This window comes from Heterocephalus glaber, unplaced genomic scaffold, assembly GCF_053883595.1.
Source record: "Heterocephalus glaber isolate CG9 unplaced genomic scaffold, H.glaber_assembly_v1.0 deba00001444, whole genome shotgun sequence".
Taxonomy (NCBI): Eukaryota; Metazoa; Chordata; class Mammalia; order Rodentia; family Bathyergidae; genus Heterocephalus; species Heterocephalus glaber.
In genome coordinates, this window is record NW_028258297.1 from 8700612 (window position 1) to 8840627 (window position 140016).

A 140016-nucleotide genomic window follows, 5' to 3' on the forward strand; every position below is an offset into this window, starting at 1 on the left:
GGAGGAAGTGGCTGGTGGGCAGCTTGGACCTCAGACTGCTTTGCCCTTGAGAAGGGAGCCCAGCATGGCTCCCTGATGCCCTCAGGGCAGGCAGCTGGTTTCTGGGGAGGGAGACAGCAGCACTAGTCCCAGGAGCTGAGAGCACGGTGGCCTGAAAGCCCCCACATTGGCACCTGCTAGGGACAGCTGGTGCTGGCCTGGCAGCCTCCGTGGTCTCCGGCCTCACTGCTCAGGGGAGGTTCACCCAGATGGAGTCAGTTTCGGTCCCACAGTGAGGGCTCTAGGAGGAACAGGATCAGCCAGTCTTGAGAGCTGGGATTTGGGGCAGAGCTGGCATTCTGGGGAAATCAGACACTGGGGACAGATGGGTCCTCAACAGGCATTTCTCCTTTTTTTTTTCCAACAGCCATTTTGTAGTGCGCATGTGTGTTGGGGGATGCAGTTCAGGGAGGGCTTCCTGGAGGAGGAAACACCACCCGTGCATCTTATAAGACTAATAGGAGCTGTCTCCCAAGGCTCAAGGAGCCTAGGAGGGCAAAGGCGTGTAGCCCTCCCCAGGCCAGTGGCAGGGGACAATAGGGGACAGCAGGGGACACCCGGGGCACTGTATGTAGCTCAGCTTTTTGAGAGAAGCCTGGAAGAGTGGGCAGAAGACATGTTAGCAGAGGGGGGTGTTCAGAAAGTGCTGGTGAGAGGCAGGTGGTGTCAAGTTCATTTGCACCAACCTTAGATCCTGTGGTGTGGTGGACTGGTGGGGACAGGGGAGAGACGACAGCGGTTTTGCCAGCAGAGACACTTAGGAGGCTAAGTGATCAGCGCTGGAAGTTCAGCTCCTGCTGGTTCACAGCCTGAGCACAAATACAGGAGCCCAGGGCTGCCTGATCCCAGAGCTGGGGTGGCCGTGGCCTGCAGCTGGCACGGGGGCTGTGGCAAAAATCAAGGGCCATAGGCCTGAGAGGGGGCAGGCAACCAGGAGAGCCATTAGCCTCAGGCCCAAGGTTGGGAGAGGCCCCACAGCTATGAAACCTGGTCACTAATTTAAGAGCTTGTAGAACTGCCCCTAATGATAGCCCCAGGCTGTCCCCAGGGGCTGCTTCTGGAAGCCAGGGTGCTGCTTGTGAACTCCAGGTAACTAACAGAAACACCATTAACATTATAGCCTCCGTCCTAAGAATCCGCTTTTCTGTTCCAAAGACAGAGGATAAAGGGCCTGATCGCTTTTATGTAGCTGGTGTCACCTCAGAAGCTGCATACTTGAAGGATCTGAGCGGCTTTTGTATTGTTTATTAGGTGTTTCAAGATCTTTCCCTAGGAAGGAGATGCATGGGGCTGAGAATTGGCCATGCCCACCTCAGAGCTGGATTACACACTCTGATCTTGTTTAACACAGCCGAGCTCTGCAGGAGCCACATGGAGACGCTCGATACCGCCAATTAAAACTGCAGGGGAGGTCTGCATGTGGGGCCACTGCAGAGATCCCATCCACCCCAGCGTGAAGCCCACCTCCCTGGGAGAAGCAGGGTTGGTTGGTAGGAGGCTCATCTGGGCAGCAGGACTCTCTCACCAGACGGGAAAGTGGGGTACTGCAAGGGCTGAGTGACAAGGGGCTGCCACGCCGAGCATCCTTGGAGTTGTTCTACAGGCAGGATGATGATTAACACCCAAAGACCCCCCAAAATACAGCCACTCAGCAGCCCACAGCTGCAGCCACAGGAGCAGACCTGACCCTCCAGCCAGCGCCTTCTTCCCACTCCCCTCGGCCAGGCAGGCAGCACCAAAGGAAACCTCATAAAGCTGCCCACACTGGGCACATCCGCTTCGGCTTTGAAGGACCTCTGTGAAGGTCAGGATGGGAGCTGCAGCAAGTCGCTGAGTCTCCGGCTACTTAATCAGGACTCAATCCATTTTCTTCATTACAGACCAGGCTCCTAGTCCATCTTTCAAACTAATGAGAAGTCGTGTTTGGGTGCATTGGGCTGCTTTCCCCCTCCCTGGGATTTTCATTACTCTTCCCCAGAGCCTTTCCAGAATATGAATCTATGTGAGGCCCAGGTGAGCTCATCGACTCTGCAGCCAAACGCTTTCACCCCAGAAGTCTGAGGAACCAGAAGGTCGCCCTGAGATCCCAGGCCGAGGCCAGGGACTGCTCACACACAGGAGGTCTTCCGGGGCCGGGCAGGGGATAGTGTTGCCACATGCACTTTGTCTGCTACTCCTCATTCTTATCTGACACCGAGTTCCAGGGGGAATAAAAACCCCACAAATGAGTAGCTGATGTTCCCAAGGCTGCTCTCTGCCAGCCAAAAAGCACCAATAGCACAGGAAGGCCGGGGCCAAAGTGGGATGGTGAAGGGATGGGGAGGGATGGGCACAGGGACAGGGCCACCTAGATGATCGAGGAGTGTGGGGCTCGTTTTGCACAAGGGAGACCCTGCCCCTGGTGATAGCTCAGTGGCCTCAGCAGGACCCAGGGAAACAGCACATGCTGGTCCTGGGAAGGTGGGGACATGTAGGGCCACAGCCCAAAGACCAGGCTGGATCAAGGGTGCTGTGGCATTAGCTCCCTGGACTCTACTTTCTGGGAGATGCTGGGAGCACTGAAGCAATTTCTTCAGGGTCCCTTAAGTAACAGCTCAGCAGGATGCTGCCTCAGACCTGCCTGGCTCCCTGGGGTCTGGGCCCACACCTGTGCAGCCTCTTTCCTTTTCCTAGGGAGGTCCACCACTCACCCAAGGTTGGGGGGGGCAGCAGGAAGAAGTAAGACAATGAGTCCCAGAGTCATCCAAGCCACCCGGTTCAAACCCACTTAGCAACCACATGGCATAGGAAAACTCCACCCACCTTCTCCACCTCTCCCCTGATCCTGGCAAGACTACTTCTGCCACCCAGGGGGCCCCAAGGCCCAAGTAGGCACTGTGAAGCCACGTTGTGGAGCAGCTGTGGGTTAGACAGGAGTCCATGCTCCCTATGTTCCCCAGCCTCCAAGGAGGGAACCCCAACAGTACGGCCCTTGCCACCCAGGCTGGGCATTGAGTCAGAGCCTGAGTCACAGGTGGCTTCCTGCAAGCGGGAGCTCGTCTTGCCACCCTCATCCAATTACGCAGCACATGGACCAGGGCCACGAGGGGGCAGCATCTGAGCCTGGTCATTACTTGGGGAAAGTTCGAACTTCCCACTCGTGACACTGTAAGGGTTCCAAGAGGCAGCACGCCTGACTGTGAGCTCAGCAGCTCTGGAATGAGTCCCAGGCTTCTCACCAGATACTTCTGTGGACTTGGCAAAATGGTCAGGTACCCTTCCTGGTCTTCCAGTACTTTCCCCATCAGGCATTTACCAGACAGGAAACACACCCTTTGTAGTAATCTGCTTCACGGGTCCTCAACAGAAATGGGATTTGCTTCAGGGATCCTAAACAGAGAGCAGAGATCTGGAAAGAGCCTACGTGGTGCCTGTATCCCGGCCGGCCCTACCAGATGCTGTGGCCCGCGTGGGCCCTGTCCAGTGGGTGCTAGGTTCTTCCGGGCCCCTCCCACAGGCCCGAGGACAGTCACCAAAAGAGCTGGGTGCCTGAGCCACATGGGCAATTTTCTTCCTCAGACAGCTGTCACTCTCTGGAGTGCCCACCTCTCCCTAGCTACAGCTGGCCCATGGCAGCCTGCAGTTGCCCCCTCAGATGGGGACCACAGGATGGGCCTGACCTACCTCAGGAAGAGGTGGCCTAGCGAGAAGAGGGTCGCCAATTACATAGTCAATTATGGCTGCAAACAAATGGTCTTGGGCTCAATCTGACTCCACCTCCCATGCAGGCTGCCCTCGTCTGGGTCATCAGATCCTGTGATTTGAGAAAGCGGCCCCTGTCCTCCAGCTGTGGCTGGCACAGGCTCCCAGCCTTATTAGGCTGCACAGCCCAGATACATAGATTCCTGGCATTCAGCTCTCCTTCAACCTATTACTCCTCATTGCTCTCCCAAACGCTCCTCACCATGCTTCTCCCTCCTCCACCTTCTTGCCCTTCGGGTTTGCAACGGCACTTTTTTCTTGGCAGAGAGACAGGCCATCAGTCTTCTTAATTTGCCTTTATTAATCACACCCGGCTGCCCACCTCTGCTGGCCCCTGAATTCCTGAATCCCTGGGACACCTACTGGGGCAGCCTCCAGACCCCAGCTCACTCCTGGAGGGGCAGACGTGCCCTCAACACACCCAGCACTGCCCTCTCCAAGGCCTGTCCCCCATGATGGCTTAGGGCCTTGCCACTGCTCTGCAGGAGTCTTGTGGCAGCCGCCTCTCCTTCAGCAGAGACTTCTCCTGTAACTGGGACATCTCAAGCTCGTTGGGATCAATTACCTGTGGTGTGTTCCACTTAATCCACCTGCCAGGTAGCTGACAGCTTCCACAGAGAGGGGGAGCAAGGCCTTTGTCAGGACCTGCAGGGTGGGCTGAGGCAAGCTGGGGCCATAGGAGTGGGGCTCTATGAAGCTTTCCAGTGCCTATGACCCTGTCTTTAGGGAAAACACAGGAAACCCCGACTTGTCCAACAAAGGGCAGTGGGACCAGCCAGAGTCCAGCTCAGGCCCTGGCCCACAGTGGGCCCTGAAGAAGTCTTGAGGAGAGGCCACACAGACTTTCAGCCACAACAGAGGAGAGTGAGGTAACTGGCAAAGAGAAAAGGGGGTCATGTGTGCATGCATGTGCGTGATTTCTTGGTGGAGGAGAGGACCCACCTCCACCCAAAGACCCTTTAGGATTCAGAAAGTCAGTCATTCAGCTGATTGAGCACCTGCTCTATGCTGAACAAGAACAGATGACAAAGCAGAGGTGATGAATAAAAAGTGCAGTTCTTGCCAGGACTGGGAGGCTTCCTGGAGGAAGGGGATTAGCTCTGCAACAGGCCAGGGGATCTGAGGATGGTCGGGCTACAGAAGTGATCCTCACACTGTGGCCAACAACTAGCAGCATGAGCATCACCCAGGGACTTGTTAGAAATAGATTCCACCGGGGACAGCGGCACGCTTGTAATCCCAGCACTATGGACGCTGAGGCAGGAGGATCAGGAATTTGAGCTTAGCCTAGGCAAAGTGACTTAGCAAGACCCTGTCCCAATTAAAAATTTGAAAAAAGGAAAGAAAGAAATTCAGATTCTCAGGCCAAGGCTGAGTGCCACACTCTGGGGGTAGGATCTTGACAAGCTCCCCAATGATCCAGGTGAGGACCACTGGGCTGGGCCATGGGGAGACCTTCCTGAGGGAACCACTTCCTGAGGATTCCTCCTGCAACCAAGAGTTAAGGTGGTACAGCATTTTCAGGGCTCAGGTGGAGGTGCTCAGCTACCCTGAAGGTCGGCAAAGCGTGGGCTTGGAGAATCAGCAAAGCAGAAAAACCTGTCTGAAAGAATCTGTGATTTAGTATTTCTCCAAAAAGCATCCAAATAATCACCATGGTAAACAGTAGCATCTCATCTGTTTTCTCCCCCAATTAGACATTATTATAGCTGTGCTATAAAGTGAGAATGTGCTTGGATTTTCCTGCACTTTTGCCATTCCTTGTGCTCTCCTGGCCTTGCCTCTTGGACCTTTCTCCTGGAATTCTTTTCTTTTAGAAATGGTTGCAGGAGGAAGGTCTCTGCTCCCTTAAGCTTTGTCTCAAGAGATCTTCGTCTTCTCAAAAAATTTTACTCAACAGAAATGCTAGGTAGACAATTATCCAGTTTGTGTGTTTTATTATTCAGTGATGTTATTTTCTGGGCTTCTGGCCTCTATTCTTGTTGCCAAGACATGTACCTTCAGTCTAATTGCCTTTCATTTGTAGGAAATTTCTCTCCTCTCTGGCTTCTTCTAAAATCTTCTGTTTGCTATTTCATATCACTGTGATAGCTCCACATACAGATTGTTTTTTATCAGTTGCTTGGACTTTATTGTGCTGCCTGAACTGAAATTCATGTCTTCTAACAATTTCAGTGAATCCCAGCCATTATGTCTTTTTTTTTTTTTTTTTTTTGTATCAGGGATCAAACTCAGGACCTTGCACTTGCAAGACTGAGCTAAATCCCTGGCCCCCAGTCATTATGTCTTTGAATAATGACTCTCAACCCATTCTCTGTTCTGATCCAGGAACTGCAAGTGGATGTGTGTTATTTCCTCACACGCCAACCTTCTCCTCTCTTACCTCCATTTCATATTTTTCCTTGTCTCTCCCCTCTGTCCTTCATTATGCATTCTGCTAATTGCTTCAGTGCCATCTTCTGGTTGGCTGATTGCCTTCTAGCCAGGTCTCCTTGCCATCCACTGAGCTCCACATTCTAGTTAATGCCTTCTTCATTACTAGAAGTTCTACTGGGCCTTTTTCCAATATCGTGAACCACTTTCAGAGTCTGTTTTTCCTTGTTCACATTCTCAATCTTTATTTCCTTAAGATTTTGAAATTTCTTTTTATTCCTGGTCATTCAGACATCTGAAACCTGATTCAATGCTGCATGTGAGGTTCCAGGTGTTGCTGCCTCACTGTGGATCACTTCCTCTGCACTTTGTAGTTTGAGTCTATATTAGTCAGCTGTCCTGCTTCTGGGGCAAAATGTCCAATATCCACAATTGAAGAAGGTGGCTCACATTTTGGGGAGATTCAGTCCACGGTCAGTGTACTCCAAGGCAGAAACAGCATAGTGGAAGGGAATGGGGGAGGAAAACTGCTCACCTCATGGCAGCCAGGAAGCAGAGAAAAAGAGAGAAGGAACCCAGGAGGAAGATGCACCCTCCAAAGCCATGTGCCCTGTTATGGCTTAGATCTAGAATGTCCCCGCAAAAGCCTCATGCAGGGCCGGGGATTTAGCTCCGTGGTTTTGCTGCCTGCTGCGCAAGTGCAAGGACCCAAGTTCGATCCCTAGTACCAAAAAAAAAAAAAAAAAAAAAAAAGCCTCATGCATTCAGATATGGGGCTTTAGGAAGGTGGTTGGATGATAGAGGCACTGTGCTCATGGGTGGATTCATTCACTGGTGAGTTGAGCAGCTAAGTTTGCTGTTGGGAGGTGGGGTCTGGCCAGAAGAGGCAGGTCACTGGGAGTGTGGCCTAGACTGGTTTATCTCCCTCCCTGGCTCCTCCCTTCTCTCTCTGCTTCCTGGATGCCATGATATGAGGAGCTTTCCCCCACCCAGGCCCTTCAACCATGCTATTTCTACCTTGGAGCCAGATAATCACAGACTGAAAACAGGATCCAAAATAAACTTCTCTTCCTTTAAGCTGCAGGTGTCAGGTATTGTGTCTCAATGACGAGAATGTGATTAAGACACCCCCAATGGCACTCCTGTCCAAGCAGGCCTCAACTCCCAGCAGCACATTTAACTATAAACTCACCAGTGGATCAATCAGCTGATGAGTACAACACCTACATGGTCCAACCCCTTCCAAAAGCCCCACCTCTGAACACATGAGACTTTAGATCTAAACCATAATAAAGGCTGTGAGCCTGGTGGCTTTTGGTGCAAACCATGGGGACCAGTCCAGGGTATGCTCAGCTCTGTGCTCAGGCCCATCAACCCAACACCACTTGAGGTTAATTCTTGGACTACTCCACTTATAAATTTGAGCCCCTATCCTGAGCGAAAACCAGCTGGAGTTGACATAGTCTCAGGAAGGAATCTTTTTGTTATTCATCACTAAGGTTAAAACAATGAGTGTCCTCATGACCTTTCTTTGCTAGAAGGATTTTGTGTTCATGTGGTGCTGGGGATTGAACCCAGGGCCTTCATACTGAGCTACATACATTTTGAGCCCTTCATTTTTTTTTTTTTTTTTAATTTTGAGACAGAGACTCACTAAATTGCCCTGACTGAGCTCAAACTTCTGATATTCCTGCCTCGGCCTCCCAGAGTGCTGAGATTACAGGCATGCACCACCAAACCCAGCTGGAAGATTGATTTTTTTTATAGCCCACTGTTACATTAGGTGGGCCTCTGAGGTCCCAGTGTGAGACCTTTGGGTGACAGGACAGTGGCTCTGCTCCCTGCCCAGGATTAAAACTCAAGGTTGGTGGTGCCTGTTTCAGGCCAACATTTATTTGCTGCTCTCCTTCCTCACTTCTGGTTCTCAGAAATGTCCCTTACTTCCTTGAACACTTACAGCTGCACTGAATAAGGAAGTTTGTGGCTCGACATTCCGTGTTTTTAAGTATTTTGTGGCAGAGGGGGGTTGCCCCCTCCCCCCTCCCCAGCCGATCAGACTGCCGCTGAACAAGTCTCACCGCGCCCCGACTGTTTCTTCTTCCTGAGGCTCCTGGCTGGGCCCCTGTTCCAGCTTCCTTTGCAGTTCAGTGTGGCCGTGCACCTGCGTCCTGTCCAGCGGCGCGTGGTGGAAGTGCTGAGTACCAATTCCCGGCTTGGCCCACAAAGCCTTCCCACAATGGTCTGTGCCTTCCTGTTCTTCAGTAACCTTGGGAGCCTCAAAGCAGAGAAGCACCTAGGCCTCTGATGGCTGCTTAAAAGAGAGCTCCCTACCATGTCACACGTCACACAAGCAGGAAGGAACATTGGAACTTAGGAGTGTCCTTGTCACAGCAGCCTACACACCACAGCTACCACACAGCCAGCTATGTCACCAAAATGAATGTCTCCCTTCCCAGAACTCTGTGGATTAGGGCTCTATACAGAATCTTTGCAGGGCTTAGGGACATGGAGGTGTTTATCGGGCCTGGTGCTCAGGGCTCAGAGTTTAAGGACCCACTCGTGCTGCAAATGGGAAGAAAAGTCCCATCTTGTAGCTCTAGGCCCAGTTCTGTGCTGTTCACCAAGTTTCCAGACAACAAGGATGTGACCCTGCTCTCGAGGAGTCCTGGGTAATTAATGGCACAGATGCACACACAGATGGCCCAGGACAAAAGATTAAGGGCTGCAGTGGGTCTGCGGACAGGGGCTGTCACTCAGGACGTGGAGCATTCAGGCTGAAGTCCCAGGACCTGGGTGAGTCTGTGCCTGGCAGAGGCCCATGGTCCAGAGCATTGGAGACAGAGACCCAAGTGGTCCCTGCCCCAGCTGGAGCAACTAGTGTGCCTGGGGGTACAGGACATGCTCTGCAGGCCACCTGGGCAGAAGCTGGCAGGGGACAGACACTCGGCCCTGCTGGAAACCCTTGTCTCTGCATCCCTCAGTGACACCCTGCCTGGCAGTGGCTGCAGCCCTCTGTGCAAACATGCCAAGAGGCCATCAATCCCCTGATCGCTTTGGAGCTGAGGACCAGAGCTGCAACGTTTCCAAGACAGGGTCAGTGGCAACACAGTTGGCTGGGGGACCCCCAGCTAGGGATCTGTCACTCACACTGCCTCTGCTTGCCTCAGGAGCCTGGTAGGCAAGTGTCACACCCCTGGATGGTGATGTAAAATGGGCCACTATGAACACAAATTGGAGCCGGGGCTTGAATCTAGTTGTGACCTCTAATCATGCATCATCCTGGCTGGGCTACGGAGCCCAGCTGTTTGGCCAAACACTAATCCAGATGTGTGAGCCTTCTAGAGCACAGGCACTCTGCCCTGGACTGTCACAGGGAAGTCTACCCTCCCCGCCCTGCAGAGCTTGGGCTTGCCGGCTGCCACAACCATGGGAGCCAGTCTGTCTTGTTCGCCCTCTCTCAGATACACACATGCATAAATCACATGCTGCTTAGCACGGTGGCTGCATTCTGATGGATGCACCACTCCAATGATTTTGTTGTGGTGCAGACATCTCAGTGTGCACTCACACAAGCCTAGGTGGTGCCACCACCACACATGCAGGCTGCCTGCTGCAGCCACTGTCACACACGGAGTCCGCCGATGACTGAAATGTCGCTGTGCGGCACATGGTGTGCATGTGTAGGTGTCCTGTCTCCGTGGCAACCCTCGGTGACACACACCCACATTTCTCAGTTTGCTGTCCCACCGCTTGGCCACACCGGGCTTCTGAGTGGCTCATAGCACCGACTCCTGACAGCCAAGGCCCAGCCCTGGCCTTCAGGAGGTCACAGTTGGTCTCTGCTTCGGGCTGAAGGTTTGGGTCTCCCCCAAATTCATACATTGAGGCCCAAATTCCCAGCGTGCTGGCATTTGGCAGTGGGGCCTTTCGGAGGGATAAATTAGATCATGAGGGTGGAGCCCCCATAATGGGATTAGTGTCCTCATAAAAAGAGGAAGCAACCAGAAGCAGCTGAGACATCTGCCCTCTACTCTGGGATGCTGTGGTCCCCTGACTACACCCAGGCCTGTCCTGGGCCTGACATTTACACCCAGGGTAAAACCTTGGAGCAGACAGAGCTGCAGGAACAGGAGACCAGGGCCAGAGCCTGACCCTGTGCCTCCCTCTCCCTCCAGAAAGCACTCCATGGGAAGAGACGCACCTGGAGGCTCCCCACACACTCACTGTCTCACCGCCAGAGGGGGCCAGTTACTGGATTGTGCCTCCCACACTCTGTCCACACTGCCCCGAGGCCAGGGTCTTAGGAGACAAAGTTCCACTCATCAGGCCCTGCTCCCCTGGCCCATACACACGATGTCAGTCCCAGCTGGACACCATCCCAGCGGAGGGGACGGAAGTCCCTGGGAGCAGGGTGCACCAGGGTCCTCCCTGCCAGACTCCGACTGGTGACCATGCTGGCTGGGGTCTGTGTTGGTCCCTATACTGCCGTGTCCCTGCTGCTCTGGTCACCATGTTTCAGAGCAGAGCCTCTGGGGTTTGGGGAAAGCTGTGGACACCAGCGACAAGCTCAGGGTGGAAGGGGGCGTTGACACTCACACTGTCCTCCGAACCTGCAGAGCCAGCCCAAGAGAATGTGGATGGCAGAGTGGGCTGAGGTCCTGCTCCTTCCGCCAGTCCAGACAGCCCCAAATGGTTCACTTGTCCTTTGAGCTCCTGTGTCCCACTCACCCATCTCCCCTGGCTGGCCTGAGGGCAATGATCTGCTAAGCCCTAGGCACCCTGCAATGCTCATGTCCCCATGCCCAGCCCCTGAGCCCCACCCTGCCTCTCCCATCCCTCCCTCAGGCCCTGCACAGCTCCTTCTGCCAGTCCCCAGCTGGAGAAGAGTTTTCAGTTGAATTCATTTTTCCCTGCACAGAAAAGCTAGGGGGGACCCAGGGCACAAGGTCAGAGGAGGGGGTTCCGGTGTTGGAGAGGGATTCCAGGTGGAAGGATAGCACAGGCCAAGGCCCCGAGGTAGGAACATTGTAATCTGTCCTTTCTTCCTTCTCTTAGCTCTCAGAACATGGGGTTAAAATGCACATTTGCAGGACTGGCACTCTGTGGCCAACAGCTTCCTGCATCCTGTTTATCCCTGCAGAATCAGGGGCCATAGCACATCCTCCCAGGCCGGGCTGGCTGGCTGAATGGGCTCCTTGCTTGGGAATGGGCTGCCTGGAGTGTAGGGCTCTACAAGATAGTGTCACCTCTGTACCAAGTCACTCTGGAGAGTGACATGACCATGTTGGGGAGACCTCCAGAGAAACCTCCCAGCCCTGCCAGGCATCTGAGCTGCAGGCCCAGAAGATGCCAGCCTCTAAAGGAGGACATAGCCAAAGGGGACAGCACCTTCCCTGCTCTTAGCTACCATACCTACTATTACACCAGCACCACAGTGGGGAGACTGCAGAGTGGAAAACACAGGCAGCTGGACATGGTGGTGCACACCTATAGTCTCAGAACCTTGGGAGCCTGAGGAAGGGGGGTCACAAGTTCTGTGCAAAATCCCTGGGTTCAATTCCCAGAGAGAGAGACAAAGAGACAGAGACAGAGGCAGAGACATGGACACTAGCACTGATTTCACCCATTTGGCAATTTGTACCTCTGCTTCAGAGATGAGGAAACTGAGGCACAAAGGAAAATAATGCCCCAGATCAACACAGCCCCACTCTCTGATCATCTGGACCCACAGAAACCCCAGCTCTGCTGCCTCCTTACTGAATAACCTTGGCTGAATGAGCTCTCCCAGCCTCGGTTTCCCCATCTGTAAATTGGGACCCATCACCGCTTTCTCGTGAGGTATCCTAGGTGGAAACGAGACACACATGTGAAATGTCCCCAACAGAGGTGTGGTGTCTCACTATCCAGACCACAATGCCAAGACTCTAATTTTTGAATATTTACTAGATAAAATTTTTCCAACATTTTATTATGAAATCTTCTAACAGAACAAAGTTGAAGGAATTTTCACTCACCTACTAGAATTCTGCTGTTCACATTTCATTACACTTGTTTTATCACGCATCTATTCATCCATCCATCCCTCTCTCCATCTACCCATACATATTTTTGATGCATTTCAGAGCAAACTGAAGACATGAGCACACTTTCCCCAAATGTTTCATCGTTCTGTTTCTGCTGTCACACTGACACACAGTGCGTGGATCTTGGAAGTCAGTTGTTGAATTCTGACAATGCACACGATATTTTTTAAAATTAAATGCTGCTGGATGTGGTGGCCCAAACCTGCAGCACTCCCAGCACTCTAGGAGGCTGAGGCAGGAGGATGGCAAGTTCCAAGTCCAGCCTGGACTACTAGTGACTTAGCAAGCCCCTGTCTCAAAATAAAAAATCAAAAGAGCTGGGGATATAGCTCAGTATGAAAACCCTGGGTTCAATTCCCAGTACCACAGCAAATAAACAAATAAATGTCAAATGCTGAGCATCAGCGAGGGGGTGGGGGGTACAAGCGGAGCTGCATGAGCTTTCTCAACACAGTGACCCCGATGGGGCTTGAAGGCTGAAGAAAGGTGAGGGGGAGTGAAGTGGGGTGCCCAGCAGAGGCGAGAGGCAAGGTGGACAGTGCAGGTGAGTAGCTATAAAGTCACACTGGTGGTGGGTAAGGACCAGCACCACCAGGGCCTGGGAGCCTTGGAAGTGTGGAAGGGGGGCACTGATGGCACCTCACCCCGATGCCCACACCCCCAGCTAGGTGACAAGGGCTTACAGGGGAGATGGTGAGGACAGCCTTCTAAGAGGGCCAGGGCACAGGGGCAGGCTGTGGCTCCTCATAGCTCATGGCTTGGTCAGGTCACCCCTGCACTCTGGCAGGTTGGCTGGACTAGAAAGAAGAATGAGGTGCCTGGTCAAAGCCCAGTTTCCAGTAGGTAACGTGCACATTAGTGTAAACATGTCCAATACCATATGGGACAAAAGAACGACCCTCCCGGTCACCCCCTACCACTTCCCCGTCCCCTCACCTGTGTGCCCCTTGCAGGCTCTGAGGTGGCCTGCCTCCTGTGTCTGCTTGTCTATTTTCTGTCTCCCACTCTAAGATGTGAGCCCTGACAAGCAGGTAGACCTGTCACTGATATGTCCCCGGGGCCTAGCTCAAGCCTGGCACGTAGAAGGTACTCAATGAATAGATACTGAAAGATGACAGGGCTGCCTCCCTAGAAGGGGTGTTGAGCCCAGGTTGGGGATGTGGGTGAGCAGGGGCCACTGGGTACTCGCTGCATCTGCCCACTCTAACCTCTCAAATTTGTCCCAAGTCCCCTCTCTTCTTAGCTTTGCAGATGGCAGACAGTTGACTGCAGGTCCACAGCTCTGCCCCGCCCCCCCCCCCAGGACCAGCCTCCATCCACAGATTCCCACAGCAGCCCCATTACCATGGCAACAGCAATGGGAGGTCACAGCACTGGAAACCAAGGGGATGCCTCCCTCCTGGGATGCCAACACCGAGCCAGAATCTAATTTTCATTACAGCCATAATAGTGATTTTACATAATCGTACATATATTAATACCTAACATGCCTGTGTTTATTTGGTTAAAATTCATGAATTCACGTCTAAATAAGAAGTGCTGATGGCTGAAGTTTTTTAGTCTCTTAAAATATTATCAGGTCTTAGTTGTGTTTTCAAGCCAGTCTCTCTCCTTGGCAGCTACTTGCTTTTAATCCCATTATTAATGGGTGAGGGACCGGGAGCCACAGCAGATGTCTGCTCCCCAGGAGCCTGTGCAGCTGGCCGCAGGGGTGCTGGGTGCTAGGTGCCTGGCCTCAGAGGTGGTACAGCCACTGGGGGTCCCCCCCACCCTGCACCTTGCTCTGTGACCTGGAATACATCATGCTGCTCTGCACTGGGTTCCTTGGGTAGAGGAAAGAGAGACAGGCCCTTCTGCTTCCAAAGCCCGGCCACATGGGTGACACTCCTTGATGCTTGGCCATGCCAGGCTCCAGGCAGGAAGGAGGAGTCATGGTCATTGTCCTTGAGCCAGGGCAGTCTGATGGGGGATTTTGTCAAGAAACAGACATGACACCGGGGAGGAAGGAGAGTAAGAGAAAGAAGTAGTAGGCAGGGGAACAATGGGGGAGCCCCCATCCAACACCTGCAGCAGCCAGAAAGGCTTTCCAGGGGAAGTGGCATTCCAGCTGAGCAAGAAGGCATGAGTGAGTGTTAGGCAGGGCAAGAGGAGGGGACAGGTGGGGCTCCATGGTAGGCCCCATCCCTGCAGGAGGCCAGGGACAGGCTCAGGCAGCCAGGACCATGAGAGCCATCTCTGAAATTGGGACAGAATTAGGACAGGATGAGACAGACCCTCGGCCAAGGGGCTGGACCCGCCCCATAGCCCTGTGGGGCTCACACGGCAGCCAGACCTGGGTGCAGCAGGATGAGGTGGCCACCGCACTGCCAGCTACTGAGCACAGTGGGGTCATGGGGATAGCCAGGAGGGACATGTGCCCTGGACTTGGAGCTCTGGGGTTGGCACCCAGCAGGCGCCTGGCCTTAGGGTCCTGCAGAGAGCGAGGAGGAGGCCATGGCGGAACCGGGGGCCCTGGGAGGGAAGAGAGTTCCTGGAAGGAAGGCGAGTCCCTTCTGACAGTCACTTGGGGCCGTAGGGAGAAGATGAGAAAGCAGGGTGGAGACAGCAGGCACAAAGGCTGGAAGAGGGGCTGCCAGGGTGAGGCCAGCAGGGGCCCAGGGCATCATCTCTGGCTGTGGGGAGGTGAGGAGGAGCCTACTGGGGACAGGACACTGGCCTGGCACTGGCAGGACTGTGAGAGGTGGTGTGACAACCCAGGGACATCCTGGCCAAGAGGGCTCAGGGTGCAGCAGGAAGGGGAAGAAGGAAAGGAGGCTCCGGAGAGGCGGTGGACCAATGCCTGAGGGGACATGGTGGGGGGTCAAGGCCACACCCAGCATTCCAGGGACAGCGGGGTTTTGGACACACTGGGTCTGAGGTCCCTGTAGGACGTCCAGGAGGGGGAGCTAGTAGGCCTGCAGCGAGAAACGCGGATGGAGACACGAGGCTTGCTGGGCACCTCCAGGCCCCTGGCACCCACACTGGGCAGCTGGCCTGGGCCCCACAGGAAAGGGGCTGAGGATGGGGAGCTGCTGGCCCTGAGTCCCAGATTCCCAGGGCTGCACTTAGACTCGGGCTCAGCCTGCTCTCTAGAGGCCCTTGCTTGGCCTCAGCTTCCTGATCAGGGGCAGCGCAGGAGCTGGGGCCTGGCCGTTATCCTGGATCTGCGGCATCGTATGAACTGGGTGTTTGTGTTTGCGTGCTCATGTGCACACTCAGACACGTGGACCCTCAACTGCACATGCTCCGGTTTGGGCCCATCCCTCACCCTGTGCTAAGGCAGCCACCTGAAGCAGGAAAGGCCTTTAAAGGGTCCCATCTGCCACACAGCTCTGGCAGGGAAGCAAGGTGCTCTGCGCATGCCCAGCCTCAGCCTGTCCTGTCATCTGTTTGGGACCTGCCAGGAGCTGAGACAGCAGCACTGATTTCTGTCATTTCCAGAAGGGCTCCCAAGGCAGAGATGAGGGAGCAGATACGAGGAGACAGAGGGTGACAGTGGGAGAGATGGATGGGGCTTGCTGGAGCCCACGTCTGCGTCCCTCTGTGCCCTGGTCCTACAGTGCCCAGGCCCCAGGCAGTCCCTGGAGAGCAGGATCCGGACTGATTCCAGGGAGCTGAGCAGGAAGGGAGGAGTCCTGGGGCACCTCCCTGCATTTCCTCCGGGGCAATCTGAGCATGGAGTCTCTAACAGACCCCTTGAGCGTGTTAACCTTGAGTTAACTCTAACCTTGCCAGTGCTGCTGAGGTGGACCTCACCCCCAACACGAGGCTCTTGTTAATCTGGGGAGGACAACAGGCAGGGATGGAGCCTGGAGCCAAGGCAGCCTCTGGAGAGGAGGGTAGTAAATGCAAAAGGGAGCAGAGCCAAGAGGTGGAGAAAGACCATAAGACCACGTCCCAGTGTCAGTGATGCCCTTGATCCAGCTACACTTGAACCCAATTCCCCCTCGTTTATGTAATTTGAACCACTAAGTTATTTCCTGTTTCTTCCCTCCTCCCTTCCTTTCCCTTTTCTTCTTTTTTTTTTCATATCAGGGATCGAACTCGGGACCTTGCGCTTGTGAGGCAGGTGGCAGAACCTCTGAGCTAAATCCCTGCCCTCTCTTTTCTTCTTTCTTCCTTCCCCTTCTTTTCTATTCTTTCTCTTTCCTTACTCGTAAGCCCATCTGAGTTGGGCTTTCATCCTTTGCAGCCCAAAGTGTCCTCATAGTCCTGGCAGCATGAGACCAGGAACCAGTTTCCAGGGTGAGTAGATCCGTCGCCCTGGCTCCGCTCTCCCTGACCTCAGCCACACTGCCAGAGAACACAGCCCTGCAGCCCCCACTCACGAGATGCCCCTGTCATCTCTAGGTCGGCCACACCCCAGGCCCCACTGCCAGAAAACAAAGGACAGCTTGTCACACACACCCTGCTCCCCCCAGGAAAAGCCCCACTAGACGCCCCACCCCTCCCCAGGGAAAGAAGAGCAGAGACAAGCGGAGAAATTCCTAGATAGGTGTCTGGGGTTTTATTCAAAACGACACTGGCCGTGCTGCTGCTTGGATTCTCTGCGCCTGAGCCCTCTGGGCCAGCAGGGACCAGTGCCGTCAGCAGCTAGGAGGGAAGTTCATCACGACGTAGAAACTGCACAGCCACGGGGAGTGCTAGAGTGGCAGCAGCGGGGCCAGCGAGGGCTTCCTGGACGAGATGGTCCCTGCCTCCTCCCCAGCCCCCAGCTTGGCCCTGGCTCAGCCAGGAACACTGATTATTGCACAGAGACAAAAAGAGTATGTGTGTCTGGGCTAAAGAGAGGATTCTAGGACCCTAAGCCCTTCCACAGCGCGGCAAAGGGGGCTGGAGGTGGCCCTGGACACAGAGGGCTTGGGTGGAGGGCAGGCAGACAGGCGGATACTGTGCAGCTCTGACCTCCTTCAAGGGACAGGAGGACAGCTGGCCAGGGCAGGCCACCGCCTGTGTGGTCTTGGGTCCCTCTCCACCGATGCCAAGTCCCCCCAGCCTCCACTCCACACAGCCCTGAAAACAAAACCCTTAGGGTCTCTCTTCTCCGCACAGCCAGGCCCATGTGGATGAGGGTAAAGTTTGTGCTTTTGTGACAGACATATGCAGCCCAGGCCACAGGGTCGGGAAGGGCGGAGGAGCCCTTTGCCCAACCCTTATCCACTTTGGCTTGTCCTGGCCAGTGACGCCAAGCTTCCCTGGTCCCTGGTCCCCTGACACCCACCGGAACAAGGCCAAATGTCTGGGACAAGTATTTGGGACCCTCCAGGAACCGGCTACCGGCCACAGCTTCTCTCCTCAGCCACACCCACCTTCATCTGCCCTGCTCTGGCTGGCTGCCTTCGCTCACACCTGTCCCTTTGCCTGGACCACCGTCCCTGACAACCTGCTTGTTCTGGGGCCACCCAGTCTGTGTAAAGGGGCTGCTTTGTGTCAGACACTCCTGGTGGTCATATTCCCCGCCCGGCCACCCAGCACCCGGTGACATCGGGAAAGGCTAGGGCACACGCACAGGGCCGCCCTGCAGACTAAAGATGACAGAGAGTGGAGCCCAGGGGCTCTGGGGCCTGTCCGGCCCTGGCTGCCAAGTCCGCCAGCTCTACGCTGGGCCCTCTGAACCACCCTCACTTCAGAACATGGGCTTTTCTGCCCAGTCCACGGGCACCTCGCCTTCGTGGCTGCCAGGGCCCTGTGAGATCCTGGGGACCCTGCTTTACTTCTCTGGGCCCCAGTTTCCTCAGATGTAAAATGTCCTCACCACCTCGGCTCTAAGGGGAAGGGCCCTGCACCAAAGATGTGCATGGCACCTGCTTCCTCCTGGCTTTACCACGGCACCCAGGCCCCAGGATGCCAGCCCCAAGGAAGCCCAGAGCCCTTTCCTAACAGCAGACCTCTCACCAGCCTGGCTGGAGGCTGACTTCTGTGAAGCCAGGCCTTGGGAGTGGGGACAAGACCTCCTAGCAGGGCCTAGCAGAAGTCCCCAGATAGCTCAGCAAAAGCAAAGACAAAGGCCCCGTGATGGCCAAGGTGCTACAGATCTCAAACACATTGCGTTTCCGCCCCAGCGTTCTGCGTTTCTGTGGACCACCATTACCTACACCTTCCTGACCTCCTTTAAAAATCCACACACTGTTTAGAACTCAGCCTTGACTTAAGCAATGTGCCTCTGAAATCACAGCTCCCGTGTATTTTATTTTTTCTAATAAATACTGAAATAAATGCATCATAAGTATTCAAATAAAAAAACACCCGTCTGGAACTGTTTGGGAAGCACTACTTGACCTGCAACTCAGGACGGTGAGATAGAGACCCAAGGACAAGTGAATGGGAAGCAGCAGATGCAGGCTGGAGGGTGCAGGAGCTGGGCTGGGGAGAGGCTGGTCTGGGGCCTGAACAGATGTCCCACCCCTGCTAATCCTGTCGGACCTGCTGTTCCCTGCACTCCAAGGTGGCACAGGCAGAGATGCTCAGGGCAGGGCGATCACAGGCCCTCAGGAACAGCGGCACCTCAGGACTCACCTTTGGGGGGGCTCCCAGAGTGTTCACTGGAGCCAGACCCTCACTGTGCCAGATCCCCCTGCCTGACCTGAGAGTTGTCCACCACCCCACCCCTGCCCTAAGAAATACAACTACTCACCCCTGATTTTTCTAAGGAAAACATCTAACCAGTGACTAAGGGAGTGTGTGCTCAGGGGTGTCTACAAAAGACTTCACAACAACGAGACAGTCAGAGGGACAAGACAGACACCCCAACACGTGGGGGGTGGTGGTGGATCTTAGCAGCGTCTCTTCTTTACAGGGAAAAAAAAGCATACCCTGAATTGCACCTCTTCACCTGGACCTGTCTCCTGGCCGCAGCCCTGCTCAGCTTCTCAAGCTACTCCCGACCCAGGGAGACACCAAAACTACGCTGTCAATGCCCAGGCAGGATCCTCTGCCCTGGGTGGGCCTGGGTCCCAAGCAGCAGACAAGACCCCTGTCCAAACCCTGGCCACATCCCGAACTTTAGCACTTTCTGGAAGTCATAAGCTCTCAGTAAAAAAAATAAATAAATATATATGTCTGTCTCTCTATATATATCTGCATATATATATGTATATGCACTGGGAGGGCCACGCTGGGCCACAGCGGGGTCCACGTCTGAGCCTGGCTAACCCAGACCCTCCTCCATCTCGTCCACTTGGCAGCCTGGTGGCTGGCTGTCCCCGAGCCATTCCCAGGTGTGGACAAAGTATTGCTGTCTGCTCCCTGGCTCCTGAGGTAAAAGAAGTTGAAACGGGGCAGGCGGGTGCACGGTGGGCACCGGCACGGCCCCTGCGGCCCCTCATCTCTTCCTCTTGCTCGCGGTATCTCCCGACTCCAGGTCCCCAGGGTGCAGCTGCGGCTCAGGCCCCGAGGGACCCAAGCCCGAGGACAGCGGGGCCTGGCCTGGTGGGTCCTTGCTGCGGTCCGAGGCCCATGAGGGGCTCCGGGCCAGGCCGCGGGGCTGGGTGGTGGTGCCGGTGGGGACTCGGGGACGGCCGGGGACAGCAGCCAGACTGCTGGTGCTGCTGAACCTCCGGGCAGGCATGAGGCCGGGTGGGGGCGGCGCAGGGGGCGGGCAGAAGAGGGAGGTGAGCGACAGGCTGCTGAGGGTCTCGGAGTGCTCGCTGCCCGCACCCCCACCTCCCGTGCCACCGCGGCCCTCCTCATCTGAGGGGTCCATGGAGTCATGGTGGGTGCACCCCGGGCTGGTAGAGCCACCGCTGCTGTGGCTGCGCTGGTGTGCACGGAGCCCACGCAGGCTGAACAGGCCACGGCCCCGGAGGCTGAGGCGGCGGCGGGTGGCTGGTGACAGACCAGCCCGGGGCCCTGGTACAGGCGCTGGTGGCCCCAGGACACATCGGGGACTGTCACTCAGGGTCAGGCTGTCCTCCAGTGTCGTCTGCAGGCTGCCTGCTGAGCTGCTGGGGCTGGCATCCAGCGACGTGTCACTCACGGTGGCCTGTGGGGAGGTAGGAAGGGACAGGACCACCCATCTCCCCACCCATCCCAGTGACACGGGTGCCACCTTTCCCAGCTTGGGCACCCGGTTCCTCCATTCCCAGAGGAAATCTCTCAGAGCACGCCCAGGACCCTGCGGCAGCCCTCTGGTCGGAGCTCTGTGGGAGTGAGGCCCCCCCGAGGTCCCCACAGGGTCCCTGCCCTGCCAACCCTCAGGAGACAGCCGGAGTCGTCTCTCTCAGCCCAAGTCAGAGCCTGCCTTGCCCTTCACAGAGGCCCCCAGCACTTTCCCGGGCCTCACTGCCCACCTAGTTCCCGAGGCTCCTTCACCCCACCCCTACGCTCCATGACCCCCTCAGGGAACTCCCGTCTCCCTTCCGCTGTGCCCCTCTGGGCCATTTAGCCCCCACACAGCTCCACCCTGCAGGCTGTACCTTCCTTCAGGGCAGTTGTTTATCATCTCCCCTCAAACACCAGGCTGCCCCCTCTCACCACTCAACTGTCAGCCCCGAGAGGCAGGGACTCTGTGTCACTTGCCTGCCTGCTGTCGCACACTCTCAAGTCCCCTGCACCCTGGCACGTGGCTGCTGGGAGGTCAATCATCTCTGAGTGAATAGATGACCACAAGAGCACCCGCCACCTCTGCCTGCACCACCCCATTTCAGCTGGGGTCTGAAGGGCCTCTGCACAGGACTCTGTTCCAGGGAACTAGTGGTCCCAGCCAGTTCAATACAGGGACCTGCAGCCGAGACCTCCTGTCCCCAGCCCTGATCCTCTGCCCCTATTCCTAGTCACCTGGCTCCTGCCACACCCACCCTGGGGCCCCAAGGTGCTCCCACTCTCCAGCATACGTCACCCTGCAAAGCCTCCCCAGTACCCCTTGCCCCTCCCCCCAAGCTAGGGCCCAGGGATTTTCTGCCAGCCTCCTCATTTGGATCCTTTCCACCCTCTGCACCTCCCAGGTGCCCCAGGGGCTGGTCCTGCTACGTGCTCCCCCAGACTCTGGAGCCCCTCACTTTCCCCAACTGCTTCCTGCATAGCTGGGCTCCCGTCCCTTCCCCTCCCCCACCTCCAGGCTTCACCTGGCTCAGATGGCCCAGCAGGGAGCTCCCCAGCCCAGGAGGTGCCCATACCTGTCGGAGGAGGGTGCAGTTGACACTGGGCGACCGCAGGGAGGCCCAGGAACCCTGCAGGGCAATCTTGGGGAGGGTCCCCACGCCGGCACCTCCCTCCTGCCCTTTCTGGCTGGTAGATACAGCAGGGTGGAAGAACTCAGCAGGCATGGGCAGGAGTGGGCTGGACGAATCCGGGGAGAAGGGGCTCGGGGGTGCTGCAGGGGAGGAAGGAGACGGAGCCATGGGGTGGTTCAGGCTGGCAGCAGCCTGGAGGGAAGGCACCCAGCACATGCCCTCCTGGAACTACCAGAGAGGACTCCCTAACAAACCGGTTACTGACCCCGTCTCTGAGACTCAGTTTCCCCACTGTGAGAGCAAGAGAGGAATACTGAGGCAGCCAGTGTAGCTGGGAGGGCAGTCCCTGGAAGGACAGCCCCTTAGTAGAAGCATAGCTTTTGGTGCCAAAGAGACCAAGTCCAGGCCTGGGAATGGGGCCGGCTGCCCACCTCGAGGGAGGATAGAAAGGGAGGATTAGAAGCAGGGAGAGCTCCCAGCACAGGAATGCAGCAGGCGATCAACCACCAGGATGAGTCAGCTCTCAGGCCCCTGGAGCAGCAGGCGGGTCAGTCCTGTACTGGCTGGCAGCACAGAATCAAGTGCCACATGGGGCTGTCTGCTCTGCTGGTTACAGAGGGGCAGGACAGGCTGGAGACCCTAGAGAGGCCTTGGGTCTTCAGGACGGGACCAGCACCACAGCCTCTGCCCAGGGACCCCTAGTGCCCACGATTGGAGGATGTATAAGCAGGGACCCAGATGGAGGGACAGCTGGCCAGCCCTGGTGGGATTCCTTATCTCAGTGCCTTGTCATTTAAGAAAAATACAAATGAGAGACAACTCCAGGGTGTGGGGTTCCACCCAATCAGAATTGCTCTCAGGTTGGACTTCGGCTTCAGAAAGTCTGGGATCTCGGTGTCAGTTGTCAGCTGTTGGGTGAGGTCCTGGGAAAAGCCACCCCAGCCCAGCTCCCAGAGGTGCCAGTCTACACATCCCAGTGCAGCACTTGGGGTGGGCTCAGGGTCCTTCTGCCACCGGACTCCTCCTCTCTCTGGCCCCTCCCCAGCCAGTGTTATGAAACCAGATTCCTGTAGCACAAGTGACAAGCAGGGCATCTCAGTTCTTACCCTGTACCCACAGCCTCACCACAAGTCCAAAGCACAAATACCCCCAAAGGATGCTGGGAGCAGTGCCAAAGGATAGAAGTCAGGATGTTTCACAAAGGGGCTATCAAAAAAATCAGGCTTTCTGCTGCTCAACATCACCTTGTATGTAGATAAGGATAAACGCATCTAAAATTCAGCTCTACAAGAAACTCATCTCAGAGATCTGTCAGTAATCCTTCTACTTCACAATGAGATTTGTGTGTGCTAACCTGATTCCCTTTTCACCACAGCTGCTAGGAGGCTCGGCATGAAGGATTCCCTTAGTTTAGGCTTATAATTATTATCTCATATCACTGTATTATTTGGCTCTTGATCTTTTACCATTGATATATAGGCCCTATTGCCAGATATCTATCTGGTTCTTTCAGAACTAAATTCAAAATACCTGGGCAAAAACACCAGGGGAAAAACTCAGCTTCCTCCCTCTGAAGCACACACCCAAGATGAGGTGTGCAAAGCTGTGCTTCTCACCTTGGCTGCTCTCGTGCTTCAGCCAGGACCGGACAGGGTTGAATGGGATCGCCTCCATCTCGCACAGGAAGTTCTCTGTTCCCGAGGAGACTGCTGCGTTGGGCAGGGGGAAGAAGCATTCGCCCAGGTCTCCCACCCGCATGGGCTCGGAGACGTCCGGCTCACCCTGCAGGGAAGGGAGGCAGATGGGATGGGAAGATGGAGAGGGGACCGAGGCTGGCCTGGCACAGCCACCTGCATGCACAGCACCACTGTTTGCAAGGCCCTTCCTCCTGCCACCCCACCTGGCCAACGATCACCATCTGCCAGCCCCCAGGAAGCCCTCTGGGAGCCTCAGGGCAGTGAGTGGCTTCCCCATCAACTCCCCTGGTGACTGAGATCCTTGGGAACAGCAAGGCTCCTCCTCTCTAACCCAGAGCTGGGTACAGACCCTGGACCAGAGCAACAGACACATCAAAGGGGACAAGGCCATCAGAAGACAGGCAGAGAGGCCATGGGTGTTCCTGTGAATATGGCCTTGGGTAGATCCCCTCCCTTTGCCAAGCCTCAATTTCTATTCCGATAAATAGGGAGAAACTCTGCCTCTTGGACCACTGCCTCGGATCTGGTATGTGGAACACCAGGCTCTTTCTTCCTGGGCATTCTTCCTGGGCATTCCTAGCCCACAGCCTAAGGGGACCCCAGCCTAGCAAGCTCTTCCAGAGCTACCTTGGTGCCCCCTGCCAGGTGGACAGACTCAACCCACCCAGACCCTTATGACTTGCTGAGTCTGGCTGGCCTGTTTAACCAGACTGCGCCCTGCCTGAGCTCCACCAGGCCCCAGAAGCCGTGCACCCCGGCATCCTGCACAGGAAAGTGGTTGGGGTGCAGGGAGTCCCCTGGGGCCGCTCACCTTGCTGTCTTTGGGGCCAGATGGGCAGGCTGTGGGGTCCTCAAGACTCAGGTCGTCACCCAGCAGGATGGACGAGGACCTGTCTGAGTTCAGGGAGAAGGCCTCCGTCTCCGCCAGCTGCACCTGCAGGGAGAGGTGTTGCCTCTGATCACCCTGAGGCTGGGACAGGGCCTCGAAGCATGGTGCCAGGCCCTCCTGGGTTGCCCATACCTCCTGCTTGTCGTGGTGACACTTCCTGCAGCCAGCGGGCGTGGGCGAGGCATAGTGATGGAAGATGGAGCCGGACAGGTTGTCGATGATGGTCAGCTCCCCCTCCAAGGAGTCCTTGATGATTAAAGAGACGCTGTCCAGCCACAGGGTCTCCTAGGCGGACGGGGACGAGGTGGGGACAGCTGGCATTATCGGCTGGGTCCCGGGACTGTGGGCGTGCAGGGCACAGCTGCCCTCCCGTTCTCTGTGCCCATGACCTGGCACTGGCCCCCTCGTCACAGGGTCACCCCTTCTCGAAGCAGGGTATGGAGGAGTCCCAAAAGACAGAGGTCACTGTCCAAGGCCTCCCCAGCCCGGCTGCCCTGCCAGCCTGGCCATGCCCAACCCCTGGCGACCCTCGGGCCCTCTCCAGCTCCCACCCACCTGGGCTGGAGAGTAGCAGCGCCGGCACCGGTGGCCCTCACTGTCGCCCCCGCTGCCCGCCACTCCTGGTCCTCGGCCAGGAGCCCCTGGGGAGGCAGCAGGGGGCTGTGGGCTGGGGCCCAGGCCGTGGGCCATCTCCAGCTCGATCTCGGCGTCCATCTCAGCATCCTCCTGGGCCTCTTTGTTGCTGTCGTCCAGGTGCTTCATGAGCACGGCTACCACCACGTTGATGAGCACGAACTGGGCGGTGAGCACGAAGCTGACGAAGTACAGCGGCGACACGAACTGCAGGCTGCTCAGGCAGCTGCGCTCATCGTGGGTGCAGTCTCGCAGCGTGTCCTGTGCCCACAGGGAGGTGCCGGTGACCACTGAGGCCACCAGCCCTGCTCGCCAGCACGGCCACTCATGTTCAGGTGACATGGCCAGGATTCAAAGCCCCACGAGGGTTCCAAATGCCCTGTGCCCTTGTCTGGCTTATGGTGGCACCTGCCTGCCTCAGCTTCAGCCCAGTCTCCAGTGGCTCTGAACCAGTACACCCTGGCTGGAGCCGGCCCTGCCCCGCCAGGGCCACAGTCAGGCTCAAAAAGGGTTTCTGGTTGTCAGGGTGGCTCAATCCCCAACCCCACAGTGCCAAGGAAGCCTGCACCACCCCCGTGCCAGGGCTGAGTGACTGGCCAGCTTCTCCCGGCCTCCCTGTGCCCCCCGCCCCATACTGTCTCAGTTAGGCCAGTGGGGGAGGAAAGGGCTGCAAGCTTCAGCTCTGCCCTCAGCCCAGGAACCCTCTGTAGGTGACAGGGTGCAGAAAATGGCTGAGCCCGGGCACTGTTTAGACCAAAGGCCCCTGGCCCCAGGCAGAGGTGTCGCCCCCGGACCATCTCAGGGCAGCCTTGCCTGCCTGACCTCAGCTCTGCAGCACTGGGCTATGGGGTCCTGGACAGGGCCCTGTGCTCCCCTCTTACGCAGTGGGGCATTCCCTGGGTGAGTGATGAGCAAGCTTGACACCCACCCTGGATGCAGAGGCCACCCGACATCCCTGTCCCCAGCCTGCCACAGGTACCTTCATGATCCCATTCCAGTTGTCACCCGTGGAGACCTGGAAGAGCGTGAGGAAGGCCATGCCGAAGTTCTCGAAGGTGGCATGCCGACTCAGGCCCTCGCATGGGTTCTCCTCATTGCAGGCTGCAAGGGGAGCAGGGTCAGCCCCTCTGGCCGGCAGAGCCCCTGCAAGCCAGCCCGCACTCATGCCTCCCAGCGCCCCCCAGAATCCTCTCCCGAGGTGCATGCACCTGTGCCTCACTCTCAGACAGAGAAACAGGCTCAGGTAGGTGGTGGCTGGGGGTCAGACACAGGAGCGCCCAGCTCTTCCTTCAACTAAGAAGCGGTTCTGAGAGAGTGGATGAGGCAGGGCCACCCCTCAGGGGACTCAGTGCTCTCAACTAACCCTGTGCTTAGCCAAGTCTGACATGTTGCCCTCTGACTCAACTTGGCTTTTTCTTTTTTCTTTTTTTGCAGTACTGGGGATTAAACCCAGGGCCTTCACACTGAGCTACATCCCCAGCCCTTTTTTATTTTTTATTTTCAGACAGGGTCTCACAAGTCCAGATGGGCTTGAATTTGTAATCCTCCTCCCTCAGCCTCCCAGAAGGCTGGGATTACAGCCATGCACCACCATGCCTGGCTTGCCCTGGCCTTTCTGCTTGTTGGGCAGCACTGGCTCAGAAAGGGCACTGTCCCAGGGGCAGGGAAAGCTGGCTCCAGAGAGACCAGACTGTCTGGTCCTCCACTTCAAAACAGGTTTTGGAGGCCGAAGGCCACCTGCCCAGAGGCCGTGCCCCGGACAGTGGCCCCAAGTGACAGGCTGGGGTCATTCTCAAGCCTCCCATGCTGCCAGGGCCCCCTGCAGCCACTCACCCAGCTTCCCAAAGAGCTCCACGCCCAGGGCAGCATAGATGAAGAAGAGTAGCATGAAGAGGAGGCCCAGGTTGCCCACCTGTGGGGAGAGGCGGGCTGGATGGGGGTCTGGGAGGGGAGAGGGTGGGGACCTGGGCCTGGGCACAAGGGCGAAGGTAAGGGCCCAGGCTCCACACCCAGGTTCAAGACAGCAGCAACATTCTACCAGGCTGTGTATCCATGTCTGTCACCCTGTGTGGCACAGGGCGCAGGATAACCACAAAATGCTCAGTGAGCCTTTTCTGTGAGTCACTCAATTTCAAGCACTTCACATTCACCAGCTCACCCACTCCCTGCTGTAATCCAGGAGCCACCTTTTATCCCTACATCGCAGATGAGGGAGGAGACAGAGAGGCGAGGTCACTTACCCAGTCTCACACAGCCCATCAGTGGTGGGACAGGGTCGGAAGCCCAGAGGGTGCACTGCTACACTGCACGCCTACCTAGGTGCTAGCTAAGGTGCCATGGATGAATGGGGCACGGGAAGCAGGGAAGGAAGTCTCAGCTGCAATGCCACTTCCGCCACAAGGCCCACCTGGATTCCTCCAAGCAGCCCAAATGCAGTCTGACAGTGCAAGCGTAACCTGTGTGTCTCCGTGCCTGTCTTCTACCGGTCTGGGAGGCCCCAAGAGCAAGGACACAGTTGGATGAAGCCAGATTTGCCCGACAGGCCAGCGCAGGGCCTCCTGCAAACACAGCCACCCCCACGCCATGGCTCCTCTGGGAGAAAACGCCTCAGATTCCGCGCTTAACTCAAATCTATCCACCCACTGCTGCTGCTGCCACAGAAGCAATACCACTGCCTATACTTTGGACCATGGACAAGGTAAGTGCGGCCACACTCCTGCCCTGGAAACGAGATCCCTCCTGGGCCCCTCAGAAGGCCCAGAGGATGCAATTGGAAAGCGATCGGATTAATCGCTGAAAAGTAAACCCGTTAATCACAGCCTCTCTGCCCGCGAGGAGGGTTCCTCAGGGCCATCCTGCACTGCACAGCAGGCTAATTAAATCTCACTCCATTCATTAGCAAAGCGAGCGATTCATGGGTACCTGCAGGCAGAGCCTGAGGCCTGGCAGCCGAGAAGGTGAGCATGGCTGGGGCCGAAGAACTCAGCTTCCCATCCAGCTCAGGCCGGGAGCTGGCAGCATTCCTGCCCAGGTCCCTTCAGCCTCCTCCCTCTGTCCCCCGGGCCTGGGCGGCCACAGCAGCCCCTCACCACCTCCCTGTCTCCAGCCTCTCCTCTGTGCTCCTGTCTTCTCCAAGGCAGCTCTGGTTGAGGCCCCTTGCACAGACCCTACTGGGGCTCCCAGTGCCCGCAGGACGAAGCCCAGATTCACTGCCCCAATACTGAAACCCTGCCGTGACCTGGCCCCAAGGTCCCCTCCAGCCCAGGCTCCCAGCCCTACCCACAAGGAAGGCTCTGTCTTTGGCTGATCAATGCTACATCCTCCTCACCCCTCAGAGTCTAAATCACCAGGCATCTCCTCTGTGGAGCCCTCTCCACTGCCCCCTCCCTCTGCTCCAGGAAGAGCTAAGCTTGGCTTTCATTGCCCTTTGTGCCATCCATTGGCTGCATGGGCATCAGCTAATAGCTTCTGAAGGGCAAGCCCCGCCCCCCTTGGCACATGCCTGTCATTCGGGCCAATGTCCCTGCAATTACCATTGTATGTGGACTGTGCCAGCTTGACGCTGGTCCAGGAAGACCCAACAGGATACCTTGATTCCAGGTCTAGGCTCAAGCCACTTTCCGTCTGCACACCCTTCCCAGCCCAGCACCACCTCTACCTTCTGTACATTACAGAAAACGACATCTCTGAGTGAATGTCCTCGCTTTCCCTGCAGATCTGACCAAAGCCATGTCACTTTCCCTTTGTAATCAGTCACTAGGATGCTCACACCAAACTTGAAGACAGAACTCACTGGTGTCCTTATCCCAGGCCCCTGAGAGAATTACCCTGGATTCCATCCTCCCTGGGCTGTTGATCTTTACACTTATTTTTACTGTGTCATGCCCATGCATTTTGTTTTAAAATACTGAAAGTTGCTTAAGGCCTGAGGCGTTGAAAGGAAGAAGTGAATGTGCTGAGGGTTCCCCTTGGAGTGCAGGCCACCCTGGGAGTGCTGGAGGGGAGCCTCGAGCCGTGGGGACAGGGTGGTGGTGCATGGTGACTGCAGAATCACCAGCTCCCCTCCCACTGACCAGGCAACTTCCCCAACTGCTCAAGGTTCCCCACCAGGTCAGGGTCTCCCGCTGCCCACCCCAAATGCTGTATCGCGACCTCTTCACCCACACCCCACTGCCTCCTGCCAAGCTGCTCTGCCAGGTCAAGCTCAAAGATCCCCTTTCCAGTGGAAGCGCCTAGTGCCCTCCTCTCCCCACAAGCACACTGCAGGCATCCATCTTCCCCACCACCCTGGGGGCCCCCAGGGCATTATGCGGGTTCTCTGTGCCCATCCAGGCAGGTTGCTGGGGAGGCGTGAGTGACCATACAGTGAAGCCCGGAAGAGGGGGACAGGAGGGGCCCCTGGCTCCAACTGCTTCCCCTGGGTCTGGGCAGGTATGGGGAGAAAGGGAGTCTCGGTCTGCACCCCCAGGGTCCACCCCAATGCCAATGTCCCCCAGCAGGGCCATGCAGAGGAGCAGCCCTTACCTGGGGCAGGGCCTGCACCACCGTGTCCAGCAGCGCCCGCATCCCTGTGGCCATCTTCAACAGCTTCAGCACTGTGGGCGAGACCAGCCCGGCCCGCTCAGCCCAGGCAGTGGGCCCATGTGTGTGCCTATCTGTGTGCAAGTGTGTGAACTCGGGAGAAGAGGGGGCACACAGCAGCGTGCAAGCAGGGGCCACTCAGGTGTCTCACTGCAAGAGCACAGGTGCAGCTAAGGGGTGAATGGTGCTGTGCATAAAACTCGTGACACAAGGTGTGGCCATCAGTGGAAAAACATCCCCGAGAACGAGGACATGTACATGGGAGCCGAGGGACATAAGGGTGTGACTGAGTGTCTCACTGACCGTGATGAAAGAGAGATGACCAGCATGAGTGTCCAGGTCTTTTCCCTTCCCTCTGGCTAAATAGGACTCCGGTGTCACCCGCCAGGCTGCTGGGCACCACCCTGGGCATAGGGCATGCAGCAGTAACAGGCAGGAAGCAGCAGAAAAGCAAGAGGACAGGGAAGAGCAAGAGGACCCTGTTCCTGTCACAGTTGGAGCCGTCGCACATCGTCCAGCTGGACTGGGTGAGGCCAGGCCAGGAGGCAAGTGTGTCACAACAGGAAGAGGGGAGCGGGAGTGGGGCAAGGCTGTGAACCCACAGGTGGTGCTGGGCCCTGCCCCATCCTGGGTGCTCTTCTCAGGGAACAGCAAGCCCCACCCTGCACCAGCCCAACCGCTCCCTGCCCCTCACCCCGGGCGATGCGCAGGACCCGCATGATGCGGATGATGGTGGGGTTGATGGGCAGTGCCGCGTTGATCTCGATCTCTTCCAACGTGATCCCCATGACAGACAGCAGCACGATGGCCAAGTCCAGCTGGTTCCACCTGCTCAGCAGGGAGGAGGAGGGCAGGGTGGGACTCAGGGTCACATCTCACTGAAGGCAGCCTCACCCTTCCTCCGCCTCTGGTGTGGCCCACTGGGCTGTGTGGCCACCCTCCCTGTAGCCTCTCCAGATGTCCCTGGGCCCTGCCCCCTTTCTACACCTAACAGCTTCCCAATCAAGGGCTGACACAGCTAAATCAACACCTCTGGCCTCCCACAGGGGAGGAAGCAGGTGCTCTGACTGTGATGAAGCAGAAATGACCAGTGCAGTCATTTAAATCTAAATCTCGAGCCACCTGCCTTCTCTGCATGGCTTTGGGCAAGTGCAATGGTTACTCCCAGCCTCACTTGCTCCTTCTGAAAAGGAGAATTAGCATAAGGCAGATCTGCTCTGCCTGCAGGAATGGAGGTGGGCTGAGAAGGGCCTGGAATGCCCTATGCCCACTCCCTGAGACCTCATCACTTCCTGCTCAGATATACTGGTGTCAGCTGGGAGCTTCTGGTCACCAATGCCCAGATGCTTACTGGGTCCCCTCCTCAGGCTGCCCCAGGTCTCTCCAAGACTGACTCCCCACCCTGCTGCCCTACCATGCATGGCCCAGCCACTTACCGGTCCTTGAAGAAGCGCCGCAGGCCAAATGCCACCAGCTTCAGCACAGCCTCCAGCACAAAGACAGTGGTGAACATGTAGTTGCAGTACTTGAGGGCTGTCTCCAGGGACTACGAGGAGCAAAAGAAGCATAATCCAGTCCCCGTGACACACCCCCATAAACTTACTCCAGATGGGAAGTCTCTGCCTTTTAAGGGGAAAATCTAGACCATTCACGTTTAGTACAATAATTTATCTACTTGTATTTCTTCAGTCTTACTTAATGTGTATTATTCAGTTTACATTGTTATCCCCTTTTCTTTATTTCTGTTGGTTTGTCCAGTTGTTCCTCTTTGGAGCAGGAGGGGTAGTGGTTAAGGAATCCAAACTAGACTGCCTAGATTTAAATCCTGTCTTAGCATTTCTCCTTATTCATCATGTGACCTAAGGCAAGAGATTGGCCTCTTTCTCAGCACTTACTTTCTTAATCTAAAAACTATAGAAAATAATAGCACCTACCTCCAAAAGTTGCTGTGAAAATTAAATGAGCTCATAGTTCAGTGCTGGACATAGAATGAATACTTGGTAAATGTGAGCAATGATTATTCCATGTCTACTCCATGTTAATTTGGAAGTTCTACAATTACTTTTCCTTTCTGTCCATGGTTCCCTTCCTTTATCCTCCATTAATAACAGTCTTCTCTAACATTTGAAGTAAGATACTCTTTCCTCAACTAAAAGTTCTACTCTCCCCTTCTTTCCTACTAACTCCATCGAGCTGAGGCTTTTAGAATATATGTGTCCTTCATATCGCCTCACACACTTTGTCTGCAATTCTAGGAACCGGTCCCCCTCTTCCTCCTCCTCTAGTGACTGCCTGTAGTGGCCCTGCCACCTTAAGCCTTCCTCTAGTCTCCATATGGTCAGCTCATAGTAGTGGATCCATGGTAGGCTTTGAATGCAAATCCAAGCTCTAGTTCTGGTTCCATACCCTACAGCTGAGTAATTGAACCTCTCTGGGCCTCAGTTTCTTCATCTACAAAATCTAGACAGGGTTCCTCTTGATTTTGAAGAAATCACTGTGAAGACTGAAGAGTTAATTTATGTAGTGTGTCAAAGAGTCAGCATGTAGCACACCACAGCCATTGTGACTCATGTTCTAGGCTGGTCCCAAAATCCACCTCCACAGAATCAATGACCTTTCCTTGTCATGAATCTGTCCCCTCCAGGCCATAACGTGGGTAGGGCAGGGCTGTCCTGAGCCTCCTCCCCTGCAGTGCCCAGCACAGAGCTAGGTGCAGAGGGGTTTCTTAGACCCTTCAGTTGACATCCCATTCTGTCCCTGAGATCCCCAGCCTCATTTTCATGGTGTGACCTTGGGCTCAGAGGCAACCTGGGCTCACCGTGGGCTGGTTGTAGTGCTCCAGGGACATGGTGACCACATTGAGGCAGATGATGAAGGTGATAAAGATGTCCAGGTAGTGGCTGGTACACATGGAGTGGATGAGCAGCCGGGTGGGGCAGTATGTGGCATAATAGGGCAGCCTCTGGGCTTCTGCAAGGGGACAATGTGGGGAGTGGCACAGATCACAGAAGGTTGGGGCCAAGGGGAAGGGGACAGAGCACAATGGAGGAAAAGGCAGAGTGGAGGAAAGAAGCAAGGGAAGAACATGCTGGTCCACCTGGCCCCAGATCAGCTAGGTCTCCTCCCACCCATGCAGGGCACCATGAGGGAAACAGGAAGATGGGGAGGGTGGCAGAGGGCAGGACCCAGATTCACTGCAACGTGCATCCAGGCTCTCCCTCTGCCCTCAGCTTGGGCCCCACTCCAGTGACACTCTGTGGTGTCACCCCAGGACTTAAGTAACCACTGAGGGGCACTGGGCGGGCAGAGGCGAGGAGAAAGGGCCACACCACAGACACAGGGACCATGTCCTTTGTTCCCTTCCAGCTCCAAAGGCCCTGGGCAGAAGGGCCTGGGGTCAGCGAGCCCCCACACACACGCAGCCGCCCACTCACTGCGGCGCTTCTTCTCCAGGCGCCGTAGCCGCTTCTCCTCTCGCCGCCGCGCCTCCTCAGCCTCCTGGTGCTGCCGGCACTTGTGGAAGTTCTCCACCACCACGCCCACAAACATGTTGAGCACGAAGAAGCTGACGATGAGCAGGAAGGAGATGAAGTACAGCAGCATCCAGGGGTTGTGGTTGGTCACGGGCTGCAGGGAGCCAGATCCAGGCCTGAGGAGGCTGACTGGGCACCGCAGCACTATGTGGGAGCCTGATCTCGCCAAGCCTGGAGTGGTGGGACCAACGGAGCCCGCCTCCAGGCTGACTGTGAGCTTTGGAAGAGGCAGGTGGGAAGTCCTACCCTGGACCTGCACAAGTGCTCAGCAAAGAGAACCCCTTTTCCTTCCCTGCTCCACCTGCCGCCTCCCAAACACATGTCTCCTTCCTCTCATTCACCTCCCTTCACTCACCCATGCAAGCAAGCATCCCATCCATCCATTCACCCACCCAGTTACAGGCCACCCATCCAACCCCTCAATGATCCCCCATTCTTCCTTCCTTCCATCAGTTCACTCATCCATCCAGAAACAAGGCAGTCAGGAGAGCGGTGAGCCGAGCCTGGCAGGGTCTACGTGTGCACATACGCTGCTGGGGTGGGGACAGAAGAGACAGAAGAGTGGAGGAAAGTGCCTCCAATGCTCTCATTCCCTCAACATCCCTACAGCCCTCCTCCACCTCCAGTGACTAACCAGGTGGGTCTCAGAAAGCCAAATGGCCAAGGCCACTCTCAGCCCTGGGGTCCTTGCCACCCCGACTCCTCCAGCGTGGGCTCTGTCCTGACCCAGAGACTCTCCCCGCTCTTCTCCTGACCACCTCTCAGCCTGGTCATCTGGACACAGCCAGCCCTGGTCAGCCGTGTCCTGCCTAAGTACCTGCCCAGACCCAGAGGGGCCCTGCTCCCACTGGGATCTTCGGAACTGAGGCTCAGGCCTTCGCTCGGGCACCTGATATCCTCCCTGACCCTCTCCACCCAGTCCCCTTCCCAAAGCAACATCACACAGCATCAGCCACCTCGCAGGCACGGGCCCCACTCTTGCTGTAACCCTTTTACTGGCTCCCTCTGCCCTCAGAATAAAATTCCTCCCCTAGCATGGCCCCCTGGCCATGGCACCCAGGGACCTGCGGACCATCCGTCCCAGGCTCTCAGCAAAGAGAACCCCTTTCCCTCCCTGCTCCAACTGCTGCCTCCCAAACACATCTGTCTTCTTCCTCTCATTCCTCTACCAGGCAGGAGCCGGCTGGGCTCGCACTCCCTGCACAGCAGGAGTTTGCAGCACCCAAAGGGTGGCCCTGCCCGGGAAGGTTCCGATCAGGATATGAGGGGTGGGGGTGGGTGATGGTGGGAGACACCAGGTAGGCCTCACAGGAGCTGGTTTCAGACCACTAGGCCCTAAAGACAACATGTCCCTCCCGCCATCTGGACCTGGCCTGGCCCCAGCCATGCCCACCTGCTGGTCCACAGCCACAGCGTCCAGCCCGTTGTACATGATGTTCACCCAGCCGTCCTTGGAGGCCAGGACAAAGAGGGACATCAGAGCCTGGAAGACACGGAGGGGAGGGTACAGGGGTGAGGGGCCTGGGCAGCTCGGGCTGCACCTGAACCTCCTCAGTGCTCCATTCTTCCGCTTCCAGGAGATGGAGGGACAGAGCATTACAAACTTGCCCTGGGACAAGGCTGCCTGGTGGGCTCTCAGGAAAGGGGAACACTTGGGGCAGATTCTTAGAAGGCACTGAAGTGAGGGCCAAGAGTTCTCACCTGGGCACTGCCCAAATAGGTTAAGCCTGGCAGGTGGCCAGGAGGGGGCACCAAGAGCACAGTGGGAACCAGGCAGAGGCCTGCCTGCCAACTGGAGTGGAAAACAAAGAAGGTAAGTGATGAGAAAGAGAACTCAAGCCAGGCTGCAGAGGGTTCCCACTGCCTGCCTGGTAACTTTCCCATTTCAAAGATGAGGACACTGAGGCTCAAAGAGGTCACACCCACAGTAAGATGACGGAGCCGCTGATTAAACTGTCAGGGTGCCCTGGGTGGGGGGTGAAGGCCAGGACCAATGTCCAGGGAAGCTCTACCAAGTGCTGGACACTGTCCAGCCTCTCTGCACGCAGGAGCTCAGAGAGGGGAGTACCCCCCTTACCCATTTTGCAGAACAGGAAACAAACTCAGAAAGGAGCTTGGTTTGTGAGCCCAGGGCCATCAGCACTGAAGAGCTGTCACCCCTAGGGTGCAGATCAGCTAAGAGGTAAGCGGGCAATGCTCACCTGGCCCAGGTTATCGAAGTTGTATTTGTGGTGGACCCAGCGGTAGTTGGCAGCCACGCAGTCAGAGCGGTTGGTGATGTTGCGAGTGTCCACCCCCAGACAGTGGTAGAATTTGCCCTTGAAGAGCTGAAGGGAGAAGGCAAAGTTAGTACTCCCGGGGTGCTGGGGACACTTCAGGAGAACCCGCCCCTCCAATCACACGGACCCAGCCTCCCTTGGGCTGGGTCATCTGGGCTGGGCGCTATGCAGCCTCTCTGCCAAGAACCACAGCTGCTGTGCCACACCCACCTAAGCCGGCAGGCAGGGCAGCACAGGTGGGTGAGGGCGAGAGACGTGTCCAGCCCCTGCCCTGGCTTGCTGGGCTTCCCCTGGACCAGCCACAGAGCGCCCCCAGCCCCTGCACAGCCTGGTGCCCCTCACCTGCACCCCTAGGATGCCGAAGATGATGAAGAAGGCACAGCAGATGAGCACGATGTTGCCGATGGGCTTGAGGGACGAGATGAGTGTCTCCACCACCAGCTTCAGACCAGGGGCCCGGCTGATGACGCTGTGGACAAGGAGGACCCAGGGGGCACTGTGAGCCTGCAAGTGGCCAGTGGTGAGGCCCCAAGGGCACGAGGACAGCAGCAAAGAATGAGAAGGCGGCCGGGTTGGCAGAACAGGCAGTGAGCTGCCAGCTGGCTCAGACTGATACACAAGAGGGCACTTCCCCTCCCTCTCACTGTGCCCAGTCCCCTGAGGTCCACGACACACCCCTGGTCTACAGGGGAGAGAGGCACCCAGAGGTGGGTAATAGTATTGGGACCACCTTCACGCCTGCCCTATCAGTATCCTTCACCCCACACCCAGGTCTCCCAGCTCCTCCCCGAGGAGCTGGTACTAGGCTGTTTAGCAGGTGCTACTGGAGGTCTGAATGTGCTCCAAATTGGAGCAAGGGTCCCACTTAGACCCCAGTGATTTCCCGCAAAGTATAGCAATTCCAGCCCCTCACCGCAGGGGGCGCAGGGTGCGCAGCAGCCGCAGAACCCGGAGGACTCCCAGGATCTTGGCACCCCCGGCAGAGGCCACAGACACAACGATGTCGATGATAGATACGAAGACAAGGAAACCGTCCAGCACATTCCAGCTGCTGCGCAGGTACGCCTGCTCGCCGAAGTACAGGCCCAGCGACACCACCTGGGGGCGGGGCCGGTCAGCTGGGAGGGGCGGGGCCAGTGTACTCCACACCAGAGGGCGGGGCGACGGGTGGGGCGGGACCAGCTCAAGGGCGGTTCCCTTGGGGGTGAGCGGTGGGCAAGGAAGGGGCGGAGTCGGGCCCCAGGCGTCCGTCCTGTTAGCACATCTAGCAAGCCCGATCCGAAGCCACGTTGGCGGCCCTGGGAAGCTCTGAGACGGAATCTTTCCCTAAGCCCCACACCTCTAGCAGGTACCGCCATTACCATTACACGGTCAGTGTCCCTCCCTGCATCCGCCTTCCAGGAGAGGCGGGACGCCATGGACCCCCTCTGTGTCCCACAAGCCCAAGCCAGGGGCTGGCACCCAGTGGAGGTGGTGGTCCTCCGGGGCCTGGAGAACGCTGCTGATGGGCAGGCCAGTGACAAGGGCGGGAGGGCCGAGCTAGGGGTCCAGGTGAAGCTCAGAGACCTTCAGTGTCATCTCGCCCACGAAGATGGCTGTGAAGATGTAGTTGGACACGGTGAGGAAGATTCGTTCCTGAAAGAGATGGGAGATGTCATGGGACCCAGGAAGCCCACAGCTCAGGTTCGGGGTCAGCCCAGGGGCAGCCAGGAGAGGGCCCATGTCTCAGCCCCAGGTGACCTTCTCCTTCTTACCACTGCTCCCCCTGGCTGGCCCATTGCCCTACCCCAGGTCCCAGCCACTCACGGTACTGCCTGCCTCGATCTGGGGCCGCTCCAGGGCAATGGTGATACAGTTCAGGAAGATGAACGCCAGGACCACGTAGTCAAAGAGCTTGTGGGCGATGACGGTCTGACATAGGACCCGGAACCTGGGCAAGGGGCCAGGAGTGTCAGAGTGCCTCCTGCCTCTCACCTTGCACACACACGGGGCCCAGGATAGCCTAGAGGAAGTGACCCCCCTCTCCTCCAACAGGTGCCAGCTTCACATCTGCTCAGGGCGCCCATCTCCAGCTTCCTCCTGATCACACATCAATGCAGTGACGGGCACCCACCTTGCCCTGGCATTCAAGGCTTTCCAAACATGGCCCCTGTCCTCAGTACCAAGGCCCCACATTGTCAGCTACCCTCTGCTCCTGCCCTAGACATTCCCTCAAGCTGCCTCCTCCACCAGGACCTCTCCTCCTCAGACTCCTCCTCCAGGAAGCCTTCTGATCCCCCACACGAAATGTGTGACCACGCCAGGCTGCTTGAGGATCTGTCCGACCTGGTGCCCAGCACAGGGCTGGCCAAGACCACAAGAGATGCCCAGGAAAGCCCTGTCCAGGCATCTGGACGCTCACCCTCCCTGCCCCTCAATCCCAGGGTATGTGAGTGCACCGCTAATGCCCTTCCTGGCTTGGCAGAGAGCACTCTCTCCCAGACATGTCACCTCTATGCTCATCCACACTACAAGCCCGGCTGTGCCCACCTGTTCTCAGGAGAGAAGAGGTAGACGGACCAGTCCTCACGGATCTCACACCAGTCGGGCTTGTAGACGTCAATCATCTTGCGGACGCGGAAGCACAGGGTCTGGCCAGAGGACGCCGTGCGGGACGGGTTAGCAAACTGGGGGCTCTGGATGATCCCTGAACCCTCACCCCATTCAAAGAAGGCGCGGGGGGGGGGGGGCTTCTTTCCCACGGCAGACCCAGCTCCTCCTATCAAGCTCAGCAGAGCACCAAGGCCCACAGCACGCCCATCAAACGCCACACCCAAACCCCGCCCACCTCCACGCCTCCTCGGGCCACGCCCTGGTCCCTCCTCCACCCTCTACAGACAAGGCCGGCCCCACTCACGTAGTCGATCTCCTCCTCGTCGTCCCCGCGGTCCCTGCGGTCGTCCATCTTGGTGAAGACGTCCTTGGCGATGCTGGGCATCCTGCCATTGCAGTTCTCGTGGCCGGGGCCCGAGCCCGCCGCCCTCCAGGCGGCCCGCGGGTGACCGCCCACAGTGGGCACCAGCTCGGCCAGGTCCACCGAGTCCCTGGTGTCGAGGGACAGCGTGCGGCGGTGGTGGCGGTGGCGGTGCGCCACGTGGGGCCCGTGGTGCGCGTGGTGGACGTGCGGGGCGTGCAGGGGCGCAGCGCGCGGCGGACCCTCGTCCCGAGCGCCCTCGCTGACCCGGGCGCCGCTGCGCTCAGCGGAGAGCAGGGACTCGTGCTCCGCCGATGGCGGCTTGTGCTTGAGGCTGTTCCAGCTGGAGCGGCGGCTGGCCCATGCCCCGCTGCGGCCCCACGGCCCGTAGTAGGAGCTCCGAGAGCTGGACTGTAGGAGGCCGGCAGGGTCAGTGACCCCGGGTCCAAACCCTGCCCCCCTCTCGGTTCATCCACAGGACATGCCCTCCCGTCAGCTCCCTTCCCCTGGGGAAGGCACAGCAAGGTAGGGCCATCCCCCTATTTGACACGTAAGGAAACTGAGGCTCAGCGAAAGGTAGTCATTTGCTCATGGTCACGCAGCTCAGGGGTAAATAGACTCTATTCAAGTTCTAATGTGTCTGACCCCAAAGTCTGTACCCTGCACATTGCTGCCAACATGAAAACCCAGTTCTCTGTGCCACAGCCCTCTGGCAACATTCATTCATTCATTCTTTTCCTTAACGCTGGGTCCAACTCTGGCACTGGGCACCCAGGAATGGAACAGATATGATCCCTGCCTGGTTTGGGCCAGGCAGTTTGGTGATGCATGTGCCTCCCTCGCCCCAGCAGGAGCACCCATCCTGAGCACCCCACGGGACTCACCAGGGAGCGCTGATCATAGCTCATCCTCCCCAGTGACATGACGCTGCTCTTTCGGGAGTCCAGGGCCACCAGCATGGGGTCTGGCTGCAGGGAGAGGCGGGCGGCAGGGTCTGCAGCCCCAGAGGGGCCCAGATGCCCACCCAGTGGGAGACTGGGGTCCAAATGCCCATTGGGGGTCATGGGGATTGGGCAGAGCTTGAGATCTGGAGGAATGAGGTGGAGACAGAGGGACAGACAGCAAATAGACAAACAGAACAAGAGCAAAGGAAGCCATGAGACAAAAAAACAGATGTGGACATAACAGAAGCAGAGAGCTTTGCTGTGACTTCCTGCACGAGGAACTCTTCTGGGTGCACCCCATCTCAGGTGGCTCCCCTCCCTCCACCTTGCCTGCAGGGCTCTTTGCTTGTGTATGCACAGAGCCCCTGGCATCTGTGTTCAGGCCAGCCTGCCACTGCAGCCAGCTGGGCACCTCACTTCCTTCCGAGAGAAGCAAGGCAGAGACTGTCTGCCTGGGTTGCTGAGAAGCACTCTGGGCTTGGGGTAGGAAAGGCTTGTCCCAAGCTGTCCATTGGATTCCAGGAAGGACCAGAACCTGGGCCACATCCTAGCCAATAAGGGTTGAGAACAGGGGTTCCTGAATCACTGAGAAGCAGGTGGACTTCTGCTACTCCCGGGGCCAGAATCCAGGATGTCCATGCATGCTCTGTCCTCTTCTATATATAGCATTTGTTTCCATTATGGACGTGAACAACCAGCCACAGAGAATTAGCTGGCATAGAGCCTGGGCTGGAGGGGGAAGCCAAGTGCTCTGCCCTGTGCCCCCCTTGGGTCTCTAGGGACCAGTAGAGGCCTGTTTACCTCCGCTGCTGTCCAGGCCCTCCTGGAGTTTGTCCAACTCCTCCATGTTGGATGAGCTCTGGTCCTCATCTGAATAGGAGCGGTTGGCATCACCCTGGGAGATGGGTCCATGTTGAGACACATGTCAGCTCAGCCCTTTTCATCTTTCCTCCCTCCCTGCCGCCTGAAGTCTTCAGTGGTGTTTCCATTCCCATTTTACAGATGGGGAAACTGAGGCTCAGAAGCTAATGAGAACCTAGGCTACAAACCCCCATCTGCCTGACTGTAAGGACCCACCACTACCACCAAGAGAATAGAAGAAGCAGGACCCAGAATCGCAGATCTTGGGGAATTCAGAATCTCAGGGATGAAGAAGTCTGGTCCTTCACCCCCAGGGAGAGCCGGGGACCCAGATGCAGCCTCTGTTGCATGCTCCCTGTGATGGGAAGCTCACCACCTCATTCACACTCTCCCTCAGGGATGTGTTACCTGGAGACTGAATTGCAGCCCTCCCCCAGCCAAGGCCCCTCTCCCCTGCCCCGTGTCTTGCAGGCCTTGTGGGGACACTCCCCCCAAGGCTGCAGTCACCTCAGCCTGGAAACCCTCCACCAGGATGGCCACCAGCAGGTTGAAGAGCACATAGTTGCCAAAGGTCATGAGAGCAACGAAGTACAGGGAGGCCCAGGGGGAGGTGGAGGCCATGCCATTATAGAGGACAACATTCCAGTCCTCCTGGGTGAGGATCTGTGGAGAGAGACACAGTAGGCCCTGAGATCCCCAGCCCAGGCCCAGCCTCTGAGCGCAAACCGCCCCCCCCCGCCACCTATGGGTAGGGGTTGAGGTGGACAGGCTCACTGCCCCAGATCGGTTCTCCTGAAACACACAGACACACTGCTGCCACTCGCCTGAAACACCGTGACAATGGCCCACAGCAGGGAGTCAAAGTTCTTCCTGTCGGGGACCGTGTCTCCCGTGTCGGTGCGGAGGCTGAACTTGCAGCCGAAGATGTGCATCCCAAGGATGCTGGAGGAGGGACAAAGGCAGCTCAAGGGACTGGCACACCCCGAACTCTGCCCACCCACCTGTTTCCTTCCACAGCCCAGTCAGCTGGGGGAGGGGCAGCATTGGTCCCGCTTTACAAAGGTGAACACCACTGAGGTTCAGGGGCAGGACCTGCCCAGAGCCACAGGGATTGAATTGTGGGGCCAGGATTTGCACCACATCTAGGTGGCTTTGTCCTGGAGAGGCTCAACCAGCCACGCTGGCAGGGCTGGTCCCCAGGGTGGGCAGGGCTCACCTGAAGATGAAGATGAAGAGCATGAGCAGCATGCAGAAGGTGGCCACGTTGTCCATGGTCTTCATGAGCACCACCAGCTGGCGCCGCAGCGCAGGCATGAACCGCACCAGCTTCAGCACCCGCAGCAGCCGGAAGGTGCGTAGCACTGACAGCCCGCCATCCGCCTGCCCCACAATCTCCCAGATGCTGTGGGCACAGGAGGAGCCAGAAGGGGCAGTGGGGAGGCCAAGAGGAGAGGAGGGCAAAGGAGGAAGGGGAGGACAAAGAAACAGACAGCTGCCATTCATTCATCCATTCACCCATCCATCCAACAAGTAATGTATTGAACGATGGTCTGTGGGTGGCACCCCCAAATCAGACCCTCTTAACCCAGAACCCACAAAGCCCCCCTAAGAAGGTTACAGCAAAAATCTAGGAAGCTCAGGAATTAAATTAAATCCCCCTCCTCTGCTGCTGGCAGGAGCAGAGACGGACAGGTACCTGATGATGACGATGATGCTGTCGAAGATGTTGTACGGGTTCCGCAGGTAATCGAAGAGCCCGAAGGCGGCCAGCTTCAGGATCATCTCCAGGGCGAACATGCTGGTAAAGACCACATTGCAGATCTCCAGGATGTTGGTCAGCTCCTCAGGCTGCAAGGCGATGGGGGTCTGTGACCCTGGCGGGTCTGTGTGTTCCCTAGAGCTCGCTCTGTGACCTTGAGCACCTCTTGTCTCTGCCACTTCCGTGTCCTGGGAGGTCCCCCAAGGTGGAAGGGCAGACTTCTCCCATGTCGGCAAAGGATGCTGGGCCACACCCAGAGGAGGCAGCACAGCACCCATTTCACAGATGGTCCAGCCATCTCCCACTGTGGGACAAACACCAGGCACAGCCCGACACACAGAACGCCGCCACTGTGGAGCTCAGGAAGGACTCAAGGCCCCATGGAAGACAAGGGGACTGCCCAAAGTCACCAGCTAGTCGAAGGGACAGCAGCTTCCCTTGCCCAATCTAGCCACAGACCTCCCTCTGCCCCTGCAGCTGTTTACCAAGGGATCCCTGAGTTGGAAACTGGTCATGATGGGCAGAGAAGGCTCCAGGCCTGGTTTGGATGTTAAGTGGCTATGTGACCCTGGGCAAGTCACTTTCCTGCACCTCTGAGCCTTTGCTTCCTTGTCCATCTATCCAGGGTGGACGCGGGGCCACGTCCATTCCCAGCCCTTGCTAAGACCCCACAGGGCTCACCCCCTCAATCCCCCCTGCAGCTCCCTGGGGACCCACCAAAGAGCGCACAGGGCCTAGGCACTGACCCAAGCTAGACTCCAAAGTGCCATCCCAATACATCACCCTGAAACTGCACCCCAACTCACACATCCATGCCTTCATTCATTCCTGCAGGATTTCCACAGATCTCCCGAGCACCTGCCATGTGCTGGCAGCTGCGATGGAGAAATTCACCTTTGGGTGACAAAGTCCCATGGACCACACTAACGAGCCACACAGTCCCTGCCGATACAGAGAAGCTGAGGCTGGTTTGAGCGACAGTGGCACCGGGGCCCAGAGGACTCCTGGAGGGAGGACTATCTCAGCAGAGACCTAAGAGCTAAGAAGAGAGCCTGAGACAGGGAAGAGAGAACGGATCATGGCAGGCCATCTCCTGTCCATCAGTACCCTCCGGTCCCTCCACTGAACAACAAGAAGCCTCAGGGGCCTGACTTTGATTCCATGTGGCTTAAAAGGAGAAGAAAAAAATAAAATAACCCAACCACCAGCTCCCCACCTAGTGCCTGGAAAATCTAATAAAACTGCCAGCTCTTCTCAAGCCAGATGAAAGGAGAAGGCCCCATTTCCATCTGTAATTACATTTGACTCACAAAGTGCTCCCAAAAGGGAGCAGGACCCCGAGCGGGGGCTCAGTGGGGAGGGCTCAGGTGCTGCTCCCAGCTGCCAATTTCCCAGCCCACCCACACCACGTCCACAGAGATGAGAACGGTGGACCCTGACAGTCAGCGATGATGATCATCTGGCTCTCCGCCACACACGCGGCACACACGCTTCCTCCGTCAGCAATCAGCGAGGACCCACTGCTCTCCCCGAAAGGTCACCCACTCGCCTCCCTCCTCCCCTGCCACAGCTGTTTCTCCAGGCACTGCACACCTGTTAATCTTTTCCTAATGGACCATCCATCACTCCCGAGAGCACTTTTTCTGGGAGCAAGACAGGCTGGAGAGAGACAGACAGATGACTATAGACAGCAAGGGACAGACTGGGGAAGGAGGTGTGGGAAGACACAGGCAGCAATGGAGCAGGATGGACAGAGGGAGCCTCAGAAGAGAGACGGACACATAGACAGCTCTGGACATGGTAAGAACCAAAAAGCGAGAGACACAAAAGGAACAGGCAGGCAGACAGACAGTGGAGAGGCCACTGGAGATGGCAGAGACCCCCCCAGGTGAAGAGCAGGTGCTGAAAGGCAGAGAGCCCCAGGCTAAGCCAGAGGTGGGAGGGCAGAGGGGCAGGGCCAGTGCCCCTGCCTGATGCCAGCTTGGGGACCCCGGAAAGCCCGCTGCTGGCCACTCTGCAGGAACAGGGTACGGCTAAGCAGGATCCCTACACTGGCCCGGGTGTCCCGCCAGCCCAGCCCAGCACTTGCCGTGCACCATCTCATCCAAGCATCCAACCTCTATCTTGTTCTCATTTTACTGACAGGGAGCCCAAGCCTCAGAGAGGAGAAGTGGCCACTGGGGTCCTGGGTCGTGGGCGAGCAGCAGTGGGGCTGGATCTCAGGCTCAGGCCTCTCCTGCAGCCTCAACCCCATCCCCATGGCCCATTCAGCTGCTCACTTGGCCAGTGAGGCATCAGTCTTCTCACTCCCCTGCTATCAAGTGCTCCATGGCTCCCCACTGCCCTAAGGATAAAGCCGGCCTCAAGGCCCTTGGGGCAGGAACACCCCCTGTGCTATCTGCCTAGCACACTCTTCTGGCTCAGGGTCTTTCGGGAAGCATTTTCTGCACTTCTGGTCCCAGTGCCTGCCTGTCTGATGAACTCATAGACAGCCTCCAGGATCCAGCCCCAGAGCTGCCAGCTCCTGGAAGCCTTTCCTGACTTCAGCTCGTGTTGGTGCCTTTCTCTCCTGGGCTCCCACAGGCTGGAATGTCAGCCACTGAGGCACCCCATCCTCCTCTTCTCAGAGTCATCCTAGTCCTGGGTCGGCAGTGACTTGACAGGCCCTGGGGAAAGGAACTTAAAGTGAGCTTCAGGCCACTCACTGCTACAGAGTGCACAGTTCTCTGGGAGCTGAGGATGGTGGTCATGCCCTGGCCCGGAGTCAGCCCTACCCCAGAGAGCCTCCCTGCTCCCCGCCCTGCTGCCCACTCAGCCCCACCCTCTGTCTCTCGTCCACCACCTTGACTACCCTCTGATTCCAGGTGAGGCTGTAGCTGACCCTGCCCAGCTGGTGAAGAGCTGTGAGCCTGGCTGGGGTGCACTAGCAGGGGGGCAGTTGAGGCAGAGACTGTCTAGGGAGCCCTGTCGTCCTGACCTATTCCCTCACTTCTAGTGCAACCATCCACGCTGCCCCAGCACTTTGGGGCCCAGCACTGCCAGCTGCTCATGTGGGCAATCCATTTCACCTTGCAGAGCCTCAGTGTCCCCCTCTGGCCAGTGGGGGTGAGTCATCCACCCTGCCTGCCCACAAGGTAGAGCTGTGACATTAATGAAAGAATTTGCTGCCCAGGCCAATTTGACCCTCCTGCCAGCACATAGCCATGGACTGTTGTGGGCCCCCCTCCTTCGGACTTGAACACCAGCTCCAACCTCCTGCGGCGCAAACAGGCCCTGTCTGACTGACACCCCCACCCCCTTCCCCTGTCACTTCCTTTCATCCAATTCCTGCAAGGAACAGTACTACAGAGCCAAGGAACATGGACAGGCAAGTTAGTTCCAGTGACAGCCCCTGATGTCCTGAGCAACAGTGACTACCCCAAAGACCCTCTGTTGAACTTCCATGGCCAGGGAAATGGAAATGGCCAGCCCTACTTTACTGATGCCATGGCCTTGCCCTTGTGCCCTGCAAGGTGGTGCACAGAGGCCCCCACCAGCCTTTGTAGGGCGTGGAGTGTGGCCAGGCAAAGGGTGGTGGGTTCATTTGCCTTCTCCTTCTCCTCTCCCTTCTCTCCCTCCACAGCCCTAGGCCACCTCTCTCTCTCTGCAGGCACCACCTCAGCAGGGGCTGCTCAAAATAAACTTGGGGGCGGACCATTCCCCCACCACCACCAGAGCAATGTCTGGGAGCCAAGGGAGAGAAGCAAAAATACCAGCGGGCCCAGGGGCAGCCCCAGCATGGAGCTCAGCGGCACAATGGCTGCCACTTGGAGCTGCTTTAAAAAGAACATTTTAAAAATGCTTCCTCCTCCTCATTTTTTCTTTAATTAATTTTTTTGAGGCTCTAGACAGCGGATGGTAAACTCACCCAGGGCTGGTGGTAGAAGCCTCAAACAAAAGACTCACAAGCCATGACTGATTCATAAGCATCTACTACATACCAGGCTTCTTAATAAATTTATGTCACGGGCCTGTGTGCCCACTGACAGAAGGAGACACGAGCTAAGAGAGACACAGGGACTCACCTGGGGCCCACCCTGTCAGTCAACAGAACCAGGGTTGGAACCCAGACCCTGAGCAAGGGGCTTGGCCCCTCTGAGCCTTCCAAGTGTGCAGGAAAGGAGAAAATGACACCTGTTCTAGTTTAGAACTAAAATGTGCCCCCAAAGTCTCATGTGCTCAGAGGTGGGGTTTTTGGAAGGTGATTGGACCATGGATTCATCCACTGATGAGTACATAGCTGAATGTGCTACTGGGAGGTGGGGCTGGCCGGAGGAGGTCTATCACTGGGAGTGTGACCTGGGGGGTGGATTCTTGTCTCTGGCTCCTCCCTCCTCTCTCTGCTTCCCGGCTGCCATGGGTTGAGCATCTTTCCTTCACCGGGCCCTTCCGCCATGCCCCTTCTGCCTTGCAGCTAGCCACCCTGGATTGAACCCCCTGAAACTATAAGCCAAAATAAACCTCTTGACCTTGAAGCTGTGGGTGTTGGGTATTTTGTCGGTGATGGGAAAGTGACTAAGACAATGCCTGCTTGGAGAGAGGTTGTGAGGACTCGGATGCCAGGCGGTCTCAAGCTGGCACTCAGCAGGTGTTCAGTAAGTGGCAGCCTATCCCTAAGAGGAAGTGGGCACACAGTCAGGTGAGGACATCAGAGTGGGCCCTAAGACTGGGCAGGTGGGAGCCTCGGGTAGGAGCCAACTTCAGTGCCACATGGCACCTGCTGTTCAGAGGGAAGAGGCTCCGTCAGATTCTGGGTTGGAAGGCTCGCTCAGGTGGGTGGTAAGACTGAGGGGACCCTGGAGAGAGTTGGGCAGGGGACCCTGGGACTGCAGGGCACTGGGGGTGCCGCCCTGGCCGTGACCACCTGGGTGAGGGTGCGAGAAGGCACGGTGTGCTGGCAAACCAGCCTCTGACAGACACCCCTGACTTGTGTGGCCTGCCAGTCCCCGTGGTATAGCTCCTTCCTCCACGGGCCAATTCCCAGCTGCCAGCTATTGAACGGCCACTTGCAAAATTCCTGAGTGTGAGACACTTGGGTGTCTCTGGCTGGTTCCAGCACACCACTGGTGGGGACGTGGCTCTGCCCTGGTGTAGCGGGGCTCAGACACTCAAGCCAGTGCCCCAACAGCAGCTGCTCCCCCGGGACCTTCTCCAGGGGTACAGACCCCCTAGGTCTGTAATCCCTGGGAGCCCCAGGCCGGGAAGCCGGAGGCTGGGGAGGAGAGGGTCTGGGCGGCCTGTGTCTCCAGCTTCACCCACTGTGCACCTCCCTGGAGCACCCCCCACCCCACCCCGGGGGCCTTTTTAATGAAGCCGCAAAGTCTGACAAACCAGCAGCTCCAACCAAAGTGTTAGTGGCAGCCCCGGGGGCCGAATTTGAGTAAACTGAATGGAGCCTGTGCTCCGGGAGCTACTGAACGGGGAAATGAGAGCACAGCCCCTACTGGGCAGGAGGAAGGGCTTGGCAGGGAAACCAAGGGGATGTGGAAATCCAAACCCAGCCTGGGTGTTAGTCGTGCCACAGGTGGAGGTGGCCTCAGACTGGGCCCCAGGCTGGGCCACGTGAATGAGTTAACCCCAGCTCCAGCCAGAAACAGAGAGACAGACACCCAGGTAGGGTGGCCCGGCCTGGTCCCCTCCGCACCCACCACGCCACCCACCCAAGCTGGAGCCCCACGACACTGGCCTGCTCATGGTGCTCGATGCCCATGCTGACGGTGTTCACCAGGATGGCCATCATGATGCCCCGGTTGAAGTACTTGCTGTCCACGATGCCCCGAAGTTTGCCTCGTGTCTCCCGCCACACGTCCCCACACAGCCCGGCAGCCCCGTCTGGCTGTTCCTCCTCGTCCTCCTTCCCCGGGCCTGAGGACCCCCCATCTTCACTGCTCCGGGGCCCGTCCCCGTCGGCCTCCACCTCATCACCACCCGAGCCACCAGAGCCCGAGCCCTCCTGGCCGGAATCCGTGCTGCCTGGGCCTGAGGGCTGCTGCCCGGTCCCATGCTGGCAGCGCGGGCAGCTGATGGGGTCGGAGGCCAGCATGGCAGAGATGGGCTGCACCAGCGTGTGGGGCGTTGGATCCAGGGGGCTATGTCTCAGGCACAGCTCTGAAAAGCAAACAGAGGCCAGCGTTGGCAGCCACACAGGCCCAACCCATCCCCATGGGGTGACCCCATCCCCCTGGGCACAAGGCCAGCCTGAGAGCTGCAGGGAGAGAAGCCTGGTGTTTCTGGGAAGGTGGCTTTTCTGGGCTTTTCTACCCTGTGCAGAAGCAGGGCCAGGAGCGCCCACTTGCCAGGCTACAGGAAGGAGCTCATTCTCCTCACTGCCCAGAAGTCATCTGGGCTAGCCTTGGACTCCAGCTCTGTGATCTGGGAGCCATTTCAGGGGGTCAGAGAGGCCCCCACGGCTGGTTTGGATTCTTCTTTGTGTTTTTCTGTGTTTTCCCATAAATCTGTTTTGCTTGCGCAAGCAAAAAAAAAAGTAACATGAAAGGGAAAGGAAAGCCTCCGTTTCCACACTTGCATCAGACACCTTGCAACCCCAGACGAGGCTCTGGAGCCAGCATCAGGCCGAGGGTCCTCCCACAGCAGCCCCTCGAGGACAGGGCAAAGCCCTTCCCAGGACAAGGGGACAGGAGGAGACATGGAGGCCTGGGGTGGGGCAAGACCTCCCTCTGGAAGCCCCTCAAACACCCTCCTCACGGCCCCCAGGGAGGCGGCACCAGCCTTGCCCAGACCCCAGCTCGGCCACCCACATGCCACACCAGCCCACGGGCCACCTGGAGCCTCCTCCAAGGCCACACATGGATGGCTGACATCAGAGGACTCCTCTAGGAGGAGAGAGTCAGGAGAGCAGGGCATTGAGCCCACAGCTGATGGCCACGGGCTGGTGGGTCCTGAGCCCCACTCCACGGAAGGGGACAGAGCCCTGCGGAGGGGCCACTGTGTTCAAGGGCACACAGGGAACAATGCCCATGCCCACCAACTCCTTGCCACCAACTGGGAGGAAACAGGCTGGGCCAGGCCCCCTCCAAGGGCAGCTGGAGGCAGACATTCCATGTGATAAGCTTTGTCGTTTACACACTGTCCCACCTTAAATGACTCCCTTGTCTCCTTGGACCCTAATTTTCCCATCTGAAAACTGGAGATGAGGGCTGGGGGTGAGCTTCACGGTAGAGTGTTTGCCTGAGGCCCTGGGTTCTATCCCCAGTACCATACACACACACACACACACACACACACACACACACACTGAAAATTGGGGCTGATGGTACATAATCTGTCCTTCCCCAGGACGGTTTCCTGGAAAAAACGAGTTAAGGAAAGGGATAGGCAGGACAGAGCACAGGGGCAGGTGTCCCCAACATGTCACACCTCTGCAGGGCAGGCCAGGTGCCCCACGTCATCACCCAAGCATGCTGATGAGCAGAGACAGCCACAGGCCCCGGACTCGGGTGACGCATTCAGTCTTCCAAGACTGAGGACAGATCAGAGTTCACTTCTCGAAATGTGGCACCGGGGCAGAGCGGGTGTCTGTGCACATGGGGATGGGAAGGGAACTCCTCCAAGACCAGCACTGAGTGCCCGCCCCCAGGGCTGGCCAGGCACTCCAGGCAGGTGAAGGGGATGGAGAGGCAGGGAGGTGAGAGGCGCTTGAGGCGGAAATGGAGACCTGGGAGTCTGAGCCCGATGGGTGCTTCTCTAGTGCTGGGCAGGTGTTATTTGTGTCCCCAGGTGCCAGCACCCCGGTGGGCCACTTACTGCAGTGCCTGGGCTCCTTGGCGTGGGGCCCGGGCTTGGCAGGGGCCGGTGCCCCCAGGCCCAGGGCCTGGTGCCTGCTCTGCAGGACCTGGTAGAGGCCCAGGGCACGGCGCCTGGCCTTGCGCAGGATGTGGCAGACGTACTGGAAGATCTCCTCGTAGCAGTCCCCAGGCTCGGCGTAGCTGGCCACCGTGCTGGAGGACAGGTAGCGCTGCCGCTGCTCCAGCATCAACCGGTGCTCCCGCTGCTTGGTCTCCGAGAACTGGGTCGCTATGACAACGAGGCACAGGTTGATCATGAAGAAGGAGCCCACCTGTGACCAACGGGAGGAGAGGACAGGGATGGAGGGGATAGTGGGGTGGGAAAGGGACCGGCAGGGTGACACAGGGAGAGGGAGACAGAGAGAGAGAGAGTCAGGGAGACCGAGAGCCAGAGAGGGGGACAAAGACGGAGATGGGAAGACGGGGGCAGAAACAGAGGATGAGGGACAGACAGAGGAGACCCACGAACCAGAGGAAGGCGCCGAGTGGGGAGACAGGGAAGACAGGGGCAGCCGGGCCGGCAGAGGGGAAAGGACAGGGGGACACGAGAGAGCATGGGACAGACTCAGAGAGGACAGAATTGGGGGCACAGCGTTGGGGGGCAGAGACGGGGCGGAGAGAGCAGGGGGGTGGAGAAGCCCAGAGGCACAGAGGCACAGACACAGATGAGGACAGGAAAGATCCCTGAGGCCTTGCTCCCAGAGAAGGTGCAGCCCAGGTGGCCCCCTAGGCCCACGGAGGGCACTGCCAAGCCAGGTTCCCTCAGGCCCCAAGGTATGGCCTCCCTGCCCCCCCGAGACCCCAGCTCTGGGCCCCGATCAGCCCCTCCAGCGTGAGTTCTAGCCTCTGGTCAGGCCTTGGCTTGCTTCGGTCTTGGAGGGGCAGTAAGGACAAGCAGTCTGTTAGTGCTCAGGACCCTGTAGTTCGTGTCCCCAGCCTTCTCCCCATGCTGCCAGGGCACCCCAGGCAGAAGAGGCCCTCCCACCCCTCCCCAGCACCTGCTGAGTCTCTCAATGAGCTCAGCTTCCCGGTCAGAGGGGACTGGTCTCTGGCCTCCTCCAGCCACCAGCAGGAGGTGCTTGCAGGTAGCGGCCCTGGTCCCTGATTTGTCCTTCCCTCCTCTTGCTGTCAGCATAATTCAGGGAGGAGATGGAGGATGCTTCCTGGTGCAGAGGATTCTGGGGAAATATCCTGCCTCTCTGATGAGAAGATGCCCTGTACTTCCTGGAGTGCTGCCCTGAACCTTTTAGGAACATGAGGACCCCAGGGCTGGGACCCAGCCCTCCTGGAGCTTATGTGTCAGCTCCCACCCAGCCCTGCCTTGGCAGTGGCTGCCCTGGATGACCCCTGTGGCCTCTCCTTCCCCATCTGTGAAGTGGGAGCCGGGGGCAAGATGAGCCTAGGGCTTCCCTAATCAGAAGGAGCACTGGAGACTCCATTTGGGGGCTGAGGACCCCTTGCATGCTGCGTGGCTCAAGCCAGGTGCCTCACCTCTCTGGGGCTCTAGGTCTGGACAGGTGACCCTGCACAGCCAGGACCCTAGGGTATGTGGCAACATGTTTATTCAGAGCTGCTCTCTGCACCCCTCTCAGCACCAAGAAAAAGCCACCTCCCCAGCCACCTGCCAGCACTCTCTGTCCCGGGGCAGGGTCACCTGGGACTCACCCGAGCAGCAATCATAGCAGTGAAAATCTAGTAGGAAACATGTATTGAGCTCTTCCTGTGTACCAGGAATTCACAGGCTTCTGACTATCTCATCTAAACCTCCCCAGACCCTACGAGCTAGGTGCTGCCACTGTCCCTATTTCACAGAGGCCCTGGAACACCAAGGAGCCTGCCCAGGGTCACATTGTGTTAATGACTCTGGGCCCAAAGTTACCTCCACCAGGAGGAGCAGACAGAGCCTTCCACAGCCCCTCTGGAATCCCAGATTCCTCTAGCAACCCCAGGGGTGTGTGGTCCCCTGGGCAGGATTCTCCCCATGCCCTCCTCCCCCCGGTGGGTGAGGGGCACCCTGGAGCCCCTCAGCTTCCTTCTGTCACAGCACCTAAGGTTCCATATGGCCACTGTCTGCTGCCAGCCACTATTTCCTCATGCAGGGCAGGGCCCCGGCCTGCCTCCTGCTTTGTCTCAGCCCTCAGCTCCTGAGGAGTTGGGAGTAAATAGGGGGGTGTGTGGCAATTCCAAACAAAAACCTGGGCTCCCTCCTCTCATCTGGGTGTCTCCAGGCCCAAGGACAGCCCTGGGGCTAGGCCAACAGCAGGGTCATCTGGGGTCACCTGCCAACTTGTCCTGACCTCCCATTGAGGTCCCTCCAACTCAGGATGGGGCGCTGCCCGGGGGAACCAAGCATGTCCCACACCACCCACCAGCAGGCATCCAGGACCCTGTCTTGTGGCAGCAGGGAGTAGGCAGCTATTGTGCCAGGGAATCACCTCGACTTTTGGGGGACAGTGCCATGGCTGAAGCTGCAGTCAGGCATGACAGAGAGGATGCGCTTGCTCTGGGGACCCTTTGCAGGGAGGATCGGGAGGGAGGGCCTGGCCCCGCCTCCAACTCCTGCTCCCCCCACCCCACCCCGGCGGGTGGAGCCCCCATGGGGAATTTCAGGGAACTCCACCTCCTAACCACCAAGCAGCCACCTCCTCTTCCAGCCCCAGGGAAACAGGGGCAAGGCAGAGCCCTTGAGAAGCTGAACCCCGACCTGCATAAGATCACCGAAAGAATGGGTTCCCAGAGATACGAGGTGCAGGAAGGCAAGGGGGAGGAGTGGTGGGACTTCAACACCCAGAGATGAGAAATGAAGGCGGCAGAAGTGGACGCTCCCAGCAGCTGCTCTGCCGAGCCCTTTCAATCAACACGGTCCACCACATTTAAAACCAGCTCCTCTGGCTGCCTCCCGCCAGCTCTCCTGGCTCTGAGGGTCCCCTCCTGCTGTCCCCTGGTCTGCGGCCCAGAGCCGGCCCGAGAGCCCCAGCTCCCCGACACTTACTATGATAAGCAGGATAAAATAGATGAAGTTGTAGAAGGAGTGCGCATCCATCACGTAGTACATGATCTCCACCCAGCCTTCCAGAGTGATCACCTGCAGCCAGCACAGAGCACAGGGACAGCCTGAGACAAGACAGGCAGGCAGCCAGGCCTGCACCCTGCTCTGAGGCCCTAATGTGTACTAGGACACGAGATGCACACCGCCTCCATTACATCCCACGAGGGCTTGAGGGGCAGCTGCCCTCATGCCCGCCATGCAGGTGAGGAAAGTGAAGTTCAGAGAGGTGAGGGCACTCCCTCAAGGTCACACAGCAGGCAAGAGTGGAGCTAGGACCAGAACTCTGGTCTCTCTGGCTCAGAGCCCACCCTGTTTCCTGGCTACCACAACTGGGCAGGATTGGGTACAGATGCGGGACAGGGGCTCCAGCTCTGGCTCCAGCTCTGGCTCCCTCCTGGGCTGCTCACCCACCCTGAGCTTCATTTCTTCTCTAGTCCTTGGGCTCAACAAACCCCCCCTGGTGGTGCCGGGGCGCAGCTCAGAGCATGCGAGTGTGGGCCGGAAGAAGCTAAGTGACAGTCTCCTCCACCCTCTCCCCTCCTTCCCAGAGAGGGAGACAGAGCAGCCTCAGGAAAGCCAGTGCTTGGGCATCCCCAGCCCTGTCTGGTTTGCTGCAACCTCGACCAGCACCCCTGCTCTCGGGCCAGAATGGAGGCACAGAGAGGCCAAGCGATACATCCAAGGTCCTACAGCCCCAGTTCTCTCAAAATACCCAGCCGTCCTCTGCAGAGCCTGAGTGGTAGAGTCAGCACAGGGGGCCACTCAGTGAAACAGGTGCTTTGCACAGGAAAGTGAATGTGCATCTGTGCCCTGCGAGGTGAAACGTCTTTCCTCCTGACCAGACTAGTGGGGCTCCTTGGTCACTTTCCTCCCCATGGCCATCTGTGGGGCCCCACCTTGCCTTGCCTGCTCCAATGCAGCCTCCCTACTAGCACCTCTGCCTCCAGGTAACCTGGGACTCGGCAGGGAGTATGGGCTTCGGGGTCGACGCATGCAAGGATAAGACCCTGGTTTTGCCATTTGCTAGCCATGCAGTCCCTGGCCAAATGCAGTGCTTCCTCTCTCTCTGAACCTCAGACTCTGCCATCGTGCCTATCATGCCAGCAAACCAGGCTGATTTCAGTGAGGTGGAGTGGCAAACACCCAGCACAGAGCCCAGCCTGCCTGGAGGAGCTGCCCACCCCGACGCATCCCAGACCCGAGCTGCCTCACCTGGAAGATGACGATCCAGGCATACCCGATGTTGTCAAAGTTGATGGCGCCTTTATGGGGGTTGGCGCTGCCTGTGCGACACACATTGTAGTAGCGGTTCCAGTTGACACAGAGGCCACTGGCGTTGAGGTCCTGGCGCCCCGCCCCAAAGTCATAGACGTCATCCTTAGACAGGCAGCACTCTCGGCCCTGCTCCTTGAGTGGGGGGATCTCATGGCAGCCCATGATGCCATTGTCCCCTGACAGGGAGCAGATGAAGGGTATCTCGTCATCCTCCTCTGGCTGGTAATAGGGTGGCAGGGCCATATCCCCTTGTCTGTCCACAGGTGAGGAGGAGTGAAAGAGGGAAAAGGAGGGGTCACTGCCAGGAAGGCCAAGAAAAGAGAGGCCATGCCATGGCCAGACTGGCCCAACAGGCCTGGGCACATGCTGTGCCCCCTTTCCCTCCTCTGTTACACTCATGAAAACTCCCACAGGCCTAGTGTGATCCCTTTCTGGGGTGCTGTCTTCTGGAAGCATTCTCTAGGGGACCCTCGCCAGGATCCAGCAGAGCCGATTCTGAGTTCCCTGGGGCCACATTGTGCCCATGAGATTCTGTTCTTATGTCCTGGGGCAAACAGAGCCACCTCCCTGGCCCCAGCCCCGCCCATTGTGTGGTCGGCACAGAGCAGGCTCAGCAAGCAAGCCCTGGGTTGTACTGATCCAGGGCCCAAGGGTGAGAGCCTGTCTGCCCCACCACTTCCTGTGTAAGTGACCCTGGGCTGGGCACTTCCCCTCACTGGACCTGGGTTTCCTCATCTACAAAATGGAGCTGGCAATCATGGCCCTGCTCATATAGGCTTAATCCAAGATTCACTACAATCCTAATCAAGGGCCGGGGATTTAGCTCAGTGGTTTTGCTGCCTGCTGTGCAAGTGCAAGGACCCGAGTTCGATCCCTGGTACCAAAAAAAAAAAAAAAAAAAATACAACCCTAATCAAAATCCCAACAAGATTTTAGCTGTGGAACAGTTAGATAGCTCAAGGATTTAGCTGCATGGGAGACTGATTAAGGTAGATCTTTTTAAGGCAGAAAGATGAATGGAAACCAAGGCAAAATACTATACAACTACAATGATGAGAACAGTGGTCCCATTGTAACAGGACCTGAAAGGTGAATGGGGCACCACAGAGCTCAAAGACAAATCCATCTATATAGGCAAAAACAGCAATGCAATCATCCACCTCACTGAAATGGCCAACTTTTCAGGACTGATTGAACAGACTGTGGGGAAGGATGAGGAGAAACAGGCAGTCACAGTCACTGCTGGTACAGGTGTACCCTGTACAACTTTTGCAAAGGACAAACCTGCAACACCCACCAACAATCAAAACGTCACTCAACCCAAGTATGCAAGGTCACCGCTTCTATCAAAGGCACCATGGCAATCCCATGGAGAAAGGATGGACTTTTCAACAAACGTCCCTGGGACAAGTGAATACTCACTAAGTAAATAAATAAGTCCTGGACACACACCACCCCGGCCAACGACGGTCCATAGACAAAATTATTTGAGAGAGAAGAGACCCAAAAGGCAAAGAAAAAACAAGAAAGCTTCTCAAAGAAAGCAGTGGAGAATACTTTCAGGACAGGAGATTTCTGAAACCAGACACAAAATACAATGCTAAAAAAATATATATACGATCACCTGAACTTCATTCTTGTTTTCAGTTGCTTTGGGGGGTTGTCTATTTGTGGTCCTGGAAAATGAACCTAGGGCCTTCACAGTGAGGTACATTCCCAGCCCTTGCTATTTTTTATTTTGAGACTAAGTCACTAAGTTACCCAGTCTGGGCTTGAACTTGCAATCCTCCTGCTTTGGCCTCCCAGAGTCCTAGGACCACAGGCATGCAGCACCTTGTCTGGTTTAAACTTCATCTTGAAGTAGGAGTCTCTGTTCACCAAAAGACACCAACAGGGAGTAAGAAGTAGTTCCTTTACTCTCATGTCTATGAGCAAATGCACTGAGTAAATATGCTGCTTCTTATTTATCCAACTGTTGATTTGGATCATCTCTGGGTTTGGGGCCCTTATGACACAAACACTCTTGCTCATGTCGTTGGGTAAATGTAAGGCATCTTTCCTTTTGACCAAACCCAGGGGCGGCTAAGGCTCCCCCAGCCTTCCATGAGGACCATATCAAACCCCCCACCATGGTAGGAGTGTGCCTAGCTCCTATCCTTGGCAACAACTACTGCTGTCCGTATTCTGATTTTAACCTTTGTACTGGGGCATCAGGGTGCCTTACTTTGGTTTCAGTTCTATGTCCCTGAAGAGCAATGATGACAAATGCCTTTTCACATGGTTATCAGCTGCTTGGTGGCCCCTTGCGAAGCCTGTTAGGGTCTTACAGGCCATTCTGAATTAGATCTCTTTCTCGTCCTTTTCAGTTTTAGTAGTTCTTTCTTTGTTCTGGATTAGAGTCCTCTGGTGGTTACATGCATGGCAAATATTTTATTCCAACTTCAGTTTTCCTCTTTAGACTTAGTCACTCCTGAAAACCCCTGAACAGAGCTCTCAGAGTAACACGGTGCTGGAAAGGTTCCAGGCCCCCATGGGCACCTGGGCAGCAGAGTCCCCGAATCCTTGGGTGCAAGATGTGGACAGCAGGGTAGAGCTGGGACACAGGAGCCAGCATGGCTCCACCCCTGCCTGGCAGACCTGCTCTCCCACAGAGCTCTCTGCCACCCCGTTATCCCCAGGGAGTGGGCACTGAAGGCCCGCCTCAGTGGGCCAGTGACATTGCACACCCCAGCCAGGCCCCGTGACCACCTCCCAGCCTCCTCCTCCTCCCCCACAGCTCTGCCAGCCCTGTCCTGTCCCTCCCCAGGTCACCCACAGCCTCCGCTGCCTCAGCCTCTGCCCAGGCCAGCTCGGTTGGGAGCACGGGCCCTGGTGCTCCTGACGGCCTGGTTCCAAATCCCAGCTCTGCAACTCACATGCTGTGTGCCCCTGGGCAAGTGATCTACCTTCTCTGAGCCAAATGGAAAACAATGCTGATAACATGCTCCCCTCCCGGGGTGTTGTGAGGATCACTGAGTCTCCCCTGACAAGAGTAGCATCCAGCGCAAGCTGAGCACCCTATAAACACCAGCTGTCACAGCCGTCGTCACTTGGGATCGTCTTCCGGGCCCACGCTGCTGCTCCGTGTGTGTTTATGAAGCACCTCTGTGCATCAGCCCCAAGCCAGCCCTGGGACGCCCGGGATGGCTTCACTACCTGTGACCCCGATGCTGTCTCAGCTTCCAGGCTGGTGAAAGACACAGAGGTCCCCTGGGCTGCAGGAGACAACCCCCACCGCCTCACACTTGCTCCATGCTGCCTGGGGCCAAGCTCTGCTCTAAGACCCTACATATTCTAACTAGGCTTATCTCACAACAACCCTATGAGAGGGAAACGGAGGCACGGGGTCTTTCAGCCATTTGCTCCCAAGGTCACACAGCTGGCAGGGGCAGAATTTGACCCTGAAGGACAGGCCCCTTGCTCCTACCCCAAACAACCTTGCAGCCATGGGGTCTCTGGTAGAAACATGCCTCCCCTCGCCCCCCACCCCGTCCCCCCCCCCACCTGCCAGGAGATGGGCTCAGCTCAACGTCCCATCCCCGGCAATTCAGGAAGTCCCTTCTGTCCTGCCCCCACCACTGTGCTGGCCTCAGGCCTCCTCTGGGAACTTAACCCCACAGCACCCAGGCACCAGGCCCCCAACTGCTGAGCAAGGAAGCCCTTATCCCTGAGGCCCGGCACTGGGCCTGGCCCCTGGGACTGCGTGCCCGGTGGGGGCCCTGCTGTGTAGCCCAGGCGCTCCCTTCCCTTGCATGGCCTCCATCCCCATCTCCATAATGACATGGAGGATGGAGGCTCCCTGAGACCCCAGCTCCAACCTGTGAGTGTGCTGACCCCAGGAAGGACCTGCACTGCCCGGCCCTCAGACACCCACTCCCAAGTCCTGATGGGAGAGTGCACAAAGCACCGCAGGGACTTCCTGTGTCCCTCCCAAGACCTTGCCCAGGTCCCCCAGCTCTGGAGGTGCAATCTTCTCAGAGTCCAGGGGTCTGAGCCCCCAGCACACACCCTCCTGCCTCTTTGTGAGTCCTGACGATGAGCTTCTCTGCTCTGGGTCCTGGCCCAGGACTTCTGAGTTGCTGTCTAAACCTCATCACCACCCCCTCCTCTCCCCCACCTCCTTACTATGGGGTTGAAAGCCTGGGAGGACTTTGGCCTTGCTCTCCACCCAGACCTAAACTTTACCGGTCTCTTTCACAAAACATTAGTGGTGTCCCAGCCCAGGAGGGCCTGTCAGTCAAGGCCACCTGCCCTAAGAGAATGACACCCCAGCTGAGGAGCAGAGGGGTGGATCACTGGCTCATCTCAGCTTTATCTCACTTCTGAGGGCCCCTTGCTCTTTTGACATCTATTCCCACTTAGAATTCTCCTTCCTGGGTGGGTGGGCCGGCCAATGTTTCCCTGTAACTCTGTGCCCAGACCACATCACAGCATCCACCCTCTCCCTCCCCATGGCAGAGACAGAATTGGAGCCACTGCCCAAGGCCAGGGCAGGACAATAGGGGGATACATCCAAGATACGGGATCTCTAGACTGCAAGGCCAGGAAGGACCACAGTGCTGTTCCCCGGCCGCCTCGGAGTGGGAAATGCATTCATTCATACAACAATCAGCTGAGGACTCACTACCTTTCCCAGCCTGTTTCAGGCCATGGGAAGAGAGTAAGGAACAAATATCCCTGGCCTCATGGAGGACTTGCATTCTGGTGGCCCTCCAAGACCAGCCAAGCAAATTGGTCCCAAGACAGACAACAGCCAACAGCCACATCACCAGACAGACTGACAACTGAGCTGACTGCAGAGAGGGACAGGCGGGGAAGGAACTCAACAAGGTGGGGCAGCCCCATGTTTGGGGGTGTGATGGTGAAGGGGGAGGAGGAGGTCTCCAAGAGTGGCTCGGTGCAGGTAATCAGAAGGAATTGGCTACAGAATGATACAGGACAGATCCACAAAGAACAGAGGGGCTGGATGCACCTTGGACCTCCAAGCTGAGCAGTCACACCTGCTCATATCTGTCTTTGCAGGCAGACCAGGAGAAGCAGCCATGGCCCTGCCCACTCCCCACTGCCCCAGCTGGCTCAGGACTGGCCTCTTCCGAACATACATCCCCCACCCAAGCCACACGGGGCCTCACCCCCAGGCGCCCCCTCTGTGGTCTACCAAGGCATCCCACTGTCCTCCACAGCAACAGGAAGGTGGCCCAGCCCCTCCCCAACCCACTCTCCCCAACTAGACAGACCCAGAGGACCAGAAGGAGGACTCCAGAAGGGTCAGCTCTAAGCCTGGCCCTCCTCTGTCTGTTGCTCCTGCCTGGGGTGTCCTGACCCCCCCCAACCCCAAGGGAGGGGAGTCTGGGCATGAAGCAGGACCCCCAGGGTGCACTCACATGGTGAAGTTCTCCTCCAGGAAGCAGCGGTTGCGCAGCAGGCCAGCCCACAGCTGCACGCCAATGATGCCAAAGATGAAGAAGACAAAGAAGCAGAGCAGGAGGACGTTGCCCAGCATGGGCAGCGTGTCCAGGAGCAGGTTCACCAGGATCCGCATGCCTGCCGGGGGAGGAGGGTGGGGTCAGGCAGGAGCAGGGCTGGAGAGCAGGGCGGAGCAACAGGGAGAAGTGAGGGGCACATGGGCAGGGGCTCCTCCGGCTCCAGCCTGCTGTGAGCACTAGATCAGCCCTCCCCTTCTCATCTGCTCCTCTCCCAGAAAGCCAGGGAAATGGCTCTGGGCCCCATCACACTTACACTAGATCTCAGCTGAACCAGCAGGCATTTATTGGACATGCCTATGGCCATGTGGGCTTCCTCGAGTCTATGAGGCTGATAGCACCATCTCTATTTTATACCAGGAAACAGTGGAGGGTCCAAGAACTGAAATCACATGCCCATGGTCACACAGCAAAGAAGGAGTGAGGTCTGGATTTAAACCAGGTGGCCTGACATCAACCCTAGCTCTCCTTCCACCACCCATTCTTTTACCCATGCTATTCCCTCTTCCGAGCAAATCCCTATTCAACCACCATTGCCCCATGAAAGCTTTCTCTGTGAAGCCTTCTAGACCCTTTCTCACTCCATTCCAGACAGAATTCATCTCTCACTCTCCTGCTGTAGGCAATCTCAGTACCTCTGACCTAGCCTAGGCTGCCATATACAGTTATGCAGATTGTATATTGCACAACTGAAAAAGTTCTGCTTGCATCAACATCTAGCCTTCTAGCCTGAGGGTACAGTTGTCTGTTTGCCCCTCTGTCTCATCTATTGAGCTATAAGCTCCTGGTAGCAAAGTCTGTGTCTGAGTTACTTCAGTGTTCCAAGAACCCAGCAGGTCCCAGCTCAGCCAACATCCCCTGAATGACTGCTCATGAACCAATGATGCGATCAGTCATGGGAAGGGAGGAAGGCTGGGAGGGGAGGGTGAGAGAACAGTGGTCCTGTCCAGATTTCCACTTATGCCAGGGGTGGCGCTGAGGTGGTTATTAACAAGGCTAATTATTTGAGATTTGCATCATGAACTCTGTGTGGAGCGATCTTCAATCAATAATTAATGCCCATCCCCATCTTCCCTGCCCACAAAACTAGGTCAGCCTCCTCTTAGGGAGGCAGTGGGGCTCCCTGGCAGGCTGTTCCATCCCTCTGAGAGCTCCCAGGGGCTCAATGCCCTACCTTCCTCTGTCCCCCAATGGGGCACACGGAGTCCCTGCATGATCCATGCAACTGGTCCAACTGAGTGAAGCCACTAGATTGCAGGCCTTCCTGGTGCCCCTCCATTCATGCACACTCACACACGCACACTCACACACAAACACACACACACACACACGAACATACAGGTTCCTCAAAAATACCCAGTCACTGCCTGCTGTATGCCCAGCATGGTGCTCAGCACCCAGGGAATCCAGCAAAGAACAAGACCCAGTTTGTCCCATCTCCTCAAACCCATAGCCTAGCACTCAGGGGACCACAGTGCTGAGCAAAAGGACTGTGTCCTGGGACACACTGGAGGAGCTCTGAGCTGGGCCCTATAGGACAAGGTGCTTGCCAGGCAGAGAGAATGTGGGGGCCTGCGGGGTCCCTGTGGAGGGGGCGAAGGACTGTGGGCCTCAGAAGGCTGGTTGCTGTTGTTGTCAGCAGATTTCCAAACAGGCGGGGGCCTTGATCAGCTCAGAAGGGCCGACATGGGCCGGGCAGAGGCCAGAGGCAGCAGCTGGCAGCAGCTGGAGGAGAAGCTGGACCAGAAGGGCCGGGAGGAGGCACTCAGCGAAGCCCCAGCCCACTGCTCAAGGCTGCTCCCTCCACCGCCTTTGTTGCTCAATTAATTACTTTTCCCTTGTTCTCTGGGATATTAAAATTCCAAAGGGCTCTGAAAACCTGCCCAGCTGCCTTCTCCCCTTCTGCCTTCCACTGCCCAGCTGGGCCCCAGTTCCCTCCGCAGCCCTCCCAGGGGCCCCTGGAGTCCCAGGGCCAAAGCCATGCATAATTAGCTAATTAGGGACTTAGAAGGAGCTCAGAGCCTCGGTGCCAGGAAAAGGGGCTGCAGGATTAGGGAGGCAGGGAGGAGCCCGAGGGACCCTGGCTAAACCTTCTGTTATGTCCTCAGTGGGTGGTTACATTCTGCCCTCATTCCCCGATGCCATCCGTGAGCTGAGGGAGGCTGGGCAGGGAGAGGAGAAATAGAGGCAAAGAACAGAGGTGGGAGACACAGGGAGGCAGACACACAGCAGGTAAAACAGAGAGGAGAGAGGAGCGACAGGGAGAGGCGTGGATGCAGGGGTGGATGGGTGCGTGTCCACGTGCATGGAGTAGAGAGACAGAGACAGAGAGAGCGAGGCAGAGACAGAGCAAACTCCCTTCCCATCACCCTCTGCATCTCCAGCCTCCCTCCACCTTCCCCAGCCAAGCCCTCCTCCTCCAGGCAGCCTCCCTGTCTCCTTCTGCAGTCCCCTCCCCACTCAGCCAGATGACCCCAAAAGTGTGGCTGAGGATCCGCTCCCAGCCATGAAGGGGAAGACGATACAGAACAGATCTGGGTCCCAGTCCAGGCTGGGTGACTTAGAGGCAAAACTTGCCCTCTCTAGGCCCCCAGTGGCATCATCTACAGAGGGGAACAGTAGGCTGGGCATGGTGGCGCCCAGCTGTAATGCCAGCATTCTGGGAGGCTGAGGCAGGAGGATTCTGAGGTCAGGCACTCACTGGCAGGGAAATCCTCACCCCCCGATCCTGTCCCCCACTCCACACCCCTGTCTGTCCCCTGCCTGTCTCTTCACTGACATTGAGATCTGGGGGTGTGACCAAGGCCGATGAAGGATGACAAATGAGGGTGCTGCTCCTGCTCTCTGCCCTAAGGTTGGGGACTCAGCCCGACCTCTGCTCCAAGGACAAACCAGGACAGCAGGTAGGCAGGGGAGGCCCGTCAGTGGCCATAGAGGGAGGTGATAGGAGGAGGGGTGCCCCTCAGACAGCCCTCTCCCCTCAAGGTTCGGGGTGCTCTACAGACAGAGCTCTCGGCCCCGATTAGCTAGGCTATTCTGCCCAGCCCGCTCCAGTAGAAAGCACCAGACACATGCCAGCCTGTGCCAGGGGCACAGCCCGTGGTGAAGAAGTAGGGTGCCGGGCTGTGGCCTGGCCCCCAGGCTTCCTTGCTCTCTGGTCTGGCCAGCATGGCGGAAGGCGCTGAGCAACCAGGAGAAGCCGTCTGCTGCTCCTGCCACTGCCGATGCCAACTAATCAGGGGCACAGTGGGTGCCAGGGAGGCCGGGCCAAGCAGCAGACGGCTAGGCTGCAGAGGCCCCAGCTGCCGGCCCGTGTCCCACGCCTGCGGCTACTGACCCAGGTGTCTGCCTGCAGGAGGGGCTGAGGCTCAGTCTCCCCTCTGAGCCCTGCTGGCCCCAGCCAGCCCGGTGGCTCTGGTGAAAGAGTCCATCAACCCCGCCCCCCCGAGTCTCAGCCCTTGCCACTGGGTACACCACACAGCTCTTCCGAAGCCCCAGCTGCTCTTCCTCTCCTGTCCCCAAGTTACCTGGCCAGATGTTCTCCATCCACCCACCTCCAGCCCATCTCCTGCTCCTTTCCCCAGGAGATGCCAAGGACAAAGTTGTTCCTTGCAGCCACCAACCCCTAAGGAAAAACACCCCATCCAGGGGAAACCCAGAGACCCCCTCAGCTCATGGCACAGTTCTTTCTCCCAGACCCAATCCAGGATAAAGCTCCCCACAGTCCTCCTGAGCAGGAATCCTAGTCCCAGGGCCCACCCAGAGGTGGGTGGTAGCTAAGCTCGGCTGAATTCAGGGCCTGAACTTGGGGTGTGGCAGTTAGAGGCAATGTGGGTGGGGTCTGGGCCTCCACAGTGACCGCCCGGGTTTCTAACCAGAGGAAAGCACACCTTGCACGAGATCAGGAAAGCCAGCTGCAGTGGCACATGTTTATAAACCCAGCATTTTGGGAGGCTGACGCAGGAGGATCACAAGTTCAGGCCTAGCCTAGGCCACTTGGTGACTTAACAAGATTGTCTCAAAATAAAAAATAAAAGGTTGTGGGGCTGGGGATGTAGCTCAGTGGTTCCGCTGCCTGCCTCGCAAGGGCAAGGTCCCAAGTTCAATCCCCAGTACCAAAAAAAAAAGGGAAAAAAAAATAAAATAAAAGCTGGGACTGTAGCTCAGTGTGAAGATCTTACATTTGATCCCCAGTACTGCCAAAAAAAAAAACAACAACAGAAGGGGCCTCCTGTCGCAAGAGCTTACTCCCTCCCTCCCTCCCTCCGCAGCCTCCTCCATCAGAGCTGGGCCAGGATAGAGACTGCAAGGGTGGCCCAGAAGGACTAATTTTACAAGATTCCTTAAAGAGCACCCTGATGTCCAGGTTCCTACCCATCCTAGACAGAGTTGAGAACCATGCATCTAACTCAGTCCCTCTCCTGTACTGTGCAAGGAGGGAAACTGAGGTCCAGGCCCCACAGCAGGCTTATGGCAGAGCTGGACCAGAACTTGCATCCCTTGACCTCCAGATGCATCTTCCTGGCTGATTGTGTTGGGGCTTTGCAGCCTATGCTGGTTGGTTGGTTGGTTGGTTGGTTGGTTGGTTGGCTGGTTCTATGGTACTGGGGATTGAACCCAGGGTCTCTGCACTGAGCTACATTCCCAGCCCATTTTTGAAATTTTAAAAGTGTCTCACCAAGTTGCCCAGGCCAGGCTTAAACTTACAATCCTCCTGCCTCAACCTTCCAGAGTGCTGTGATCACAGTCATGATCTACCATGCCCGGACCTCTGCAGAATTCTAAATGGCAAGCTCCATCCACTCCCCCCAGTTTTGTAATTAACAGCCCCCGGCCTGACTTCGCCTGGTACCCATTCTCTAGCTTGCCATCTAGTGGCAAAAATGAGAGCTGCGGGCTACTGTCTAATGAATCCCAGGGCAGACACAACCCTAAAGATGGCAGAACTAGAGAAGTTTCTGGGAAACCCTTGTTTAGAAAGAGAAGAGACCCCTCCAGGAAGCGCTTCTAGCATCCTACACCCCCGCCCAAGTCATTCATTCCCTGGTGCACCCAAGAGCAAAGTGGAATCTGGACAAATCTCTAACAGCCTCTGGCTCCTGGTGATTAAAGTGATCTCGAACAGGAATTTATCTAAGGTCCCTTCAGGTGAACACCCAGTGGAGCTCTGGAGGTTAGCACTCCAGCCTCTCCCCGGGGACACTGTGCTGTGTGAGGTGGGGCTGCTGGGAAGGAATCAGAGTCTCCCAGGGGGGCCATTTGCAGGGAGGAAGCCCTGAGGACAGGCGGCTCCTCTCTGGCTTTCTGGGCGCAAAGCTTCTGTAATTGGAGCCTCCAGGAGCAGGGCTGCTGGGCTTGTGGCTGATCCTGCCCTTCTCCAGGGAGCGGCAGGCGGGTGCTGGGGACAGGGAGTGACCTCCGCAGTTAGCAGCCGCTTAATGAGCTCCACACACAGCCCGGGGTGGGGTGGGGGGCACAGAGGGAAGGAGAGGCACAGCTCTGACACTCCCATGAGTGCACCGCAGTGACAAGTACACATGACACGCGCACACACCCTCACATGCACACATGTTCTCCCACAGACACACGCAGGTCCTCACCCCCACACGCAGGAACACAGACTCCACCCAGCCAGCGTGCGACCTGCAGCCTGTCTGCCCCGTGCCCCCTCAAGCCTCCTCCCGCTTGCACATGTCCCCTCGCACTGCTGTTGCCCGCTCGCGTGAGACCTGCTTGGAGGCTCACAGCATAAGCTCCCATGTTCTCAGCGCCCCTGTGTGCAACCCTCAGCACCACACACAGCCCTGCAAGGGGTCGGGCCTATGGGCTCCATGGCCACGGGTGTGAGTGGTGTGTATGGCTATCTCCTGAGGGACAGAAATGGGGAGCACTGAGGGGGGTCCCAGGAGAGGCAAAGGCTCCTGCTCTGCACCCTCACTGCTGTGCCCCCCACCCTAAGTCACCCAGGCCAGCCTGATGACTTCCAGACCCCAGCAGGGCCCAGAGGCACCGCCTCCATCCATTTTCTGCCCAGCCCCCACATTTCTCTACCTGCATTCCCCAGGGGGTCCTCTGTCGCCCCCATGCCATTCGGTCCCCCTGCTAACCTCTCCCATGGCTCCCGTGGCCCTCGGGCACACAAGGCCATCATCGCTCAGCCCCATCCTCTCCATCCCGGTGCCCCACACCTGGGCCCTAGCCCTGCCCCTGCAGCACCCAGCTCTGGGCCTGCCCGCTGCCCAGCAAACCCATAGGGTCTGGCGGGTCTCAGCTCAGACTCCACCTCCTCAGGGAGGCTCGGGTCACCTAGCCAGTCCCCCTGTCGCCCCACCATCACTGACTAAGCACTCAAAGCACAAGATGGCTGCTCCCCACACTTGCTGGGTGTCCACACTTCAAATGTGTTTTGGGGTTGCCTTCTGACCACCTAGCACCATTCTGGGTGCTGAGCAGATGAAGCCCGCCTTTTGGCCCATTTCTCAGAAAAGGTAGGTGCGGCACGAGAGACAAGAACATGCACAGCTGGGGGAAAGCTCTGGTTAGAAACTTGGTCCCTGCCATGGACCTGCTGTGTGACCCTGGCTGGTCATGGCCCCATCTGGGCTGGTTTCCCTGTTTGTTAGGTGGGGAAAAGGTGGTTTTGAACCAGGGAGTCTCTAAGGAGCCTTCTAGGATTGCGGGGGATGAGAAGGACAGAGTGAAGCTGCTCCACCATGGCCTCTCTGGATGTCCCTTCCCTGGCCCCCGAGGTCAGGCTGAATAGCTCCTCTGCTCCCCCGTGGTGCTGGCTTTCACACCTCCCTGACCTCTCCTCGCACTGGAGTTTCCTACCGAGTCAGGGTGACCCTGTATGTGCCGCCTCGAGACCTGGCTCCAGGTCCCCTCTGCAGCTGCCCCACCTGAACACAGTAGGAATCAGGCCACCCTCTGGCCCCAGCCAGCTCCGGCCTCTTCCTGATCACCCTGCTCTGAAAATGTCCAGTCCAGGCTTTCGAGGCCAGAGTCAGGCCAGCGCCCCCGGGCAGGGGCAGAAGATGGCAGGGAAGGGGCCGAGTGGGAAGGAGGGCCGGGACTGGAGGCTGTGCTGACTGTGCAGAGGGGACAAGGTGCACCCGGGAAACACAGGCTCAGGCAGGGAAGAGAAGCAAGGATCTGGGCCAAGCCAGGCACAAGACAGACAGAACTCTGTTCCGATTGCTGCCCTGCCTTCGAATTGCCGTGTGACCTTGTGGGACTTAAACTCTCTGGGGGTCACACAGGCTGATGAGGGGATTAAATCAGACATCGTTTTGCCAAGTCCCCAGACCACGGTGGGTAGGTGGATGCTCACACAAGTTCCTGTCCTCCACTAAGGGGTGGAAAGGCCCCTGCAGCCAGCATCCTCCTCCTCCCTCTTCCAGTCCCCAGGCCACTCCTGACACGGGGCAGTGGAGGAACTGAGGACCTAACTGGCCCCTGCAGCCGCTGCTCCCTGGCAGTGGCTCCTCAAATGGGTGTCTGGGTCTCCAAGTCTGCTTCCATCTCTAAATTGAGAACAGCCCACCCCACCCCACCCCCAAGGCAACTGTGAGGCTCACAGACCCAGAGATCCAAACAGGATAAAGCTAGGAAGACATCAGGGCTTGTGGTAACAAAATGACCTCTCTTAACACTGAGATTGAAGATGGATGGGTTAGATGGAAAGAGGGAAGGATGGATGGATGCATGGATGAATGGAAGGGTGGGTGGGTAGGTGGATAGATGGATGGATGAATAGATGGGTGGACGGATGGCTTAGATGGATGGGTGGGTGGGTGGATGGATGGATGAGTTGGATGGGGAGCACGGATGGATGGATAGATGGGTGGATGGAAGGATAGAAGGAAGGAAGGAAGGGTAATTAGATGGGTGAGCAGGTGGACAGGGAGAGGGTGAGTGGTACATGGTCCTGTAGGTGGGGTGGTGACAGCTCAAGTCAGCACAAGTAAGGGGTCAGGACTCTGCCCCAGTGGGATGCATCCTTCCTTCACACTAAGCAGCTTTCTGCATCCCTGTGCACCCCTGGAAGTCTCAGAAGTCCACCCCACAAGGCACTTTTCGTTCCTGAATAGTCAAAGACTCCCCAGGGTGCTTCAATCCAAGTTATTTTGAAACTCAGGTTTCAGGGCCTTCACACCCAAATACAATTCTGTCCTGGCACAGCAAACTCAGGAGTGAATGAACCTGATGGCCAGGCAGGCCAGGGCCAGGGGTCGGGGAAAGGGAGGGGCGACTCACTGGGCACACGGTTGATGGCTTTGAGGGGCCTCAGGACACGCACAGTGCGGATGGCCGACAGGTTGATGTTCTGAAGGTCCAGGGAGTACTCGACCATCCTGCGGAGAGAGGGGCAGAGTGAGAGACAGTGCAGATGTGACCCTGCAGGGGTCTCTGGCCACCCGGCCCACCCACACCCACTCCACCTCAGACTGCGTGGCCTCGGCCATCTCCCTGGGCCTCTGTCTCTCTCTGCAAATGGGCCTGGTGACAGACACTACCAACTGTGGGGAGGATTCCAGACACAGTGAGGCCAAGGGGGTGGGAGAGAGGCATCAGCCCCACTGCAAGGCCAGCCCTGGGCCAGGCAGCCCTAGCCCTTTAGGCCTGTCCACCTGATCCCAGCCTGTGTCAACCCTGACTTCTAGAGCTTCTCCCCACCTTGCCGGACTGTCCTATTAGACCCATTTCTGAGAGGAGAACAGAGGTGCTGAGGGGCCCCCAAGCCAACTCCCCAGAGATTGTCCATGCCAGTCACATCAGAAGCCATGCCGTGAACCCCTCACTACCCCCAGGAGCCCATCAAGCCAGGGCCCAAAGCCCTGATCTGCAGGAGAGAGGACAAAGCTCAGAGTGGTGGCTTTCTGGGTCCTGGGTCACCTAGAAAATGGATAGGCTGAGCTTGGAATCCCACCAAGTCTGGCCCTGTGCCCCTGCCATGCCCTGTGCAGGTCGGGAGGCTTGGGCTGCGTCCCCAGGACATGGCAGAAAAGTACAATGCTGTACTTCATGGGTTCTCAGGGGCACCTGCCCCACTGGATGCCAGCCTTGGGCTCCCTGCACTCCCAGCCCGGGACTTTTGCTCACCCTGTCCCTTCTGCCTGGAAGGTTCCCCCATCCCTGTCCAGCTCATGCCTGAGCTTTCCTGTAGGTGTCCTGGGGGCCTCAGAGCCTCTCCTGGGGAGAACCCCCCTCCTATGAATCCCAGCCCCCAGGACAGCCCTCACCCTGGGAGCACCCAGGCAGGGAGACAAAGGCAAAGACATCAGCCCCTCAGCATTCCCCTGGTCCCTCCCCAGCCTCCCCAGGGAGCTGCCACACCCATCCATGTCCCCCAGGCGGCAGCCTCCCCAGGGGGTCTCCCGTAGCCATCTTTGGGGACCCTCCATGTTCCCCTGTGCTTCTACCAAATCCTACCTGCCCCCTGCTATCTGGCCCCCACCGAGGGACAGCCCTCCCCACTGGGCGAGAATCAGCAGCTCTCCCCTCCCCACTGGGCTCCACCAGTCCCATGTCAGCATCAGCAGGAAGCAAAGGCTGTCCTCACCCACCGCCTGCAAACCTGTCCTGTCCCACCCCCTCCTGCCAAGTGGAGAGTGATTGATTGAGCAGAAGCTGCTTTGCCTGAGGTGCCCCATCCCGCCCCTGCTTCTCCTCACCTGCACACAACCGTCTGTGCGCGCACACACACACACACACATATACACACTCACTCCTCGGACACCATCATGAACACATGCACCCTCCTACCCAGCTCAAATTCAGACAGGGGTGACCCAGAAAGTGACAGACTAGAACCTGAGACAGAGACCCGGGGGACTGAGGGGGTTGAAGACAGGGCGAGGGTGGAGGGGCCCAGGGGCCACAGTGAGGGAGTGGGGCTGGGTGAGGATTCCTTGCGTGGGTGTGCCAAGCTGTCATCTTTGAATTTTGTAGAAAGAGCTCTCCAGGGAGACGCGTGTGACAGAGGCGCTGTGGGGGCAGCGTGTGGAAGCACTTACAGGGGCTCACTCCGACACACGCACATCCGGGGCCTGGGGAGCCCCTGCATAGGCACCCAAGCCTAGCTGCACCCCCCCACCCCACACACAGACCCTCCTCCTGCACCCAGGTCCCTGGATCCTGCCAGGCATGGGCACCACCTCTGGCCCCCAGGCTCAGGTGAACTTTGCTGGGCATGCTAGGGTCTCCAGCCCTCACCAGGCCCATCCACCCATGTCCTGTGTCCCATGGCCCAGAGGGGATCCCGCCTAGTGTTGGCAGTGCCCACTGGGGCTTGCGCCCAGCCAGCAAAGCTCAGGGTAACAGTGAATGTGTGCTTTGCAGTGACTGGAAGCCAGGTGTTGTCCTGATGACCTCCCTGTGTCGCCGCCGATGGCCTGTATCACACCATTTGAGGCCCCCATTCAAGGGCGTCCCACTTCCCTGGCCCTGCCCCAATGTCTCATTTAGCCCCAAACAGGACAGACCCCCAGTCACAAGCCACAGCCACACGCAATGCAGAGGTCTCAGGATGACCACTGGCTCTCCCTGATGCCTGCCCCACGATGCCTGGGGCCAGTGTCCCTTTGGGCCGGGGGCGAGGCTGCCCTGCCTCAAGCAGGGCGTCTCCGTGAGAAGTGGTATTTGCTGGCATTCTGTGTTTCTTCACAAGGGGCAGTGGGGAGTGGCTGGCCCAGGGGTCCTGCATGAGAAGCAAGCTGTGACTGCGTGTCGTGGAGGCCCAGGATTGCCCAGGTAGTGAACATCTCCCAGACTCCACCTCGCCATGCAAGGCTGATGCGACTTCAGGGCTCCTGCCCAGACTGGTGACCCCTGCAGAGAGGACCTGAAACAGTCACCACTTAGCAGTGCACCGGGGACTCCCAAAGGGCCTCAGAGTCTGATCAGATCCATGTGGGGCAGACCCGGAGCCCCTTTCCTTCACTCCAGCCCTAATCTTTCCAGGGTGGAAATGCACTTTCCAGAGTCTGCTGCAAAAATTCCCCTGAGACCTCACTGGTTGCAGCCCTCAGGTTTCCCAATGAAAAGTACCCCCTAAGGAAAATTTCTTATAGAATTTAGTGTTGAGATCTTAGCTCTGAGCTTACTGGCAGCCAAGTGGAAAGGGGAAATGAGATGTTACTAGATACTAAGTCCTTAGAGCCGGAAAGATCTTGACACTGTGGTTCCTTCCAGAGAATCCATCTGCCTAAACACATCTCCTAAGTCTTCACTCTCTCTCCTACATTTCATGACCCTATCGGGGGGCTCTGCTACTGGTTGAAATGCACACGGTGAACAGGAAGCACTTCGTAGGTGCACAGTGAAGAAGCCAGTGGTTCTCATTCCTCTCTGACAGGACAAGGACAGGAAAGGGAACACTGGACAAGAATGAGGAGAACCCAGGAAGACCGGGAGCTGCCAGCTTACCTCTGTCCTGGGAACCTTACCATCCTGCTGGTGACTTGTGCCAACAACCCCACCCTGACACAGCTGCTGACAGCTGAGCCACCCCTGTCCCAGACTGTGTCACCAGCCCTCTCACCCAACAGCTGCCGCAGCCTCCCGCCTGCCCTGCCTCCTGCTTCCTCGTCCCCCTGCCATGCGCACTCAGCACAAACACTCTAGAAATCCAGTCTGTGTTACTCTCCTCCTCTAAACCCTTCAAGGCTCCCACATGCCCTTAGAACAAAGCCCAAGGCCCTGACCTCAGCCTTCGAGGCCTCCCAGTCTGGCCTCTACACACCTCCCCAGGCCCTGTCCCTACCAGCCACACTGAGCTCAGCCTCCTGCTGCCCTCAGCCTCCCTCCAGGGAGCCTTTCTTCTACCTGTACTGCGCCACTCCACTGCTCCGTTCCAGCTCCCTCCAAACTGCTCTTACCAGGAGCTGAGCGGGAGCAAGGGCATGGGGACAGGCATTCACTTGGGAGGCGACTCCAGGAAGCACAGGGAGGGAGGGGATGGGGGGAGAAGCCAAAGGAGAGCTGGTCACCGGGAGGTCACCTCATGGGCTGTTGGTGCAAAGGCACCCAGAGGCCCTGAGCCTGTGCAGATGGGGCCTCAGAGGTCGAGCCTCACAGGGTGGAGGCTGGGGTGACATCAGCTGGTTGAAGGGAGGAAGGACAGCTCCTGTGGAGCTGGTGACCGGTTCTCACCAGCCAGGAGGGAGATGGGAGGCTGCCAGAGGGCCGGGAGCCGCCTGCTGTGGTGGGTGGGACCGGCTGAGGCAGCGCCCCCCATGCGGGGCAGCCCCTGCCCATCTACCTCAGGCCTTCACACACCAGTTCACACCCACACACGAACAGCTGCCCCCAGCTACTGTGAATAACGCCTCCCACTTTTGGCCCAGGCCACCTGTGAGGAAAACACCATCTTCCCCTCCTCCTCCTACTCTGAGGATAGTGTGGGCCCTGGGTCCAGAGAAAGGCAAGGTAAGGTAGGGGCCACTGAGTGGGTGACGAGCCACCCAGCTGACTTCCCTCGGGCCCCAAACAAGACATCACTTTCTGGAGTGAGAAATTAATTCCTAATTACACACTCACCTTATCACGAAGCTTCAGTGCTAAAAGTCTAAAAAAAAAAAATCAACAAAACCCCCACTGCCTCCTGCCAGCTCCCAAGCACCTAATTAGGTAAGTAATTTGGCTTTAAAAGGAGCACTTCCGTCCTGGAACCAGCCCCGGAGGAGAGGAGTTGAGCTCAGTTCCCTCTGGGGGCCAACGAGACAGGGCTTGGTGTGGCTGTCCTGAGTGGCAGGCAGGTGACATCGGTTCTTGGGGCAACCTCCCTGGTTCCTGCCGCAGGGCCTCTCCCCCACTCCTGGCTCCTAGGAGGTCCTGGAGGACCCAGGCTCTGTCAACTGGTGGACACCGTCCTGGCCGTCGGAAGGGTTTCCAGAGTACTGACACACCTTCTCCCATGTCACCTCCCAAAGTCGGACTACAGCACCTGCTGCAGAGAAGGAAGCGTAGGCTCAGAAAGTGTCCCCGTGACACATTCAGGTTTAGAGGGATCCAGGAACTGTGTGAGCCACCCTTCTGGCCCTGCTTCATCCCTCACCAGCCCTGCCACCTTCAGGCTCACTAGCAGCTCTCTCCGCTGGCCAGGTGACCAGAAAGCACAAAACTCTGAAGCCTCAATGTTGTCTAGCTCACACTTGCCCGAGAGTCATGGGGCGTTGTATCAACCTCCTTCAAGCAGTCAGAGCTGAGGAGGCTACGGCAGTGAGCTGTCACGGCTCTCTGACCTCAAGCCCGGCACTGGCCGGCACGCACCCAGGGATCAGGGCATCTCCAGCTCCGAGAGCACCAGGCTGTCTCAGCCTCCCTCCTACCTGGAGCACCCTTCTGGCTTCCCACTCCCTGGCCCTCCCACAGTTGAGCTCCCCTGCCTTTCAGTGTCCCCTGTGCCTCTGAAGCCACCTCAGCTGGGAGGCGAACTCTGTACATGTCCCTGTTCCTCGGGGCTGTCTCTGATTCCAGCTGGGCCCCCAGCGCCAGGCCCAGGTGGGCTTCTTATGTGAGGCTGTCAAACAAATGACTTAAGGGACAAGATCAGGAAAAAAAATAGCTGGGAGGTGACAAGAGGAGACATAAAATGACTGAGATCCAACATCTTTCCAAGAAATACCCCGCCCAGGGGATTCTTTCTGTGTGTTTTGCCGATAAAAATATAAAAATAGGGTGTTGCCTCAATCTTTGCCAGGGACCCACGGGGGCTTTCTTAAAATGTGATTTAAGATGTAGCTAATGGAAGGGAAGCTGAAAGGCTGGGAATCACAGATCATCTGTCAGGAGGCAGCTGGGTGATGACTCAGGCTTGTGTTGCTTGATAGCCTTCAATAACATCCTGGTACCCAGCACATAGTAGGTGCTCAACGGAGAGAGGGGGGAAGGAAAGGATGGAGAGGATTAAAGAATAATGGCACTGACCCATGACTTTGACCAGTACCCTAGGGTTTATGGATCATTTCAGTCATTGCTACATCCTGAATGTGTGTCCCCAAAATTCCTATGTTGAAATGCTAACCTCCCAGGAGATGGCACTGGCGCAGGGTCCTTGGAGCCCTGTGGATTAGATTAGCACCCTTCTAAGAGAGACCAGAGGGAGCCCACACACGCCCTCTTCCTGGGAGATGCATCTACGAGCCAGGGGCCCCTCCTTGTCCACACCTGGATCTTGGACTTTCATCCTCCAGAACTGTGAGCAATACATTTCTTTAGCCAGGCCTGGTGGCACACACCTGTAATCCCAGCACTCGGGAGGCTGAGGCCGGAAGATTACAGAGCATTCAAGGCCAGCCTGGGCTACACAGTGAGTTCAAGGCCAGCCCGAACTATATACCTGGCTCAAAAAACAAACAAAATAATAATAATAATAATAATAACACATTTCTTTAATTTATAACCCACTAGTTTATGGTATGTTAAACAGACTAAGACACCCATAGTTGACACCCACAAATCCTACCAGCCCAAGAGAAGAGAGGTCGTGAAGCCCGCTTGACTGATAAGGAATCTGAAGTTTGAAACCAAGTTGGGTCAAGTTTAGAGATCAGGGGGCTCTCAGGGGGATTTGGAGGATGAATGCTCAGTTGGTCACAGGGCTGAAGGAAGGGCTGCAAAGACACCAGGCAGGTGGGAGCCAGGGCAGCCCCTGGGGCCCCGTGGCAGGAGACCCTGGACCTTCTCCCTCTTAGGCCCCATCTCAGTACAGGTCACCCTGAACTCATCCTGAACGTCAGACAAACAATAAGTAGCTATTTTGTTTATGTCCTCATACCCCTTGTGATGTCTGCCTCCCCCAAAAGTTGGGACCAGGTGGGCTCAGGTGTGGGAATCAGATAGTGGGCTGGGGGGAGCACTTCAGGTTCTACCAGATTTGGGGGGAAATGTTCCTCTCAGGGGACTCACAGCCTTCTGAGAGTAGGTGAGGCTTCCCAAGTCCTCAGGGACAGGCCAGATGGAATATTTTGGCCCATGAAAAAGTGACATTCCTCACATCATGAGTGAGCATGGGCTCCGGGGTAGGCGTACCTGAGCAATTCCAGATCCTCCCCATATATAGGCCATGTGACCTGGGGCAGACTCTCTCTGGGCCCACATATCCTCATCTGTAAAACAGGTGTAAAAACCCTAACCTCTTGGGTCTATGAAGTGATAACACCATTAAGAATGTAAAGGAGCCCAGCACAGTCAGTAAACATTAGCTTCTGGTATACCACTTAAGCAGCGATTCCTCCCTGACCAAGCTCCATCCTGTACTCCAAGGGAAACCAGGCCTGGGTTTTCCCACTTCATCCTCCCAGGCTAGGAAGTGTCTGGACCAGGGCTGACCTCACACCCTGGCAGGGGTGGGCCTTGACCTAGGTCTGGCCAATCAGAGCTCTGAGTCACCCCAGCCCATCATGATTGGCTCAGGGATGAGCACATGCCCCAGCTCAGCCAATCCAACTCCAGGAGGCTCATTTCCTCCCTCATGGAATGGCTGGGATAAGAAAGGTGTCTTTCTGAATTGCAGGAAGTAGGCTGTGAGCCTGGACCTGCCTGCTGCCACCCTCCTGTGGAAAAGAAAGCTCCAAGAACACTAAGTCAGCAAGGAGAATGAGCAGATATGTGGGATGGGAGTGTGTAGTCTGATGATGTCTCAGGATCCTGAACCAGATGGTCCTGAAGCCAGAGACCTCCCGGCTTCTCACTGAAAGAGAGGACAGACTGCCTTCAACCAGATCCAGCATTCCCTCCCATAGAGCTGCCAGAGTCCTGCCTGACTCATGCCTGACTGGTGTCTGGCTCCTCAGCGCATGGCCTAAGAATCTCTGGTGACTGCCCCCATCCCCCACAGTGGCTAGCATCCTGTTTCCATGGAAACAGGCCTACACAGTGACCATCACCCTCTCCAGCCCTGCCCCACATGCAAATGAGAAAAACATTCATATGAAGATTCCCACTGGAACTTTCCCAGGTCCAAGCTCACCCATCATAGCTCAGCTTAACAACAATGACTCTAAACACCTTCTCCCCATTGCTCTCAAGCGCCTCGCACAACAGACAGGAATCCAACATGGCCTGGAGCCTCCCCCACTGGGCCCAAGACCCAGGCTCTGGCAATTCCAAGCTGATGACTTTCTCAGCTCTGTCCTCAGAGGGCAGATGGACCTGTAAAATCCAGGAGAAATCTGGGTACAAGCCAGCAGGTGTCCTGGGCCTCCTGTCACCTGCAGTGGTTCCCTGATCCCCTCCTAGAGCACAGAGTCATGCAGGATGAAGGCTGATCCCAAAGGATTCTGGGAAGAGCCCCCAGGCATGAGCCTATGACCCATGAACATGGGTGGGTTGCTGGCAGCGCCAGTGTCCATGAAGGTTACACAGGCTGGTGTTTGGTTCTAGATTTCCCAACAGAGCACAGCCCAACCGGCTCAGACAGTGCTCCAGAGGCGCTGAGCAGGAGCCGCAGCTCGGTGGGAGGGTGGATGAAAAAACTGAAGCCCAAGAGAGGAATGTGGCAACTCCCAGAGTGTACACCCTCTGTGCACTATCTCTTCTTCCCATCCAGTCTGACCCCAGAGAACAGCTCTTGGTCCTTTCAACCAAGTTCTACCATGTTTTCTACTTCCTCCCCTCCCTGCCTCTAAGGACAGCGATGAGACCCAATTCTGGCCATATGCACTGGAGAAAGGGAAGAATCCGGGAAAGAAAATGCTGTTTTCCTGATCCGAGTGGACAGGCACAGCTGGCGTGGCCTCATCTCTCTTCACCCTTCCTTCTGCTTTCAATTTGGATTCGACACCCACAGCTTCAGCCGCTGCCACTTTGTGACCATGAAAGGGCCTGGAAAATCCCAAGAATGTCAGCCCACAATACTGCAGGCTGTCGTAGTAACCACCAACCTGGGCACTTGTCAAAAAAAGATAGCAGGGATTGGCTAGTGCCAGTGTTGGGTGGCTTTTCTATGGCTTGCAGCCAGCTGCATCCCTAATACACCCAGCAATTTACACAGAACCAACTCCTAGCTCTGTTCTTGGGAGCCTGTGACCTTGGGCAAGCCACCCTGTCGCCAAGTGGCATCTGTGAGGTGGACCTGACCACAGCCCTTCCACAGCCCATGTGCCGATTAAACAAGATGGTATGCAGCTTTGCACCTCTGGGAACACTCCACGAACAGTGGATGTTCCTATTTTCCTCTCCCCCTTGGATGGTGCCTAAGAGGATTCAATTTCTTTTGCTTTTTAAAATCCCACTGATGGGACACTCTGGACAGAAGGAACTTGCAGCCGGAAACCGCAGAGGGGAGGTGCCTGGCTGATCTTTTTAGAAACCTCTAGTCTTGGACTGAGAAACAATTCTTAATGACTTTCAGCTTTCTGAAAGCCAGAAGAGTCGGAGTGGAGAAGCTGTTTCTACATGCGCTTGTTAGGAGATCCGTCTAGGGTATAATAAACCCCGACCCTGCCTCTCCTTCCCACCCTCTGGCTGGGGAGCTGTTACTAAGGTTTCTATGATCTTCGTTTGTTATTAATGACCAGTCTTATACAGGGTCCCTACTCTTGTTAACAAAGTACTTCTGCTGTCCTGAGAATCATTCAGATACTGGACACAGATGCAGAATGGGTCCTTCCCAGGTGTCTCCCCCTTCCAGTGGTTCCCACCTTTCAGTGCTCCGGATGAGGGACTGCCACAAGCTGGCTGCTCCAGTTGTGACCCTCAGAACACGGCATCAGGGTCACCTGGATGTTTGGTTGGAATCCAGATTCCTAGGCTCTGCCATACCTGTTGGCTCCAGATCCCTGGGGTGAACCCCAGGAGTCTGCATTTTAACCAGTGCCCCAGGGACCCTGTTGCTCCCCAAAGTTTAAGGAGGATGGAGAAGGGGTGAAAGTCTGTGCATGCTGGTGGGGGGCTCCCCACCCTGAGCTGCACACTTGTCCCTCAGGACACTGTCTCCCTGATGCCATCACAGCTGCAAATTTTCAGGGGCTTTCATGTCGGGAGCAATGCTACATAATTTTAGGGTAAAATCATTTCGTTAGTCTAGTTCTCCTACCTACACCCCCGCTATGGAATTCCGAGACATAATTCCATTTTGGCCTCCAGTCACAACTGAGACCTCAATGATCCGATGATGCTGTGATTCTCCTGGACAAGAAACATCCTGGGAGCTGAAAACATCCTGGGAAGAACAAACATCTACTCAATTTCTCATTGTTCTTGGATTGTTACATCTTGTTTACCTGGATTTACTGAACTCTCTGCAAGTCATTTGTTACATTTGTTTCTCCCAGTGTACTGAATTAAAGGTGCGGTAAACTGGGGGCTTTTGTCTTTGCCACCCAGAGCAGCACTGATCAGACCCAAAGCTCAGCTTCTTTCCAGTCTCATTTTTCTACCTTGCCTGTAATTCCCCTTGAGCTGCCATGGCTCGCAGGAGTCTAGGACTTAACTGCAGAGGTTCTAGTAACGTCCCCTTTCCCTGTATCCTACACTTCCAGATTCAAGGGGCTCCTGTCCCTGCGCACATCCACAGCAACCCCCAACCATGCCCTGGACAGCCTTCCCAGAGACCAGCATGGGAATTCTCTGGGAAGCTTTTACCAGAGGCATCCGGGCCCCTCCCACAGCAGTGGTCATCTCAGTTTGGGGGCTGGGGAGGAGGTAGAACTATCAGCATGGTACGCTAAGGGAGGTACAGAAACGAAGCAGAGCCCAAGTTCAACAAGGACGTAATTGAATATTTCATGACCTCCTAATGGACGAAGGCAGGGAAGTGCACCTAGGTGATAAGGCCGCAAAGGGATTCCATTTCACCATAAGCGTGATGACAAGACAGTGGCTTTGTCATGCCCTGGAGGAGTGGAGTGTGGCTGGGCTGGCATCCTGGGCTGAGCACACACTGGAAGCCAACTCAGAGAGTGGCTGGATGGAATGCCAGGAGGCCTTGGAAGCTGAAAGTAACAGCAATAAACACCAAGGCTGGCGTTTGTGTTTAAAGAAATCAACTGCTTCTATCCCAGGGTGAAGAAACCTGGGGGTGTCAGGGCACAGCTACTCGACACAGTCCTGCACCTCACAGCCCATTCCCTCTACGCCATAAGCCACTGTCCTCAAGAGGCCAAGATCTCACTCCTCGGCTGGGGACAGGGACAGCAGGATGCAAAGCCAGCAGGGGAGGCCGGGGACTTTTCACCTGAAAGGTCTGTCACATCTGTCCCCTAAACTGTGTACTCCATGAGGTCATGAGGGCCCTGTCTTGTTCATCATCACGTCCACACTGCCTAGCACAAGGCCTGGCATGTCCCAGGTCCCAGGTCCCAATGCGTGTTGGCTTAGTGAATAAGTACATGAATGGTACCATTGGGTGGGAGCCACCGGAAGACAGATTCCAGGTCAGTGAAAGAACTTTCCAGCAGGCGATGCCATTCAGCAACTGGTGGCCTTGGAAGGTAGTGAGTCTCTTGCAGTTGCCACATGCCAGCAATTAAGCCTTCCATGACAGAGGACACGGAGATGGAGGCTGTGACCTCTAAGGAACCTTCCAAATCAGAGGTTCTGTGTCACCCTGGGGAGCTCAAAGAACGAGCCAGTCATTTGAGGGAGGGGAGAGGCAGGGAAAAAGAAAACATCCTCAGGATGTCAGGCCTGTTACTTCTGGAAACAGAACAGTGGGATATGGATGACCCACTCTGGGGACAGTGGGAGCAGAACCAGGGGGCTGAGCTCTAGGGCCCCAGGTTGTGACTCACCATCCACCTATGCTGCGCTCCACTCGTGCTATCCTCTGACACAAGGGATCAGGAAGACTCTGAGGGCAGGTGTAGATCTGAGTCCCCAGCATCGAGCACAGGCCAGGCACCTGCGCACTCATGACTCTAACAAAAAAGGCTCTGTGGAACCTGACCCCCTCCCAGGCAGTGACACCCCTGTGGGGCCCAAAGTGGAGTGGAGATCAGGGCCCCTTGTCGGAAGAGTAAGAATGTGAATGCATAGGTTGCAGCCCCCAGGTCCCATCACACCCACTCCATGCCAAAGACTGAGAGATGACATCAAGCTGTGACCTCCTGCAATGCCGAAGCCAGCTGGCTCCTCCCTCTGCGCACCTCAGAGCCCCATGGTCTTTATAAACAGGATCAACAGGAGGAAGCACTAAGCAACAGAGGAGGTGCTTTAAATCCAAACGCGGGAGTGGGGGAGGCTTGCAGGAGGCAGAGGGTGGAGCCAATAAAACAAATGACTTCTCTAGGACAGGAGTTATTCATTCTAAAATTTGGAAATAAGGCAAAGGGCAGGCAGTATTTCTCACTGTCATACTGGACCATAATTTCACAGACCTATCTGCAGATTATTTTATTATCTAGGGGACTATACCTTCACTCAGTTCACTATTTCCTGTTAATTAAAGGTCTAGAAGCCATGAAATTACATGTTAACTTGTAGATTTTTATCTGGCAGAGATGCACATGATTTCTGCTCAACAGAAAAGAGCTTTGCCCTCCACCAAAGGCTGTGGTTTTATTATCTGTAGGTCATTAACCAGCTTTGATTCTCACCTCACTCTCTGCCCACATTCTTTCTCCGATGCCTGCTTGCCTAATTCTACCGGTCCCCTCCTTAATGAGCTGAATAAATTTGCAACACATGTTCACTCTAAAATTTGTGGAAAGGTCATTTTTTTTTTAACTTTTGGAAATTACACTTTGACACAAGGACTACCAGAATCAGGAAGGAATTTGAAGAAGCCTAATTAGTATCCAGAAGGAGATCTGGGTAAATACTGCATCCATAAAACAAGAACAGATACAAGCTGTTCTGAAAAAACAAAAAACCCAAGGACAGAACCAGGCATAATGACGCACACACCTGAGATCCCACCACTCAGGAGGCTGAGGCAGGAGGATCGCTATGAGTTCAAGGCCAGCCTGAGCTGCATACTAAGACCCTGTCTCAAAAAACAAAAACAAGCAAACAAAACCAAGGACAAGGAAGACAAAGAAAAGCAGCTATTTCCTCTGGGAAAGAGTAGGCACAAGGACACTGCTGGGAAGGTCACTGGTGACTCACAAAGGGGGCAAAAAAGCCCCTTAAAGAGACATGTGGAGAAAAGGTAGAGAAGGGACTCTTCTAGAAGGAGAGAGTAGAGAATGGGTAACAACCAAAGAAGAAATAACAAGAGCCAAAGGAACACGTGAGTCTTTGTTCTGTAAATTCTAGACCTGCCTTGGAGAAAAGTCTAGGCCCTAAAGGTGAAGAGAAATCTCAAAAAGCTTTTAGTGAGGAAAAAGCCAGTTCCCTTTCCAGAAATCAGAATCGGGCCTGCTCCAGACCCTTCAGTCCCAAATCGTCCATTTGCAGGGCACAACACATGCTGAGTTCTAAGGCAGAAAAGCCATGACTTGAGAATCAGGCAGACACGGGAACTGCCCTTCCCACTCTGAGAGCAAAGAGATGTATTTGAACAGGCAAGACTGAAAATGACACTGTCCAATCTCCCTTTCTTTAAAAAGCTATTTAAGTGTGTTCTCCAGCCAGACCAAAATGAGAACACAAATGAACCTGACCAAGGGGTGACGCAGGATCCCGGAGCTATCTGAAGCTACCAACCTTCCAGTGAGACCCAGAACCTTGTGGACCACGTGGCTGTGAGACCAAACAGAGGTGGTAGGAAGGGGCGCTCGGAAGGGGCAAGCATTTGAAAACACCAGTGAGACACATCATCCCACCTCAGCACAGATCTATGGATTCTATGTGCTGCTTCATTCTAATGATCAGTCTGCCTGGAATAAAAGACTCCTAGAGAGGTACTTGGACTGTGAAAGTGGGTTAACCGATTGAGGAGCTCACAGCTCATAGGGCTGTTAGGAGGTGGGGCCTCCATGGAGGAAGCGGGTCTTGGGGGTGTGACCTTGGGGACTGTATCTGGTCTCTGGTCCCTCCCTTCTTATTCCAGAGCAGCTTTCCTCCAGCATGCCCTTCCACCATAATGTTCCTGCCTTGGAGCCAGTTTGCCATAGACTGAAACCTCTGAAACCATGAGCCAACATAGGGCTGTCCTCCGTTAGGGTTCCCGTGTCAAGTTGACCAATACATTCAGCACATACTTGGTGGGATACTCTACATCCTGATCCCCTCCTCAGCCATGTGAGGGCCACTTTCCCTTCCCCATCTTGTGGCAGTGTACACACAAGCACACTCATGCACACATTCACATACACTGAGATCCATATGCATGAACACACACACACACACACACACACACACACACACACACACACACACACACTACTCGCCCTCTTGGCCTCAGGACTTTTTTCTTCCGTCCTCACCCCTGCCATACCGCCCCTTGGCTGGGCATGGCTAGTGCCAGTTTGTCCTTCAACCCTTGCATATCACCTCCTCAGGACAGCACCCAAGCCCCAAGTCCCCACCCTGGCTTAGTCAGGCTCCTGGGTTAAATGTACTCAGCAAACCACAATGTTCTGCCCCCAGCAAGCCCTGGTCCCAGCATGGGAGGATGAAGCCACAGCGCAGCCACCGGATCCTGTCCCAGGCTGTAAGCTGGGCAGCAGCGGCCAGGCCTGGTTTTCCCTCCTTCTCTCTTGTCGTGTAGGAGGGCACTAATACTGGATAAGGACCACTTTGCTCCAGGTGAAGGATCACAGCAAGGCTTGGTGCAACCAGGAAGCAGGAATGAAGTGCAAAACTGTGCTGAGCCATCACCTGGCCTTTCTGTGACTGTGCCAGGAGTCACTCTTCTGCCCAGGCTGGGCTCACCTCCAGCTTGCTAGGGATCCGGATGGTGACCATGGCATTGACAGCTAAAGCGTACTGGGGCTCATTGTGACATAGCTACTTTTTCTACATTCATTTTAAAGATGAGGAAACAAAGGGTTAGAGAAGCAAGGTGGCTTTCTCAAAGTCATACAGTGAATTAATTAGCCTAAAGCAGAGCGGAAGCAGTCCCCACCGGTAGTGGAAAGAAGGCAGTATCTGTCTGTCCTGGCCTAACCTCCAGGGGGCGCCATTCCTCCCCTTCCAGGCCCAGAGGCGCCCGCAGTACCACACTGCTTCCTCATTGTCATCCCAAGCTGACCTGTCCGTGCTCACCACCTACCCAGCCATGACAATGAAGAAATCCAGCCGGTTCCAGGTGTCCCCGAGGTAGCACTTCTTGCCAAAAATGCCCAGGGCCACCATCTTCAGCACCATCTCCATGGCAAAAAAGATGAAGATGAAGTCATCAAAGACCTGGAGGGCAAGAGGAAGAAGGCAAAAGACACTGTGAGGCTTCAGAGCAGGACCCAGAGGCTGGAGCCACAGGTTGAGGTGGGGACTTGGGTGTGGACAGGAGGGGCCCAGGCCAGGGAGACTGCAGGGGCACTGAGGCCCAGAGAGGGGACAGAGTTGCCCAGGGTCATATAACCCATGCTGCTGCTCCCCTAACCCAGGGTGACGAGAGGGAACCCCAGTCGGGCCAGGACAAGGGCTTTTCCCATATTGTCCCTAATAACCACCAAGCACAGGCCTAGCTAGACCGGGGGCTCATGGTCTCTCTTCCAAGTCTCCCTGCAGCCCCTCACCTGCAGGATCTTGCAGCGGTCCGACAGGCAGTCCATGTCGTCGCACGGCTGGTACATGCCCAGGGTCACGCAGTTCAGCAGGATCACCAGCATGCTGACACACTCAAACCATGTGCACACCAAGTCAAGGACACAACGGGAGACCGCATGGGGGGGCTGGGGTGCACTCGGGGATGTCCTGGGTCTTCCCCTTCCCACCCTGCCCCCTCACAGATGGGCCACACCCAGCCGGGCACCTGACCCCATCGGGACACCACCCACAGCATCCCCTCCCCGCCCGGCCTGAGAGGCCACAGGAAGGGGGCGGTTGGCAGGGAGCTGCAGAGATGCCCTACCCCCACTGTCGCGGCCTCCCTTCTCTGCCCCTCTCCACCCTGACCCACCCGCTCCAGCTCTGCCAGGCCTGCTCGGGAGCCTGCAGAGGGCCCGGCACTGCAGCTGAGGCTGCTTGGTTGCCCCATCCTTCTCCTCTGCCATTGCCACCCGGGAGCGAGCTCACAGCTACACTCTGGCTGCTGCTCCCAGACTGGCCCCAGCCTGCACCAAGCCAGGACTCGGGCCCCCTGCAACCAGGGGACCTAGGCACAACCTCTCTTTTTTAAATTAAATTTAACTTTTTTGAGACAGTTTCCCTACGTAGTCCAGGGTGACCTTAAATTCACTATGTAGCTCAGACTGGCCTCAAATTCTTGGTGATCCTCCTGCCTCAACCTCCTGAATGCTGAGATTATAGGCCAGTGCCACCATGCCTGACTAGGGACAATCTCTTAACCCAGCACAGGCAGGGCCTCAGGGTACTGGGGAACCAGGATGAGGGCTCCTTCCTACATTCCAGGGCCCCTCCCCACAGCAGCACTGAGCAACCAAAGCCACAGGGGTACTTCCCTCCATCCTGGCATCAAGCTGGAAGCCCTCAGCACACTGCAAGGCCCCAGCCCCTGCTTCCCCTTCACCCCACACCTGGCCTGCCCCCAGCTCACATCCTCCAGCCTCACTGGCCTCCCGCTGCTCCTTGGAGGCCTCGGGCACACAACTTCAGGGCCTTTGCACATGCTCTCCTCGACCTGGAGATGCTTCCCAGGCCCTGCAGTGCTGACCCTTTAACCTCACCCTGCCCGTCTCCACTGATTTCCTCCACCACAGCCTTTCCTGTCTTTCCATCTCTCCAAGCACTCAACACTGAGGCCACAACCAGCAATTCCTGCTGACATGGTCATCATCCCTGTGCACTGCTAGACCCCACAGTCCAGGGGACAGGGACTTTGCATTCATGGCTTTAACAGTGACAGGCACCTTGTAGGAACCCAATCAAGGTTTGTTGAGTAAACATGTCGGGCTCTAGGTTCCCCCGGGCTCTTAAGTGTCTCTGAGGAAACTTCAGTCCAGCCGGCAACTCGATGAAGTACACTCACAACCCCAGCCAGATCCCCTCAAGTGGGTGTGCCCCTCCCCTGCCGGGAGACTGACCTGGTTTCTGAGCCCCCCCCCCACCTTGGGATGCTGCCTTCTCTGTGCCTCTGTCCTTCCTGTTCCCCACCCCAATGCCACACTCCTGCCACAGCCTGTAATTAATTTCAGTCTGCCAGGGCCCCCTTCCAGCTTGAGCACTGCTCCAGCGGCAGCTTCATCATTAATTAACTTTTTTGAAGTTCAAACGTTCTCATTACCAGCAAACGTCCCCTGTCCCTCCCACTCCCCCACCTCGCACTCCCTCTCCTTCCAGCCGTGTCCTCCCTCGGTGCCTCTGCCCTTCCTGCAGGTCCCAGCTCAGAACCCACCCAGCAGGGTCTCATGGGAGCCTGATAGCCCTGCTTCAACCTCTGCAGGTCCCTGAGCCCAGCAGGTCATCAGGCCCATTTCACAGACGAGGAAAACGAGGCTCGGGGAAATTAGGGGCCTCTCCTGGGTCAAAGTCTGGAAGTAGCAAAGCTGAGATTTATCTCAGGCCTGCTGGACTCCAAGGCCAGTGCTCACCTCCATGACATCCGGCCTATCCCTGCCCGGGGCTTCCCCTTCCTCCTGGACCTGGCACCACCCTCCCCTGGTCACTAGCTCTGGTCTCTGTAGCCACAATGTGCCAGGCATCAGCAGGCACCTGCCTGGGCCCACAGAGCTGGGAGTTTGCAAATATCCCTGCATCAGTCCCTCCCACCTGCTCGAGTGTAAGCAAGCCCCACTCACAAATGAGGAAACTAAGACACCAAGGGAAACAGATTTGCCCAAGGTCACCAGCTGCAAAGAGCCTCAGTGAGATACAAAAGCAGAGCTGCTTCTTCTGCCCCCAAGCTAGTTTGTCATGGCCAGATTAATCCACCTGGAAAGCGGCTCTGATTACTCCAAGCCTCCCAGGGCTCCTGCCACCCCTGAGCCTGATGCCATGGCCCTATAAACTCTGACCCCGAGGAACACTTCTGGTCTAATCTCTCGCTGGCTTTGCCATGCACTGAACTTCTTGCTGTCCCTAAGCACTCACTTTCATATGTGTTTCCTTCCCTCTAGGCAAACTCCTATTCATCCTTCACAGTCCCATCCAGCCTCCCTTGAAGCACCTTTTATCCTCCCCACAGCAGTGCTCAGCCTGCTCTCCGGAAGTGCTCCCTTCTGCCGTGGTCCCGCAAGCATCACAGTAACAAACTTGGCAGTCACCATGACTACTGTACACCAGGCACCCTAGGGACACTAGCTTAGCTGTCACCACAGTCCACTGGGGACAGATGAGGAAACAGGCCTAGGGGGCTGGTGTGACTTGCCCAAGGCCACCCAGAGCCAGGACTGTCTGGCTCAAAGCAGTGCCTGGAGGCTCAAAGCAGAGCAGGAGGGAGCTTGAGCCTGGGAGTCTTCAGTGGCTCCGGTTGCCTCTGACTGCAAGGCTCAAAGCTCCAACTGGCATCTGAAACCACGATGTTGGGACCCAGCCATCTAGGACCTCGCTCCTGTCACAGCCCTGCCAAGACCCTCACAGAGCAATGGGCCCAATCCCTACCGCAGGACAGAACATGGACAGAGACCAATGCAAGCCCCATAGCAGGCCCCACACAGAAGCGATGCTCAGGAGGACACACTCCCCACCCCGGGCTGACTGTCCAAACCCACACAGAAGCCTGCCTCTGCCCAAAGGCCCAGGCTCCACATGCGGTCTCTCGCTCTGAACAGCCACACGGCGGTCACTCCAGCTGATTAGATCCCTGACGGCAGCCATGAGCATCTCTAAGGAGCACAGATGGAGAAACAGATCAATGGTGATCCAATCGATACACTTTCCTTGGCAGGCAAAGCCATCCTGGATGACTGGCCTCAGGAGAAAACCAGCCCAGGGCCTTCAGGGGACTGCAGGGCCCTCCCAGCACTCCAGCTCCCCATTGGCAGAGCTGCCCCTGGGGGAGCCCACCCAAATGGCCTGGACCCTCACCGCATGCCCCAGCCCCGTCCCCCTCCCCAAACCCCTCCCCAGTGCCTTCCAGAGTCCTCAGAACTGGCCCTAAGAGTCAGGTAGGGACTTAATGAGCATATATTGAGCACCTGCTGTGTGCCAGGCACCAGGTTAATGATAGTAATGATGGCAATGATCGCAAACATTTCTTGAGTGATCTTGAGTGTTTGTTTGCCAAGGAGCTGTCTAATCAACCTGCATGCATTATCTCATTTAAACATACAGCAAACACAAGCCACGGAGCAAGAGGTCAGCACACAGAGCCCAGGCAAGGGGAAGTGGGGCCCGGGTCAGTGGTGAGCATGGCCATCTGGCTGTGGCCTCGCTGGGTATCCAGACCTGTGTGGCATCCAGGGGGCTAGGAAGAGGGACATTCCAGCCCCTGGTTGGGTAAGAAGGAAAATTTACAGCAGGAAGCAATGGTGACCTCCAGGTCCCCAGCCAGCAAAAGGCTAAGCTGGATCAGAATACCTAACTCCACTCTACACCCTGCCACAGAGTGCTGAGAAGGCCAGGGGATGGGGGGTGGTCACCAGGGAAGCCACCGTGCCAGGGGCCCGCTGGCACCTGCCAGGTCCAGATAGAAGAACGAACAGCTGCAGGGGCAGTGCCTGATGCCTGAGCGGCTGCAGGGGAGCCTCCTATCCAACAGCCAGCGGCCAGCATGGTTACCATGGAGACCACCCCTCTTTCAGGCCTAACAGGCAGGGTTCTGTGATGGGGGGGGGGCTCCAGGAGGCAGGTGGGGGTGGGAGTGCTTGGTTTGGCGGGGGTGGCCAATTTGTTTTTATTTTTGTCAGATCTGAAATCTGATCCATTTCCCAGGGTATGGCTCAGTTGTCTAAATAAATCAAGTGGAGGAACGGGGAGGAGGGCGGCATCCCCTGCCAGGCGATGCCTCTCCCGAGCTCTCCCTGCACCAGAGGGTGGGCAGCACAGGCCTGGAGCCCTCAGGGGCCTTGGGTCCCAGACTTGAGCCAGTACTGTGCTTCTTTGAACCCAGCTCCACAAGCACCTATGCAGCGCCTACTGTATACCTGGTGTGTGCACTGGGGTGCTAAGACTGACCAGGCTCAGCTCCCTCCCTGGAGGTGGCTGGAGTTATCCTATGCCAGGATTAGTGGGGAGGTAACTGTGCTGCATTCACTGCAGTGACCCTTCCTACCGCTTCAGGAAGTCCTGTGTTCTGGGCCTGGGACTTTAAGAGAAAACTCATTCATTTATTCAACTCACTCATTCATTTACTCATTCATACAACTAATCATGAGCAAGGACTACCCCAGAAAGCTGCTCAGCAGCATCTACCAAAGCTCACTGTAGCCAGGTGTGGTGGTACAAGCCTGTAATTCCAGCACTCAAGGCTGAGGCAGAAGAATCACTGCAAGTTCAAGGCCAACCTCAGCTACACAGTGAGATCAAGGCCAGCCTGAACTGCATAGCAAGACCCTGTCTCCAAAAAAACCCTAAATAAATAAATAAATAAATAAATAAATAAATAAATAAAGCTCACTGTAGACCCAGGCTGGGAGCCCACAGGGCCACCCCAGGGCACATATCCAAGAGACACCAGCATTTGCCCCCCAACACCCGCAGTGCTCACAGCTGTGGTATCAGTAATGGGCCTCACCTAGGAACCACCCAGAAGTCATCAACAGAAGAAAGGGTAAGGCAGACATCTTCAACCAGGGATGAGTTCGCCCTCCCTCCCCGCCCTCCTGCCTTGCCCCTGCCGCACTTCTTAGAGTCCCCATCACATGAGAACTCATTGATTTGGCCGAAGTCTCTGATTCCCAGATGCCCGGGACAATCGTGGTCCCCAGTGTAGACAGCCGGAGTGGGGGAGGCAGCGGCGAGGAAACGGGGCTGCCAGCCTGGAAGAAAACGCAGGCGGACAGACCTCGGGAAGGAAACTGGCCAACAAGAAGCTCTGGTGCCCCTGCCGCAGCCACCCTGAGGGCCAGGGCCAGGCGGGTGAAGGCCCGGAGGCCTCAGAAGGGAGCGAGACCTTCATCGTACGGAAGCCCCGAGGCAGCTGGGGAGAGACTTCTGCCCTGTGGGGATTTGCAGCTCACCTTCCCCTCCTAAACTCCTTCTCCTCTCCTTTTCAACGTCCGACACTCATTTATTCAGCACCCTCCACTTTGGCCACCCCTGTACCTGCCCAAGGGGGCTCTGGTGGCTGAAGCCACCAGGAGACACTTGCTGGAGACACAGAGGGAGTGAGGGCAAGACAAGGGGTAATGGCATTGTCCCTGGGCTTCCCTAGGACCCGTCCTCCATCGCACCTGCTCCTGAACACACACCTGCACACGTGCCCCCCCCCCAGCCCTGCGAGCATGCGCACACGCTCAGCTCTGCGCAGATGCGGTAGGCGCATGCACCCTGCTTACTCTCCTCCTGGCCGCTCCAGGCAGGCTGACCTCCTCCTTCTAGGACACGTCTCTTAACCTTTCCTATGCCTCAGCCAGAAAGCTCACGAGCCCCTTCTTAGAATAATGTTTTTAACACATACTTTTTTTTTTTAAGCTTAAGAATCGAAAAGAAGACAGTTCTGTTAAAATAGTTATCAAAAAAACATTTTTTTTGAGATTGGGATCTCCCTTTGTAGTCCAGGGTGTCCTTGAACCCACTATGTAACCCATGCTGGCTTCCAACCCACCAAAATCCTCCTGCCTCAGCCTCCCAAATGCTGGGATTACAGATGTGCAGCTTAGCCATCAAAATATTTTTAAAACAAATTTTTGAAAAATATACATGCCTTGTTATCAACACAATAAATAACAAGATCCAGCAGTGGGCCTGACACCATGTGACAACAGGTCACCATGACAGATGTACAGGATTTTCTGAGAGCTCTACAATGGCCATGAGGTGACATGAAAATACTGGTGATCTCTACAGGTAACAGTTGTCAGAGTTGCATTTAATACCACCGTGGTTTGTTACTTCCATTTTTGAGAGGAAAAAAATGCTATGCAGTATTTTAGCCAAAGGTCAGTGAGACAAATATGCCACTTGCCCCCATCTGAATTCAAGAATCCCAGGTTAAGACCCCTCTTCCACAAACTCTCTCCTGGGGCCTAGAAGGTACTCTGAGTCCTTGGACTGGTCCTCTGTTTCGTGGGCTCCATCCTTTATGCGCCAGGTCTCAGCCAGCCATAGTGGCACACACCGATACTCCCAGCTACTCTGGTGGCTGAGGCAGGAGGATCGCAAATTTGATCACAGTCTGAGCAACTTAATGAGACCCTGTCTCAAATTTTAAAATAATACTCTAATAATAATAATAAGCACTGGGGATGGAGCTCAGTGGTAGAGCTCTTGCTTTGCATGCATGAAGCCCTGGGTTCCATCCCCAGCACCAAACAACAACAATAATAATAATGCTGGGTCTCCTCAGACACCCAGCTGCCCCACCCCATCCTGTCCCTCCTCTCCCTGACCCACAGCCCCTTCTATAGCTCATGAGCAGACTCAGAGCCTCTGTCCCATCCGCACTCAGTCACTGCCGAACAGCGGGCCTCCTGGCCATTGCACTGGATGTCTCTGTCAACCCCAAATCCATCACATCTCGGCTTCTCCACAGACCACCACCAATCCTGGGAGCTGCACAGACTAGAGCCCTCTGGAGTCTCCCTCCCCGTCCCCATCCATCTCGAAGACCTTTCCGTTTCTCTACCTCAACCCCTCCTTACCCCCTCCACACCCCACTGCTCCAGGCTGGTTACACTCTCCTTCCCGAGCTTCTGCCAGCCTGTTCCTTCAGCCTTGCCCCCTGATGCACCCTCCACATGGCAGCCAGACAGGTCTTCCAAAAATAAAGCCTTCTGTGGCTCCCCACTGCCTTTTAGATCCATTCCAAACACCTTGGTTTGGCATTCAAGGCCCACTGTGTCAGCACGCTTGGCCACCACTCAGCCTTAGCTCTGTCCACCTCACGCTTGCCTCTATGAACCACTCCATTGAAAGCTTGGCTGTACACCTACCCTGTATGGAATGAGGCGCCAGGGCCAGAGAAGAGATGGATATCAGTGAACCCTGGGACTTGGCCACAGGGGAAGACAATAAATCAGGTACCAAAGGTACCCAAGACGGAGCTTGGATGGTCACTCAGCAGGTGGCAAGAGAAAAGTAGAAGGGTGATGAACTGCATTTGCCAAACAAGTGAACATACTGACAAGTGGATGGATGAGTGGATGGTCCATTGGCTGTGTAGACGGGAGGGTGGGAATGAGGTCTGGGGTAGTGGGGTCAACAGATGACTGGGCAGGGGGATGGTAGAAGGTGGACAGATGGAGGTACCCTGTAAGGCATGGGTGATGGATGGGCAGGTGAGCAGATGGTAGATGAAGAAATGGAAAGACAGTGTGGATGGATGATGGATAGACAGTTGGATGGTTAGACAGATGGACAGGTGGATGAATGCATGGATGGACAGATAGATGTATAGATGCATGGTGGATGGATGGATGAACAGATGGATGCATGGATGGATAGATGGATGGATGGATGCATGGATGGACGGATGGATGGATGGATAGATGGATGGATGGATGGATGCATGGATGGATGGATGGATGGATGCATGCATGGATGGATGGATGGATGGATGCATGGATGGATGGATGCATGGATGGATGGATGGATGCATGGATGGATGGATGGATGGATGGATGCATGGATGGATGGATGGATGCATGGATGGATGGATGGATGGATGCATGGATGAATGGATGGATGGATGGATGCATGGATGGATGGATGCATGGATGGATGGATGGATGGATAGATGGATGGATGGATGCATGGATGGATGGATGGATGGATGCATGGATGGATGCATGGATGCATGGATGGATGGATGCATGGATGGATGGATGGGTGGATGGATGGACTGATGAAGCAAAGAGAGTGAGGGGACAAAGTAGCATGGGTGGGTAGATCAGGAATAGACAGAGCAATAGGTTCAAGGGAAAGTGACAGGGAAGGTGACACAGTAAATCACAGCCCCAGGAATCAAACACACTCCCCCTTCAGTCTGGAGCTCGGCGCTGTGTCTCTTGCTTAGCAGATCCCACTCTTGGTCCTGGTGCCTTCCCCCAGGCCCCAACCCTACACCAGCCCCACACTTCCAGAGCCGCAGGAAACCTCCAAGGCCGGGGTGCTCAGCTTCAGCACTGGTGACGTTTGATGCTAAGTCTCTGGGTGGGGCTGTCCTTGTGTCCTAGACAGGAGGGCAGGGATGACTCTGTGGACAGATGGAGGTTAGGGGACATTCAGCCTTGTGCCACCCCCTCCCCAAGCAGCAACAACCAAACACATCTCCAGACATGGCAGTGTGTCCCCTGGGGACACAATCAGCCCTGACTGAAAACCTCTGACACAGCCTGACCTCCTACCTCTCAATTTCATAGGTACAGAACTGACACCTGGAGAGGAAGGATTATTTGCCTGAGGTCAGGGGCTAGAACTTGACAGAGCCCAGGCCAGACCCTGAGGGACGGTCCACCTGCAGTCACCACCCTGCTGCAGCGAGGGGCTGGGAGCCTCCCCTCTGCTCTCCCCAGAGAAGCCGGGGCGCAGCCCCTGGAACCCCAGCACCATCCACATCCACTCCAAGCCCTCTCACTGGTGGGGCACACCAGTCAGCCACCTGCTGCTTCCTCACGAGATGGAAACCAGAGCTCAGAGAGGCCAAGGCATTTGCTCAGCGCCACACAGCAATCATTGGCAGGTAGGACTGGAACTGTGAGAGGCGGCCCCACAGGAAGGCTGGAGAGAGATTAGCAGGAAGACATTCTGGCTGATTAAAAAGACATATTGATTTCTCTCTGAGGGAAGCAAATGGGACCATTTGTCTCTCGACGGGATTATGACGGGGTCTCAGGGAGGCAGCAGGTCAAAGTTAGCTTCCAGCCCCGGCCACGCATGGGACTGAGAATCCAGTCATATTTAGTTCCCCGAGAGGGGCAGCCTCCTGCAGCCGGCCCTGCCCGACTGCCCCACAGTGCTTCCTGTCACTGCAAGGCCTGGTGGCCTGCATCTGTCACACAGGCAGCATCTCCGACCGCCTGAACCCCATGGATACCAGGCCCTCCCTTCCACTCAGCCCCCAGACCCCAGACCCCGAATGTCCTACATCCACACCCCTGGCGTCCCTCCCTGGCCTCCCGCTGATCCCAAACTTGGCTCAGAGCCCTTGGCCAGGTCTCTCCTCAGCGGCCTGCCACCCCTTCTTCAAAACCCTCAACTGTGCCAGCCCCAGCTCCCTTCTCCACAGGAAGCCCTGGGCCCCTCCACGCAGTCCTCCTCCATGCTGCTTCACAGCAGTGTGACTCTGCTCCCTCACCAACCCTTTGGGGTCACCTCTGGGTGCCCAGGCCTGTGCAGTACCTCCTACAAGACTGAATAGCCAGGGACACCTCCACTCAGGGGCAGCAATCACCGACTCCTGCTGAGGGAATGGATGAGTGAATGAATGATCAATACCTTCCCCAGTCTGCTCCTGGAGTCATCACTCTAACAAGTGGGTCCACCCAAGTCCCACCCCTGCTCGATGCCCTTCAGTAGCCCCCAGTGCCACAAGACCAAGTGCAAGCTCTCAGCTGGCATTTCACAGCCTGTCTCATACTGTTCCAGCCACGCTGAACTCCTCATTGTTTCCTACACTATTCCCTCTCCTGCAACACCTTCCCTCAATTGTTCTAGAAAACTCCTATTCATGTAGCAAGACCCAGGCCAAAAGACCCCCTCCTGCAGGTAGGCTTCACCAATGCCCCCGTCTGGGTCATGGGCAGCCCTCTGTTCACAAAGGCATCTCCATGCCAAAGAACCTGAGGTTGCTTTGTGGGGTCAGTCTTTCCCCAGGGCCAGCTGGGTTTTTCTGATGGGCTGTCTGGCCCACCCTGTGACCAGTGAGAGTGGAGCATCCACTCTGGCCTCCAGGAGCATCCTGGGGGATGGTGCTTGACGCTTCCTTTCATTTCTGAGAAAAACAACCTTCTCCACACCAGATGGAGGGAAACGGACAATCTCCCAGGCATGTGCTGCTTCTTCAGCAACACTTGCTGAATGTCTGGACAGTCCCATGAGGCCTGGCGGGAGGAGGAGGAGACGCCTCCCCTCGGGGCTGGGACAGCCGGGCCTGAGGGTCTGGAGTCCTGGGCTCCGTCTGCCCTGGCTTTGCCTCTTACTAAGCGTGTGACCAAGGGGAAGTCAGGCTCCCTTCCTGGGCCTCAGTCTCCCAGCTGCAGGATGCAGTTAGCCCCCTGCGTTGCTACCCTGTGAGGATGCTGAGATCTTCAGAGGTTGTGGCAGGCTGAAAAGTACTTTTCAATCTGGAAAGTGCTGAATGGACCCGAAAGACCCAGGCCTGTGCTGGGAGTAGGGGACGTGAGAGCCACAGGCCTGGCCTGAATCCAGGGTGAGTGTCCCTCTGGCACCCTGGCCTTCACAGAGGACAAACAGGAGCTCAGGACCCCGGAAGAGGAAGGCAGGTGGCAGGAGAAAGTGGCCTTGGGAGAGGTAAAGCCGAGGTCACACTGCTTTGGGCCCCTGGACTGGGGTTTCTTCCACTGTGCAGGGGTGAAGGACAGTGGCACTGGCTGTCACATGAATGGAGGGGGCATGGTCCCAGGAGCTGCCTGTTCAGTGAGACCCTAACCCCAGACCCTCCCAGTCCCACCCAGAGAGAAAGGGCTCAGAACAGGAGGGCTTCGGGTAAGGTTAGGGAGGACTTCCTGAGAGCCCCGAGGCCCCCAGAAAGGACTCTAGAAGCTGTTTGTTGGTGGCCCAAGGTCTGGTCTGGTGCAACAGAGCTGAGAGCCAGTCCAGGGGCAGGGACTGCAGGCAAGGGGAGAGGCGATCCTGGGCCCCTCAGACTGGTACCAGGAACACAGGGCCCCGCCAGCTCTGCCCTCAGCTGCTGCTAGGCACTTAACAGTTCACAAGGTGCTTGCTCTGGAACTCTCCTTTGACCCCAATGTTCCCTACTGGGGTCGCTATGGTGCCGTGTCACAGATGCACACACAGAGGCTCAGCAAGGGCAAGGACCCTGTCCATGGACACTGGGCCAAGAAGCCAGGTGCAGGTCTTCCTTCATTTGGCAACCAAGGCACAACCCTTGAGGTCTCCTCTGAGTCTCCTCATCCCCACTCCAACCAAAAAGCAACTGCACCTCCACGGGGTCCCCCTGTATGCACCCTGGGCCACATCATTGCTCTCCTCAGTCACAGGCTCCTTCTCAGGATGGTGTCCCTGCGGCACATCTCTCCTGGGAGCCAGTGAGCATCCCCGCCACAGAATGGCCACAGCTGTCCTCTGTGAAGTGCATGGCACCCAGTGAGGCTCTGGTGGCTGCGGCCAGTGAGTGGGACAAAAAGGCCCACATGCTCCTCAACACCCTGGGCCTGGGCGCAGCCAGCACAAGACCTGGCTCCTGGGCATGAGGGTCTCACCATCTGCTGTCCCTGTGCTGCCGGCAGGGGGGCCAAGGGCATGCGAGGGAGGTCACCTGTCCAGGGTCGCTGGGCAGCCGGCAGGTCCTGTGTCCCAGCACAGCTGGCACCTCAAGTCCAAGGAGGAAGGAGACCTTGGAGGCCACCTGGCTCCCCGAGTGGCTGGTCCCGTAGCAGAGAAACTGCTGCTATTGCAGGAAGGCCAGCCCGGGAGGACACCCAGAGGGCAGGGGCTGCAGAAGCCTCATGGGTGTCACCTGAGGAGGCTGCTGCAGCCTGGGAGGCAGCCCCTGAACACACATACTGAACACCCCGCCCTCTGAGCTGGGAAGCCCCAAGAGAACCCAACCCTGGGTGACGCGGGGAGAAAGAGGTCTCTTCAGGTCGCACAGGGGGCAGCTGCACCGTGGACAAATGCTGGGGCCGAGGGGGTCAGAGGAATTGAGGTTTTCATCCCAGATCTGCCACATCCTGGCTGTGCAACCCTGTGTAAAAATTCAATTTCTCCATGCCTCACTTTCCTCATGCATGAAACGGGGCTAGGAGGGCACCTACCTTCAGGATGGCTATAAGGTGACAACCAGTAAGCATCAGTCATTATCAACCTCCAAAGACCTGTTGCCTGACGTCTGACTGAATCTGCTCAGCCATAGGTAAGGCTCCTTCACCCCTCAGCAGATATCACCATCCCAGTTAGACAGGTAGAAAAATAGGGGCTCAGAGAGGTTAAGATGGTAGCCCATGGTCACACAGCAACTAGAGGCAGAACCAGCCCCAAGTCTGTCTCACTTGGGTGCCCAGCGCTGTGCATGGAGCCACACAGCACTTTCCCATGAGGCAACTGGTGCAGTCTAGCACTGGCATTTCCAAGCCAGGTGCCTCCCAGCTAAGAGCACAACCCAATGCCTGGGCCAGGCAGAGAGCATGCTGACATTTGGGAGAGTCGACCTTTCCTGCCCTGGCTGCCAGGCTCTGAGAGGTCCCTGCTGCTGCCACTGTGGCCCTCTGAGTCAGGCGGTGACTCAGGACCCAGCTCAGGGCCGGCGAGGAGCTGAGTCAGGAGCACCAAGCTTCAAAGGCCAGCAGGCCTGGGCTCTCAGCATAGGTACACAGCTGAAGACCACCCGTGGGGGGGTCACCTGGCCCACCCCGTGCCTGCTGGGCAGGACAGCAGCTCCCACTCCGGGCTCGGCTCTCCTTGGGTGTGGCAGCACCCCTGCAGGGGCTGGGCACGTAAGGTCCTTTCTGGTCATGTGATCAGAGAACACTGCTAATGCTGAGTGCCCAAGTCAGGAGCTCCAGACGTCCTGTGGTGTGCAGGACAGCCCAGGCCACACAGCACCAGCAGGCCCTGCTAAGGGTACTGGGCCAAGCACTCCCCTTGACACTTCTCTCACTGTGGAGCACCAGGCTAAGCACTGCCCTGACCCGCCTCCCACTGAGGCCAGGTGGGAGGCAGGACAGGACCCTGGGCGGGGAAGGATCTCAGAGGCTCCACACCTGATGCAGACACCCCCACCACACACACACACACACACACACACACACACACACACACACACACACAGTCTCCTGGCCCTGAGGCTCCCCGGCTTCCCCTGGAGTCCCTGCTGCAGTGGACGCCAAGGTCCTCTCTGCTCCTTGGCTCCTCTCTACCTGGCCCGACCCGGCTCTGCAACCTCAGCTGCACATGGCCAGCATCACTGTCCAATTCCCAGACACAGCGCCACAGCCGCCAGGTCTCAGTCTCACTCTTTAGAGCACAGACTTCTTCAATCTCCAGATGGCAGAAGACTGGATTTCAGTGTCACTGAGGCTTAAATCTTAACTCTGAACCCTCAGGCTCGCTCTCAGAAGACTTTGTGTCCCAGATCTGGCGCGGCTTGGGGATCATCACATCCCTGGTCTGACGATTGGGCTCAGGCCTGAGCCACCTCCAGCCCCAGTCCTGGCCCAGCCCGCCATGGGACTCCAGAGAGCTTGGGCTCTCACCAGGCACAAGCCATGCCCAGCTCAGCCCGGGACCCTTCTTCCCCTCCCGGCCAGCCCCATCGTTGTCCCCAACCCAGATCATGGCCCCCTGAGGGTGGAGCCAAGAGAGGCGGAAGGGGACAGCAATGCCAGGGTTCTGGGGCATTGCATCGAGCCCCTCCTTTTTAGGGGGAGGCACTGGGCCCTAAGAAAGGGGACCACTCAAAGTCACACATGTGGTATGAGACCAGCCAGACCCACAGGAACCCAAACAAATCAGACTCCCATGGCAGGGCCACCCTCAGCCCAGGGTGGCACTGAGAGGCGACGGGACTAACTCAAGGCCACATAGCACCCAAGTGGCAGAGGCTGAACCCACTCTTATCACCTGCCCCCCTTCCCGGGAGCTCCCTGACACCAGCTTCTCAGTCCTCTGTGTCCCCAGTGAGACATCTCAGAGGGCCCGAGATCTCCCCAGGCAGTCCCACAGGAGGAGCACAGAGCCTGTGCGCACCCAGCTCTGCCTTCTTCCCCAAGCACCCCATTTCCAAGAGTGGGGAGACCCAGGCCCCCCATCACCTCCACCTGCACTCAAGTGTGGCTGCACCCCGGTTTCCTAGGACCAGTCTCACCACCCCCACCTGCCTCCCCAGCATCCCAGTGTGAGCCCCACCGCTCCACTCACCTGCCTTGGTGGCCTTGAACACCAGCACCCCAGCCCCTGGTGGGCTCTGTTCAGTGGCCCCCAGCCACAAGGCCACCACAGCCTGAATCCCAAAGCCCCTCCTCACTGGCCTCCCAACAGCTCCCTCTATGACCCCAGCACCGCCCCCAGCTCCAGTCTTGGCTTTCAGCATTGCAGCTCCCACTGACTCTGAACCAGGAAGGCTCCTCTGCAGTCTGCAAAACCCAACAAGGCCCCTGCCCTGCTCCAGCCTCCCTCCCTCACTTCTACTCCAGCAGCCCCACGGTGCCCAGCTCCCAGCCTCGGCCTTCTCCTGCTGTACCCCCACTTGGAGTCCTCTCCTCATCTGACCACCTCATTCCTCAGTGCAACTCCACCAACACGCAGGCTCCCTGGGCTCCCTCCCCAGTCATCTGACAGCACCCAGACTTTACAGCTGATGTGACTACACATGGCGGGGCCAAGGAGCCTCCCTGAGGAGGTAACACCAAAGCTGTGATTTGAAGGAAGCAGTAATGGCTTCGGCCAGGTTCAGAGCCCAGGAAAAAGCATTTCAGAGGGGGAAGAGTGGGTGAGGAGCCCCTGAAGCCCAGCAGAGCACAGGGAAGCAGAGTGGGTAAACTGAGGCTGGAAGGGGGTGTGTAGGGCCTGCTGGGGTGGGCTAGGACTTTGCTTAGAACCCCCTGGGTCCTACTATGGTTTGAATGGGTCCCCCAAAGTTCACAAGCTGGAGACTTAATCCCCAGAGCATGGGTGTTGGGAGGCAGGGCCGTTAGGAGGGATTGGCTGGGGGCTCAGCCCCATTAACGGGCGGATGGCATGCAGAAACCCACTCACCACGGAGACGATGTTGTCCTAATGGCCAGGGCGGCCTCTGCTTCCCTCCCTCCCACCCCTGCCTGCACTGTGCAGCACAAGAAACAAAAGTCTGCCGGCCCCACACCTTAATGGGGATCAAACCCAGGGCTCCAGGGCCCCATGCACATGTGCCAAGCGACCCTACTATGGGGCAACACCCTCAGCCCCTTATTTTATTTTGAGTCAAGGTCCTGCTAAGTTACCCAGGAGGGGCTCAAACTTGCCATCCGCCTGCCTCAGTCTCCCAAGTAGCTGGGATTACACATGGGTGCCACAGCACTGGGCTCTGGGCTCTGGCCTCCAGAAGGTACCCATTTCAGGGGTGCCGTTGCCACAACACAGAGAGTATGAGGGTGAGTCTTGAGCAGGGGTCACTTGAGTATACCGGGGACTGTGGCAGGACACCTGTGCGGACGCTGCCCTCTGCCACCTCCTGGCTCCGGACAGAGCTGCAAGGGCCATCCGCTGCCCCAGCCCCTGCCCACAGGTCTCCCCATCAGAGCTGTCCTCGCTGCGGTCACCACCCATCCATGGCTCAGTCACCGAGAGCAGCACCAGGGCTGACTTATCTGCAGCCCCCACACAGAGCCATGCCAACTTCCACAACCTGCTCCTCAGTCCAACCTCTATACCCACTCCTCACCACCAAGGCCCAGCAGCCTCGCTCCAGGCCTTGGGCCTCACGAGGGAGACATCAAGAGAACAGCCCCCCATTCCAGCTTCCTCTCGAACTCCAGTGGCTTAAATATCAAGTGTCCCCCAGACTCACATATTGATCCCCAATGCAGCACAACTCGCCCATTAATAATTGATGAGTGCCCAGCTGAATGGGAGATGAGGAGCCAGGCCCCAACTGGAGAAAGTGGGTCTCCAGAGTCTTCAAAGTGTCTACCATGTCCCCTGTTCCTTCCTCTCTCTTTTCTGGCTCTTTCCCTCTCTCCTTGCTTCCTGCCTGCCATGAGGTGAGTAGTTTTTCTCCACCACACCCTTCCACCATGATGTTTCTGCCTCACACAGGCCTAAAAGCCATGGAGCCATCAACCATGGACTGAAACCTCTGAATCTGTGAGCCAAAGCAAACCTCTTTTCCTCTAGGTCATTTTTCTCAGGTATTCTGCCTCAGCAATAGAAAGCTGACCAAAGTACTCACTCCCGGCCCTGGGCAGCACCTGATCTGTCAGTCCACACAAAGGATATGGGTTGCACACCATCTTGATGCACCAGTTCCGGGGGCTAGTAGTCTGTCGAAGGCAGAAGAAGGCAACGGGTGCCAGGTCCGGGTGTGGGACATCAGGATCGGCTCCATCCAGGGGCTCCTCCAGGCCTGGAGGGGATGGAGGGGGGCTCTGGGGCCCCGGCTGCTCTGTGATCCCTGGCTCCAAGGCCGGTGCTGCCGCTGCAGATGAGGAGGGTGGCGAGGTGCTCTCAGCCATGTCAGCGCCGCACAGGAAGCCCTGGGGGACCTAGAGGGAGCAGCACGTGGGGGTCAGCCCTGGCACCTCCTCCCTCACCAGCTTCCAGCCACAGGGACACGGTTCTGACAGCCCAGCCTCATATCCCCAGAGGCCTCTCATCCTTGCCCTGCCCACAAGGGTTGGGGAAGTATAGGGGCCCCTAGGTGTGAGCTGGAATCTAGTCCCAGGCTGGGGGGCTATGGCCCAGGTCTGGTCAACTTGTGAGGCTCAGTTTTGTCAAGTGAACAGTAGGGGAAAGAGAACCTACTTAGAATGTAATGGTAAGGTGTTTTTTTTTTTTCCAGTGCTGGAGTTCGAACCCGGAGCCTTGAACATACTAAGCACATGCTCTAACACTAAGCTACACCCCAGTCAATGTTCTTTTTGTTCCCTTTATGAGACCAGAGTTGTGCCTGGTGTGTAGCTCAGAAGTAGTCCATGTACTTAACATGCACAAGGCCCTGGGTTTGATCCCCAGCCCCAAAATGTAAATAAAAAAAAGACTTCTTTGTATTTAGTGCATCATCAAAAGTAAAGAAAACTTGCAAGAAAAAAGAGGCAGTTGTTGGAGATACAGACATGATTAGTCAGGGTGCTGTGGCATCAGCAGGCCAGGAGGGAACACCGGAGGCTTCCCAGAGCAAGGACACCTGGACCCAGGGCACCCCAAGACACTCAGGCACTGCCGCATCAAGCTGAGAAGCTAGGGACCTTCCAGAGCAACTTCTCTGCTCCACAGATGGACAGGCAGAACCAGCAGACCAACATCCCCCAGAACCAATGCATCACAATGGTGTCCCCCAGCCAAGTGGCAACAGCGTTGTCCCCAGTGTGACTGTGCCCATTTGGTAGGTGGAGAAACTGAGGCCCAAGAAGGGAGTGGCTCATTCAAGCTTCACCCTGAGCCAAGAGCGAACCAGGAAGGACTTAGAGGCTGGGAGCCCAGCCCCAGCCCTCTAGATCCACTCAGTGACAAGAGCCAGGGGCCTGGCTGGGCTGGCACCTCACCCAGAGACTACCAGCCCTAAAGACTTGCCTGTGGGATCCCGAAGGCCCTGGAGCCCCAGGCTGGGCAGTGGGATGGACAAGGCCTGGATCCCCAGCACACCTGCTGCTGCTGGCAGCCGCAGGGCTGTTTGCTGAGCACTGCGGCTGATGCATTTGGACGTTTCTCGAGCTCCCAGGAGCAGCAGGCAGGAGTTGGCACTTTCTGCCACTTCGCTCGGCTGGTCAGGGAGACAGAGTTTTCTCCAGAGCTCGAGGGTTTGCTCTTGGTTCCAGAAAAACAGCCACAGGCCTTACATAAGCTCCCAGGAATCTTGGCCAGCCATGTGTCACCCACCCGGGTGGAACACAGCCTCCCTGTGTGGTTCCAGATCTCCCACCACTGCGGCTCACTCTGGCCAAGTAGAACCTCCTCCATCCTTGGGCACTGGCCATCTCCTCCAGCCCTCTGCTCACCCCCTTGCCCTGTTGCTCCAGGCCCTGAAGATTCATTTATTGGTCCAACAAATATTTCCTGCACACCTACTATGTGCAAGCTCTGGGGCTACACTGTGAACAACCCAGACTTAGGACCAGCCCGGGTTCACCAGAGAAAGAGACACCACCACCCTCTTCCAGGTTTCTATAGCTCTGTGATTCAGTGCCCATCATCCTTGGAACACACTAGGTATTCAATAAATATATAGTGGATAAATGAATAAAAAGTGTTGGGAAGCAAATAAACAAGGGAGAAAAGTGGAGAAACATGACCTTAACTTTTCTAAAGGAAGAGACCTTTCAGGGACAGGCAATAAGAATCAGAAGGCACCACCCACCTGTGACCTGGTGGAAGGGCACTTGAGCAGGGAGGAACAGCACGGACAAAAGCCTCAGGGAAGTGAAGGGACAGAAACCAGGCTGGGGGTAGCTCATGCAATGGAGGCAGGGATGCGCTGTCCCCTGGGAAGGGGGTGCTGAAAGGAGTCAGTGGGGGTGAGGCAGGGAGGGAGAAGGAGCTGGGAGATGAGATGCGCCATTCCTTGGAGCGGTGGAAGCACCCAGCCTTGCCTTACACCAGGGTCAGCCCCACCCAGCCTTTCGGAAACCCTAGGAAGAGCTGCTGGGCTCTGGGTTGCATACAAACCCCTCTCCTCACTGTGGGCACTGGGGCCTGATATTTTCACTTGCTTTTGTCTCGCTTGCCCCTGTTGAAATGTGTCATACTCAGCACTCTGGGATGTTGAGGCAGGAGGATTGCAAGTTCAAGCCCAGCATGGACAATTTAGCAACTTAGTGGGACCCTGTCTCAAGATAAAAGATTAAAAGGACTGGACTGGATGAAGCTCAGTGCAGAGGCCCTGCGTTCAATACTCAATACCAGAAAAAAGCAAAACAAACTCTCACACTGTTACTGTCCTCGGTCCCAGCCTCTCCCCTCACTGTAGGGGAAAACCTGGACACCATCACACTGAAGCCACCACCCCGACCCAGTCCTCAGTGACCATCCAGCCTCTGACCTGCTCCCTGGTGACTCCCCAGGCCACCCTCTGAGCCACGCTCCACTCCCCAGCCCCCAGGTCCAGCACAGAGTCCCCTCTTTGCTGCCCGTGCTAAAGCTCCTGCCCCTGCTGCCTGTGTGCCATGGCTGGAAGCCCAGGAGAGCTGGCACCTGGCCCCTAGGTGCTGACTGGCAGCAGAAGGAGCCTCACAGAGACTGGAGGACTCACTTCAGGGGACAGTGTTGGTGGCTTCCATCAGACCCCAGAGCCTGAGCTGCCTCCACATTCCAAGTTGCCTCCCTCTTTTTGTTTTTGGTGGTTTTGTTTGTCTGGGTTGGGTTGGGTTGGGTTCCATTTGGTTTGGGGTTTTTTGTTTTGTTTTGTTTTGGTACTGGGGATCTAACTCAGGACCTTGCACTTGCAAGGCAGGCATGGTGCCACTGAGCTAAATCCCTGGCCTCAGTTTGATGGGGGGGGGGGTTGTTTGTTTTTTTGAGATAAGATCTTGTTATATAGCTCAGGCTAGGCTCAAACTTGCAATCCTCCTGCTTCAGTCTCCCAAGTGCTGGGATTACAGGCATGCACCACCACGTCCAGCTTCTCCCTCTTGATGTTCCCAGGGTTTAACCTTGACATGAGCCTACCAAGCAGTGGTGTGGCAACCACACTGGTCTCCAAAGGTAGGAGTGGGGGGCAGATGCCCACTGTGTCTGAACCCCCTGCCGTTCTGACTCCACCAGCCTCTTGGAGCCTCCGTTTTTCTCACTGTAATGTTTCTTGTTTTGTTTTTTGTTTTTTGATACCAGGGATGGAACTAGGGACCTTCCACTTGCAAAGCAGGAGGCAGAATCTCTGTAATGTTTAGCCCTCCTGTGTGCTCCAGCAGACCCTCTGGAAGAGGCAATGCGAGGTGAATAGGATGCACTCTGGGACCCATGAAAGCAGGGGCCTGCAAATGGATGAAGTCAACTGTGCCATCCCCAGGGGCTGCTACCCAGCCCTCCCTCCCCCATCACCACCATCATTACCATCATCATGATCAACATCACCACCTCACCATCATCACCATCAGGCAATGGCGAAAAAGCTCCTGGTATCATCTGTGTCAACTCTTGCCTCAATGCCATGACAGTATTCCTTCATGAAGGAAGAGACCAGAAGCCAGGAGAATCCAGCCGTGACCAAGGTCACCCAGCTGGCCTGGGGCAGAGGGGGCAGAGGTGGGTCCCTACTCAGTTATCCACACCCCCAGGCCCAAACACTAAACCATTACAGTCTCCAACCTGGATCAGTGTCCTGGAACCAGGTACCCAGGTCACAGGCCTCCCCTCCAGGCTAAGTCATTAGGCAGGAGAAACCCAGCAGCTGGTCCAGATGAGACACCCAATTCTTCCCAGGGCAGTGGGAGACTGCTTTCCAGAATCTTCCAGCCAGCACTCAGGGCTCTTGGAGTCTTTCTGTCTCCAGAGCTCAGAGTCCTGAGCCCTCGTGGTGTGCGGGTATGTGTGTCCACATCAGCAGGCAACTTGTTTGTCAACAACCTCACACCAGGTAATGTCACTGCTAGAACAAGTAACACATTTGCTCAAGGAATATAAGAATCCAGGAATCTCAGGATCAGAATATCTTAGACTCACATAGAACCTTTAAAGGCCCAAAATGTTAACTGCAATCATCCCAGAAACTATAGTATGGTGTTTGGCAGTGTGGGTATGGGAAGCTGCCATCTGTGTTTGCGTCACAGCTCCAACACTCATGTGATGTGGCATAGGACAGCCTGGAGGTACCCTTGGCTCCCTGTCTACAAGTGAGGTGACACCCGCTCCGAGGCAAGGCTGCTGTGAGCTGATCTGGTGACATCGAGGCCCTGGTGAGTACACAGTGCTCTCCCATTCTCATTTCTAGAGTCCTGGGAAACAGAGACAGCGCCTGGCTGCAGACTTCCAGGCTCCAGATCTGCACAGTAGGAATCTCTGACAGCGAATGGTACCCCTGAGGGCCCCAGTCCATCACCACACACATGGGACAAGACCACACAGCCACACTCACACACAGACACCACATACCCTCATGGACACACACAGTACCCCTCACACAGATACACACACAGCACATGATCACAGACACACAACATATATTCATGCAGACACAAACACACATGTACACTCACAGTGTACAGCCACACAATCACACACAGGCAGTGCTCGCTTCAGTACAATATATACAGTCATACACAGAATCACGTGACACACAGTCATACAGACATCTTCACACACACAATCACACTCAGGCACACACGTACTATGCAGACACACAAACATCTTCACACAAATACACAATCACACAGACATGTACAACACATAAGATACACTCACACAGACACATCCATCCACACTCAGAGAATACAGACCCATTCATACACAATCACACACAGACACACACAACACCCACAGGCACACGTAACACATACACAATCCTATGTAGATATACACAGTCTGTATATCTGTATACACACACATACTCACATATGCACAGAACACACAGCACACACACATACACACACACATACACACACACACACACACACGAGTGGTGCAGAGCCTGCATCTGTGGTCTACAAAAAAGTCTGTGAGGCTGCAGAGAAGCTGCCTCCGAGAAGCTTCCAGCAGGCACCCCAGAGCCCCAAGCCCTGTCTGCTCCCTCTTCCGCATGACAGCCCTGCAGACGCCTGACGACAGCCACCCACCCTGAGCCTCATCTGCCCCAGGCCTCTTGTCACCAGCTCCCTCAACCATTCCTTGGATGACAATCTCCAGATTGGACATCTCCCCGGGACCCCTCCTCAGTCCTCCCCAAGCCTGTCCACTGCATCTACTTGGGCAGGGCCAGATTTACACCAGGCCACCCAGGCCAGAAAGGGCACTGATTTCTTGATGCTGGCCAGAGCTCAGGACCTGACTGGCAGCCCTGTCAACGAGACTGCAGCACCTACAGGGATGTAGTCCACTGGTGCTCTCAGATCCTCTTCAAAGCAGCTGAGCCATGCCATGGCTCCCTCTGATACAAAAAGGAATGGCTGAAGTTTGGCCCCCAAATGCATAACCTGACCCTAAACTTGCTGTGGTCAGGCCAGCTGAGCCTGGTTACATCTTAAACCCCTCCTTCCCCTGTCACCAAAATCAGTAGCAGCCCTCTCAGCTTTGCAGTGCCCTGGATCAATGAAATAGATCAGCAACTCCTCCCAGGAGAGCTAACAAGAATCACAGCCAGCACTTATTTTGGGGACCACCTACTGTACGCCAAGATCTTATGATAACCAGAAGCAAGCACTCTCGCTCTCTCCTTCTACCAGGGAGGAAAGTGAGGCACAAAGAGGTAAAGAGAATTTCCCAAGGTCAAGAGCCCCTCAGAGAAAGACTTAGGACTGGGATGTGGTGGCTGCAGCCCCCTCTCTGCCCTGAGTACCCACCCACATGTCTGTCACCAGGGCTTCAGTCACGTGCCGGCCAGCAAGGCTGCGTTGGAATTCCCATCAGTGAGTTTGAACATCCCCCAGCAGGCACCTCTGCTGATTAGTTTTTACTCACTCTGCAGTAATTAGGGTTTTGGTCTTACCTCAGCTAACAAATCAGGGTGCAGTGTTCCCTAATGGGAGAGTGTCCAAGAAGAAAGAGCACTGGCCTAGGAGTCCCAGGGTCTGGGCCCAGGCTCTGGCTCACCTGCCCTGTGTCACTAGGTCTCACCAAGCTTTGCTTCTTCTTGTATAAAATGCTGAGGATCTTATATCCCCGGCATTCAAGATAACAAACAGGAAGAGATTTGGAAAGTGCCTTAATGAACGGAAAACAGGGCCCATGCTAGGGACTGGAGGGGTGCTTTTAAGCCTCAGGAAAAGCCTTTAAGGTGGAAGGCATTATCCAGATTGTAAAAGAAGCCCACGCTGCTGTGATGCTAAGTGATCTGTCCCTCTGGGCCACAACCGCAGACTCATTCATCTGTCCCTGACCACAGAGGAGGGCACAGGGCAGTGTGCGATGTGGCCATGGCTGCTCAGGAGGGTGGCAGCAGAGAGGCAGGGGCCTGCCGCCCTTCTAGGGATGTGTCATTAGCCAGACAGCTCTGGTGGAGTCCAGGACGAGGAGACAGCAGATAGAGGCGATGAGGGAGATGAGAACTCTGAGACAGGGCTGGTTCCTGGAGAGACTGTGACCTCCAGGAGCATCCATTTTGTCCATTTCAAAGAAACCACTTCCTCCTCCTCCTCCTCCTCCTCCTCCTCCTCCTCCTCCTCCTCCTCGTCCTCCTCTTCTCCTATTCAAAGAGCCTCCAAAGGAGCCAGCACCTGCTCCAGAGGGTCCAAACACCTCGTGCTGTCCTCCGCAGTCTGCACCCCCATGTGGCACACACAGCCTGCTTCTCCACTCCCACAGCAAGAATGGATGCAAGAAACTGTGGCCATGTCCCCCCTTCCCACAGCTCCAAGTGCCTGGCCCAGGAGGTCAGCGGGCATGGAAACCCACAGAGAGATTTGATCTGTGCCCTTCTGTCCACTGCTGTGTTCCCTGGTGACCAGAACAGGGCCTAGCACCTAGTAAGGGCTTAATAAATGGAAAAAAAGAAAAAAAAGAAAAAGAAAGAAAGAAAGAAAGAAAGAAAGAAAGAAAGAAAGAAGAAAAGAAAGAAAAAAGAAAAGGAGTCAGAAAGTCTGATTTGTTTCCTTCCCTCTTTGCACTGGAAGCCACGGGGTGGACTCTCAACTCACACTGCCTGAATTTCAGGATCCGCAGCCCTCAGACTCTGAGACCCATGAACCCAGAGATCCACAAAGCACCCACAGATCCAGCTCTGAGCCCCAGCCCAGCCCCAGGACTCCTGGGGAAGCCAGCGTTCATGGAAAGCACTAAGCAGGGGCACATCTTGGGGATATGTGGGAAGAAAATGTTCTGCAGAAAAGAAAAGGAGGGAGGAAAGGGTCAGGGAGAAGGGGAAGGAGGAGGAGGAGAAAAGAATGGAGTAGAAGGGGGTGAAATGGAGGGGAGGAGGGGAGAGAGAGAAGACAGCACAGGCGGGAAGGGGCCCCTGCTCCCCCTGCAGCCCATGGGGTCTCTCTGGACCCCATACCCAGCCCAGCACCCTCTCTTTCTCTACATAGTTTTGAGCGCCCCGAATGCAGGGCTGGGAACTAGAGAACAAGGCAGCATGGGGAGACAGCTCAGATCAAGGAGGTACACAGGAGCCTGTTCCTTTATCTCGCAGAGCTCCAAGCAGCTGGGGCTGAGTCAGTGGGGGAGGGACAGGGACGGAGGGACCCCAGAAACACTCTGTCCTGGGAGCTGAGGCCCAGGAAGCCACATTTGGGGCTCAGAGGACAGAGGAGGGGGTGTGACGGAGACTGGGGAGGGAAACGAGAGGAGACCTTGCGGGAGAGGGGTGGCCTCTGGGCCCAGAAGGAACCACACAGAGGCTGCAGTCACGGGGATCCCCTGAAACTGCTCCCAGCTTGGCCATGGGGTGTCCCTGTCTGGAGCCAGAGGACTGGGTCGGTGAGCAGGGGGTTCTCATAGCAACCTCTCCCCACCTGCCCACCCAAGGTCAAGGGGAGTCAACCCACAGGATGTGGGTGCTGCCTGGCGCCCCCTGGTGGGCCTAGAAGATTCCCCTCTTCCTCACAGCCCTTCCAAAGCACCTGGAATGGAGATCAGGGGAGAGGGCATGGAGGGCTGATGGGCAGGACCGGGGAGACAGGGGCAGAGAATCAGGCTGCAGCCCCTCCCCCAAGCCACCATGGTGGTGCCCTGGGCTGGCAGGAGCTGCTCTGAGCAGCCAGGACCAGGGAGCCAGGACACAAGGCGGTGCCCAGGCCCTTGTGGGTGTAGGGAGGTTCACCAGCTTCATGCCATTTTCCTGTTTCCTCATCCACCCCAGACTGCAGTCCCAGGCTCCATCCTTGCTCATGTCACCCTGCACTGCCCTGACCTCTCACCAACCGGCCTCCCCTCCATCAGGCCTCAGGGGTAATGCAGAAGCAGGAAGGGGAAAGGGCGGTCTCCAGATGCCTGCCCAGTGCCCAGCCTGGCCCTAGGACTCATATCCTAGTAGAAAGAAGTTTGTCCTGAAGGGTGGACAGGAGTTTCCAGAATGGTTCTGGGGGCTGAGGGGGGACGTTGATCCAAGAGGCAACTTCACAGCATGGGCAGGGCCTCAGAGGCTGCCCAGGCCAAATGAGCCCTCCCTCCGGCCTGACACTTCTCACCTGCGAATGGACCCCACCACCTCACACACACAGACACACGCAGGCGCTCTCTCTCTCTCTCTCTCTCTCTCTCACACACACACACACACACACACACACACACACACACACACACACACAAACACACACACCTGGCCCCAGAACAGACTCTCAAGGCCAGAAAATAGCCCAGTGGTCTCCTCAAACCGAGTCTCATCCACAGCTCAGGAGCACCAGGAACCCGAGCAGAAGCCACACACACAGGCAGCAGGGCTGGCTGACGCCTGACTGAGCCCATCCAGAGCCCCTCCCTGAGGCAGCCTGACCTCCCCCAGAAGAGGCCTGCCCGCCCCTGCCAAACCCTCTTGCCCCCTCCCCACCCCAACCCAGCAAACAATTAAAACCCAATCATCATGAACACTCATTATATAACCATCTCCAGCGCTGCTGAGGACTCTTTTTAGCCCCTGGAGTCCCAGCTCCGACCTGGCCTGGCTCCGTGAGGTGCAGCCTCGGTCACTGCCACCGGCTGGGGTACCGGGGCAGGGGGCCCCTCCGCCACCCAGCCTGGAGGAAAGTTAAACCCTGCCCAGGGTTCCCCCACTCCATCTCGGCCGTCTCTATCCCTCCGCCAACACTCCCAGCTCAGCCCGGCCGGCAGGACACCGGCACCAGCTCGGGTCCAGCTGGTCGCAGAGCCGCAGCAGCCGAGGGGCAGCGGGGACGCACGGATAGACAGCCTGGGCCGCGGCCGGCACCCTGACTTGTTGAATAAATTTCTGCAGCGCTGGCTCCGCTGGCTGTGGGCTTCGGTACTGGCACCAGGAGAACTTTGGTGGCCTTGGAGAGGGGCCCGGTCGAAGTTCCCCATCCTTCCTTCCTTCTCAGGGTGCGGGGTGGAGACCCCACCTGGGGGCTGCGCGGGGGGGGGGGCCGATCCCCGGAAATAAATACATAAATAAATACATACATACATACAAACGCCTCAGTAAAGAAAGAGCCCGACACGCAAACAGCCGGCCGCGGAGCCGAGCCCCCTGCGGCCCCTCTTCGCCCCCTCCCCACGCCACCTCCACCTACCTTCGCGGGGTCGTCCGGCCGGCGGGGTCGTCCGGCGTGGAGCCGCGGGAGCGACGCGATTCCTCGGAGCCTGCGGTCAGAAGGACCCCCAGCCCGGCCGGCCCCCGCCCCGCCGACTGCGGATCAGCTGCGCCCCCGGGGCGCGGGGGGCGGCGGGCGGCGCTCGGCGGGCGCGGGGGTCCGGGCCATGGCGCGGGGGGCGCAGCTGTGGGCGGCGGGCGGCGGCGGCGCGGAGAGCGCGGACCGCGCGGAGTTGGGCGCGCGGCGGGCGGGCTGGCGCGGGGGGGCTCCGGGCCGGGGGCGGGGGCGCGGGGCGGCGCGGCGGGCAAGTGCCCGGGAGGCGCTCGGCGGGCGGGGGCGCACCTCCTCCGGGCCTGGCGAGGCTCTCGACCCCCCCCCCCGCCCCGGCCCAGGCTCGAGCCCGGGGTCTGCGCGCGGCGGGGGCTGCGGAGGAGCCCGAGCGCCCGGCGGTGCGGGGACGTGCGGCGGCGGCGGCGGCGAGACCGAGCGCCCGCGTGCGAGGCAAAGCCGTCCTTATACTGACACCACATGTCTTCGGGGAAAGCTGCAGGCGCGGGACGCTGGGGGGAGACGTGCAGGCGACAGACTGACGGCGGCGGCGGCCGAGGACCCCCCCAGCCCAGAGCGCGGGAGTCCCCAGCCTTGAGGTCACCTCCTTCAAATTCAGGGTCATCCCCGGGGTGGAGAGGGTCCTGACCCTCAGCCTGGGGACTGCGTCATGCTAGCAAGGGGACCCCGTTAACGACCAACCCGTGTGCGGGTGACTAGTTGGTTTAGTCACACCGGATCCTCACTGAGATGAAGCGGTGGGGGCCGGGGGTCCCTCTACGCCCCCAGTGAGGATCCGATTGAGTCCTCAATGGTGAGGCTGAGCCAAGACCCCACTCCAAGGGCCCCTCAGCATCCAGGCTGCCTCCTCACTCCTCATTCACACCTCTGCTTCTTCAGCTTCAAGGTTTGGCTGAAAGGTCGCCTTCACAGGGAGGCTCCCTGGAGGCCTCCCAGATAGGCCACATGCCCTGGGTCCCGATGCGAAGGCCTCCTGCAGCCTCACCACTCCCCTGGGCACAGGAGTGGCAGGCCAGGCTTCTCCAGGAAACTGGCACCACCTTGGCGTCTCCAGACACCTCCCTCCCTCTCTCCCTCCTGGGCTGTGGGCTGAGGGGAGCGGAGTGCCCAAGGTTATGCCTCCCTCATTTGTATGCAGTCAAACAAATTAAAGGCATCAAGATCCTCCCAAATACCGATCAACCACTGGTCAAGTTCCTGCAATCAGGACCCATTTAATGAGCCTCTTTCACGAGCTGGGCACCTCCTGGGGTCCACCTTTGTGGCTCCATTTTACCAATGGAAACTGAGGGCACTGGTGAGCAGCTGGCCAAGGTTCCTCATCTGGGAAGCCACAGCCCCAAATTCGAATTGTGTGCTCCCCCTCCCTGCCAGGGTGTCTTCTCCACAGTAGGCCACCCCACTCAGCCCTCCTGCCTACTTGGAGAACAAGATGGGGACACTTGGGGGGGTTGCAGTTGGAGGGAAAGGGTGCTGAGACTGTCCTGGGGCCACCTGTCCTGGCAGACAGGCACAGCTTTGGGGGAAGGTGCGCTCTGGTTTGATCTGGACCCTGTCACTTCCAGACTGAGGGTGGTGAGCAAGCTCCAGGCCATCGCTGAGCCTGGGGGCCTTCATATGTGAAAGAGGGCCTAAAAGTTCACACTTTCCAGCCTGCAAAGTCTCTAAAGGATTCAGCACATAGTAGTTACTCAACAAATCCTCATCTTCACCTGCCTTTTCGTCTGTCCAGGGAGACGAGCCTTTGTAAGGAGGCCAGCATGCAAGGTTGTACTAAACTAGGGGGTGTCCTACAGGTATCAATGGAGCAGACTAAATGGTGTTCCCAGGGCGGGTGGATTGATTTCAGGTCACAGTGGGCTTCCAGAGGCCTCATCAGAATGAGTCACTTGAACTCGGCCTTGAAGGCTCCCAGGGTTGAGTAAGAGGGGAGGAGGTAGTAGAACAGTGGCATGGAGGAGGGAGAGGCGGGAAGCAGAAACCAGATGGTGCAGGACAGGTACAAGCAGCCCCAACAGCTGGATACACAGCTGGAAAGCCCCAGGCCTGGAAGGTGAAAGAAATCAGGCTGCAGGGCAGGGGAAGATATCAACTACCACTCAGTTCCTTTCCATTCTCCTCTGGCCGCATTCTCATGAAATTCACAAAACTCTTCAGGACCTGGAGAGGCCACCGGATGGTGAGGTCTCTGGTCTGGGTTTCTGAAGGGAAAGTGGCTGTCCTGCCCCCTGCCTGCACTCCCAGGGAGACACAGGGCTCACTTCCTATTTGGGTGGCTCCTTTGCTCTCTGGGCATCTCTAATCATTCAGACTTTTTTGTACTTGAGCAGAAATTTGCCCCCTTCCATCATCCTAGCCTCTCTCCCACCCCCACCTCCTTCGAGCATCTGCCCTGGCAGGAAGTCCTGCTTTACATCTAGGCTAAGTGCTTTCTGCCTCAGCAAAAGCCTTAATTGTCCACTCTGTGTACCCTCCCTACCCCCAGAACAGTGAGTGTGTCCCGGGGATGCAGAAGCTGTGGAACAGATGACATGCCGGGGACGACCTGGGGATGAGAGGACCCTCAAGCCCACCCAAGGGACAGGAGTGGGACTCCATGTCTCGGCATGAATCATGGCTGGGCTGTCCCTCCCAGAAGCCCTGGCTGGCTGCAGTGGCTTCATTTATTCATTATTGCTATTTATATTGTTCCTGGTATTTGCCCCACTGGCCACCTGCACAGGCTCCCTGGGCCCAGTGTGCCCAGGTAGCAGGAGTGGGTGAGTGGTCCTCAGCCCAGAATACCTGCATGCATCCCCCAGCAACTGAGCTGGCCCTGTCACCTCCCACCCCTGGACAAGGTCCAGCCTGAGCTGTACCCCAGCAGCTGCAGGGAAGAGCAGGCGTCCTTACCCCCACCCACAGAACTTTGTTGCAACTGTAGTGCCTGGCAGGCAGGGACCATCCATCACTGGTGATAAATAAACAAGCTGGGGCTGCAGGAAGCTGGGGCAGGATTCCTGTCTGCCCTGGGATGTGTAGTCAGGTCTCTTCCAGCCCTCCAGACCCCAGATAAGAGCACAATTTCCTCAATGATTTATTTTTCAAAGGCTCACAGATCATTTTCTGTGCCTGACCCTTGTGTAAGCCCTTGACAAATACTAACGCTTTTAATCCTTATCATAATCTTGTAAAATCATTGCTTCTGTTTTACAGATGAGGAACCATTGGCACAGAGAGGCTAAGTAACTCCTCAAGATGACACAGCTGATCAGTGACAGAGCTAGGATTTGAATTTAGATGGTCTCGCTCTTAACTGGGATTCTGGCTCCCAAGACTCAAAAGCTCTAGGAAACAAGGTTTACATTCCAAACAGAGTGGCTCCACCAACTGAAGGAGGGAGAAGCCTGACCGAGGTACCCTCCTGTGGGCCACCAGTCCCATCAGTGCACTGTCCTACAGGGTGTGCACAGCAGTCACTCTCACTGGCCCTGCTCGGGCCCCAGGTCCCCGATGGTCCTCTGGGCAGCACTGTGCCCTGAATACCCACCATCCAGGCTGGACAGGAGCTCTGGTCCCCAGGTAGCCCCACCCTTGTAGGAGCTGGGGACCTGAGAAACCAATGACAGAAAGCCAACTTGAACACTCCCAAAACATTGGCTGGGCACCTACCGGGTACCAGGCCCAGCCCAGGGCTGGAGATTCCCAGGTGGAAAAGTCAAAGGGCTGACTGTGTGAAGTCAGAGGAGGTTTGCAGTGAGATGCAGAGGAGACTGGGCCCGGCGCTGGGCTTCCTGGGTATGACAAGGCAGGCTGAACCCTGATACCTGCAGGCACCTTGATGGACTTGGAGAGACCCAGGGACCCCAGAGCCCAGTCTGGTGGGCAATGGCTGGAGGGCTGTGCCTTGGTCATGCAGAGTGAAGAACTGGAAAGTTCGAAGAGAAGTGAGTGGAGAGTGATAGAGGACCAGAAAGGAGACTGCAAGATGTGGAGGCTGGATCCCACAGACTGGGGACACACTTGGAGAGGGTCCCCCTGAAGGGACAAGGACCTCAACATAAAGTCATTTACATGGTTGCAGTTAGGTCCCTTCCCTTCCACATCCCTAAGCAAGTCTGCTGAACACCCAGGGCCTCTGTGCCACAGGGATTTCCTATGTGTGGTGCCAGGATAGGAGATGAGTCTCCCTCAGAGTGACACAGACAAGTTGACAGCCCCAACTGCACCCAGCCAGCAGAGGCAAAATTCCAAGCCAGGGGGGCCCAGGACTACACTGGCATCCCCAGGACGACACTGGCATCCCCAGGTTCACCACATGCACAGGGGTCACATCCAGGCAGGCAGGGTGAGGTGTGGCCGCCCTGTCTGGTGTGGCCGGCCTGTCTGGCAGGGACCGCTCCTCCTCGCTGGCAGGTGCCCACTTGCTATGTTTGCCCACCTAACTTCCCAACTGTCCAAGGTGATGGGGTTGTGAACCTCCCTTTACAGCCCAGAAAGCCAGAATCCGAAGAAATTAAGTGAATCGCCCAGGGTCACATTTCTAATGAGCAGCAGAAACCGGAGTCTGTCCTGAAGTGGGTGAGGAGAGAGAGAGAGAGAGAGATCTCCCACCTACCCAGGATGCCCAGAACAGAAGGCTGGAAGCAGAGAAAGGGCAAATGGGGACAAAAGTCAGGAACCTCAGGTCCCCCCAGGTGGGCAGGCCCTGACTGTCCTCCAGAAGAGGTAATTAGTTTCCTGGAAGCTTCCTAGATAGGTGAGGCTCAACACTTCCTGGGTAGACACATCTGGAAAGGGCTGATTGATGCCAACAGTCTGCAGCTGGCCAAAGGGGTGGCAGTGTGACTGTCAGAAAGGAGAGGCCCAGGGGAGCACTGCCCAGACCCCCATGCTGGCAGAAACACCAGAAGCCCCCCTCACATCTGACTGTCACCTGACAGCACACCAACTGCCTTGTGCCTCTCAGCGTTGTGGCCTCCAACCCACAGTAGGTGCTCCATAACTGCACACCTCGAATTCCAGCTCCATGGTAGTCATTTCCAGGGTTGCTTTACGAACGAGGAAACCTAAGCCAAGAGAGGTGATACGACAGGCCACGGATCACTCCAGGTGTTCACTCGGTGCTGCTTCTTGAACATCCATTGGGCGCCAGGTGTCAGGTACACAGAGATGTGGGACCCTCAGCAGGGGGACAGCCATGTCAGGGCCACCTGTGCCTTGGCTAGCAGAAGAGAGCTGGGCGCCCTGGGGGGGGGGGGTCCAGCAGTCTTCACCAGAGCAACAGCTGGGGCCCTGGACAGATCCTCGAGTTGTGGCCATGAAAGAACTGACCAGGTTTTCCCAAGATCATCCCCAGTAGGGTCATAGTAGGAGCAAAGGCCAGGAGAGAGGAGGGACAGACCCCAGAGGGAGAAGCGAAGGAGCAGGAGGAGACCCAGCTCCAGAGCGAGGGAGTCAGAAGAATCCAGGGAGGAAGAGAAAGCCCCAAAAGTCAGGCCTGGTGTCCTGTCCCTGCTTCTCCCTCCCACTCTGTCTCTGTCTCTGTCTCTCTGGGTGTCACTCTTTGCCAGTTTCTCCTGCCTGCCAGCTCCCTTCTTCCTTGGTTGCTTCTCTCCTTTCCAGATCTCTGTCTGTCTCTGTGACTGCGAGGACCGGCTCTGTCTGCATGTCCGTCCTGCTGTCCCTGGCCGCACGCTCTGTGTGTTCAGCTCTCACTCATGCACGTGTCTCCTCTCACTCTGTTCTTTCCACCGCTCCTGCTGCTTGCAGAAAGAATAATAGAGCAGGCAACTAACCCTTTCATCCTCGGCTGGACAAAGGCTCCAGGAAGCCACCTCCAACGTTACCATCAAGAAGAGGCACTGGAGCGCTGCAGGGCTGGAGGGGCAGCTCAGCTTGTCCTGGTGGCCCTGTGGTGGTCACTGTGAGCCCAGCCCCGGACCTGCAGCCTACTGAGCCCTGGGGCTCCGAGGACCAAGCAGGAAGCAGCTGGCTTTGCTAGGTCTGCATTGCTTTCTTTGAAGGTCTCAGTCTTTGTGAAAACTGGAATCCTCTGGAAAGCATCATCCAGTGTGGCTCTCATCTCTGAGGCAACTCTGTGCCTTCAAAGAACCTGGTTTTTGGAGAATGACCCCCAGCCCTGCCCTCTGTTTGGCTGAGGGTTTTGGGGAGTGGGAAAGCCTGTATTCCAGCATGTCCACCTAGAGAAGGTTCCACTCAGATGCCACCTCCCCCAGGACCTCAGCCCTAGTAGGGACACGTGTTCCTGCAGGCCAGCATGGGCACAGAAGGCCTCCTGAGGGCCTGCTAAATGAGTGGGTGGATGAATGGGGGCGATTGCACCCTGTGCCCCCTGTGTGCCAGGCCAAGGTCCTGGGGTCACAGCAGCCAGCAAAGCCCCTGCTCCCATGAAGCTTACATCTTAGGGAGGGAATGGGCAAATCCACAAGATAAATAAGTAAAACACACAGTGCATCAGACGGCGACCAGCCTATCTGGAGGGGAGGGAAGCAGGCAAGAAGTGAAGGTGGTAGGAGTGTCTTTTTTTTTCTTAAATTGCTGGGAATGGAACCCAGAGCCTCATACATGCTAACCACAACCTTGGGTCATTTGAGATGAGCTGGTCAGGGACATGATCTGACTCAAACCCCAGAAGATTACCCTAGCTGTTATGTAGAGAAGGGACAGTGTCTATCCATCCCCAAACCAGGGTGAGGGGACCGCACCTTCCCAGAGACTCCCTGGTCCCTGCTGCTGAGAGCCTGACATCTGGGTCCCCCCACCCAGCTGAGCACCCCAGCATCGCTCAGTTCCTAGTGAACAGGGTCTAGGGCTCAAGCCAGCCATCTTCCCACCCCATCTCATCCCCCTCTGTCTCTCTCTGTCTCTGTCTCTGTCTCTCTCTCTCTCTCTCTCTCTCTCTCTCTCTCTCTCTCTCTCTCAGCTTTCAGTAGGATCCACTAAAAGAATCCTGTACAGGAATTGGAGGGTCACATACACCCTCAGCAGGGAGGGAGGTTTCCTGCAGAGTGGCTTTCGGGGCGCACAGATAGGAAGGGGATCTCCTAGAGAAAAGTCAGTGTGAATTATAAATAAGCAGTCAGGAAAGCCACGTGAACCAACTCCCACCCAGGTGAAAAAACACAGACCCAACCAAGAGCCCACAGGTGTCTCCAGAGACCAATGTGTCCTCACTACCACCCACCTGCCCCCCACGTCCAATCTGCAGAGCTAAGCATGGTCCTCACCCAACTCTGGCAGATCCAGAAGCAGGGACCAGAGAAGCCAAGAAATTGGCCCAAGGTCACATTGCAGAAATTGTAGGGGTAGCACCTGAAAGCTAAGCCTACATCCACTCCACTCTTTCTGGCCAGGCTAGGTCTGAACAGCATTGCTCAGAGCCTGCAACCACCCCACTCCCACGCTGTAGTGGTCTGTGGGTCCCCCTGCACCCAGAGAAAATTAGGGAGAATTCACTTGTAGGACACAGAGCTGCCCTTCCCCAAATAAATAAGAAGACATACGTAGAGACACTGACACACAGTCCTCATGCTCCTGCATGAGCACACACAGAGACACAAACGCAAATTCACACACACAAAACACTCTCACACATACACCCAAGTAAACACCATTCCTTTTAAATGCACCCTCCCAGCCAGACACACATTCACACAAACACACTCACATCCCTCTCAAGTACCCACAGACACACGCACATCATTACTGCTAAGCTCACACTCACGCAGACACAGTGCAAACATGCTCATCCCCAAATGCACTCAGGAGGGGGGCGAGCTGTGGACAGAGAGAAAGAGAGGAGGAGAGCCAGGCAGATCGGTCAAGGAATGACTGATGAGAAGCAGAGTTTAGAGCATCAAAGAGGAGAGAGATTAAGGGAGAAAGATGGGAGGGGAGAGGGAAAGATGAGGAAGAGATAAGGAGATAAGGAGGCAGAGGAGGGGACGGGAAGGCAGAAGAGGAGGGGCCTGAGGAGGGCTGTGATTGGAGCCTAACTTTAGCTCCAGCGCAGGATGACTCACACTGGGGAGGGGGGAGCGCCGAGCGCGCTCCAGGTTTCTGTTTATATACCTCCTTGAGCTAAATATACAGGCTGAGGGGTTCTTCTGCTCTGGTCCAGCAGCTCCCTGTGGTCTCCCCCGCCCTGCCCCCCCCCACGACACACACACAGATTCAGAGCCCCTCCTCTCCTGTGCCCTCCTGTGGCTGCCGGCACACAAGGCCATGCCCGAGGCTTTCCCAGCCAGGAGCTGACCGTGGGGTTTGGCTGCAAGCTCGGAAATAGCATGGTCCAAACCGCCCCTTTCTGAAGCCAGGAGGTCGAGTGGGAGGGCGTGATGCTTGCTCAAGGTCACACAGCATGACAGTGATCAGCTGGGTCAGAGCCTTCAGGGAGCCACCAGGCTGGAGGTCCCCCCTCCCTGGAGAAGGGGGCAGGAGGGGAGCAGTGCGGCTGGGGAAGGGAGGGGGGCATGGGGACACAGAGGACAAGAGCCCAGCCTGCAGACTGAGGGCGAAGTGGGACCGTGTGTGCACATGCATTGCTTTCTGTACAGGAAAGCGCTTCAGTGGACAGAGGTGGGGAGCCAGGCAGGGTCCTGGAAACAGAGGAGAGAATTCCACGGTGAATCATCTCTGGACCCAGGGAACTCCTCTGACCTCACCATCCCCTCTGGGCATCCACCCCTCACCCTGACGTACTGAGTCAGCGTACAAGGCCCTTCGCCACCCGGCCAGCCTGTCCTGAGCCTGCTGAGCAGCCGCGGTGCCCACAGCCTCGGTGCCGCTCTCCGTGGTCCTGAATCCCCCGCCTCGCGTCTCCAGCCCTGGAGGGCGGCGATTCTCCAAACTTTCCCAGGAGTTCGGTAGGACTCAGGGAAGGAAGGCACTGGAAGAAAGAAAGAAAGGACGGGGATTGTGAGGAGGGCAGCCCTAGCCCGGGTTTTCAGGGAGAGAGAGCCAGGTCTTCTTTGATAACCACAGTGACCAAGGAAACTACAGCAAGGGAGGATGGCTGACCATGGAGAGCCAGCGCAGACTCCGGGCCCTGTGCAGCAGGCCCCGGCTCCACGATGCAGGCAGAGCCCAGCCAGAGGGCAGCGCGGCCAGGCTTGGAACAACCTCCTCGCCGAGTTGAACCCAAGTGCTCCCGTCTTCCTGAATTGCTGACACCTGTCTGGATGAAAAGGTTGTGAGTTTTCACACTGTCACAGAACAAACAGAGCCGTGACTTCCGTTTCCCAGGGCAGGTGCTGTTTCATATGCTCCTGACAGCACCATTGCGTCGCTGACAGTTTTGAGGATGTTGTTTTCCTCTGGGAATGCACAGGAGTGCCAGCCCCTCCTTCCCCATCACCAGCCGGACTCTGAGGCCTCACTTCTGGCACATAGCTGCTCCCAAGGGTCAGCAACTCTCCCCGGGCCCCTACCCTGCCTCCACCTCCGGGCCCCTGTGCATGCTGTCCCCTAACCTGGGGTGACTTCCTTCTTTCTCCTCAAGGCCCAGCTCCTCCATCCCCCCACTCTGGACAGGAGGCTTTGAGGAGGAAAGAAACACCATCCCTTACCTCAGAAGCCCCAGCAGCTGACACAGAGCCTGTCTTGCTCACTTCCTTCATTTCTTTTCCTTCTTTTTTATTTTTTTTTTTTGAGGGGTGGTTTTTTGGAGACAGGATCTCACTATATAGCTTAGTCTGCCCTCAGATTCAAGGTGATTTTCCTGCCTCAGCCTCCTGAGGGCTGAGATTACAAGCATGTGCCAGTACACATGGCCCTGAATTGTCTTTAAGGTTACTTTAGGAAGTAAAGTTCTAAAACCCGGGAGACCACTCTCACACCTCAGAACACCCCAGATTCCCTCGTTACTTGAGGAGCCAGTTTGTACCGAAGCCTCTTCCTCACACATTAGCATGTTACACACCTGCAATCCCAGCACTCTGGAGGCTGATTTTGAGGCTAGCCTGGGCTACATAGTGAGTACAAAGCGAGCCTGGAATAAATAGTAAGACCCTGTCTCAAAAACACCAAAAAACAACAAAAACAGATAATTGAATAGGATCTTCCTGCCTGTCTCATTTCTCCTCTGTTGTCTCACTTTGGAGGTGAGAAAACTGAGGCTGGGGAAGGGTAGGTCTTGTGCAAGGTGCCCAGGGAAGCGGTAGCACCTTGAGGCTGCCCGAGCCGTAGGGAGCCCCTTGAGCAGGAGGAGGGCTGGGCCAGCCTGCTCTCCCAGGCCCCAGATCCCTAATCTGACCACAAGGTCTCAGCTCAGGGGAAAACTGGAGCCCAGGCAGGAAGATGGCCCCGCCTCTCCTCCTCCACTACCCACCTCCAGAGGCTCCTAGCCTTCAAATAATGAACGATTCCTAATTTAATTACATCTTTAATTCATCTGGGTCTCCGAGGAGCTGTACACTGGAGTCTGAGAACGTTCAATAGTTCCCGAGAGGGAGGAGGGTTTCCTCTTCCTTGTGAGGGAAGGGAAAGGAGAGGCAGTGGCCCCCTTTCCTCTGGCACTGTGTGTGTCCCCTGACTTCCCTGAAAGGAGCCACATCGTCACACTCGGGCTTCAGGACAAGCAGGGTGCTGGGCACAACCAGAGCAGCTGGTGGAGGAGGCAAGGGGCAGAAGGGAAAGTCCCCTGGCCAGTACCTCAGAAGATACAGTGTCACTGCAGACAGCCAGGGTGTAGCTGTGGCTCACCATGTGCTGGTACATCCTTGTCATTGTCATTGTCTTTTTTTTTTTTTTTTTTTTTTTGGTGCCGGGGATCGAACTCAGATCCTTCCGCTTGTGCAGCAGGCGGCAAAACCACTGAGCCAAATCCCTGGCCCTGTCATTGTCTGTCTTTCTTTCTTTCTTTCTTTCTTTCTTTCTTTCTTTCTTTCTTTCTTTCTGTATTTATTTACTTATTTATTTTGTTGTTCTTTTTATTTTATTTCATTTTATTTTATTTGGTACCGGCATTTTTGCTGTTCTTTTGAGACAGGGTCTCATAGCTCAGGCTGGCCTTGAACACACAATCCTCCTGCCTCAGCCTCCCCAATACTGGGATTACAGGCATGCACCACCGTGCCCAGCTTGTCGTCATTTTTTGAGGGCTTTCTAGCACCAGACATTTTTCAAATGAGGGCAGCAGGGCTCAAAGGAGAGGAAATGTCTCGCCCAACGCAACAGCATCAGTGAGAGGAAGAGCCAGAACTCCTGCTGTCCACACGCCCCTCAGATACCCAGACTGCTGGCCAGGAATCCCAGGGGACATCTAATCCCAGGACGATGGGGCTCCAGCAGCTGGAGAACCTCCCAGAAATGTTTGCATATTTTCCAATCTCATCACACAGGGGTTGGGGTGTAGCTCGGTGGTAAAGGACTTGCCTGGCACATATGAGGCCCTGGGGTCGATCTCTGACACTGAAGGAAAACCAAATCATCCTATAATCTAGCAAACACGTTTTTGGTCTCACCAGGCTCTGGAAAGGGCTGAGCTCGAGCTCATACCCAGATATGACTCCCGAACTGGAGCCTGGGCCCCCACTTGGTGCTGTTGGAGGATGGCAGAAACTTTGAGGGGCGGCTGGTCCTTGGGGGCCCAGGAAGGAGACTGTGAGATGCCAACCTCATTCTCTGTTTTGTACCCGGACATGGGTGAGCAGTTCTGCTCACCACACACTGCTGCCATGTTCACTGTGCCACCATGGCCCCAAAGCAAGGGCACCAGTCACAGGCTGAAACCACCAGAACTATGCGCCAAAGAATCCTTTCCTCTTTTTAAGTTGATTTCCTCAGGTATTTATTAGAGTAACAGAAAAGCTGACTCACTCAGGGCCCCCAAAATAAGAACTCTGTTTGTTTATAAAGCACTTAAGCCAGGCATGGTGGTGCACACCTGTAATCCTAGCACCCTGGGGGGCCAAGGCAGGAGGATCTCAAGTTGGAGCCAAGCTTGGGCAACTTAGCAAGATCTTATCTCAAAGTAAAAGAAGTGGGGGCTAGGATATAGCTCAGTGTGAGGGCCCTGGGTTTAATCCCCAGTACCACTAAATAAACAAGTTCTTAGAACGTGCTCACTTAATCCTCATAACCACCAGTAGGGTGGGTATTGTTGAGCACAACCTACAGAAGAGGAAACGGAGGCACAGAGAATTACGTTACTGGCCCAGGTCACCCAATCCGTAGACAGCAGAGCAGGATGATCACAGGGGTGGCCTCAGAGTCCTGCCCTTCAGGGCTCTGCCCATTCCCCAGCGGGGCTCAGGGAAGGGGATGGAGCCAGGCCCAGAAGAACACTGAAAGTGGTCACCTGGTCGAAAAGAGGACACTTCCAGGACCAGAACTGAGTCAGAGGCACACGACCCATGGGTTCCGTCAGGCTAGGGGATCTTGGGCACCTTGGGCAGGGCACACAAGGCAGCAGAGGACCCCAGGGCCCTGGCACCTCCTGCCCAAGGAGATGAGGAGTAGGCAGGGCCAGGCCAGGGCAGAGGGGAGTCAGGAGGCGATAAAGGAAGCTGGGCCTGGTGGCCCCTCAGCATGGCGCCCTCTCTGGCTGCCTGAGACAGAGGAGGGAGGGGCTGGGACCTGTCCCTGGGACACAAGGGGACGAGGATGTGGCCAAGGGGCCAGGGAGATGCAAACCTGGGGCCCGGGGGAGGTCTGAGCGAGCACCGAAGCCACCCAGCCTCGGATCTGAGCTGGACTCCCCAGCCCTCCTCATAGCTCAGTGAGAAGGCCCTAGATACCGCCAAAATAAACAAATACATGGCAGATCCACCGGGGAATAGGGGGCCCACGAAAAGAGCATCTTCCTGGAACAAGGCAGCCACACAGCCAGGGAACACCACTCCTCCCGGCCAGTGGAGCCCGCCCCTGAGTCCAGACACCAACTGCACCCCAGCCTCGCTTCTGGGCTCTCCCACTACTGCCCACACTGCCACCCGGCCTCCTCCCTTGCTTCCCGCCTCCACTCCCTTGTCCTGAAGGCCCAGCACTCCACTCAGCCCCTAGCACGGGGCCGGTGCCCTTACACGGTCTTCACCTAAGCGAGCAGTTTGATGCTTGTTCAGTAAGCAGTGGTGCCCGGCACAACATGGGCATCACGCATTTCCCAGGCTCTGTTCAGGGGAGAATAAGATGCTTACATTCGGAGGGGGCAGAAGACAGACCGAGACCAAGAAGGGGCAGGGCCGTGGGCAGTGGGGAGGGGTTGGGGGGTCAAGGACCATCCAAGACCCCCTGGAGAGGGACTCCAGGTCGGGCTGAGACCCCAGGCAGCATTTTAAGGTGGCTGCTCCTGTTCTTTCTGTGTCCCCCAAGGAAACCGAACCACAGGCAGGTGACAAGTTTGTCACAGCCAGGAGCCAAATCAGACCACCTGGCTCGCGTCCACGCTGGAAGCCATCCTGCTAACTGGGGTCTGGGTGTGGGTGTCAGGAAATGCCCAGAGCCTTGGGCAGGACACAGGCAAGCGCCGGTCCCACCCCCAGGGGACTTCCCAGCCCTCCTCATGCTGCTGCCTAATGCTCTGCTGCTGCTGGGGTGTGGTGTCGAATACTTGTAATCCTAGCTGCTCCAGCAGGCCGAGGCAGGAGGATTGCAAGTTGGAGCCCACCCTGGGAAACTTAGTAAAATGCTGTCTCAAAAAATAAACGAAGCCAGGGATTTAGCTCAGTGGTGCCACTGCCTGCCTTGCAAGCACAAGGACCAGAGTTCGATCCCCGGTACCAAAAAATAAATAAATAAATAAAAATAAAAATAAAAATAAATGAAGTGGGCCGGGGATTTAGCTCAGTGGTTCCAGCGCCTGCCTCACAAGCTCAAGGTCCTGAGTTCGATCCCCAATACCAAAAAATAAATAAATAAATAAATGAAGAAAAGGGCTGGAGGGGCAGCTCAGCGATGAAGTGCCAACACACAGAGAGAGAGAGAGAAAGAGAGAGAGAAGCTTTATAGCTTTTGAATAGGGGGCCCTGTGTTTTTATTTTGTACCAGGCTCGGTGAGTTGCCAGGGATTTGAAACGTCGAGCCTCCCCTCCTCTCCTCTGGCCCCACCAGCACTGCTCAAACCAGGTCAGGACTCACGATGCCACTGACACCAGAGCAGCAGCGACAGGGCTTCTTCTCCGGGCTGGGGTGTTCACAGGGTTGGATAGGGTGGAATGGAATGAACGGCTCCTTGACATCCTGGGTGGAGTTTGTTGTCCACTCTTTAAGCCCCCTTTCTCCTCTAAGACCCTGGGACTTTCCTCTGGCCACTCGCTGCAGCCACAGCCCCTCATGGCAGCTCCAGACAGGAGCGCTGGGGTTCTGGGAAGCCCCCAGGTAACCCCCTAGCCCTTGTCCCCTCCCCTGAGCCCTCCTGTGCCGAGTAAACAGTCAGACCTTCCACACCTCTTCTGGGTGGGCAGGGGGTCTCCTGACCCTGGTCCTCACACTGCCCCCTCAGGTGCCTCAGGACTCTCTGTGGCTGAGGAAGCCCCAGCTCCTGGCCAGGAAGTGGAGAGTCCCAGACACAGCCTTTGAGTTGGGGAAGGCTGAGCCTTGGGGATTCCAAAGTCCTGGCAAAGCCTGTTCCTCCTCCTCCTGCCCCTGCACCCTTCACCCACATGGGCACCCCAGAGCCCCAGCCTGACCTCCAGGGAATCCAAGAGGGGAGCAAGGAGGGGAACTGGAGATGTATCAGTCAGCTGGTCAGGCTATGTATCAGTCAGGCTATGCTGCTGTAACAAGCAGACCCTGCCATCTCGGAGTTTCTGACAACAATGGTTTATTGCTTAGAAGTGTCAGAGGGGCCAGGGATTTAGCTCAGTAGCACCATGCCTGCCTTGCAGGCGCAAGGTCCTGAGTTTGATCCCTGGTAACGGGAAAACAATTTTTTTCATCGATTCTCGGCCTTTTGGCCAAGATCAAGTGTAGAAGTGTCCCAGCCCCACTGTCCTGGGCAGCTCCGTGTCATCCACAACATCTGGCCCTGGGGTCACAACAGGGAGGAAGGGAGCTGCAGATTGTAAGGGGTGCTTTCCAGGGCAGGCCAGGGCTCATGCGGGGCAGAGAAGATGTGTGGACACGGAGCACATCTGCCCCTACTGCTCAGGGAATTAGACAGCCTCAGACTCCTGGGAACTCAGACCCCATCTGTTCAGTACCGGGCTCCTCGAAGACCAGCCCGCTTGGCCCTTGTTCTCGATGAGATGCGCTCTTCCCCACCCGCCTGGTGCTACGAACACCAAGTCAATCACAAGGCATAGTTCACAGCCACCACTCCTCACCACACTGCTCCTCCAGGCTCTTAGTAGAGAAGGAAATCACCAAGGCTTAGGGCCTGAAAGCTTTGCACAGAAGACCTGTGCTCTCCTACTCTCTGTCTCCCTCTCACCGTCTTAATTGCTAATTTATAATTTATACTCTCGGCCTTTTCTAAAAGGGATTTCTTAAAAAGTAAAATAAAAGACCAGAAATCATTTAGGGAACAGGAGCCAGTTAGAAATAATAGAAAGTTAAACGAACATTCACTGCAGTTAAATAATATAGCAGAATAATACAATCATGTAATAAATTATATTTAGGACAGCTGAATAATACATTCCAGTCTGAGCTTCCTAGGAGCACAGGTAAAAAGGGAGATACTGTAACTACTTCCTCCATATATTCATCCCTTCCTGCTGCTTTTGGCCAGCTCTCTTTCCTTTCCTAAAGTTCCTTCTTTTTATCCCTTTTTGTTTTAGATCCACTTGGAGTAGAAAGATCCCTACTCTCCAGTTTTTAAAATATCCATATCTCTCTTACAAGCATAAAATAAATGGCTACAAAATGAATGTGAGGGGAGCCTCAGCCTGAAGTTCACTCTGATACCACGTTTGGCCCCTCGTCCACAGGGGAGAGAGACTGGGAATTCAGGACAGGAGACAGCAGAGTCTCCCCCAGGACCAAGCAGCTTCCTCCAGGACCTGGATGCTCATTCCCTGAAGCCTCGGGGCAATCCTGCAAGTTGCAACTCATTATCCCTAATTCGAAGGTGGGGAAACTGAGGCCCACAAGGGTAAATGACTCCTATCACCCAGCTTCCTGCCCCTGAAGCCCCAGCCTTGGAGTTGGAGACCTCCAGCTGGGGTGCGGAAGGGGGACTCCTCGCAGTCTCCAGCTGGGTTGGAGGATCCCAGGCCGGAGACCCCACCCCCTCCCCACCCTCCAGACTCCAATTGGTGGGATGACCGGGCCTCCCTGCCAGGTTATGTTGGAAATTTGCATTTTCATGGAGACGTAATTAGAATTAAAGGGCTGAGGCTGGAAGGGACCGGACGGAACCCTTCCTGTACCCACTCTGCCCTTTTGGGAGCTGGAACCTCCGCCTCCGGGCCCACTGAGGCCCCAGAACCAGCCCTCTCTCCACGCCCCCCAAACACTGCCAGCCCTGCCAGTGGTACAGTCTGTCCCCACTGCCCGGATGGGGATACTGAGGCCCAGAGAGCAGAGAAGGGACTTACTTAAGGTCTCACAGTGAGGTCAACCCCCCACATCTGGGCTCCATGTCACTTTTCCCTGCTAGGCTGATCTGCAGCCAGTTGGCTGGAGGGAGCTGTTTGCTCCCTGAGGGCCCCACACCCTCCAAGCTCAGCCTTCTCTCCTTGTTCTTCTCAGTAGCCCTGGGGGACCCACCCCAGTTTATCCCAGCCCCAGAAGGGAAGGCACGCATCCAGGTCACACAGCAACTTGGTAGCAAAGCCGTGTCTTTGGCTGCTGAAAGAGCGGGGCATGGAGGCACAGGTTTGTAGTCCCAGCACTCAGGAGGCTGAGGCAGGAGGATCACCATGAGTTCAAGGCCAGCCTGAACTACATGGGAGATCCTATCTCAAAAACAAAAAAAGATTGGACTGGAGGATGTCGCTCAGTGGTAGAGTGTTGCCTAGCATGTGTGATATCCTGGATTCGATTCTTTTTTTTTTTTTTTTTGAGACAAGATCTCGCTATGTATTCCAGGCGGGCCTCAAACTCACTATGTATTTCAAGCTGGCCTTGAACTCACTATGTAGCCCAGGCTGGCCTTGAACTTGGAGCAATCCTCCTACCTCAACCTCTCAAGTGCTAGAATTATAGGCGTCCACCACCATGCCTGGCCAATGTTCAACTCTGAAACCGCAAAAAAAAACACAAAAAAACAAAAAACACCCTACTTTTGACCCTTACCTAAGTCACTGACCCAAAAAGAACTTCCAGCAGCTTCTTGCTGACTCTTACATTCATTTGTGTGGCATTTTTGGAGACTGAACCCAGGGCCTTTGCTCTGAGCTACATCCCAGCACTTTTCATTTTTTATTTCTGAGACAGGGTCTCACTTCATTGCCCAGCCTGAACTCCAACTTGTGATCCTCCTGCCTCAGCCTCCCAGAGCGCTGGGATTATATCACATCCAGCTGAGATGATTACTGTATTACATTTAATTCCCAAATAAGGAAACTAAAGCACAGAGAGGTGATGTGATTTCCCCAGGACACATAGCTAGTGAGTGGAAAAACTAGGACTTCAACTTGCCTGTCAGAATCCAGAACCCAGCTCCTTCCAGAGGGCAGAGCCCAGGAGCTCCGGGCCCCACTGCCCAGCCCAGAAGGACCACTGGACACTTCCCAAAGCCCAGTTCTTAGTGGGAATAGCAGGCCACAAGAGGAAAGGCAGCTCCTGTGTGAGCCCCAGACCTTGAGACACTGCCCCAGCCCTGCCCCCTCCTCAGGTGGCCCAAGCCACCCTTCTGTCCCCTCCCCTACCGAAGGGGGTATGAATCTGGGAAACAGACAGAGTGACCGCATGGTGACCCCATAAGAAAGACAGCCCCAGACCAAGGGTCCCCTCTGCAGAATGAGCTCCTGTCGGACTAGTGTGAGCTGCCGGCCAGCACAGGTCGGATGCTGGAGAGAGGAGGGCGGAGGTGGCTGGCACAGGACCTGCTATCAGGGCCGCCAGAAAGGCAATTGGAAATTCCATTCGGTTCTCAATTTGAGGGTGGCCAGAGGCCGGGAGTGTGGGGAGAAGCCGAGGAGAGACATGGAGAGGCGGAGCCCTCCAGACCCGGGAGTCTGAGACAGGACAGGCCATCTGGACTCCAAGCACCCCAACACCCCACTCAACATCACCCTGCACACCCGCAAGGACCCACGACCTCAGGCGCTTACACATGTACACACACCCACATGCTCACACTCGGGCACACACTTCTCACACTCACATGTTCATGCACACACGTGCTCACACACAATCACACGCATGAAGAGCCACGTGGCCTTGCAGAAAACCCACCCTCAGGGGCAGGTTCCAGGGACTCCAGGAAGGAGCCAGGGTGGGGACACGGGGTGGCTGCTCACCATGACATTTCTCCCTATGGCCAGGGGGCTCGGTCAAGCGAGTTCCCTGGGGCACCGGGGCTGGAGCCAGAGGCAGGCAGGCTCCCAGCGGGGAGCAGCAGGCCACACAGCCCCCTAGGAACCAGCGTGGGAGCCTCAGCAGCCCCAGACCAGCCTGCCAGGCAGCAGGCATCTGAGCCGGCTGTGGCGCGGCCCATTTAGGCCCACAGTGCGGCCGGCCGGTTCTCTTGAGGATGGGCGGTTTGGTAACAGGGCAGTGGCTGGTTCTGTAATGTCTCGTCCCTGAGCAGCCTAAGGGCCCTGTTCTGGGTTCTTTGTGGTGTTAATGTGGGGGCCTTGCATGCCTTCCCCACAGAGAGGCTACTTCTCAGCCCACTTAGCAGATGCAGATGCTGAGGGGTGCTCTATTGAGTGCCTGGGTCACATCCCCTGCGGCTGTTCCCGGGCCGGGCACCCCAGGCTAGTGGCTCTGCCTCAACTTCCCCACTCAGGCCAGACCTGGAGGGGCATCTGACCCCAAGCGTGGAAGGGCCAGGACAGGATCTCAGGGAGCCTAGCCACACGGTGCTGGCTGCAAAGAGCCAGCTGAGGCTGAGGGGCGTGCAGACCCCACACTGCTCCCCAGATACACCAGCCACAGCATGGCCCAGGAGGCAGCAAGAACGCTGTCCTGTGGCGCCACCTAGTGGTCAGTGCCTGACGTGACGCCCATTCAGTTTGGTTCTTTGCCCGACCCAGGGACACATTGGCCACATCGCAAGACATCTCTACTGGGCTGAGCACTGGTGTCCCAAATGCATCCTTTCTCAATCCTACCCGTGCCTTTATGAGGCTCTGACTGTACGCCAAGCACTGTCCCCGGCACTAGGGATCCAGTAATGAACAAAATAGAGACCCCTGGGGCCGGGGATTTAGCTCAGTGGTACTGTGCCTGCCTTGCAAGTGCGAGGTCATGAGTTCGATCAAAGGTAGAAAAAAAAGAGAGAGACTCCTGCAGTCCTGCAGCTGACGTGGGGGGGGGGGGGAATAGACAACGAACCACAAGCATAACAAAGGAAAGAGCGTGGGGGTTCCAGGGCCCCCATAGCCCATGGGACAAAGTATAGAGTCCGGCCCTGGAGACCACTGTCCCCACACCATCCCTTCATGTCCCACGGGACTACTCCATGAAAAGTTCGCAGAGGACAGACCCTCCTGCCTGGACGCCTCTCTCCCTGGACGTGGTCAGCTCCTCCGCATCCTCCTGACCCCACAGCAGCACAGGGCAAATGCAGTCGGGCTCCGTTCCCCAGCCCTGCGGCGCCACCTGTGTGACCTTGTCGGGTTCCTGGCCCCCCTGTGCCTGCTTCCATCTGTGAAGTGAGGGGAAACAGTTCCTACTTCATAGGCTGGGAGAGGGTGAATGAACCCAGACAGGACAACTATCGATACAGCTGGTCATTATCAACGCCTCCCTCCTGCAAGGCGGAGGGACAATGCGGTCCGTGCTGGGAGAGCCCGTGCAAGGCGCTGGCTCCGTTAATTCAGTGGTCTCTCGCTCACCTACCTGCATAGCCTGGCACTGCCAGTCCCCTGGCTGCCAGGTGCAGGGCGAGGAGATGGCACAGAACAAGCCAGGGCTCCTCCCCGCTTAGAAAAGGGTCATTGTAGGCCAGAGGTTTGCAAACTGTTGTCTAAGAAGTCCTTTACTTTTTTATTTTTTGGTCCTGGGGATAGAACCCAAGGCCTTTGACCTGAGCTACATCCCCAGCCCTTTTTTAACGTTTTGAGACAGGGCCTGGCTAAGTTGCTAGGGCTGGGCTTGAATTTGGGATTCTCTTGCCTCAGCCTCCCAGAGTCCAGGGGTTACAGACGTGAGCCACCACGTCTGGCTCTTTACACTCTTTAAAATTCAGGATCTCAAAGAATTTTTGTACATTGGTAATATATATTCATATTTACCATACTGGAAACTAAAACTGAGATCCTTTAATATTTATTAATCACTTAAAATAAGTCATTGCTTGGTAACACATTTTATGAAAAAAGTTGTATTTCTCAAAACAAAAATACATTCTATTTCATTTTTGTAAATGTCTTTAATGTCTGGCTTCATAGGAGAGAGCTGGATTCACAGGCTGCTCTCGATCTACGCAATACAATACTCTGAAGTACATTTAAAAAAAAAAAAAAAAGGTAGCCCCTGTTTTCTCTTTCATAAAATGTGAGGCTAACAACCCGGCCACGCCCACTGCCGACCAACCAGCCAGGATTAGCTGCAGACCGCTTCCAGTAGAAGGGGTGGTTGGATTAGGATTGGACAATAAATGTGTCCTTCTGTGCCTTGAACCCGCCCTCAATTCATGCCCCTCCTCCTACGCATGCGTTCTAAGGACGGAGGCCCTCGTCCCCGCCCACTCCGGAACCGTGTGTTGCAGGTCGGGTTTTCGCCGAGACTAGGAGCACAACGAAGGCGGAAGTAGCGTAAAATGCGTGGGCGGGGCCAAGCGCAGTCATGTCGGCGGCCTTGCTGCGGCGGGGTCTGGAGCTTCTGGCGGCGTCAGAGGGTGAGAGGGGCTTGCTGGGAGACGTCTGGCGCGGACGAAAAGACGGCGGACGCTTCGGAAGGAGCACGGGGGTGGGGAATGATCCAGGCCGGACTTAGCCCCCGCGGGTTGGGACCCCTGTGCGCCCTCCGACCCGTGTCCGTTCCTCTGTCTTCCCCTGCAGCCGCCCAGGCCGCGCCAAGCCAGGCCAAGACGAGCGGGGCTCCGGTGAAGCGAGCCCGGAAGGCGAAGGCGGCCCAGGCCCAGAAACTGCAGAACTCGGCTAAAGGAAAGGTGCCCAAGTCGGCGCTGGGTGAGTGCGGGAAGGAGCTGGAAGTGCGGCAGCTGGGTTTGGGGGTGGCGCCCGGACACCATGGACGTGATCGAAACGAGGCCGGGGCCCTCAGGGACTGCGTACAGCCCAAGTGCGGGGGGAAGCATCGTACAGGCTCAAAACCGGAGTGTAACTGCTAAGTGTGTTCATGCCTATGACGTAAAAAAAAAGAAATTAGGGCGCTCGGAGAGGGATCAGAGTAGAAGGCCAATCAGCCTCCTCTGAGGAAGCAACATTTAGGCTGAGAGTCTGAGGAAGTGTAAGAGTGTTCTGGGAGAATAGCAAGTGCAGAGGTAGGGAGTCAGAAAGAAGCTTATTGCCTTTGAGAATGTGAAAGAGCAGGCTGGTAAAGGTGACAGGAAGTGAACAGGGTCAAGATGGAGCATTTAACAGTTTAACATTCTGTGTGCCGAGCGCTGTTCTGAGCCCTCTACAAATGTCAACCTTGCGAGTCTGCATGCTGTCACCCCCGTTGTACAGAAGGAGGCACTTGCTAAAGTGGTGCAAGTGGAAACCAGGCAGTGTCTCGAGAGTGCTGCTCTTACCTGCTGTGATCAAAGTGATAGATGCAGAGATGAGAAGATGGTGCAGGTGGAAGATAGGCAGAGGAGGGAGCATTGATGGGCTTCAGTGGCGAATTGGCTGTGAAGAGGGAGCCCAGTTTCTAGTAGAGCTTTTTTTTTTTTTTTCAAGTTTTTTGAGACAGGGTCTTGCTGTGTAGTCCAGGCTGCCCTTGAACCTATGTAACCAAAGCTGGCCTCAAATTCATGGCAATGCTCTCTCACCCTCCCGAGTGCTGGGATTAAAGGTGTGCACCACCATGCCTGGCTCTAGTAGAGTGGTTTCTTGGGGAATGTGGTACCATTAAGGAGACATAAGGACTTGGGATGGGAACGGCATGGTGGCACACGCCTGTGATCCCAGGCAGGAGCATCTCAAGTTTGAGAACAGCCTGGGCTACATAGCAAATTGAAGGCCAGCCTGGACTATATAGTAAGACTAGTCTCCAAAAAAAAAGACTAAGAAAGGAGCATATATGGGCAGGATGTAAGTGCCTAGGTATTTTGAATCTACAAGGCTGCTGCATAGAAGCTGTTCAGCTATTGGTTAAAAGGGTTATGAATTCCAGGAGCAGCCGCAGCATGACCAAAAGTGTGGAGAGAGGTTTGAGCCCCAGTGACTCGTACTATGAAGCTGGAGCTTCTAGAGGTCCCTCCCATCTCTGCCTGCCCTTGGCTCACCGCGCTGTCACAGGGGTTCCCTTTGCTGCCTCCCCCGCTGGACTGAGCTCTGGGAGGCACAGACCTTCCTTTGGTTTGTCTGTAGTGCTAGTGCCTGGCCCAGAGTTTGGCACATAATCCGTGAGTGAAAGGAATGATGAGCGCCTCCGTAGCCAGTCTGCAGAATACCTCTGGCTGTCACCTGGGTCTAAGCTACCTCGTCTCCAGCCTGGAGTTTTGCAAAAGCCTCTAGCTGGTCTCCTGGCTTCCACACACCCTTCCCAAGTAATCTAATTCTCAACAGCCACCAAAGTGATCTTGTATCACGAGTCACACCTTGATTCTCCTTTGACTACACACTCCTGTTGTTCCCATTGTCCTCAGGAAAAGCCTGAGTTCCTTCTCCAGCCAATTTTGCTCTTCAGCACATCAGTCACATTTCTGCATCTGGTCTTTGTAGACTGTTCCCTCTACCCAGACAGCTGTCCTTCGGTACTGCTCAAATGTCATTTCAGTGAGACCTTGGATCTTCCTGTTTAAAATTCCAACCCTCTACCATTGGCATACTTGTTCCTATTCTGTTTTCCTCCATAAAATGGCTCACTTCTAAAATGTTATTTACCTTCTTTCCCCTCTCTTTCCACACTGGCACGTAAGCTCCATGAAAGCAGGAGTTTTTGCCTCCCTGATTTCCTGCTATAGGCCCAGCACCCAGGATGAGTGTGACAGTTAGTTTGTACGCAGGATGAATTTGTTGAATGAGTCACATGATCACCTGGGAACCATGGGCGCTTTCCCCAGGACCTGTGTGGAAGTGAATTTGACCAAGAGGAGCCCATACTTGAACAGTCCAGAGAAGGGATGATGGGCATCTGGTAGGGCCAGGGGCCGGGGACGCAGAAGGCTTCCAGGGAATGAATCTGAAATGCCACAAACCCTGTCACCCACAGCGGAGTACCGGAAGCGAGAGTGTCGAGACCACCTCAAAGCAAACCTGAAGTTTATGACTGCCACAAAGAGCACCCTCGCAGAGTCGGTGACCCAGAAGGTCTGTCGGGTGTGGGCTACAGGAAGGGCCTGGGGGTGTCAGCCCTGAATGTAGGGTGGAAGTCAGGTCAACCCTTGAGGGCTAGCATGGGGGCTGTGGGATGCTGGTCCAGTCCTGCCCTGGGCCACACATCCCAGTGACCTTTGTGTGCCCTGATCTGCTCCTCTGTACATGGAAATGATGTGCCCTCACTTCTTCCCAGATTCTGCGGCAGAACCGGGGCCGCAAGGCCTGTGACCGGCCTATGGCAAAGACGAAGAAGAAGAAGAAGAAGAAGGCCGAGGGCACCGTGTTCACAGAGGAAGACTTCCAGAAGTTCCAGCAGGAATACTTTGGCAGCTAGGCTCCCTGGAGGCCCCATAGGAGGTTGGCCCAGCCTCCTGGACTTCACCGCTCTTGTGCCCGGCCAGCCCATGCAGGGCACGGCCAGCAGATGACAACACAGGGCCAGCTGAAGGAAGCCTCAGCACTGGAGTTCTGGGAGTCTGGAATGGAGCTGGGAGCCACAGGGCAGATTTACACTCAGACTGGGGCTGGCATCTTCTGCTTGCTTAGGAAGAGCCATCTGCCCTGCCAGAACGGGACACTTCTGACTGTTCTGTGTGCTTTGCCCCAGTGTGGTATCTGGGCTGTTTGCTGTGTCCAAGGCCAGGTCCTGGGTCCTCAGGGGAAGGCTGCTGCATAGACTTCTGGGTTCTAATAAACGTGGGAGCTGTGTGCACTGCTGATCTGACTTGTGGGACATCCCCATCTCCTCTGACACCAAAGGGAGAAGTCCCCAGCCCAGGCAGCCATGTGGGGAGCTGTAGTCTGGGGGTGCCATCCCCAGGTTTGGCTCTACAGCCCACAAGGTGGCCCTTGAGGCAAAAACAGCACTTGCAGTTGCGGGGGTTTGTTCCATGAAGCAGACTGAGGGGCCTCACCCTCCCTGGGAGCCTGTGGGTCCTGTGGGCACAGGAGAGCCGCACCAGGGACACACACACACGTTTGTGCTTAGTGAGAAGCCAGCTGTGCCCTTTCTCAGTCACGTGGGCTGGGTCATTGGTTGGGGGTCTCAGGAAAAATCTTGAAGTAGCAAGGTTCACACTCAGGTCTGTGCCTGAGCACAGGTGGCTGTAACCACCACAGGAGGCCAGAGATGGGAGTTGAGGTGGGGACAGCAGGAAGGTGAGTGCTGTCCCCATAGTGACTGGCCTCACGTGAGCTCTTCAGCTGGGGAGGCGCGTCCTATCATTACACTCCTTCCTGCTGCTGGCTTCGTGACCGAAGTCAGCAAACCTGGCTGACCTTGGACAGTCTTCCGCCATCCTAAGCAGTTTAGTAACAACCTGGCTCAACAGTTGCTCCTGGAATTTTCATCACAGAAGAAAAGACTGACGAGGCTCCAGCAGCCCTTTGTAATAAGGACACCTGTCGTCACAGTCACCCTCCTGGGGAAGGATGGCAGTGGGGTCCTGCTCCTCTGCTTTCGAGTTTCCAGTCAGTCTGACGGTTATACCAGTATCGCTGGTGGGTGCATCCTTGCCCCACTGCATTCTTGCCCCACTGCATTCACCCAGAGCTCCAATAGGCAGAGGTTGGCCTCCGGTCTGTGCTGTGAGTCACCCTGGACAGTTCTGCTGAAGGTGGCTAGAGGCAACAGAGAGCCCAGGAGGCCCATGAGCCCCAGAACAAAGGGCACGTCACCCAGGGAAGGGTGCTGACCGTAACCTACTGATCAACAGCCCAAATGACACTAGTGTCACATTCAAGCAGGGGCGGCCTTCCCCAGCTAAGGCACCGTGGGTAGATGTGAGGGCCAGGAGCAGCTGTGTCTCAGGTGCTTTACTGGCAGGTTTGAGCCCAGGTGAGGAAGAGTTTGGGAACCTCCGCAGTGACAGAGGACACAGGCTGCCATGGGATAGGCTGCTCATCTCATTCTCACAGTCTGGACCTCTGTGACTGCAGGGATGGCAGAAGTCTCAAACTTCCTCCACCCACAGCAACCCCTGCAGTCTGCGCTGGAGTAGGACAGCACTGCTATGGGAGATCTCATAGGGTGGAGCCACAGGCTCCACCACCAGTCCAGCCCACCCCAGAGCATGTCTGGCCAAGGAACTTAGCTCAAGCTCCCGCAGAAGCTGGCCAGGTCACCATCAGGTAGCTTCATCCCCCAGAGTAAAGCCTCTGGGACAGGCAGATAGGACTATGGCACTTGGGGATGCCTCCCATTCGTTCTGCTCCGTTTTCTTGGGCTGCTCTTCCTCTACAGCTCTCCCCATCCTCCAAATCCAGGGCAGGCCTGTGCCCTCTACAGCCGATGCTGCTGCTGCTCACTTGATCAAGTATCCACCTGCTGTCCACCCAGGCCATGAGCCCTGCCGCCCCCGAGGCCTGGGTGGGGAGCGTGGCACTTAGGTCCCTGCAGCTCCAGCTAGACTCTTCTGTCCACTGCCTCCTCACCCTCTCTGGATGCCCAAGAGGAGTCTCAAACTTTCCCTGCCCACAGAAAAATAAAAACCTTGCTCCTAGCTGGGCATGGTGGCATATGGCTTTAACCCCAGCACTCTAGGAGGCAGGGCCAGGAGAATCAAGTTCAAGCCCACCCTAGGCTACATGGCAACTTAAGTGAGACAGTCTTTAAAAAAGTGCTGGGGCTTAGTGTGAAGGCCTTGGGTTTGATCCCCAGTACTGTCCCCCAAGCCTACTCCTCCCCTGGTTTCCCACATCTCCAGGAATGGGGCTGCCACCCTGCCCTTACTGGGCTGTCCGCCTCATCCCAACACCCCAGCTGGCTTTCCTCACCCAGCACAGGCCCTGCTAGGCTCACTCCCACCTCCAGAGCGAATCCCCCTACCCTACCATGCCCTCTCCACTGTCTGTCACCTGTCTCCTTTAGAACACTGCAGGATGGGGATCCCCAACACCGTATCTCACACACAGTGGGCACTCAATGGTGGGGAAAACTGCGGCATCCTCTGCTGTCCAGTGTCTCCCCAAAGACAACAGGTGAGGAATGCTCAGAGAGCTGACAGCCCCAGCCTCAGCAGGCCCAAGAGGGTTGGGGTGGAGCCAGAACACTTGGGCCACCCTGAGTACCCAGCAGGAGCTAGGGGATTAGAAGCCCCTCTGACCCAGGCTGGCAGGAGCGTCATCACACAGTGGCAGGACCTCACTGGGCGCTCTGTAACCTCCCCAAGCCATTACCTGTGGCACAACCGAACATGGGCCTCAGGGTTGAGGTAAGGCACAGCTGTGGAAGACGGCAGAGGAACCAGGCATGCAGCCTCCTGAGCCACAGGATAACAGGATCTAGTTCTAGAACCTACTCTCAGCTATACCCTAACACCCACTCTGAGACATGGAGGCCCACAGCCTAATAAATTCTAGAATTTCAGGCCCTGGGTGCCACTGACTCCGCAAAAAAATAAACTCAAATCAAGACTAAAGTGCAACTGTGATCCCACTTCCTCCAGGGCAGGAACCAGCTGTGGTCACGCCATCAATCACCGGCTTTTGGGGACCAGTGTATGGTGGGCACCGAAGGTAGAGGTCACGGAAATGCAGGTCCTGCCTTGCCCAGCCTCCTTCATGGGCCAAGTGTACAGGGACACACCACCTCCCCTCGCAGCAAAAGGACAGTGGGAATTTGACCTGCCCAGGCTTAGACTTATGTTCAACATTCACCAAGGCACAAAATGTCTACCTAGTATCTGACATTTTAAGATAAAATCACCCAGTCCTCCAAGCCCAAGATTGTAGAGGCTGTTATGACCCGTAAGACCCTTTGTCCTGATAGCCCACAAGGACACCAGCCTTCATCTGACCAAGGGGCCCAGTAACTCCGTTCCAGGGTTCTCTCCTCCCTCCACTGCTTGGGAAGGGAAATGGAGACAATCCCCAGCTCCAAAGCGAGTTTCCTAAATGGGTATTCTAAAGTTCCTACACAAGTGTAAACCCTAGTCGTCTTCCCACACTCATGGACATGAATTTATCCAAATACTTAGCTGGCAAGGCTATTTTCAACCATGACTGAGGAACCAGCAGAGCCCAGGATGCCTCTCCCCTGCCCGACTCCTCCCTGTAGCTCCAGCTTGGTCCTGGGTGAGGCAGGTATCAGATGCACCTGGCCCAAAACCCTGACCCCAGGCACCCAATAAATAACATCACCTAGGATTCATTTTGTCCAAATACCATCTAGATCACACAGTAGGGACAGAATTTCAGTTTGGGAATGGAGGCGGCCAGTAAACCAAAAAACACAGGGAGCCTGCATTGGTACTTTTCACTACAAAATAATTTATTACAACACAGCCTTGAGCGCAAGACACCTATGTACAAGCACACAGCATTCCTGACTACCCTAAGGGACCCTTTTTCTTCCCCCTTGCTTTGCGGACCTCTTCTATCAAATCTTTCAGATATTGAATCTCCTTGGCCAGAGAATCTGCCTTCTCTTTCAGAGCCTCATTTTTCTTTTCTAGCTCTTTACACTCACCAGTGAGGGCCTCTTGCTCAGCCCGCTTCTTCTGGCGGTACCTAGTGGCTGCTGTCTTGTTTTGCTCCATTTTTTTCAGTTTCTTATCCAGCTTTTCACCCTTAACTTTAGCCACTACCATCTTCTCTCCAGGGGGATCATAGGGTTTGGGACGGGAAGAACCACAGGGGACTCCTGCACATGGCAGGCTTCTATTCGGTGAGCCCCTGGAAGTAGAAGGACTGTGCTGGGGAGAACCAGGGTAGGACTCAGGGCTCATACAGATGCCACTGTCATTATCTGAGGGGGCATCTTCCTCCTTTACACACTGAGGAATCAAGGTAATATAAGCAATACAGTCGGATTTCCTATCTCCTTCAGAGATATCCACTTCACTGCCTAGCTCTAAGCTAAAGGAATGATCTGGAGTAGAGGACAGAAACCCGGGGGAAAGGGGAAGAGGTTGCAAGGTGAAAGGGGCAACCTGGTCTGTTTTGGTTAAACTTTCTGGAAGATGGCCAATTGGGTTCACTGCCTGGGGGGGCTCCTTATTAGTCTCCTGGACTAGGGGTGTGAAGAGATCACATGTGTCATCCAACGTGGCCAAAAGCTCATCTGGCACGGTTTCCAGGTCATCTACGTTCAACAGGGCATCAAAATCAAACTCCTTCAGATCCATTTTCTCCAACATCCAATCTGTCCCAGAGAAGGCATCCTCTGCAAGAAAGAAGAGTGATGAGGTCACCGAGTCAGACACACAAGGACACCCCACCTAAGTGTACCCACACGGGCAGACAGACGAAGGTGGCTCACCCTTGCCGGTGTCAGAGGCACTGACAAACTCATCCACAGCCAGCCAATCGGAGGAGCCCGCCTTAGCCTTGTCGCTGGAGAACCCATGAGGTTTGAAGTGCTTGGCCACCTCCAGGTAGTCATCTAAGAGACCTAGACTTTCTTCAGCCCCCAAACCCGACTGGTCGAAGGGGGACATCAAGTCCCCCGCCAACACCTCGCTGCTCAGGAAGCTCATCTCGGCCATGTTGTGGGGCTTTACTGGAATCGAGGGATGTGCTTAATTCGAAGTTGTCTGTGTCGGTTACAGCAATGCTGCTGCTAGATGCCGTGAAAAGCCTAAACGCAAACAAAAGCAAATCCCACTGAGAGGTGACCTGGTCTAACAATTTCATCTTCTTTACCCAGGAGTCCAGATCACAAGGCCCCAAGGCCATTGTGCCGCCCTTTCCTGCCTCGGCTCAGGTTGCACAAAATGGAGGCCAGGAAGCTGGGCCATTCCTTAACCGGCCACGCCGAGGACGGCGCTCGTCTACTACCAAATAGGGCCAAAGCCGCCGCGCCCCGCCCCCGCGTGACTCACGTCACCTCCCCGCCGCCATCTTGGCTATTGCCACGTTCGCGGGGGCAGACAGCCGGGCCCTCACGGGTTTGGGGAAGACGTTGCTCCGGAGAGGAGACCCCCAAACCGGGGCACGGTCCACATCCCATCCCGGAAGGGCCAGCGCCTAGGGGATGCCTGCACAGGAGGCACGCGTCCCGAGCGCTCGTAAAACCGCTTCCCCTCGCGACACGCCCGGGCCACAGGCCGCACCCAGGCCAAGCCCCGCCGATGCAGGGCGCACAGCCTGGTAAGGCACCGATACTCACGCCATGGCTTAAGCCGCTGGAGGTTGCCGCTGCAGAGCCTGATGCTGCTGCCGCCGCTGCAAAAGCCAATGCTGCCGCAGGCACTACTGCCTCTAATACGCCATGGTGGCCGCGCACCCTGCGCGAGGAGAGGAGAGAGAGAACCGCAGTGAAACCTACATCTACGGGCACGAGGAGCAGAAATGGCCGCGAGGAGTTGCCCGCCGGCTTTTTTATAGACTCCGCCCAGAGACGCAGCACAGGGCGCGTCCTTCCGCCGTGGCCACGTGACCCTTGCCGCAGGCCCCCCCACTCGCTCACGTCCGCCTACTGGCTCCAGCTCTCTGCCTTTAGGTACAAGGCATAGCAATGAAGGGAGAGGAATTTATTTTCAGTATCTCACGAAAAGAAAAAGGCGCACTATTTTACAGGAGGCCTACGACCAAAGACTCGCGTTCCTCTTTCCGCCGCGAAGAGCGGAGGGATCTGTCAGACACACCTCGCTTCCGGTGTTAGTTCCGAGGGCGGGGAGAGAAAGTCTTTCATCCCCAGTGTTTTATTGCCAAGGCCAAGGCCGCATGGTAATCGCGCGAGATGCTGGAGGGTACGCGCCTCGAGCTAATTGGTCTAAACTTGGTGAGTCATATATACTTCGAGTTCCTATTTGTTCACAGCATGAGATGGGCGGGCTGCTGTGCGGGCGCGCGCGGGCAGGAAAGGGCGGAGCCGCCGGTACAGTTCTCGCCACGGAGCTGCAGCATTTGGCAGCTCTTGTTTCAGGCTACTCCGCAGTAGTCACTTCAACCAGGGAACCTCTTTGTAGGCCTTCACCCCACACACACGCGCCTTTTACCGTGGCTTCATGTCCTCAC

At 56.4% G+C, this 140016-nt stretch overlaps 3 protein-coding genes across 6 annotated transcripts in view; 1 reads left to right on the plus strand and 2 right to left on the minus strand.

Annotated features, from left to right (window-relative positions):
- Positions 1 to 16755: 16755 nt before the first annotated feature.
- Cacna1i (calcium voltage-gated channel subunit alpha1 I) lies at positions 16756 to 109586 on the minus strand. Of its 4 annotated transcripts, XM_004845564.3 has the most exons (37): positions 109481 to 109586; positions 99429 to 99694; positions 82832 to 82943; positions 82366 to 82499; positions 67521 to 67618; positions 59166 to 59325; positions 53680 to 53995; positions 52411 to 52503; positions 49378 to 49690; positions 47300 to 47721; positions 41512 to 41663; positions 41032 to 41217; positions 40640 to 40757; positions 40323 to 40478; positions 39756 to 39849; positions 38895 to 39097; positions 37954 to 38421; positions 37587 to 37687; positions 36864 to 36987; positions 36624 to 36692; positions 35971 to 36155; positions 35400 to 35526; positions 34980 to 35105; positions 34172 to 34261; positions 32680 to 32872; positions 32064 to 32215; positions 30682 to 30791; positions 29940 to 30073; positions 29189 to 29259; positions 26498 to 26576; positions 25644 to 25765; positions 24587 to 24925; positions 24164 to 24316; positions 23954 to 24076; positions 23062 to 23227; positions 21389 to 21585; positions 16756 to 20256 (listed from the first exon to the last, which is right to left on the minus strand). In XM_004845564.3, exons 2-37 carry the CDS (start codon positions 99662 to 99664, stop codon positions 19597 to 19599), a joined length of 6582 nt encoding a protein of 2193 aa, XP_004845621.1. In that variant the 5' UTR covers positions 99665 to 99694; positions 109481 to 109586; the 3' UTR covers positions 16756 to 19596. The 4 variants fall into 4 exon arrangements, with proteins under 4 accessions (XP_004845621.1, XP_012927971.3, XP_087069985.1 ...); XM_013072517.3 differs by lacking the exons at positions 99429 to 99694; positions 109481 to 109586 and having other exon boundaries at positions 24164 to 24277; positions 82832 to 83100; XM_087213859.1 differs by lacking the exons at positions 99429 to 99694; positions 109481 to 109586 and having other exon boundaries at positions 82832 to 83096.
- A 20703-nt stretch (positions 109587 to 130289) lies between these two features.
- On the plus strand, positions 130290 to 133764 carry Rps19bp1 (ribosomal protein S19 binding protein 1). The gene is made up of 4 exons (XM_004845566.4): positions 130290 to 130466; positions 130630 to 130758; positions 132950 to 133047; positions 133250 to 133764. Exons 1-4 carry the CDS (start codon positions 130415 to 130417, stop codon positions 133388 to 133390), a joined length of 420 nt encoding a protein of 139 aa, XP_004845623.1. The 5' UTR covers positions 130290 to 130414; the 3' UTR covers positions 133391 to 133764.
- Positions 133765 to 137305: 3541 nt separating this feature from the next.
- The window catches only part of Atf4 (activating transcription factor 4), a 7520-nt gene continuing 4809 nt past the window's right edge, over positions 137306 to 140016 (minus strand). The window contains exons 1-3 of the mRNA XM_004845567.4: positions 139166 to 140016; positions 138317 to 138634; positions 137306 to 138220 (exon numbers count right to left, since the gene is read on the minus strand). The exon at positions 139166 to 140016 is cut by the window's right edge and continues 4809 nt beyond it. Of these exons, the coding sequence (XP_004845624.2) occupies positions 137385 to 138220; positions 138317 to 138542 (1062 nt within the window). The 5' untranslated portion in view covers positions 138543 to 138634; positions 139166 to 140016 and the 3' untranslated portion in view covers positions 137306 to 137384. The remainder of the gene's footprint in view (positions 138221 to 138316; positions 138635 to 139165) is intronic.

Excerpts from the sequence above, each read along its gene's own strand:
- Cacna1i (XM_004845564.3), bottom strand. The coding sequence starts at position 99,664 with ATGGCTGAGAGCACCTCGCCACCCTCCTCATCTGCAGCGGCAGCACCG. Across the intron at positions 40,758-41,031 it reads CTCTTCATCTTCATCTTCAG|CATCCTTGGGATGCACATCT; the intron begins GTGAGCCCTGCC and ends TCCCTCCTCCAG. Across the intron at positions 25,766-26,497 it reads GGAGCTCTTTGGGAAGCTGG|CCTGCAATGAGGAGAACCCA; the intron begins GTGAGTGGCTGC and ends CTCCCCTTGCAG.
- Rps19bp1 (XM_004845566.4), top strand. The coding sequence starts at position 130,415 with ATGTCGGCGGCCTTGCTGCGGCGGGGTCTGGAGCTTCTGGCGGCGTCA. Across the intron at positions 130,467-130,629 it reads GCTTCTGGCGGCGTCAGAGG|CCGCCCAGGCCGCGCCAAGC; the intron begins GTGAGAGGGGCT and ends CTTCCCCTGCAG. Across the intron at positions 133,048-133,249 it reads CAGAGTCGGTGACCCAGAAG|ATTCTGCGGCAGAACCGGGG; the intron begins GTCTGTCGGGTG and ends ACTTCTTCCCAG.